General features: G+C 44.1%; 1 protein-coding gene across 1 annotated transcript; it reads right to left on the bottom strand.

The window, feature by feature from the left end:
* Positions 1-214: 214 nt before the first annotated feature.
* LOC138730884 (zonadhesin-like) lies at positions 215-56,807 on the bottom strand. Its single transcript, XM_069876454.1, has 76 exons — positions 56,695-56,807; positions 55,641-55,728; positions 55,044-55,232; positions 54,111-54,219; positions 51,544-51,648; positions 48,571-48,763; positions 48,022-48,158; positions 47,201-47,425; positions 46,040-46,181; positions 45,655-45,778; positions 44,181-44,372; positions 43,644-43,781; positions 42,794-42,976; positions 42,124-42,318; positions 41,551-41,699; positions 40,165-40,333; positions 39,472-39,606; positions 39,234-39,377; positions 38,947-39,148; positions 38,719-38,859; positions 38,185-38,367; positions 37,736-37,807; positions 36,975-37,101; positions 36,604-36,743; positions 35,746-35,817; positions 35,265-35,414; positions 34,715-34,894; positions 34,032-34,148; positions 33,441-33,590; positions 31,430-31,645; positions 30,516-30,620; positions 30,282-30,426; positions 29,609-29,823; positions 29,432-29,531; positions 28,530-28,696; positions 28,144-28,377; positions 27,609-27,706; positions 26,790-26,967; positions 26,076-26,303; positions 25,771-25,866; positions 25,435-25,608; positions 24,473-24,628; positions 23,850-23,970; positions 23,245-23,462; positions 22,212-22,463; positions 21,931-22,122; positions 20,864-21,088; positions 19,956-20,105; positions 19,710-19,813; positions 18,935-19,152; positions 17,040-17,260; positions 15,524-15,670; positions 14,679-14,843; positions 14,124-14,275; positions 13,750-13,918; positions 13,011-13,119; positions 12,258-12,403; positions 11,761-11,886; positions 11,177-11,356; positions 10,777-11,001; positions 10,342-10,468; positions 9,447-9,646; positions 8,491-8,703; positions 7,444-7,589; positions 6,820-6,947; positions 5,678-5,840; positions 5,295-5,427; positions 4,670-4,822; positions 4,141-4,267; positions 3,728-3,939; positions 2,766-2,928; positions 2,315-2,397; positions 1,388-1,548; positions 1,037-1,178; positions 495-682; positions 215-396 (listed from the first exon to the last, which is right to left on the bottom strand). Exons 10-76 carry the CDS (start codon positions 45,763-45,765, stop codon positions 322-324), a joined length of 10,596 nt encoding a protein of 3,531 aa, XP_069732555.1. The 5' UTR covers positions 45,766-45,778; positions 46,040-46,181; positions 47,201-47,425; positions 48,022-48,158; positions 48,571-48,763; positions 51,544-51,648; positions 54,111-54,219; positions 55,044-55,232; positions 55,641-55,728; positions 56,695-56,807; the 3' UTR covers positions 215-321.
* Positions 56,808-121,896: the final 65,089 nt, after the last annotated feature.

The following is a 121,896-nucleotide window of genomic DNA, read 5'->3' as shown; positions in this document are numbered from 1 at the left end:
TTTAATCAGTATAATGACACAAAATACCTTGTGGTCACTTAATGTATCAGTGTAAAGCATCTATAGAGACAAAATTTCCTTGACCTCCCTTACAGAGGTCTTACAGAGGAACAGGGGAGGAAGAACTGACTTTCCTAAATTGCAGAAATGTCAGTTGTCCACCTGAGCACAAAAATTTATGTGAAAGTAAGAAGTAGCATAAAAGGAAAAAGTAATCATACATTTGCAGTGTTAGCAAACATACACACTCTCTCTTAATCTAGAATTCACTGAATTAGTCTTCTACTGTGATCTTTGAGAAGTACCTTTGGAACCCACAATTCACTCACTGCTCTTACCACATTCTTCATGTCCGGGGAAGCTGAAGACCTCATATTGCTGAGGCAGCTCACGATCCTAGGGGATGAAAAGGATCCAAGAGTCAAAGAAATGGGTAAATGGAAAAACTAGCAGAAAAGTGAAAGAGAGCACTGTACCAGACACATGCAACTCACCTGTCCTTCCACTACTTCTGATTTACTTTCACTGTCCAGGCTGTTCATGGAGGGTGCAAATGCCACCACATGCTGTCCTTGGACCTTCTGCTCCATCTCTTGTTTCACAGCTACGTTTTTGTATGGAGTTTTCCCAAGCAGAATTATCAGGGCTTTCATTAACTCCTTTGCCTCTTGCCATGGAGCACCTAACGAACCCAACAAGCAATTTAAATGGACCTCTACAGAACCACATGAAGAACTGTAATTACCTCCAGAGAAAAAAAAAACTAAGAGCAGGAACCTTCCTTTGGAAATTCCCACAAGGTGCCTCGTGTTGTAACAGTTCCAAATAACTCTGTGCTTACCCATTTCTAACCTGACAGACCTGTCTTCTCGTTGAATTCTCATCAAGACAGGCTGCCAGCTCTCACAGAACTACAACACTGGACAACACCACCTTGTGGGATCTCTTCTCATGCGTATGAACCTTCTTTTAACCATTCCACTGATGTTCCCCTTGCATTCCACTTCTCTCTTGCTCCGTGCTCTGCTTCTCTCACCTGTTTGGAAGTTGCTGCTCCTGTGCTCATCGCGTTGCTCACTGCCCGCGGCTGCCCAGCTGCTCTCCGCAGGTTTATCCCCACAAATCCTTTCCCTGGCAAATTTTTTCAGGCCTTTGGTGTGCAGGGCTTGCACCATGTCCTGTATGCAGAAAGCAGCAGTATTATACTCTGCAAACCTCACAAACCACTTATTTTACATTCTGCCTCTCATTAAAACAGGGAATAGAGTAACAATTTTATGCCAGAACAAGGTACCAAAAGGAGTAAAACTTATCCCCCAGTAAACTGCCACTTCAGGGCAGTTTTCTCTTCCAAGACTCACAGTTCCCAGACTCCCTTCTCACTGACCACAAGGCTTTGAATCCGCTGGCTGATTCCATTGTAAAACACCAACACGTCCATCCTGTGCTTTGCCAGCTGAGATGCCAGGTGCAAATTCTGATCTTCCAGCTTGTCGTACAGGGTGCGAACACTGAAATCCTCCAGAACCCTCAGTGCAAAACGCTCTTCTGAAACACAAGGGAAGTCTCACTCTTTACTGGCCACAAGTCTCTAATTCATTTCCCCAAAGTGGCATTGCCTGTCCATAGGGGACAAGAGCATTTTGTGTGCTGTGAAGAAGGAAAATGGGTGAGACAAGAGATGCAAGAGAAAGTCTTGTTCCTCACTGAGGGGAGATGACAGAGTGTCACTATCAATTCCTAACTCGTCCAGTAAACTGTCAGGGTGCTATTTCTCTGTAAGCTGCTCTCAGCATCACTAGATGGTGCCATCTGCTGGGCTCTGAACTTAATGTACCCTGTGAACATGCTGAAATCCCTAAGGTGAGGGCAGCCTCAGAAGACAAGCATGGACCATGAGTCACATGCTTTCAGATCATGCAATGACCAACAGGAGAACCCCAGGAAATATTTTTCAGGATCTTTATTTTTCATTTGAGGTTTTCATTTGAACCTCCTGTTGTTTTAAAAGACTTTTCAGGGCTGTCCATTCACCACCCTAACTCCTGAGAAACCACCAACCCATTCCAATGTCAGGAGGTTACAATCCCCAGTTGAAGATGTCAAATGAACTGAAAATAGAAGTGTGTGTGTAAATATACACAAACCTGTAACTAACAGCAGCCAAAGTGCCTGCATGACCTCATGCACATGTACAAATTTCTGGGTGACTGGGTATCAATCTCATATCAGAGAGTTAACAGAAGACAACAGAATGGGAAGTAAGTGAGAAGAAACCAACAGGAGAACACCTGGTGCTGGCACAGAACTTCACCTGCATTATGTGCAGCTCCTTTCTCTCCAATGACAGCATCTTCTCCAGAACCACGAGGCCCAATTGTCTGATAGAACTGAAGGCTAGAAGGAAAAGACAGAAGAGAGCATCTCATTCTTCTCAGTAAAATCAGATACTGTAGCATCACCAGCCTAGGTCAAGCAGAAGGATAGGTTTCTTGTCTAGATTTTTAAGTCAAAACATGCAAGGGAACCCTAGGCCAGACAATTCAGGAAATACTACTCCTTGCAGAAGACAAGAGAGCTGGAAGTGAGCTGGAATACTCTTGGACAATACCATAAAACTCCATGTGCAGCTAGAAACTCAGCATACTGCAAAGCTGCTGAGAAGTCCAGCACTGAGGCCTGAGAGAGACAGTAACTGCAACAAGACACGTTTTTGTACTATGAAGGTCTGAGCTCCTGATCCCTACCACGCAAAGGCAGTTTACCTGTCTTTAAGGAGGATGTACTCTGCTGGGATGTGTGGCTCGCCCAGGCTTCTCCATCGTGGCTTCCAGCCCTTCAGGGGGCTAATGATGGGAACAGCAGGCTGGAACACTATAGCCAAGGTTGTCAGCACCACAATTAGGAAGCCCAGAACGAAGAGGACGACTGGGGAAGCCAAGAGGGGTAGCAAGGAGTAGGAAACAGAGGAAGCAATGCTTGTCAATAGCACAGTCTCCCTTTTATGCTTTACTAAACACTTTCCATTCCCCCAAACCCCAATATTTAGCAACTTCCATATTCATTAAATGGGCTTCTTCTTCTCCCTTTGCTGATCTGGTGTGTGCAGGCAAGGAGGAAAAGTTGGAATGGTTGGACTCGATGATCCAGTGGGTCTCTTCCAACCTGGTTATTCTCTGATTCTATAAAAGTGTTTTCAGCACTGGTAGCTGAAGGCAAAAGAACAAGGATCACACTTGCGAGCTACACTTCCCTTTCTCTTGTTTTACGGTCCTCTCAGTGATAGACAAGGGACTGGGATGTGCACAACACTCGGAGATAGACCTTAACTGCCCTCATGTTTAGCCTTAAGTGAACTTTTAGATGATGCACTTAATTTTCATTTAGTTTATCACAGAAACACCCTGGCATTTTCATGCCAAGGAAAACAAGGCCCTCAATTCACTTGAATTCTTCCAGCAGGGCATGGGGAGAGACACAACTGCTCCTTCCCACTGTCCCGGCTCCAGCTCCTACACAGGCAGGTTCTCATCTAGAGAGAAGTGAACTTTGGGAAAAGAAGCCACACAGGAGAAAGGGATTAAACTGACAAAGCCAGTGATTTGATGGTGTTTCAAAATTTTTTTTGTTAAAAAAATTGCTTGTTTAATCACACCCAAAGAATTACAGCAAAGGTCAATTCTAAGTATCAAGGTTCAGGGAGGGTACCACAGTTTTCTGGCTGTACCTGTGATAGCAGCCCAGTCAGGAGCTAAATTCAGTCCCTGTTGCTTCAAAACACCATGTCTGGCCAGCTGGAACAGAGAAGAAGGCTGGAAGGACACATCTCTGGGGTCACAGCTCACATTCACTTCTTTCACAGTTACAATCAAGAAGTGTTCCTGAATGGTCCTATCCCTGAAAACATACGTTCCAGACTCCAGGAAAACATGGGCAAACCTGAAAAGGAGAAGTAAGGACAACACTGTTAGATCCAAGCTTCCTTCACCTTCCATCCGTGACGATGGTTAAATACATGGACTTGAACACAAATTGGCATTTTTGCACACCACTCAGTGGCAACGACCTGCTGATTCTGCAAAAGACTCACTCTCAAGTCTTGCCCATAACACATGCATCGTTAATCACACCAGAATTTACCAGGAGATGTTGAGGTGAGTCTCCTGGATGAGGTGCTCTAGCCTTCGGAAGGGTCCAAAATCCCAGCTTGGGTTGCTGTTATACAGATGCTGCTTCTGATAAACGGGGTAATGACTGGATGCTCTATCTGGGGATAGTTTAGCACAGTGTCAGCAACTCTGACCCACTTCAGTGAGGACAGCTGGCACTGGTTTGGCGAAGAACTATGTGACTGCATTTCTTTTAAAGGCCCATGCAGCGTAAACTCATTTAATTGGGGTGTGTGCTACTGCCCTACAAGACTTGCACTCTCTAACAGAGGGAAAAAAAGTACCTCTATTCTACAGAAACCCATTCAAAAAGTAAAAAGGCAGCCGGTAAGTCACAGAGAGAGCCTCCATTAAAGTTCTGGAACCCTGTGAAAGCAAAAAAGACAGGGAGGAGAAGGAACGTGCTCATACATGCAGTACTACCAAACGTGGAGTCATTGCTCTAAATGGGTCTGGACAGATACCACTGCAAAGAGCACACAGACCTAAACAATACTCACTGTGGGAATTGATGCTAAGCTGGAAAAGGATTGTCTCTCCCGCTTCCAAACACACTACTGGGTTAGGAATGACGGGTAAGGCACGGATATCTTTGGAAGAACTCCTCTGGACTCGTAGACCTTTTTGCAGCAATGGATCTGATGAAAAATTTCCTGACACAGGCATCAAAAAAAACCCCAGTGAATTCCACAATATGAAAAGCATGTGAAAACTGCCAAGCTTTGGCAATGAAGAACAATCTTTTCTGTATCTGTGGGCAATTACAGCTCGCAAGGTCAAATTCTGCTTTCAGTCACACTACCATAAATGAGGAGCAACTGCAACCAGGAGCCAGCACATGCTTGCCAACAGATTTGTCTCCCCAAAATGAGTTCCCTTCTAGTTCCTGGGAAGGCCAGAATCATCTTACAATCTGTATTTGGCCAGTTTCCAGGGAGTCTACTTCAGCCAGCACAGATTCTCATTGCCTACTCCTAGAGAGAAGATCTCCCCTATCTTTTAAATAGTTTGGAGCATCCAACAATAAATTCCCTCTGTGCCACTTGCTGTACCAGCTCGAAAGGAAGTGAATGGCTTAGTCTGACTGGATCTTAGGTTCACCTCTCAGGGGCTCTGAAGCCTTACCCATGAGAAATGCATCCAGGACATCTGTGCTGGAGACGATGAACCCTAGCACTCCATAGGGACTAAACAGAACCAAGTGCACCCGCTGGCTTTTCTGCACGTGTTCATCTGGGCCCAGAACATTTGCCACTTCCTATTAAAAGCACAGAGGAACATTGATCACTGACATAATCGAACCTGGATTCAGAGCCTGGTTTGTGATCAACCTTACCTTCAAGCTGTGCAAGACTGCTAGAGAGAGGTCTCTTCCACACTGTTCAGGAACCTTCATTTCTCAGTCACGCATCTCCTACTCTGGGTCATGAGACCTACAGAGTGTCTCCTCTTTTCCTCTGCTCACAGCTTCATACCGTTCTGTAACCTCAGCCCCCAGACTTACATACTGAGAAAACATTCCTCCATTCCATATTTACCCTGACTTCTCCTTCGTTCACCCTCAGAAGAAACTCTCTATTGATGCCAAATCCCAAGGAGATCCTCGGGGCTCTCAGCAAACACAGTTGGTCACAGAGCTCCTCAGCAGAGACGTACTGCTTGCAGTGACATCTGTAAAGTGGATGAAAGGTCTTGATTACTAGCAATCCCTGAGCAAACAGCTACAACGTACTGATGGCCAGGCTAGCCCAGTATCTTACACAGTATGAGGTCCTAATCTATAGATCACAGAATGGTTTGGGTTGGAAGGGACATTAAAGATCACCTATTGCGTTCCATGCCCCCTGCCACGGGCAGGGACACCTCCCACTGGATCAAAGCCTCATCCAGCCTGGCCTCGAACACCTCCAGGGATGAAGCATCCACAACTTCTCCGGACATCCTGCTGAGCAAACTCATGGTCCATCCCATCCAGTACTTTATCTGCTATTCAGTGCATATGAACGGCCAAAATGTGATACCCTACTCTCTAACAGGCCTTGGTATCTAATAGAGATCAACTTCAGTGCTATAACAGAGCATTATGAATCCTCTCCTAGAGTTCTGCTTTAATAAAATGGTTGGAAGCAAGAGTATCATTTTACCACACTAGATTTTTTGCAATCCATGTCAGGATTTTGCAATACAGAAGTTCATTCATAAGGAGAAAAAAGTAGTATTACACGACAAGAACCAGCTTCGATGTTCTAGTGAGTATTAAAGAAGAGGTGGGAATTCTAGACTAAACCCAACAGAGTGATCACTCGTTCTAGGGAGGCTCCACCTGAGGCACATGGAAAAGGTCTACCTCAGAAAACTTGAGCCCTGTCCACCTTCACCTTGTCGCTCAATGTTCATTCTGCTGTCTACACCCAAGCACAAAAAAATAATAATTGTTGAAAGCACAGGCGTACTCTCCAGGGTAGAGGAATGAGGTCAATGAATGAGGTCTGAAGGCCAGTATCTCCACAGAAAAGAACTCCAGCAGTGGAAAGTTTCTCAAAAACACCTCCCACAGCCCTACCCTGAAATGACCTCATAGAATCAGTAACTCAGGCACCCAGAACTAGTTGTGAAGTGCTTCTTAATAAGAGGCTAGGCTGAGACTTACATGCCCAGCTCTGCATTAATCTCTCCACCTGCTGGCCCACAAGAAGGAGAGCAGTCGTATCGCTCAGGAAGGATGCACTGGCGCGTAGATGCTAGACGGACCTCTCCAGGAGCACAGAGTTCATCCACCTGGAAGAACAATACTCAACTACAGAAGCCATAGCACTTCAACTGAGAGGCAGAAGCCCTAGAATTGTCTTCCTCCCCCCACCCACACTGCCAACATTCAGCGTAAAAGTCATTCAAGATGGGTTGTTAAAAGACAACTTAGAAGAAAGATCTCAATTTCACTTCTGTGTAGATTCTTCAAGTAGGTCTAGTGAGGAACTTCATAGTAACAACACAGAGGCTTAAATTCCTGCATTTGTGACCCAAGACACTTAGCTGCTCCCCATTAACCTGCCACAGAAACATGTTTGGCCTCCAGCCTTTATGAATTCAACCTCACAAGAATCTAGAAGCATCAAGAGTCTCAAACAAAAGAGCTAAAGGACTTGTTTGTGTCCGCAGCATCCCAGAGAAGTGAGCCAAGACTGCACAAACCCTGAGACAGTGCCTAAAGCACTGAATTGTTCTCCTTCTCCTGCTTGTCACAAACCAATTTTGTTTTAAAGCCAAATTTCACCTGAGGTCGGCAGTCCAGATCGCTGTTGCTGTCGGGGTCTTTCTTGCCTCTCTCATCATAGTAAACGTAACCTGCCTGGCAGATGCAGGAGGCATCTGACTGCTGGAAAGCCCGGTTGAGCCCATGGCAGGTACAGCTGGTAGCACCTTAGAGAAGAGGTTGGATTCAATCAGGGTAGGGAATACAGTTTATAAGAGCTGTGATCACTGAAAAAGAACAGTTCCTGCATCGAACACTCTTAGATCAAATCAAACTGCTCATTCTAGTGATACTCCTGGATTCTGCTGCCCCACCGGCACAGCAGAGCCAACAGGGAAGCCAGCTGGAGCCAGCCTGCCTTTTGCTCCATCAACACAGTCATTAGATCATTTCCTGAAGTGTCCATGGAGCAAGAGATGCAGAAAGGGCCACCAGGTCATTTGCAGCAGCAGCATTTGACAAACACTCTGCTAATTTGCACATTAAGCCACTGCATGGCATAGGCACCCAGTCAATCAAGGCTACCCAGCCCCTCTTGTGCTTCCATGCTCTCAAATCCACTCTGTTTAGAATGCTGCTACTTTTGGAAGTACTGCTCAGGACACTGAGAAAGTGCTTGGCTGCCTACTCTCCAACTTTCCAGCCTTTTCCCACTTTATCATGGCCCAAACCGGGCATGGTTACAGTGCTCAATTTTGGCTCCAGAGCACACCAACATCCATACAAGTGCCCCAGTTCAGGGAAAAAGTACTCTTGGGGAAAACTCCACTGCTTTCAAAGCAATGGGAGAGCAAGAACTAGCAGGGCTGCTCATCTTTTCCTTGCTTTGAAGGAGATGAGATCTCTCTAACGCAGTACAAGAGAGTGAAAGACACCTCTGAAAAGCAAATCCTCCTTTTGGGTGGGACAGAGGAAGGGCAGTTGGGCATTGGTAGCAAAGACATCATCGTGAGGATCCCAGGGTTTGTGGTCTATTGTGAAACCATGTGAGGGAATCACATTTCCAGGTGATTTCCTTTCGAGTCTATCTCTGAACAGGGGTGAAATTTTCGCTCACAAACAACTCACCAGGCTGAGAGGAAGAAGAGCTGCCGCAGGGGAAGCAGGCAGCCTGACCAGGAAGGTGGTTGAAGGAGCCAGCAGGACACTCCTGGCAATCCTCTATATGCTTTGCGAAGTCGCTGCTCCCTAGAGTCCCCGGGGGACAAGGCAGGGGGGCAGATGCCAGAGGAGGGCAGTAATAGCCCCTGGGGCAAGGCTTCTTGTGGTAACTCTCACTGCCTGGAGAAAGGGGAGGGCTATCTCAGACACAGATGCTGCTTAAGGACATAAGCGAGTCCTAAGAGATATGCAGAGACCACTAATTTATTCCAGTTAGGCATGCACACACCCCTATGGATGTACAAACAAACAAATATATATTAATACCCACATATGCACATATAAAGTTCACCAACGTTCAATGTTTTCCAGTTCAAATATAGATCTTGATTTCTTTTTCCCAGATATTTCACTGGACAACTCCAGTGGCAAGAGCGGGTAGGCACATTCTCCTCCACGCTACAGAACATGAGCTAACACATCAGTGAATTTAACAGAGGATCCCAGCAAACAGAGAACTCCAAATACTTGTAAAGCCATTCCTCATGCACCCTAACCCAGCAGGATCCAAGCAGCACTGGCTGCCACACACCACACTTGGATCTTCTGGGTTCACTTTGCTACTTCTGGTAAGGCATTAGCTCGCAGCCTCTCAGCTAAGCCACAAAAATCAAGGAAAACAGGGTTCACAGGGCCCCAAGAGGCAGGACACCAACATCCAAAGCACTCCTGACCCATTTCTCTGAACTCTTATAACCATAACCACCTCCCACAACAAATGCTCCACAAATTAACACAACAGCCCACACCAGGGATTTATAACTGTAGAGGATGGAGTGTTTTACCACACAGAACTTAAAGCTTTCTGGTAACAACTTCAGCTGCTATTTCTTGCCCTGCTCCTCCACGGCAGCTCCACGTACCTGGAGGGCAGATGAAGCCCGCTGGACAAGGCTGGCAGGGTGCTGTGATGAGGGAGTCACTGCGATAGGTTCCTGCGTTGCAGATCCTGCAGAATCTCTCAAACGAATCCCTTGGGCCAGGCAAGCTGAGGGCCATGTGCCCTCCTTCACAAGGCAGCGGATGGGCACTGCCTGGGGGACAGTAGTAGGGAAACACACACCTGGAAGGCAAAACAAGGCAGGAGGATGGATGAAGAGTCTCTGAAAATGTTTTGATTTCAGATTCAACAACCAGTGCAAGCTCAGGGCAAAATGAAAAATGGTTCTCATCTGATTCCAAGCCTAAGCTAACAAGTAGAAATCATAGATGACCCTCTTCAGTCTTTGCAGTCACCAAATCCAAAACTGCAACTACAAAGATACCTTTGCTTTTGCACAGCACGAAAAGACCACAGTTGAAGAATTAACCCAGTTTTTTGGGGAACTGGGGTTGTTTAGCCTGGAGAAATGGAGGCTGAGACTTTATCACTGCCTACAACTACCTGAAAGGAGGTTGTAGTGAGGTGGGAGTTGGTTTCTTCTCCCAAGTAACAAGAAACGGGATGAGAGGAAATGACCTCAAGTTGCACCAGGGAAGGTTCAGAGTGGATATCAGGAAAAATGTATTTACTGGAAGGGTTCTCAGACACTGGTAGAGGCTGCCCGGGGAGGTGGTTGAGTCCCTGTCCCTGGAGAGGTTTAAAAGACGGGCAGATGAGATGCTGAGGGATGCGATTTAGTAGTGGACAAGTACGGTTGGACTCAATGAACTCAAAGGTCTTTTCCAACCAAATGATTCTATCAGAGGCACATTTCATAACACTCAAGAGTTTTTAGAAACTTAAAGCTGGCTGCACCAAAGACACAAGGTACTCACAGCTGCTCAGGGCTATTATACGTCGATGATCCTTCAGGACAGTAATACCCAGCAGGGCACACAGAAGGCACGGCTGTGTGACCATCACAGTATAAACCAGGCCTGCAAGGCTTTGGATTTACTGAACCTGGTGGAAAAAGAGGGGAACTGGTGATCAATTATGCGAGACTTCCTCAGCAGGAAAGCATGTGCTGGGGAGACAACAAGCAAGGGAACTTTACTAACTGTCACTGTCCACAAACACAGCACTTTGTTGCTCACAAAAGGGGATACGGCTATTGGGAATCAGCTTGGATTAGCAAGGAAAACTAATGCTTGAATGCCTATCCCCAGATAATGAAAGATACCAGCTTATTTCTAGGCCCAGACCATGCTCTTTGGGAACATCAGCTAAAAAAGAGACCAGGAAAGGAAGGCTGAGCATGGTGAGGTCACCTGCTGGGCATTCATAGCCAGGTTTACAGGGTACTCCTTGGGTGTTAGGCAGCCCTGTCTGTGCTGGGTCAGGGCAATAGTATCCAGGTGAGCAGGGATCACACTCTTCCAACGATTTCGCACCAGGCTGTATTCTGGAAGTGCCAGGTGGACAAAGGAAAGCATCCCCTTTACCAGGGCACCAGTATCCAGGGGGACATGGGTAATCCTCAAACCTGATCAGACCTGTTAGGAAGAGAAAGAAATGAAGCATCAGAGTCTGAATAGCCAGGACGGTTTTAGAGAAGGGTTCTTTGCTCACTACATGCATGAATTACATCTCCTTTTTCCTATCTCATTGTAGAGAGTTTTGTAATCAGCTCTAGAGGTGGCAAAGGGCTGACTCTCACCTGGAACTTACCTGATAAAGGGCAGTGATAGCCTGGAGGACATGGCTGGCAATCTGTCAGGCTCTGAGCTCCTGGGTGCTTGCGGTAAGTTTGTGGAGGGCATTTCTGAGGCGCCAGGAAACTGTTGTGGTCACTGCCATTGCCTCCGAAGCAATAGTGTCCTGATGGACATGGATAGGCCTCCGAATCCCCTAAAACAAGCAGAAAGCAGGGCTTTAAGGAGTCATCCTGTCATTGTCATTGGGACATCTTTCTTCTGAGTCTTCACTGGGCCCTTCCTAAATTGCTGCACATAGGGTACAACCCGCCCCCACAACCCAAGCTCCTCTTCTGACAGATAGCACACAGGGATATTTGACACTAGCTGTGATCTCAGACTCTCCTACAATTCCAACACTTGCTGGAACTGGATGTTATACGAGCAGTGTTGAACATCTCCTTTTTCTGCAGACACTAGAAGTCATCACTAGAGACAGCGTGTCCTCCTGCAAGGACTGTTCCCCACTGCAGTGCCTGGCATCCAAGCCAGACTTCACCAGACTGAGGGATACGTACAACTCTCTTGAATTCTCACTGGTCACCCTTGAGTTCCAACCTGCTTTGCACCAGTGGCCTGGTGGACAGGGCAGGCAATCTTCTCTCTTCACGGCCCCTGGAACATCCCTGATTGTATTGGCAGGACATGGTATAGGTACCTCAGATCCCTCCAGGCAGTAAAAACCTACAGAAATAGATGAGAAAGGATGAAAGCAAAACGTGAAAGCCCTCCAATGCCAAAAACTACTCAGCAAGAGCCTCCTGTTGTTGTAGAACGAACATCTACACAGCTTTTAGGATGCTGTGCACATGAAGAGCCCAAACCAACAGCCTTCAAACTTCTCTGGACTAGCAGTTGATAACCATAAATTCAAGGTGGCCTTTTTGATCAGGCACAGCTCTTTGCTCAAAAGTTGTAAAAAGAGGGGAAAACAATGAGAGATGACAATTCTAAGGAAGGGATCACAATACATTATGCAAGATAGCAGATGCTTTCCAGTTCTTCAGCAACAAGTCGGCATTCTACACCTTAAATACTACTGGGATTTCTCTTACCTGCAGGACACAGCCCTGCACACACCTGACCCCAGCGGCACCCAGCAAGGAAGCGCCAGGAGAAGCTCTGGCCCTGTGGAGTAGGATGGGAGCTCCCAGCAAGGCAGAAATATCCAGCAGCACATTTCCCCTCCAGCCGTCCGTGCCTGGAGCAGAGAGGACAGTGAGAATTTATATATGACCTACCGGTAATGGTTTGGGGCAGAAGAAAGGTGAGTGTCGATGCAATGAATTCTGCCAAGTCTGAATAAAGAATACGAACGATATTAAATGAAATCATTACGAACTATATAAAATATGAACAATATGAACTTCTTGCACTGATACGGAAGAGAAAATCAACTCATTTTTTCCACTTACAAAAACATGAAGTCTACTAGAGTGAGTCGGGTACTTATCAGTTCAACTTCCATGAACATGGGCGAATTGCTTTAGATGAAGTTGAGGATGACTTTCCACTGGGCTGGACTTTATGACTCGCTTCCATGTTTTCACAAATGCTAATTACTCTACCTTTTGGATGCTTCTTTGCATCATGGCAACAATTTTGGACTGTTTTGAGGTGTCTCCTGAACTCACAGATCCAACAGCTCTTTACCAAAAAGCTGTATAAGCCTGTATTTCTTTTTGTTGAACGAGAGAGATGTGGTAGAGAAGCTGGAAGGAACTTAGCCTCAACTTATCAGCACAAAACAAGGATGTCAAACTGCTTAAGACAAAATGAAAATATTCCAGATTGAAATCAATCCTAACCTGCAGTAATGACCAGGTAAGCAAGGCAGGCATTCCTTCTCATTCCAGAGGCCAGTCATATTTGGAGGAGTGAAAGTGCCTTCAGGACACGTGAGAGGAGCCCCTGTGCCTGGAAGGGAGACCACAGAGACAGCAAAACCCTTCTGTACACTACTGAAACTTGATGAGGCTATAAAACAATATCAGAGCATAACAAAACCAAGAATCATAGAACAGTTTGGGTTGGAAGGAACCGTAAAGCTCATTCATGGGCAGGGACACCTCCCACTGGATCAGGTTGGTCAAAGCCCCATCCAACCTGGCCTTGAACCCCTCCAGGGATGGGGCAGCCACCACTGCTCTGGGCAACCCAGGCCAGGGCCTCCCCACCCTCACAGCAAAACATTTCTTCCCTAAAATCTCATCTCAATCTCCCCTTTTTTATCTTAAAATCATTCCTCTTCATCCTATCCCTGCACCCCCTGATCAAGAGCCCCTCCTCAGCTTTCCTGGAGCCCCTCTCTCAGTACTGGAAGCTGCTCTAAGGTCTCCTCAGAGCCTTCTCTTTTCCAAGCTGAACAAGCTCAACTCTCTCAGCCAAATGACTCCCAGAAAGCAAGGTGGCAACTATGCCACATTCACTCCTTGCCACCTCCTCACCACCTGGCCTACAGGAAGACACACGGTAGGTTTGTACAGCCTTGGGAAGGCACACAACATTTGAACCCTTGGCACAGCTGGTATGCAGGTTTAAGAGTACCTGTAGGACAGTAAGAATGTGGTGGGCAGCGCCTGGGATCTCCTGTCACCTGCTCCTGGCAGTAGAATCCTCTCTGGCACGGAACGCAGGACGCAGAGCCCCTGGCCGGCTGGTACTCCCCAACAGGGCACGGCATTGGGTGGGCTGCTCCTGATCGGCAGAAGTGACCCTGGCAAGGACAGAGGAGGAAGAGGATTGCACGGAGATAGCAGCAAACTTAAGGTCTGTGTAAAGGGTGAATCCCAGAATTACTGAAGCTTAGGGCAACATTCCATATGGATGTAATCAACATTTCAAACAGGAATGTATGCCCCTTTATGACACTCAGAGCCCAGATGCACCTCTTTCACTGTCCCTCTGTCGCTAAGTGATACCTTAGGGCAGATGAACGCTGTGGGGCTGATGGAGCTGAAGTTTGCTGGGCAGTAAAACCCCTCAGTACAAGGTCCTGTTGGAGAACTCAAACCAGTGCTAGCGCAGAAAGACCCAGGATAACATGGCACACAGCTCTCTGGGGAGGTACCACCTGAGGAGGAAACCAAAATCCAAGGCCAACAAGAGAGGGAGATGCAAGTACACCCAGTACAGCCACAGCATCATCAGTGCTGATTTAAATTGATAACACATAGAATCATAGAATGGTTTGAGTTGGAAGGGACCTTAAAATCATCAAGTTCCAACCCCCTGCCATGGGCAGAGACACCTCCCATTGGATCAGGGGCTCCAAGCCCCATCCAACCTGGCCTTGAACACCTCCAGGGATGGGGCAGCCACCCCTGCTCTGGGCAGCTTGTTCCCACCATCAGGCCTGGTTGAGCGTACCAATACCCTTCAGTGACCAAGGGTCACCCTTTCATCACAGGTGCCAAGAACGGGGTTCCCCATCACTGTAGACCACAGGAGAAAGGTGTAGGTGAAGTCACACTCACCTGTGGCGTTGTTCAGTGTCCCAACTGGGCAGGCAACTGGGAAATGAGTACCCTCCGGACAATAGTGCCCAGGTGGGCAGGGCCCATTGAGCGGGAACGCAGGTGTCCCACGTGGAATGGCATCAGTGGCTCCTCCTTCACAGTAGAACCCAGCTGAACATAGACCTGACAGGGGAGAACAGAGAGGGTGGCAATCGCCAGCCCATGGCATTGTGGTCAGTGAAAAGGCATCTCCTCAAGCCCTCGGCAGCAGGCAAGTAACTCAGAGAAGAGATACTGAAACCCACCCTGTCCTGTTTTATCACTGGGCTGTTAACATTTGGTTTGCCTTTTCTCCTTCTCATCAATCTTTGGCTTCTATAACTAGCTTTCCTTACTTGCACTGAGCTCATCTGGCATTTGCTTACCTTCTCACTTCTGTTACTGCTTCCTCACATCTCATTTTCTGTTGAAGGTGTTCTGCCTATCTTCTTTTCATGTGTCCAACTCTTGTATTTTGACCCACTGACAACTACTTTATCCTCAGACAGGAGGGGAAGGATTTAGGAGTACAGAAAGAGGAGCAATAGAAGGGCTAAAAGAAAAGAGAAAGCATAAAAAAACCTAAGGGAGACATGGAAAATAAGTAATGCAGTAACATAAAAGTAACATTCAAAACAAATGCTCAGTTAAAAGAATGAAACAGAGAAAAGAAATGGCATATTGGCACAGGTAAAGTAGATGGGTACCCTCCAATAGCCTTTACTACTTTTGTTCACTAAGATACGTTTTCTCCTTCCCTGCATCCTTCAGCTCTGCACCTTCAACGCCTCTGCTGTGGGGAGTCTGTTATTAACCCAGCTCACCATCAGGTTCCCAGTTGGCATCTCCTCGGCAGTACCTCCCCACTGGGCACGGCTCGCAGGCAGTGGCGGCCACCGCTCCCTCCAAGGTGTTCAGCGTCCCTGCAGGGCAGGGCAGGGGGACAGCAGTCCGAGGAGGACAATAGTAACCTGTATGTTTAAGGAGGTGAATGAGACACTGCTCAAAGAAGAAAGGAAGAAGGAGAAGGAAGGAGAGGAAAGGAGAAGAAGAAAGGAAGAAGGAGAAAGATAGAAGAAGAAGAAAGGAAGAAGGAGAAAGATAGAAGAAGAAGAAAGGAAGAAGGAGAAAGATAGAAGAAGAAGAAAGGAAGAAGGAGAAAGATAGAAGAAGAAGAAAGGAGGAAGGAGAAAGATAGAAGAAGAAGAAAGGAGGAAGGGGGAGGAAGGGGGAGGAAGGGGGAGGAAGGGGGAGGAAGGGGGAGGAAGGGGGAGGAAGGGGGAGGAAGGGGGAGGAAGGGGGAGGAAGGGGGAGGAAGGGGGAGGAAGGGGGAGGAAGGGGGAGGAAGGGGGAGGAAGGGGGAGGAAGGGGGAGGAAGGGGGAGGAAGGGGGAGGAAGGGGGAGGAAGGGGGAGGAAGGGGGAGGAAGGGGGAGGAAGGGGGAGGAAGGGGGAGGAAGGGGGAGGAAGGGGGAGGAAGGGGGAGGAAGGGGGAGGAAGGGGGAGGAAGGGGGAGGAAGGGGGAGGAAGGGGGAGGAAGGGGGAGGAAGGGGGAGGAAGGGGGAGGAAGGGGGAGGAAGGGGGAGGAAGGGGGAGGAAGGGGGAGGAAGGGGGAGGAAGGGGGAGGAAGGGGGAGGAAGGGGGAGGAAGGGGGAGGAAGGGGGAGGAAGGGGGAGGAAGGGGGAGGAAGGGGGAGGAAGGGGGAGGAAGGGGGAGGAAGAGGGAGGAAGAGGGAGGAAGAGGGAGGAAGAGGGAGGAAGAGGGAGGAAGAGGGAGGAAGAGGGAGGAAGAGGGAGGAAGAGGGAGGAAGAGGGAGGAAGAGGGAGGAAGAGGGAGGAAGAGGGAAGAGGGAAGAAGGAAGAAAGAAGGAAGAAAGAAGGAAGAAAGAAGGAAGAAAGAAAGAAGAAAGAAAGAAGAAAGAAAGAAGAAAGAAAGAAGGAAGAAAGAAGGAAGAAAGAAGGAAGAAAGAAGGAAGAAAGAAGGAAGAAAGAAAGAAGGAAGAAAGAAAGAAGGAAGAAAGAAAGAAGGAAGAAAGAAAGAAGGAAGAAAGAAAGAAGGAAGAAAGAAAGAAGGAAGAAAGAAAGAAGGAAGAAAGAAAGAAGGAAGAAAGAAAGAAGGAAGAAAGAAAGAAGGAAGAAAGAAAGAAGGAAGAAAGAAGGAAGAAGAAGGAAGAAGAAGGAAGGAAGAGGTGGGAACGCCAATCTTGCTCCAGCTGGTGGCAAAGACCCCCATTCTCTGGAGTAAACCATTGCCACGGCTCAGCCAGCAGGGCTTGGGCAGGCGTCCATCACATCTCTTCCCACTTGCGTGTTTGGGGGTTGCTGCACACACACGTCACTCACCTCTAGGGCAGCTCATTGGCTCGGCAGTGCCAGCATCACGACAGGTTGTCCCAGCTGGGCAAGGGAGGCAGACACTTGCCCCAGGGACAGGGCTGAACATACCAGGCTCGCAGGGCAGTTCTAGCCCAGTGCCCGCAGGGCAGTAGAAGCCACTGGGACACCTGTATCCATGAACCCCATCAGAAGGGCTGGGATCTGAGTTTCCTTCCAGGCAAACATACCTGTAGAGAGAGAGTTCAGACCTGAAACAACGAACTCACAACCCTGTCCAGAGGCGATAGATGGAGGAGGCACTAATCAAGGGCCAAAAGTCAGCACATTAACAAACATCCCTTGAAATGCTGTTTACTTCAGTTTTGCTAACAAATTCCCCTCTGCAACTGTAATTTAGCACCCACTTGAAAATCCTAGTAAAAAAGCTTTTTTTTTTTTTTTTTGCACTAAGCTGACTGGAAATCATTCGCATTCAGGAAGGCAAAGCCTTCAAAAACTAATGTGTTTTTTTTTTGCTTCAGTAGAACAGGGCCCAAGCATTCAGTTCCTGCTGTCTTTGCACAGCCTTCTTTTTATCCCCAGTCTCTCTTAGCCCTCTGCTTTAATACCATCTACTTCTACATTGACTCTTCCCTTTATCACTTCTCTCCCATGCCCTTGCAACAACTAAAGATGAGGAAATATTAAAACTATCATGATAAGAGCCAAGCAAGACAGAAATGAGAGCTGTGATCCCGTTGCACACTGTAGAGAAGGATTCAAAGGGTGTAGTTTCTGAAGAAGCAGCGATTCCTAGGCCTTAAAGCAAATGACTGAGTGCAAAAGGAACAGCACTGAACAAAAGAGCAGCAAAGCTGTGTGCCTGGAAGCAAGAGCTCAATAGTCTGCAGAGCAGGCTATCAGAAGTGACGGATGCTACGCGATAGAGATGTTGAAAAGCAGCCTGGGCAAAGCACAAATTGTACCCTGTTGGAAGGCAAGAACTTCACAGATTTTGGAAGTCAAGGGTCATTTATAATCATGTAATAATCATCATCACTCAGCCCAGAAACCAATGAGCCAATGCTCTAGCAGGCAGGCTACAACGTCTGATAGAATCCAAGTAATTTTTGGGAAGGCCTAAAATTCAACTGGGATGTGGCACATCCCTCTTATTCTCAGGGATTCTATTTCTGTGGCTAATTAATTTTTTTATCATTCCAAGTGCAGCCCTTACTTGTACTCTGAGCTCAGCTTTAACTTCTAATCAAACTTCGTTGTGATCTTCTCCACCAGATTCGAGAGCCATTTACTATCAGAAATCTTTCCCCATGAAATCTAATGAGGCTACAGTGAAATCACTTCTAAGACTCTCTTCCACAGATAAAATAAACCAAGCTTCTGTAGCCTGTTGCCATGAGGCTTGCTCACGAGAGGACAAATATTACTGATGGCACTTTCAGCTTGCATTAAGCAGGTTAGAAACCCTAACTTGTGGCTGGCTATTGCACCACCTGGTGGGGGAAGAAATAAAACAGAAGGAAAAAAGGATGCTCAGGTCAGGTTCTCAGCAAGTGTGATTATGAGGCTGAACAAGGGATTTTTAATATGCTAAACCTGTGGTGAAAACAGTGAAAATGCATGTATGAGGATGGGACAGAAAGTCAGGCAAGCATAAAGGGAAAAGGAAGAACTCTGAAATACCTGCTGAGATCACCAAGAAGATGCTTTAGAGCTGACTTGAAGGGCTAAAATCAAAGCTTTTACAGTTTAATTGATCTTGAGTACCAATATTTGCACACAAGCTATTCAATAACAGATATTTAGACCCTGTATCTTTTAGCACGGATGTCCCTCTACTATAACCTACAGCGTTCCTCAGAGCTGTATTTTTCTGCTAACAAGTGACTGTCTCACCGTACCCTGCGTTACACAGCGATGTCTGGGCCAGATCAGATAATCCTGCCCCACTGCAATACCGGCCAGCTGGGCAGGGCTGGCATCGTTCCTCTGCCTCCAAGCCCATGATAGTAGAGAAAGATCCAGGAGGACAAGGCACAGGATACTCTGTACCACTGGGGCAGAAATGTCCTACTGGACAGATGTCGTTACCAGGGAGACCAAGGCTGGAAGAGTCCACCTGCATCAGAAAAATACAGAAAAACAGAGAAAAAAAACATTACTGCGATGTGTCTCCTCTCTGGTGACCAATGACAGGACCTGAGGGAATGGCAGGAGGGTGCACCAGAGGAGGATTAGGTTGGACATTAGGAAAAAGTTCTACCCAAGAGGATGGAGGAGCACTGGAAGAGCTCCCATGGAAGCAGTCACAGTGCCAAGGTGGACAATATTGCAGAAGCATTTGGTGAATGCTCTCAGCCCCATGGTGTGAATTTGAGGTTGTCCTGGGTAGGGACAGGAGCTGGACTCTTTGGTCCTCATGGGTTCCTTCCAATTAGGGTCATTCTATGATGATGTGCTTGGGAGCAGAGTCCTATGACCATATTCCAGGAGATGACAAGAGCATCGTGACGCTACATCTGAGTAGCTGTCAGGGGTAGGGGTAAAAGGCATGAGCAACCCCATACGCAGCAGTAATGCTTGGAAAACATCACACCCGAAGGTACGAGATTGTGACCCCAGTCCTTGTCCCCATGTCACTGAAGTTTACTGTGCTGCTGCCTGGCACACACGTACCCTGTGTTTGAAGGGGGCTGGGCTGATGGCTCCCTTGGCACAATGATAACCTGGATAGCAAAATCCAGAAGGCTGTGACAGACCTGGTGCTGAGCAATACATGCCTAAAATAAACAGAAGAACAATCTCAACGTGAGGGTCTTCAAAGAAGATCAGCAGAGGAGTCAACAACAGAAGGGGAGAAGTTGTATTTTCCTCAACATTCCCCTGTGCAACCCTGAGTTTCTTGTGCCAAGCGCCGCTTACCTGCTGGGCAGGGCTCACAGTCAGACTCGCTAGAGACACCAGTCCGGGGGCCAAAAGTACCTTTTGGACACGGATGCTCCGTACTGAAGTTGGTACCTGGCAGACAGAAGAACCCCGCAGGGCACAGCTCAGGAGTATGTGCTCCAGAACCTATGATACAAAGAATAGCATCTCTCTTAGGAGATATTACAAGAGGTGACAGGCAATGTCACTCTCTATCAACACAGTCAGCCTTCCTCCCTTATTAGTTCTGCCAGACCCAGGACAAGGGATTCATCATGAATATTTCTGATTTAGTTGTTCAGATTCCCACTTCAGTAATTGGAGAGAAGGAGCACTTCCAGAGGAACTGCACTTCAAGTGCAATTCATCTCATCCTAAGGCAGACATCTAAAATGAGAAAGATAAATTGCCCTTCAGAAGTGCCTCTTTCTCTCCGTTGACCACAGAGGGAGTACAGAATATTAGCCCAGATACAGATGCCTACAAAGGAGCTGTCTACAGTTTTATTAGAGTAATCCCATCCAGGGAATTCAATTCCACCTGTGTAACCACATTTCTTGGGGTTTTTTCGTTGCCTGCATGAGTTACCACAGAGAAATACCGTCATTACTTGTATTTTTCTGGGCATCAAGCTCTTTCCCCAGATGGGAGAATGATTTGGCTTTAGCCTACTTGTTCACCTACAAGTCACAATCTTTGAAATTTGGTTTGGCTTCCATTCTTGGCAGAAACTGGTGCACCTGCCCATCCAGTCCAATCCAATTCTGACTTAGTAGAACGTTAACTGAAGAAAAGAAGCTAAAAATCCCTTTTTGTTCCACTAAGTCTACGAGGAAGCCCTCTAAGCCCTTACTGATGTGGAACCCTTTTTTGTCACAATACACAGCTCTCTTCGGACTCCTCACTTTCATTAGGCTGTTCGCAGAAGTATCCTCCTGGGCAGAGGTCACAGGAGTCCTTCCTCTCCCGTGACTGGTACGTTCCATTCTCACAGGGGACAGGAAAAGCAGATCCTGCGGGGCAGTAAAAGCCTCGTGGACAGCGATAGGGAACGTGAGTAACTGAAGCCTGGCCAGGTGGGCAGTAGGAACCTGCAGAACATGGTGCTTCTGAAGTGGTTTTGCCCAGCCCTGCAACAACAAAATCAAAGCCATTGCTTTTCCTTTGGCAGATCAAAGCCAATAGAAACCCTTTTCTCCTGAAAGCATGATCTCCATCATCTACTTGTAACAGGCACCAGAGAGTAGCTGTTCTCTGATGTTCAGCCTCAGACAAAGAGCATCTTATCACAAAGTCAGTTCTGAATTATATGCCTGGAGGAAATACAGGATTCCAATTGAAATGCTCAGCTATGGTAGTGAGGCTCTCAGTACTGGTTCCAGCTCTGTGATAGACTCGTGTTAGGCTCAGTCAAATCACTCCTCCCTGTTGCTTCACTTCCTTATTTAAGAAAGGAAAAACCTCTTTGTGTCTCAGAAGGCGATGGGTGAATCTGTTACTGTCGGTGTGACAGCAAAACTTTCAGTGTTGGGGGAGCAAATAAACATCTTGTGCAGACAGATGGTGAGAGCCTCTGAGGGGGAGCAGCTGCCTCAGAGCAGAGCCCCTGGCTGCTAGCCAGGACCAAGTGCCTGTTTGCCAGGATGTTTTGTTTCCCTGGGAGGCTGAAGATGTATTAGACATCTAGGTAGAGGTGGCTGAGCCAAGGAAGATGAAAGGTGTCATAGCAAGAAGTGTTATGGGTGACCCAAGTCTGCTACTGAGAACCCAACAGGAGTTTCGGAAGACAAATTATTCAGGACGTTTATACTTGGCGCCCATGCACAGAAACCATCACTAACCAAAGATGATGTGCGGTACTTACTGAGTTTGTTCCTCCTATATATGCTCAGGACAAGCTTGTAAGAAATAAATCTGTACTGGGTGCCTATCTAGACTCAGTGTGTAACCCACAAATAGAGCAGAGACTCACCGCTGCAGAAGTAGCCAGCTGGGCAGAGCTGACAGTCTGTTGCCTTCCATTTTCCACTATCAGAGTTGAAGGTTCCAGGACTGCATGGGATTGGGGATTCAGAGCCTTCAGGACAGAAGAAGCCAGGGGGGCATTGTTTATCATCTGGCAGCGTGGATCCAAGATGACAGAAATACCCAGCGTAACATGTTCCTGTTAGAATGAAAAGGTTTGGCATTAAAACTAAGCAACCAGAAAACAGGAAAAAAAAAAAAAAGATGTTGAGTGCATGCAATACGTACCAGAAACAGTGGCCAGGCCTTCTCCTTGGCAGAACTTCCCCCCAGGACAGGGCAGACAGGCGTTATGGTAAATCATCCCAGACTGAGGTAAAAACGTGCCAGCAGGACACGGCTCTGGCTTGCTGCTACCTGGTGGGCAGTAATGGCCCGCTGGGCAAAGGTTGCCTGCCTCATCGTTAGCAGGGTTGGGGACCAGAGCCTTTGAAGTGCAGTAATACCCAGGCAAACAAGGACCGCTTGGGGATGAGAGTCCTAGGGAATAAGAACAGAGTCAAAGAAACCTGTGGCATTACCTAAATTCACAGCTTCTGGACTAAACAAGCCAGACAAGCCTTGTCATCACAACGATTTCAGAGTCTTATGGCCTGTGAGTAGCTCTGTTGCTTAAAAGCTTAATCTGCAGTCTCCATATTTAATTAAGCAACTGAGGAGCTAAAGGCCTGAACAGCTTTCAAGGTCACCTTTACAGAAGGGGCACATCAATACCTCTCTTTCCACTAAGACACAACCAAGAATTAATGAGTCCTAGAACCAAAGAATTTGGTTCCATAACCTTTATTAAAACAAAACCACCTTAATCTACTAGCAAAACGTAGTTTGTAAAAACCTTTAAAATTATCATTAAAAAAACGCTACTCAAGGCTCCCAGAGATCACGGAAAGGGTCATTGGACACTGGCAGAGGCTGCCCAGGGAGGTGGTTGAGTCACCTTCCCTGGAGGGGAATGGTGCTGAGGGGACAACGTGCTGAGGGACATGGTTTAGTGTTTGGTAGGAACGGTTGGACTCGATGATCCGGTGGGTCTCTTCCAACCTGGTTATTCTATTATTTTATGATTCACTAAAAATACTCTTGAAAAGTCATGTGAGCTGCCTACAGAACACTCCACCCTTTGGTGGATGTGGCTTAGCAGGCACGGTGGTGTTAGCCTTGGTGATCTGAGAGGTCTTTTCCAATCTTAATGATTCTGTGAACTTTTTGACTCTCCTAGAGACAAAACAGCCTATGACTGTATTTAATCCCCAATTCCTACCTGCGCTGGCACAAAACATGCCTCCAGGACAAGGCTTGCACTCACTGGGACTGCCCAGTCCAGTCTGGTTACTGTAGGTGCCTTCCAGGCATGGGTATTGATTGGAAGCTCTCGTTCCTGCCGGACAGTAATATCCTGCTGGACATTCCATTGGTTTGAACACACCAGACGAGAAGTTCCCTTGGAGATCACCAGGGTTGTCTTCTGGGGCACAGAACCTGCCAAAAGAGAAGTCCCAAATGTTGCCTCAGTCCGTGCTCTGTTCTGCCAGAGATGAAGAAACTTTGCGTTCACAGCAGTGACAGTCTAAGAGTACGCAACAAAAAGGAAGCAAATTACTTGAAAGAGAACAAATGGAGAGCTGAGACGCAACCTGTCAGAACCATTTTGTCCGCCCCAGCAGACAGATCTACCAAAATGGATTTTCTGCCTTACGTGGGTTGCAGTACAGAAAACGGCATAATAAAGAAGGTGATATAAAAACAAAAACAATAAAATCAGCTTTGTATAGCAATGGAGAGAACACACAGAGCAGCCTAAGGGGGAAAAAACACAGGCTAAAACCCAAGGAAAGCATCAAGAAGGAGTGAATCCATTTCACTTACATTCCTACTGGGCATGTTTCACACTGGCTTTTACCAGCCTGGTCTTGATATTTTCCAGGAGGACACGGTATAGGCTCTGGGCTTCCAGTGGGGCAATAGTGACCCACAGGACACACGTAATCTAGGATTGAAAAAAGAAATCTACTTCTAACATCGCTGCTCTGCTTCTCTCCTGAACAGCAGAGGAAGCATCACCACGAACTGAGAACTGGAGGATTTAAGATAAAGTTTAATGCCTTTAAATTGGACAAGGGAAGATTTAGATTTAACATTAGGAAGAAGTTCTTCATGATACAGGTGGAGAGACCCTGGCCCAGGTTGCCCAGAGCAGTGGTGGCTGCCCCATCCCTGGAGGGGTTCAGGTTGGATGGGGCTTGGAGCCCCTGATCCAGTGGGAGGTGTCCCTGCCCATGGCAGGGGTGGAACTGGATGATTTTAAGGTTCCTTCCAACCCAAACCATTCTATGATTCTACGATAAAAGCTTTATAAAGATCGACATTTTATTAAAAGCATTGCTAGGCACAGATTTGAGTGATGGGGGTCCCTGCATTTCTCTCTGAACGCTAACTTCATTGCAACTCCTGTAGGTAAAGAGTGTCCTGTGACCCCAAAGATTTCCTACCTGAATGCTGGCCTGACACAGAGCCCTCTGGGCAAAACCATCCTTCTTCACAGAAGCCTTCTGGGGAGCTCTGACCATGCTGAGAACAGAACCACCCTGGGAAGCAGGCCTGGCAATCCTGTGCCGACTGCCCGCCGCTATGAGGCAAAAAGGAGCCTGAAAATAAAAAGCCACCAAAACCACATTGTCACATCATCCTAAACCCTGCAAGAAGGGGCTATGGAGAGAAGCACAAGCTGCTCACACAGTCACTTTCTAGCTACTCTATCCCCAGCTCCCGTTTCCAGAAGATGCCAAAAAGATGCTGGCTGGAAGGAATGGTTGGACTTGATGATCCGGTGGGTCTTTTCCAACCTGGTGATTCTATGAATTCAAAGGGAGTACAATCTTAGCACTTTCCTGAGAGAGTAAGTGACAGCCTCCTACAGGAGAGGTCTGTGAGAGATGTTCCTGAGTGCTGGCTGATGTGAATTCCTGTTTATTTAATTCTGAACGGTGCAACCACTTGCTTAATGCAACTATAGATTTAACCGAGGAAAGAGAGAAACATTTCACAGTCTTTTTCATCCAACTTAATCCTTTCTCTCAGTAATGGTGATGTTAAAGGACAGCTCTCGCTGTGCAGAGAGGGCGGCAGAGGATCTACACGTGCTGAGCTGTGTGACCTCTCCTCCAGGAGGGCTCGGCAGAGCTTCCCTCTGCCCAGCAGCATGCAGCCACAGACTGAGGCTCCAGAGGCAGTTTGGTGATTACTGTCTGAATGCACATTTAGGGCTGATGTTTCCAATACAGCAGCACTGGATTAGCGGCTGAGCTCCCGTGCTGACAGCAGCTGTCCCCTGGGGAACATACGCTTCAGCACAAAGTAGCAAGGGGCTGCAGAAGAACGGTACGGACTCAGACAAGCTCAGACTGGGCTCTGGGAACTGATGACAGCACACAGACTCTGCCATCGAACCTACCCGGGGGACACGGAGATGGAGAAGAACTCCCCACAGGACAGACGTGGCCTGGAGGGCAAATGTTCCCCACTGCTCCATCCATGGGGTTTGGGAGCGTGGAGCCCCCAGTGCAGTAGAAGCCAGCGTCGCAGGGACCTGATGGAGCTGCAAGCTCTGCAGTTGCACAGTAGAAACCTAATGCAGGGAGCAAAAGAAAAGCCATCGTTTAAGAGACACCGGCACCAAACAGTCATGGTACAAAACTGGGATTGCCTACTGATCTTGGCAAAGGGGGCAAGAATACAAAGAAACAAACCCAAATCACAAAAGCTTATGCAGGAAGAAAGGCTCTTGTACCTGGAGTGCAGGGAAGAGGAAGAAATGAACCAGGAGGACAGAAGGTTCCTGCTTGGCACAACCCAACAGATCCAGAAGACAGAACTGCCATGCCTGCTAATGGAAAAGACACAGCCCAAGTTGAAACATAACAAGTGCAAGCACTCAATCTTATCCAAAGAGCTCAGGAAGAATAGAAGTAGAGCATTGTATTATAGAAAATAAAACGGGAAGCTATCATGAACCTGGCCAGGTCCTTTAAGTGGCTCTATAATACCACCTCCTCAATAATTACCACCATCACACTTTAGCGTTCCCGTTCGTACCAGAGTAGTTTCCAGGAAACACTGGTTTGCTTGATGTGGATCCAGAAGGACAAAACCATCCAGGCGTACACAGTCCATCTGGTCTTGCTAGGCCTGGCTTGGAACAGACCATTCCAGGAGGACACAGCTGGCATTTGGAAGCATCCCAGATATTTAAAGCTTCACTGTAGGTTCCAGTGGGACAAGGATACTGCGTGGCAAATTTTGTGTTTCTGGGGCAATAATGACCTAGGAAAGACGACAGGTTTCATAAAGGGTAACACATGCTGGTAACAGCCAAGGAAGAATCCTCAACCCACACACAGAGATTTCCCTTCAGGTCTTTCTGAGAAGGACTGATCCCAAGCTACGTTGGCAGGTCCATCACTACTCTACAATAGCTACATCACATTGGCTGCATAAAAGGAAGCTGATCAAGGCTCAGGATTAGCCATAGTTTTAACAGCATGTAGGTTTTTTTTTTTAATGAGAAGGTCTCAAAGTCCATGGTGAAGGTCTACCATCAAAACCCTTTGCTCTACTATTTTCCACATTTAGACAGGAACTGAATCCCAAAGAGCTTAAGCACTTTGACCAAGGTCACAGATCTGTTCAGTGGAAGACATTTGTGCCTCCCACTCCCATGACAAGTCCACTCCAAATAGCTTTAGGAGCATCTGCTAATCCCTTAAACAGAATTTCTCAGAATGAGTGGGTAGGTGTAACCAGATCTACCTGCAGGACAATCCATGTAGTTTGTGGAAGCAGTTATGCAGTAAAAACTCTCTGGGCACTCCAGACACTGTGGCATAGACCAGGATGGGCTGTAACTCCCCGCAGGGCACGGCTGGGCTCTGCTGCTCCCCGTCACGCAGTAATGGCCAGGTGGACATGGTCCTCCACTGACTGTTGTCTTTGAAGAGAAACACCAGTTACAGTGTACAGACTCAAGGGGAGCCTTGCAAAAAGGTCTGTGTCAAACTATTTATAAGAGAATGAGACAGGTAGTATGAAATCTTGTGCTCGTCCTTCACACTTAAGGCTGGAGATACATCCTTATGCAAAATAAGGGATCAGAATTCTGCCCATAACAAATCTCACTAGGCTGGCCATTTGGAAGATGGGACCATTCTTTCTTCATTTATAGTTCACATAGAGCTGTGACCTAAGAACAGCATCTTGATGAGTTATCTTTAGACATACTTATTGGATTTTGCCTAGGAGGAGAGCTGACAGAGGCAGCTTTCTGTTCAAACCCAGGCTCTCTTGTCTTCTGTAAATTTAATCTGATATGGCACTCCACTTGGCTTTGCAGCATCAATATGCAGAGACAGAACTATTTCTGGATAGGTTTTAGATGTAAAGCTGAAAGACCAGGTGTATTTTGCTATTTTTAGCCCCTTTTGCTATCCATAAACCAGAAGGAGCTGACACAGGCGATGATGTAGTAAAGGAGAGTTTAATCTGGGGTCAAAGAGCCAGACTTATGGTCTCCAGTTCCAGAGACATGACCTTTTACATTATTTACATCACATCATGTCACTCATCCCCTACCCTGGGAGGTTTGGGAGAAATGGCTCCACCACTACAGTAGAATCCAGCCTCACATAATCCAGTCGGAGATGTAAGTCCAGTCCCATTGCAGAAATATCCTGAAATTAGGAGGGACCACAAAAGGACCACAATGTTATTGGTCACACAAGACTGAAAGCGGCAAGTACCTAACAAAGAAATAATCACTGAAGCACTTTGTTTGATGTCACCCACATCCATACTCCTGAAGATGTTTTCACTGAGAATAGTTGCAAGTACACAGCTTGCACGCCTGAACGAACAGCATCTCCAAGTACAAAAGCCTCTGGAGAAGAGGTGGAAAGGGAAGATCACAGTGCAGAAGCTTGCACTTCATATGAATCTTGTCTTACATGGAAAAGTGGCAGATTTAGCCTAACTGTGCTCTACCTTAGACATCTCTCCAAGAAAGCAACTGTTTATGATTGACTGCTCTACAACCACAAAGTTTCTCACGAGCCCTAGAAATGCTGATGTCAGGATAGAACCTCATTAAGCCTTTCTTTCAGTGCTGTACCTGCATCACACAGGAGACAGTCCTCAATCCCAGTATTCCCAGCTGAGTCGCTATAATAACCAGGAGGACACGGCTGTGGAAAAGCAGATCCCAGAGGGCAGTAAGCTCCCTTCGGGCATGCGTTCCCCAGAAGACCATCTGTAGGAGTTGGAGTAGAAACACCTCCGCTGCAGTAGAATCCAGCCAAACAAGGTCCCGTAAGACGTGACAGCCCTGCCAGTGCACAGTAGTGCCCTGAGAAAGGAATGCAGTGGCATCAGAAAAAATAAGATACTTCAGAGAACAGGCTATGTACTTGCACAGCTGATCCACTGAACCCCAGGAACGTTCAATATACATTTCCATTTGTTCTCATCATCCTAAAAAAATGCTTATTTGCCATTTACCTGGTTCACAGGGGATGCAGTGAGACATCAGGCTGCTCCCAGTCTGTGGGTTGTAAGTTCCTTTAGGACATGGGAACTGAGTTGCAGAAGCAGTACCAGCAGGGCAGTAGTGACCAGTCGAACATTCATTCTCCAAAAAGGAAGAGGAGTTTTGGGGGCAGAAGAAGCTGATCCAAAGAGAAATTAAAAAGAAGGAGGGGGCAAAAACAAACAAACAAACCAAAGCTAAGTTTTCTAGCAATATTCTATCCACAATACCAAATAATGACTCAGTGGTGGGACTAGGTAGCCAGGTGTGGCTGCTGCTTTGTGCTGTATTAACCACAAGAGATTTACTTATGCACATTACTACATTTCTTAGTTTTCCCTCTATGCCAAATTGATGACATAATTGCAAAAGCCACAGAGACATAATTTTCTTAACTTGAGTCATAACATATCCAGGCTGTGATTCATCAACTTGTAAAAGTTAATCAAGGTCAAATCCAGTCAGTAATTGGAGATGAATCCCCCAAGGAGAAGCCAGACTCAGCATCAGGTGATATACATGATCTTCTCCCCCTTCAACATGCCTCTGCCAGCCTGTTGCCAAGGGAACCATCTACTGCTTCAGAAAGGAAAAAGGTTTATGGGGCCAATGGTTTCCTTGCTCTGAACAGCCTTCTGATCTAAATTCCCTTCTGGTGTAGCTCCATCTAGGTTTAGGACATTGTGCGGTCCCCTAGCCAGCTATACAGTGCTGCTAAACTTAGTTGTTCTGCTTCCTCACAGATACAAGTGCTTTTTGGTGGTGAAATAACTCATTTTGCACCACATACTGCTCCAAGATGACAGGATAAATAATTACTTCTAATAGTCCCTTCCTCATAGCTACAACACTAAGCTCACTGTCTCACTCTTACCCTTGAGGACAGGGGAGGCAGCTGGCTTGTCTTTGTGAAGGGTTATAGGATCCTGCTGGACAAGCAAGTGGAACAGCAGTGCCATTGGGACAGAAATACCCTAGAAAAGGAAGAATAGATAAGAATCAACAGTCTCTGGAAAGTCAAAGACAGATCAGGCATGTGACCTTAACTCACCCTGGGGACACGGCTGTGGGTTCTCACCAGAGACACAGTATTCACCCGCTGGGCAAGTAAGGCACTTGTCTCCATGGGTGTGTGGCATGTGGGAGCCAGGGGGACATGGCACAGGGCTGCTGGATCCCAGAGGACAGAAGTGACTGACTGGACACGGAGCTCCAGAGAGGCCATCGGTGGGTGTTGGTGTCTGGGCCCTGGTGACACAGTAGTACCTGCAGCCAGGGAGATAGGAACACTCTCTATCTCAAAAGGGTGAAGAAGACCCCTTGTAGAACACCTCTTCTTACAACAGAGTACATAAACATAGGGCACAACAACCCTATGCAGTGCTACAGACTAGGAGAAGTCTGGCTGGAAACTGCCTGGAGGAGAAGGACCTGGGGGTGTTGGTTGACAGCGACTGACCATGAGCCAGCAGTGGCCCAGGTGGCCAAGAAGGCCAATGGCATCTTGGCTTGGATCAGAAACGGTGTGGCCAGCAGGGCCAGGGAGGTTCTTCTCCCTCTGGACTCGGCACTGGTGAGACCGCTCCTCGAATCCTGGGGTCAGTTCTGGGCCCCTCACCACAAGAAGGATGTTGAGGCTCTGGAGCGAGTCCAGAGACGAGCATCGAAGCTGGTGAGGGGGCTGGAGAACAGGCCCTATGAAATGTGTTTGCTCTTTCACTTACCCTGGGCTGCAGTGTCCTGAGGGGGCCATCTGCCCAGAGCTTTTGCAATAAAGCCCCCCAGGGCAAGGCTGGCATTCCTGCAAACTCCGAGCGCCTTCACTGCCAGCCCACGTGCCAGGAGGGCACTGTAACGGCATTGGAGCACCTGGAAAATTCAATTACATCACAGTGAGGACATGCTATTTTGTGCTTTCTACCAATTAAGAAAAATTACCCTTTAGCAAAGCACCCTACCTTCAGGACAATAGTGACCTGGAGGACAAGGACGACCTGATTCTCCATCCTGGGGGTTTCTTACTCGGGCCCCACTTTTGCACCAAAATCCTGCAGCACAATCTCCTGGAAAACAGAAGAATGTAAAAAAATGCCCATATATGTTAAAATAAAAGGCACATAAATGCAAATTTCAGAATACAGGCTGAAATAGTCATTTGCTGTTCCACTGTGCAGAGCCACTACCAGTCTACAAACTAGTGATGTGATGGTCATCAGGGAGAAGAATTGCTCGATGGAAGGAGTGCAAAATTGGTACCAGTTGCTAGAGTGACAGTTCCTAGATAAAGAAGCACTTTATTTAGCTCAGATTAAGCACTGCCTCCATATTCGTGCAGGTAGTCAAGCACACATTTCTCTTTAGGCAAACACAAAACACATCCTTAAGCAAAGCCTTAAATATTCAGAATATTGTTAAAGTGTTTTACTCAATTAAGGCCTTCATCTATACAGGACAAAGAGCAATGAAAAATCCATGTGAGAAGGGTATTTGCCCTCTCTTTCTCTGCCAAGCCTAAGCACATGTGCATCAATTACACACAAGGATTAGTTCTTCTGGAACTAGGCTGAAAAAAACAAACTCATGTGAAACAGAAAGCCAGAAAGGTTTGACACTGGAAAACTCCTCAATGGATTTTTTGACAAGGTATCATACACGGAGCTGTAGTTTCTGCAGTCCCTCTCTTGCTTCTTGCTTAGAAAAAAAAAGAATCTTTTTCTTCTCTTTGTCAGAAAGTTCTTGACAAGTAAAATGTGGCAATTCCCCTTAGCTGAGATTAGAACCCAAGAGCCTTAACCCCAGCCCCCAGCACTGGCCACCAGCCATCAACGTGACCCTGCTGGCAGCGGAGATGCTCAGAAGAACAGCTCTGTACCTGTTGGGACAGCAAGGCCAGAGAGTTCGCAGTATTTTCCTGGCGGGCAACTTTGACATTCCTTGATACTTTTCAGTTTTTGCCTTGATCCAAAGGTTCCTGCAGGGCAGCTGTGCTGAGTGCTCCTGTTTGTCCCTGCTGGGCAGTAAAAACCTTGCGGGCACGGGTAAAGGGTAAAATCAATAACTGGCCCTTGCTGGCTGTCACAGTAATAGCCTGTGGTGAAGACAGAAAGAAGAAAGCCAAATTACTCACCGAGAGATACCAGCTATTGAGGTGCTGCTCATTAGGAGAGAAAACTCTTCATGGGTTTCTCCCAGGCATACAAAGCCCCTCACTGGCCACTCAAAAAATAAATCTACTGCTGACCTTGAATTACTATTGATCCAAATCACACTCCTGCTGGGACAAATACATGACCAAGCTTTCCACTTGCTGCACTCTTTAGAAGAAAATTTACCACCCAGTGGTGCCCAGAACACGGGACAAGATTTACAGGTGGCACAGAAAAACATTTAGGGACAGCAGCATTGATCTCTGCTTCCTTCCAGTTATTGAAAGCCTTCCAATAAAGTTTTCCCACTGAATATCAGAGTTTTCCCTTACCAATATTTTAATTGCTCAGAATACATAGAAGTTACTGTTTCTGCTTTCACCATTTCTGCTTTCCCCAGGGCTCAGTGCTGGGTCCAGCCCTGTTCAATGTCTTTATCAATGACCTGGATGAAGGCATCGAGGGCATCCTTAGCAAGTTTGCGGACGACACTAAGCTGGGTGGAAGTGTCGATCTGCTGGAGGGTCAGGAGGCTCTGCCAAGGGATCTGGACAGGCTGGACCGCTGGGCAGAGTCCAATGGCATGAGGTTTAACAAGGCCAAATGCCGGGTCCTGCACTTGGGGCACAACAACCCTGAGCAGCTCCAGACTAGGAGAAGTCTGGCTGGAAACTGCCTGGAGGAGAAGGACCTGGGGGTGCTGGTTGACAGCGACTGACCATGAGCCAGCAGTGGCCCAGGTGGCCAAGAAGGCCAATGGCATCTTGGCTTGGATCAGAAACACCGTGGCCAGCAGGTCCAGGGAGGTTCTTCTCCCTCTGGACTCAGCACTGGTGAGACCACTCCTCGAATCCTGGGGTCAGTTCTGGGCCCCTCACCACAAGAAGGATGTTGAGGCTCTGGAGTGAGTCCAGAGAAGAGCAACGAAGCTGGTGAGGGGGCTGGAGAACAGGCCTTATGAGGAACGGCTGAGAGAGCTGGGGGTGTTTAGCCTGGAGAAGAGGAGGCTGAGGGGAGACCTCATTGCTCTCTACAACTACCTGAAAGGAGGTTGTGGAGAGGAGGGAGTTGGGCTCTTCTCCCAAGGGACAGGGGACAGGACGAGAGGGAATGGCCTCAAGCTCCGCCAGGGGAGGTTCAGGCTGGACATTAGGAAAAAGTTTTTCACAGAAAGGGACATTGGGCACTGGCAGAGGCTGCCCAGGGAGGGGGTTGAGTCACCTTCCCTGGAGGGGTTTAAGGGACAGGTGGATGAGATGCTAAGGGGCATGGTTTAGTGTTTGATAGGAATGGTTGGACTCGATGATCCGGTGGGTCTCTTCCAACCCGGTTATTCTGTGATTCTATGATCTGAATTGCTTTAACCTCTAACGTTTTTTTCACATGGAGCAAGAAATCTTTCTTCTCAGTCAGGAAAAAGAAACCACCAAGGCAGGCAGAGAGGCTCTGAACTTTCATCCATGGTCAATCCCGAGCAGGCATCTCTTGTATGAGGGATGCACTGAATAACATTTGGATATTGAAAGCTGTGACTCCTATTTTCTGGCTGCCTGTACGCTCTACAGCAGCTCTGGCTCCCATCAGACTGCCCAGCAGCAGAATGGCTTTTCCACTCTAAAGCAGTGACCCTCAGAAAGACATCTATTTTCATCTTGTCCTCTACACGCGAACATACGCTCTTTTGAGCATGTCCCCAGGGACTCTGTCAATCTGCAGTGCAGTTTATTCATTATTTACCTTCCCAGCACTCTCCAGTTGGGGCACTGAGGCCAGGAGCCTCACAATAGAAGCCAGAGGGGCATGGTTGGCACTCGGAAAGCATTCTCCTCCCGGGAAGGCTGGAAAAAGTGCCAGCTGGGCAGGGCTTGGGTGCAGCTGATGCTGCAGCTGAAAGAACAGAAGCAAGAAAGAGAGAAATGAACAGTGGAAGAATGAAGAAAATCCCTGTATTCAGAGGCTGGGTGAGCACACAGCAGCATGGAAACCGGTTAAGTGAAATCTTTGTTTTCACTCATAGACCAAGTAGTCCTGCACGGGTGAGGACAGACATTATTAGCTTCATTTTACCAAGGGGGGCAGAGGTGAAGTTAATTTTGAGTTTAGGCATTCAGATGAGTATCTTACTCCCCGCTTTTAAAGAATAGGCCAGTGGAAGATCTAAGGAAAGAATCTGGGACTTCAGGCTCTCTGGTCAGACCCTAGCAAGCTGGCCTCCACGCTCTCAAAATCAACCATCAGTGTTTCAGATGTCATATGACATGACATTTTTGGTATTTGAGTTATTACATGACATGAAATTTTCAGTCCTGATTGATGCTGGTTACTTACTGCAGTAGGTCCCCATGGGGCAGATATTCCCAGTCACACCATCTGTTGGTTTAGGGAGAGCTGCTCCACCCTTACAGTAGAACCCAGCTGTGCACTCCCCACTAGGGACAGACAGACCTGGAAGAGAGAGAGGATAATGGCACTCAATGCACCAAGACAAAGGGAGAAAAGATGGAAAAACAACCACTCAGCCTCCCTCTGGGCAAACACTGCAAGGTTACAGCTGAGCCTGGTTCTCTGCTAGTCCAGGGAGACACCAAAAACATCTTGCAAGCACCAATACAACCCTACAGAAGTGTCAGGATAAAACCAGCTCCAATTTAACACACTGAAAGAACAGAAAGGGAGTAAGAGAAAATGAAGCTGCAGCCAGTATCCCAGTACCTGTAGGCTCTGCAGTTGTAAACAATAGAGGGGGGTCCGACAGAAAACACTGATTATTCATGGCTATGACCATACGACGTGTGTCCTTGTCCTCTGAAGACAGGAACAAGGCCACAGAGGCAAAGGGATTCACTCAAGGTCACACAGAAAATTCTGAGCCAAATCAAGTTTATCATCCAGAAGCAGAACTTGGCTCTAGGGTCCTCTAATGAGATCTTAAATAGGAACTGTTTCCTTGTCCACAAAACTTCCACTCCCCTGGAAACAGGTAATGCCTGTTCTCCAAAGCAGATGCTCACCTGAGGCATTGCAGTAAAACCCTGGAGGGCAGGGAAGAGGCTCTGGACTTCCTCTAGGGCAATAGAAACCAGCTGTGCACTTCCCTCCAGTAGCCGTGGCTGGGCAGAGGCAGTTGGAATTGGTGTAGTTATCCAGATCAAAAGGCTGTGAGGTCCAAGCAGCTGAGATGCAAAACCAGCCTGAAAATAGAAAACAAAACTGAGAAACTCTAGCCTCACAAATTATCTTGAATAAATCAGCTGGGATGGCTTTTCATGCAATGTCTGCACAGCATAAGCACACAGAATATGAGACAGACTAATATCTCCAAAGCTGAACCTGAACCATCACCATGGCATAATTTTCCACGCAGTAGTTGATGCAATGATGCTTCTATATAATACCACATCAGCAAAGATCATAAGAGATGTTATAGCCTTAAGTTCAGTACACTTTTTCTTTTATGGTGATAGTGTTCAATTCAGACTGGAAAGGCTGTGGTAAAGGCTGCAAGATATCAGCCTCCTGAATCTACCGTGCAGTACAACAGCCAAAGAGCTCCAGACTCACCTGCATCACACTTCCCTGAGGCAGCTGTCAGGTTCTCCTTCCCACAGTAGTGCCCAGGTGGACAGGGCAGGCAGCTATCCAAGCTCTGTGTCATGGGATCGGGGTTATAGTAGCCCCGGGGACAGGGAAACTCGGTAGCAAACTTGGTTCCTTTGGAATACAGAAAGCAAGAATGGACTATAAATACTATCTTGGCTATAAATCCCGCTGTATCAATTCGTGTCATCTTTGCCAGCTTGTCTCATTGCTAATCTGTACAATGAACAGCTTGCCCTTCATGGCCAAGATGCTGTTTATCTTGTCTGTGAAGGGATTAAGTGACAGCCATACCCATGGTTTAAAAGATTGGGGCTTTTCTTTTTCCTGTGAAGAACCCTAGTGACACTTAACCATTTTGTTCACAGAGATAATCCCTTGCCTTTAAGAAGAAGGATATTACAGCCTGGGCAATGGATTACCTCGTTCCTCAGGCACATCTCACCTTTGGGGCAGTAAAATCCAGCTGGGCAGGGATTCTGGCTGTAGCTGGTGGTATTTTCTGGGCAGTAGTAGCCTGCAGCACAAGGGAAGCAGGCAGCTTGTCTGGTGAGGTTGTTGTAAGTCCCTGCAGGGCAGGGTAAGGGAAAGCTTGTTCCTTCTGGGCAGAAGTGGCTCGCAGGACAAGGGCCTCCCTTCTCCCACATACCTAGGATACAGAGAATAAGAAACACAGCCAATACAGCTGCTGAGAGAGGGACAATGCCAACACAGGGAGCTGACACCCCATCGGTGAGGATCTTGTCTCCCCTGGGATCCCAGAAGACAGATTAAGAGGATGCACAGCACAATAACTACAATGACCACTGTATCCCAGCTTTGGAACTATTCAAAGCTCTGTCACCATGTTTCTTCCCTCCTTGTTTCACAAGCAGAGCCACAACAAACCATGTTTAATAGATCAGCTTTCCAAACACTCCACATATACCAAGAAATCTAGAGAACAAGGAATTGTCCAATGGGGACTTAGAACTTTTCCCTAGAAATCATTATTTCTGAGACACAATAAAATGACAAGGGGAAAAACAGGCTCTGTCCATTACAGACAGGCACTCATAACTTTCCCAGTGTCCAACACAAGTATCTCATTTGCTAACACAGACTGGTGGACCGACAGCTTGCTCCACCTTTGGCATCATGCATTGGCACAAATACCCCAAACAAAATAAATACAGGGGTCTGGATGACTGAGAGAAGGTGGGGCAGGAACACTGAGTGGAAAAGGTGGCAATTTTAAGGCTACCTGTTGCCCAAACACTTAATTATTGGACGCATACAGATGAAGACACCGAATGCAGCTCACCAGGTGGTGATGGTGAAGAAGCTCCAGACAGGCAGTAGTAGCCAGCCGAGCAGGGTCCCGAGGGTGCTGTGAGGCCAGTCGAGCTGCAGTAGTAGCCAGGTGGACACACTGCGCAGCTGGAGTCCTGCTGGTTGTAGAGCCTGGTGAGGGACACAAGCAGGTTTGTTGCTGGCAAGTGTGCGAGTTCAGCAGGTAGCCCATTGACACCTACCCCTCTGGCTAAGGGAAAACAACCAGGAAACCTGTGTAATCAGTGTAAAGATGTGTCTAATGAGCCTTACTGAGATGCAGTTTGTTGCTTAAAGGACTAAGGGAGAAACTAAAGAGAAAAGGAAAATAAAACTTAGCATTGGGAGAACATAGAAGCTTACCTGTCTGAGTAAGTGCCCCTAGGACATCGATGCGGGATGCTTGTGCCAGCTGGGCAGAAGTGTCCAAGTGGGCATGGGCCACCAATGCTCGTGTTAGTGGCTCCATTAGGGTTTGGGACACTTGCTCCTGCATGGGGATGAGAGACCAAAGGTATCCTGAGCGAGATGGGTTGCTAGTCATAAGCAAGTCTGTCCCCCATGCCTAAAGAATTATTTCCGTAGCATGGGAAAAGAGAACAGCAGATTGTTACTTATGATAATAAAGAAAAAAATTTATAGTGGAATGGAACAATTATCAGCAAGGGGAATAGTACTGTTTGGATGGTTTGCCTTTTTGCTTTATTTCACCATAGATCTACTGCTCTAAAAACTTGGAGAATGGCAGTTTTACCCATAGTTCACAAAATCCTTCTCTGGCCTGTATGATCCTCTCTGATGTAGAGCCAGGAAAACAATACCCAGAAAAGAACAGCTTGTGCGAGTTCTTGCTTCTGCAACCAGGACTAAGAGTTAATGATCAGAACTGACCAACTCTCATGCTAAACCCAGAATCAGCTCCTTGTTGAATGGACCAGTATGTATAGAAACTTTTTTATTTATATGGGAACACTGGGAGCTTCGCTCCTCAGGACTGTCCTGACCTTCTCTGCTATAAAAGCCAGAGAGAAACTGCACAGATAATGTACAAAAAACAATTCTTAAAGGGTCACAGCTTCCTACTTTTTCACTTTTTTTTCCCCTGTGAAAGATAAATGCAATACCTGCTGTGCAGAAGAATCCTGGCCAGCAGGGTCCACTTGGGGAGGATAATCCCCATTCTCCACAAAACATTCCTGGAAGACCACGGAGGGAAAAGAGCATCAGTATATCAGGAGAAAATATAGGAGTGCTGCTGTGCTGCATGCACTGATTGGAAGGCAAAGGGGAAGATTTTGGGGGAGCCAGGCCCTCAGCATCAGCACAACCGGGTTAAAACTGCATTACAATTCAGATCACACTCCTCTGGCAAACCCCAAGTTCTTCTACAAAGCCTCAAAAACCCCTGTGGCTCATTAGGGACAAGGAACCTCCTTTGACCGTGAAATTTTGCACTTGCATTTCCTTCAGGTGAAACATGCATCAGTGGATTAGGGAAAAAAGATATGCAGAGAGATGCCCCTCTAAGACACTGCTATACATGGACACTCAGAGTAATCGGTTGTTTCCTCACCTGCAGGGCACTGCTGGCAACTCTCAGCCTGGCTGAGTCCATAGGAGGGGTTGTAAGTCCCAGGGGGACAAGGATAAAAACTGATTCCAGTTTTCTGAGGGCAATAGAAGCCAGGAGGACAGCGATGGGTTAGCCCTTTCGAACAGTGAAACCCAGCAGGACAAGGAAAGCATTTGTCTTGCCCTGTGAAGGTCAAAGAACCGTGTAATGAAGTGGAAGGAAAATACCAAGTGCACCACTTCCGTCTGCCTGGTTGTGCACTTAAAGAAGCAGAAAATGAAATAAAGTTATTTTATAAGCCCTCTTAAAATAACTGGTCTTCAAACAAGTACCTCCTCCTAGGAGCATTTCATTCAGCAAGGTTCTCAACCCACTTTACCAGCCCCAGAGTGCCATTGCCCTCCACAGCTCATCCCCCAAAATACTCCTACTGGCCAGCAGCTATCAAGACATTCTTGGATACAGATAAAACCCACAATCTGTGTTTTTACCATCCTCTAACTCACACTGAAATTGCAAAGATCCAGTCCTGACCTGTCGCATTACTGTATTCTCCACTGGGGCAGGGAGAAGGTGCTGCTGAGCCTGCAGGGCAGAAATGTCCTTGAGGACAGAGATCTCCAGTGATACCATCCTCTGGCTTTGCAGTCTTTGCTCTTCCTGTGCAGTAATAACCTTAAAAAAGAAAGCAATTAAGTCCCATCTCCCATTTAAAACCAACTGGATTTCTAAGTAGCTAAGGGAGTTCTGGCTTTGTCTCACCTTGTGCACAAAGTCCAGCAGGAGCATCTTGGCCAGACATATTGCAGAAAAACCCAGCGGCACAAGGCAGACACCAAGAGGCATCCTGGGCTCCTCTCTGTCCGTTCCAGGTGCCAGCAGGGCATGGCATCTCTTTGGGGTGCGTTGTGCCAGCAGGGCAATAATGCCCTCGTGGGCAAAGATCTCCAAACGGAAGCCCTACCTGAACCAAAGAAAATAAAATTAAAATCCTTTATGAAAGCTTCTGAGGTGCCAAAAGGTCTGAAGCCACGCAAGATGGTACTCACAGGTGAGGAGCTACTGGAACCTTGAACACAGTAATAGCCTGGCTGGCAATGTCCTTCTGGCTCCATCAGACCAGCCACACTGCAGTACATGCCTGCTGCGCAGGGCTTGCATGAACCTGCCCTGCTTACATCTGTGTAAGTGCCCTGCACAAAGAAAGAGAAGGAGTGAACGTTGCCAAGGGCCTGGAAGCCTGCTGAAAATTGCTACTTGAAGAACAAGTCCATATTTGATTCTTACCACTGGACATGGGAGAGGCAAGGAACTTCCAGGCAAGCAAAAATGCCCTTTGGGACAATCGTGGGGTGCAGCCAGGCCTGTGGCATCGCAGAATGTACCCTCTGGACAGTCCCTGCAGAAAGACTGACCACGGAGCTGAAGAGAGAATGCAGAAATAGCCTCATTGATGTGGGATATTGCTGCTTACCGTGTGAACGGGTAAATTTTGCACATTCTACCAGCTCCCAGAGACTCCCTGCTACAAGAGAAACACTCTGGGGCAAATGAACTGCAGTCCAAATGCAAGATTCATGATAGCTGGATAGCCTTGCATCGCTAAAGCAGTGGTGGGCACAGCCTTGATAGAGCAGTGAGGTACATACACGTGTTCATTCAGCCGCGCTAGGCTAAAGACTCCCCAGCCCACTTCTAAACTTGCACTGTGCAAGAAAACTTCAGAAAAACTGCTAAACGAGCTATAGAAAACACTGTTGATGAACCTGAGGTCCTGACCCAAACCTTCTTAGCTCTGCACAGAAATCTGTTGCAGGGTAAAACCAAAGGAGGTGGCAATTACCCAGCTTAGGAGAAACCCCAAGTACTCCATTTTTTAAGCCAATCACTTACAAATGCCTCATGACTTTCTATTCATACACTTTATAGTTTCTAAGGGCTCTGATGACCCCACAAGTATCTTACACAGCATATACTTACTGGCTGGAAGCTGCCAAGAGGACATGGCTCTGGCTTGAAGGCTCCTGCTAAGGAGTAGTGCCCTTCCATCACCACTTGCTGAAGAGCATTTCTGGCACCTCCTGTACAGAAGTAGCCAGGTTTACACTGTCCTGAGGGAGCTTGACTATTTGTCCCATCACAATACAGGCTATGTGAGGAAAAACAAAACACTCGGTAGCAACAGTTCCTTTTGTCACTGGATAGCACAGTCCCAACACAAAAAAACCCCTGAGATCTACATAGAATATTACAGACCTGGTTCCTGTTTGCTTACAGGCCCTGAAAGTGAGTCTCAGAGGATTTGTGTCACTTCTCACACATGCCTTTTAAAGACCAAAACCCAGATTCAGCAGTTCTACCCTGGGAAGAATTCTACCCTCTGCAATCAAGGAGTGACACCTTGAATACTTATGAATAAAGTATACTTATGAATAAAGATCACACAAAACCCAAATGCTGGTTTTCTTCAAATATCCTCTACAGTTTTGGGCTAAAAATATATTAAAAAGGAACTTTGATGGCATTCCTCTAACTTCTGGACAGGACACACATTTCAGAGCAGTATCTCGCTCTGTTTTCCTGCCTTCCTCTCCTGGGAAAACAGAGAATGAAGAAAAAGGAAAAAATAGAGGGGCGTTTTTTAGAATTTAGGTTGTCTCAGAGCTTTGGATTCCACCTCATGGAGAACTACAACCCCTTCCCAGTTGGCCTCCACCTTCACAGTAACACACACTAAGCCCCGGATGATCATCCATGCAGCATTTGTCACGCCAGCATGAAGTTATGACCACTTGAAAGTCAGACTGTGCCTCACCAGCCTTAAAAAGCTGCACAATCCATACCTTTTCCTTCAGAATTAGACGTGTAATTTTGGTGTCGTTAAAGGGAACGCAAGAGGGACGTGAATTATACTATCTGGTAATAAAAAAAGACTATGCAATTAGTATTAATGAGAATGTTTAAGCAAGAGCTGCTAGGTCAAGCCATCCTGCACTGCAGACATAATGAGTTTCAACAAAAGCCAATGAATGGTAAAAGCTGAGGGACAATTCAGACAATTCAAATTTCTTATTGTAAATCTACTGATCCAGGTATGTAGCCACAAAGAATATCGGGAGTGCATCTGCACTAGAGCTCTGGGAACAGAGGGGACTCCTCCACAAGAGGGCAGAGGGAAAGGATGGGATGCTGTGACAGCAAACTTGAGGGCTGGATGGTCCATTTGAAAGAGGACAGAGTCGATTCATGGAATCATAAATCATAGAACAGTTTGGATTAGAAGGGAGCTTAACTGTCATCTAGTCCCAACCCTCCTGCCCAGAAGTCACGCCCCTCAGAGTCATATTCTCCGAAGATGATGCTCACCCAGGTGGGCATTCCAAGCACTCATGGAGACTTCTCAACCCACTCACGTTGCTGTAAGTTCCTGGAGGACACGGGATAGGTAAGGGAGAGCCAGGTGGGCAGTATGAGCCTGCGGGACACACGTCTCCTGTCACACCATCTGTGGGCAACTGAAATCGGAAAAGGCATCAGTCATAAAAAGGGAGTAAATGGGGTTAAAGTATTTAAGGCATCACCCTGATTTGTGCCCAGAAAAAGAGAGACACATTCTGTTATATAGAGAAGAGACAATACCTACTTAAGGGAAAGCAAACACACAAACAATAAATACGGTTGACCTTTTTATATTAGGAATTCCACTGACCTCTTCACCTGGCTACATTTTTAGTGTTGAGAGGGAAAAACATGATGTGGTTACAACCTCTCTGAGGACAACAGGAGTGGTCCTCATGCCATAAACTTGAATGCAAGTAGTACAAAATCGTACCTCTTGAAGTCACTGGGTTAATAGAAAGCATTGAGGTGGAAAAAAAAACAAACTGTGGCAGTGGAGCACGATTAGACAGGAAGGAAAAAACTTGCCACGTTACTCACCGGACTCAAGGCCCTGCCCTGGCAGTAGAATCCAGCCTCACAGGGACCACTTGGCCCCGTCTGTCCTGGGGCAGAGCAGTAGAAGCCACGGCCACAAAGGCTGCACCCCGAGAGTCCAGACAGCCCCATCTTGTTACTGAATGTACCTTCTGGGCAGGGTTCAGGTTTAGAGCTGCCTTCCACACAGTAAAAGCCCTGCAAAACAAAGCCAGCTTAATACAGCACGTAAGGTTCTTCTGTTAAATAGATCCCCACATACCATTTCCCCAGGAGCTGGGATTGTTTAGCCTGGAGGAGGATGAGGGGAGACCTCATCACTCTCTGCAGCTCCCCGGAAAGAGGTTGGAGCGAGGCAGGTGTTGGTCTTTTCTCCCAGGTAGCAAGCGATAGGACAATAGGAAATGTCCTCAAGTTGTACCAGGGAAGGTTTATATTGGATATTAGGAAAGATTTCTTTACTGAAAGAGTCATGAAGCATTGGAAGATGCTGCCCAGGGCAGTGGTGGAGTCTCCATCCCTGGAGGAGTTCGAAAAGCTTGCAGCTGTGGCAATTCAGGACATGGTTTAGCCAGCTTGGGGAGGTTGGGCTGACAGGTGGACTGGATGATCTTAGAGTTCTTTTCCAACCTTAAAGATTCTATGATTCTATAACCAGGAAACAGCAACTCACTGCTGGGCAAGTTTTGGGCTCTGACATGGCAGGAGAGTCACAGTAGTACCCAGAGGGACAGAGTTTGCAAGTGTCTTCATCCTCCACTGTGGAATTATCCCAGAAGAAGCCTGGCATACAGGGGAAGGAGAAAGGGAATCCAGTCCCTGGAGGGCAGTTATAGCCAGGTGGGCAATCTCCAGTCTGGAAAGAAAAACACAGTCAAGCATGGTTTTGGTGTCTTCTGAGCAGGAATCTATTGAGATTCAACACAAAAATCCAAGCTTCATCTACAATTTGAATAAGATAGATTTTTTTTTTTTTTTTTTTTTTTTTTTACAGCAAGAAAATGGGACAGAAAAGAAGGGAAAGAAGAGAATTCACAGTATGATCAATCAAATCCTGGTCATGTCAGTTATCAGTTTAGGCCAGATTCTTTTAACGTAAAATCTTGTCATTGAGACTGGCCCTACACGTTGCCTGTACAGTTGCAGGAAAGACACTGTTCTTCCACAGCTGGAAAAGAACTGTAACTGGGATAAGATTTATCACCTCACTCTTAAATAGAAGCATGGATTCATCATGTTGAAGTGATTCCAACTGAACTTTTTACTGCTTCTTTTTTTTTTTTTAAATAACTATTAAAATTTGAACAGCACACTCCTTCCAGAGACAAGACAATCATAATGAAATATCCCAAAACTCATTACAACCAGAGAAGCAACCAATTCCTGACCTTTGAAGTCTCTCTCATAGCCTGCATTGACAGGCAGAAGGCAAAGCAAAGATGAAAAACATGCTTTAGGCTTTCTCCATTAACAGTTCCAGACTTGGGAAAGAAAAAAGTTGGGGGATCCTGGACTAGACTCACAGGGTGGGGAATTCCTGGAGGCTCAATCCCATCTCTGTAGCAGTACTTCTGTCCAGGGCATGGTAAGCACTCATCAGCGCTGCTTAGACCCCTCTGCTCACCATAGGTCCCATTGGGGCAAGGTTTACCATGCAAGCCCTTGAAATAAAATAAGAAAATGGGTGTTTAACATGATTGCTGCATCCCACGGGGCAAATATGCAGCAGCTGAAGCTGTGAAAGTCATTCTTCCCAGTAACTGGGAACAAACACTGGAAAGCAACACAAGGAATCTGGTGTGAATACTAACAAGACAGCAGAACAGAATGGGGATCCAGTCCTCTGTATCGTATAAAGCATCGCATAAAATGCTATCCCGTTATTATGAATGGTTTTATGTAGGGTGAACACTGCTAAGATCTAAGAACACCATAAAAGTACAAAGGTCAGTAAAGTGAATTACTAGGAAATGCAAGATTAATCCCAGTGCAATCTGTAACTGCACAGCAGACTTGGTGAGAGACCAGTGAATCCCAAGGACCAAAGCAGATTCACTCACACTGTCTCCCCGGGGACAGTAGTATCCTCTTGGGCAGGCATTTGCTCTAGCATCGGGAACAACTGCCAGTCCTTCTGGGCACAGGAGACCTGCTGGACAGACCATGGCAAGGAGCATCACCTCCTGGCTGGTGTGCTCACTAGCACAGTAATGTCCAACAAGACACGGCAAGCAGGAGACTGAACCTTGGTCCTGCAACACAAAAAGCACATGGTTCCACTTCTAGAGCACTAAAGAATCCCTGTTGTATTCGACAGCTGCGTGGAGGCACAAAACAAAGGAAACGAATGCAAAGAATTGTACAGCAGAACCTACTGGAAAACAGAACAGGCCACAATATGTGGTCATCGATCAAAGATCGCCCTGGGGAACCGATGACAGGACCCTGCTCTTATAAAATGTTCTCTGTTATGCTCAGTTACAGCATCAGAAACACAAAGACATCCCTTTAAAAATTCCACCTCACCTATCCTATGAAAAACAAACAGCGTGCAGCTGAGTGTATTCACCCTGCAGGCAAGAAAGCCCGTGCATCACAAATAAGAAGCAGGTCCCGGCACTGGCTGTGGATTATCCATGTAAAAGGTTCTGATCCTCAGAACAGTCAATCCAACACCCTTTGCCGGAGGAACAAAGAGAAAAACAGATGCATTCCTTCATCTATCTTTGCTGAACTCCAAAGTGCAAACAAGAAATAGTCTAGGTCTATTTGCCACATATAAATCTTTGTTTGACTTCTATCTCCTCTCCGATCTTAAAGGGTTCCAGTGATAACTACCAAGCACACGCAGTGATAGAAAACTGGTGTGGACAGAGATACAGGAGCAACAAGCCCGTATTCCATCAACAGGGAAATGTGGCAATTATCACTGGAATTATTCATTATCATTTTAGGGCTCCTAAATAAGGAACAGGCTGTAGCACCTGCTTATGAGAAGAGTTATTCCATCACTTCTCCCTTCTGTGACTCCATCTTGTTGTTTTACCTTCCAAAGTTAACTGATAGTTTTAACTCCATCACAATCAAATATTTCCCTGTGAGTAGGGATTAAATACAGGTGTCTGCTCTCTGCCAGGGTAAAATATATCAGGGAAATCCAAAGTATCTGCTCAACTACACACTGCCAGACACATGACAGATGTACTGGGATAGTTAACGCAAACCTCTGGAGGGAGAATAGCAGCAACAACAGTATTGTACATGTGACAGAGCCTTCTAGCATCACGTCTGGAGCATCTCCAAACCTGACTGTGCAGGAACATTCCTAGTGCCTCCCCTGGATTAGCGCTTTCACTCCTTATTTCTAGGTTCAACGCAGGTGGCCAATCATTTAAAGACTGTACACAATCACCCCAAATACTCACACTCTGCGTATGAGGAGATGGGCTCATTTTGGTTCCTCCTTTAAGGCACTCAAAGTCTCAAACAGTCCTTACACTAAACAGATGCCAGGATTAAATTATTGCTACTTACTGAGAAGTTGCCAGCACCACATGTTTGAGGAGTAACCGTGCCAAGCTCGGGGCAGTAATACCCTCCGGGACAAGGGATGCAGTCTGCAGCCGCTTCTGCACCACGTTCCATGCAATAGGTCCCACTGCAGGAGAACACACAACAGAAGGGAGAGTCAGTGAAGTGATGAAGAAAAGGACAGGGCACCTCTGGTCTGCATTCTTATTTTTTTCATAGAGGAAATCTACCATTTCTGGAATCAATAGACTGCCCGAGTCAGGAAAAACTTGCCTGGACCAAGGTAAAAGGAACTTGCTAACATTTTAAGAAAGATATTTCACAACACTTCTGATTTTAAGTAATGCCATGTAGAAATATTTCCCTTGGTTCCTGGCATAGTACTCACGCTGGGCAGAGGACTGGCTTGGAGGTCCCACTGGTGCAGAAAGCTCCTGCAGGGCAGGCAGCACAATCTTCCACTCTGCTATTTCCCAGCCGGGTGCTGTACGTCCCTGCAGGACAGGGGTACTGCGTGCCCCTCCACGTGCCTTTCCAAAAAGAAGGAGGAGAGAACCATCCTAACTCTTAGTACAGCCTTTAAGACAGACTCGAAGAATCATAGACTTGTTAAGGTTGGAAAAAGACTCTAAGATAATTAAATGTAATCATCAACACTACGCCACTGTGCCTACTAAACCATGTCCTAAAGTGTCATATACATGTTTTTTGAAGTCTCCAGGGATGGAGACTTCACCACTGACCTAGGCAGCCTCTGCCAGGGCTTCATCACTCTGTCAGTAAAGAAATCTTTCCTAATATCCAATCTAGACCTCCGCTGGTGCAACTTAAGGCCATTACCACTTGTCCTATTATTTTTTATTTGGGAGGAAAGAAGGTGGTAAGGTCCCCTGTTCTTCACTGCCTTTAAGCATTCATATGAGTTATATGTAAGTATGTATTTTTAGATACATATAATTCATAGCTCACAGCTCCAAGAATAAAAGAACAATAACCATTTAGCAAATATTGCAAAACCTTTGCAGGAAGTTTCATATTTAGAATTGTGCTGGTACCACCCAGTTGATTCTACATTTTAATTCTTTACAAATGAAGGGAAAGGAAACAAAGACACCAACATGCTCATTTCAAACAGTACAGATTTGAAGTATTGACTGTACAGAAGGGACAATTTGCTATGGCCTCAAGCTCCACCAGGGGAGGTTCAGGCTGGACATTAGGAAAAAATTCTTCACAGAAAGGGTCATTGGGCACTGGAACAGGCTGCCCAGGGAGGGGGTTGAGTCACCTTCCCTGGAGGGGTTTAAGGGATGGGTGGACGAGGTGCTGAGGGACATGGGTTAGTGTTTGATAGGAATGGTTGGACTCGATGACCCGGTAGGGTCTTTTCCAACCTGGTGATTCTGTGATTCTATCGAGCTCCACACTGAAATAGTTTGGTGCAAAAAAATACGCTGATAAAGTCAGCGCATGACTTCGTCAGAGTTCACAAAACTTCTGAAGACAGTAATAAACTAAACATCCCTCATTTCTACAAAAAGCTGCTTACCTTGAGGGCAGTAGTGCCCCGAGCTGCACAACCCAGTAGGGCTACGGGCTCCTCCTATGCAAAACCAGCCTGCGGGGCATGAGAAGCACTCCTCTCCCGAGGTCAGGCTTGTCCTATTGCTCCAGGTGCCTGGAGGGCACTTGTACTGCAGGGGGTGCTTCGTGCCCGGTGGGCAGTAGTGACCAACTGGACATGGTGTGGGAGGCTTCTGTTTCCCCCCGGTTCCTGTCAACACAAAGACAAATTTAAGAGAAGCAGTGTAGCCTAATGGGTATGAAACGGATCTCGCACAACCCTGTTTTCAGCTCTGCTAGATGACAACTTAAATAACCTTCTCATATTGCACCTTTCCTCTATTTAAAATAGGATAACAATAATTACTTCCTCTGTTAACGAGAGGCTTTGTCACAGAACTGGCTACCAAAGCAATTATTCTTCAAATCAAGTAATCTGCATCATGGCCCTGTCCAAAGCTGGCAGAGATCTTAAAGTGAAGATGTCACCAATAAGCTTAAACCTTCAAAGACTGTAAAAACAAGCTGCTTCTAGTTCACGAAGTCAAAACTCTACTCATGGATGGCATAAAGAGAACATTTCAGAGTAAAATTAAAATCAGCTTGGCTAGTGGCTACAACTTTTTCCCATTTACTAGTTTAGTATTCGATAGGAATGGTTGGACTCGATGATCCAATGGGTCTTTTCCAACCTGATGATTCTATGATTCATTGTGATACCACGCTATCCTGCTCTAGTACTTGCTGGTGGACTCTGTGATACTGGGAACCAAATAACACAGTTCACTTTGTCCCAAAGCTGCTTACCTCTCACACAGGCAAATCCAGCAGGGCATGTTTCACACTGGGACTTGTCAAAGAGGTTGAAGTCATTGCCAACTGTTCCTGGAGGACAGGCGTTGCTGGGAAAATGAGGGCTGGATGACCCCGCAGGGCACACGTACCTACCAAAATACAGCAGGCAAGCTGGGACAAGTGTTTTGGTGTAAGAGGGAAACAAATTCTGTGCCCTACTAGAACATTAGGGTGAATGCTGCAGCTGGGAAAAAGCTGAACTACTCGGTGCTGTGGCTGACAGCAACACAACTGACAACTAATAACACAGAGATACTGAAAATTAAACACTGCGACTGGACTGGTTATGTTGCACATTTTTCTTTAAAAGAGAAGTGGGTTATTCGGCCAGGCCACATTGTTTGTAACCATGGGATGCACGACCCAACTTCATTCTTGCCTTTTTTTACCACCTTGCCCCAGCAGAAGATGCCACCTGCACCTCCACACAAAGCAAAAACAATGGGGGTAAAAATACGTGCAGAGACATAAAACTAAGTCCAGAAAGCAACCAAGACTTACCCTGGTAAGCACTCTGCATCTGGCTGGGCTAAGCCAGCCTGAGTACAAGCTCTACCTGCTGGGCAGGGTCTGCAATCAGCAGCTTCATCCTGTCCTTGGAGTGGATTGTAGGTACCTGGCTGGCATGGGACTGGATAACCTGTTCCAGCAGGACAGAAATACCCAGCAGGGCACTTCAAACACAATCCAAGTCCTAAAGAGAGAGAAAACATGGAAGGTCCCAAAGGGAGCATGACCTGCTGATAAAACAGAGGGTCCTACAAAATATGATTCCTTTGCTTTCAGCTACAGCAAGAAAGTATGGTGGAGGTTCATTCACATCAACAATAAAGTCAGTGCAAAGCCAGAAGGTGGTGGTATTGGATTAGCTGAATGTTGCTGCGGTTGAGTGGCTCATGGAAGTGCTAAAACCATCTGAACTGCGTTCTGAGCTGATAATACAAGAAATTAGATACATTAAAAAATAAACAAAAACATCAGCCTTCAATCACACTTGGATGCAGGTATATTTAATAATCATGATGCTTAAGCATCAGCTGTAAGAGAGCCCAGGGGCTTCCCAAGGAAGCTTTTCCGTGTTTGTGTTCTGAATACAGAGAGAAATTAAGAGGTTTTGCAGACTGGAAATATACTCAGTACAAACACATGGATACCTGCTTGAATGACAGCCAATTTGAGCAATTTGGATCTCTAAAATCCCTTGTGTTAAACAAAAGATGCATTGTAACTTGAAGGAACACTAGTAAGATCAATACATAATAAACCAACCATCTCTTACTGGTGCTACCGTGTTCAGAAACTGCATTTCATTACAGAATGTCCCCAAATGTTTAACTCAGCGAAAAGGAAGAACACATTTAGCTCAGGAGCAGTCGATCTCCTCCTGAGCTGGGCCTTTCAACAGCACAGAACAAACAGAGCAATTCAGAGGGAAGGGAAAACATTGGCTGCTGCTGCTGGCTCCCTGGAGGACTTACAGGTTGAACCGCTGCTGCCTTCCAATGCTTGTCAAGGCAAGGTTCAAGCATACACTAGAGTGTACATGCCTTTCCTGGTGACAATGGAGCCTTAGAGCACTCCCCAAATTATCAGGATTTATTGAAATCTATGTTTCCCCCTCCACAGAACGAAGGTGCAAGGTCAGATTCGGATCGTCAGGGTGCAAAGCAAGTTTAAGGATTATGACTCCCACTGCCTTTCCACACACGTGCTTATTCCCACTCCTCAGAAAAACCTCATTATAGAATCATAGAATAATTATGGTTGGGAAAGACCTCTAAGATCATCCAGTCCAACCATCAACACAACATTACCGTGCCAACAAAATCACATATCAAAGTGCTATGTCTACAAGGTTTTTGAGCCCCTCCAGGGATGGAGACACCACCACTGCCCTGGGCAGCCTCTTCCAGTGCTTCACCACTCTTTCAGAGAAGAAATTTTTCCTGAGATCCAATCTAAACCTCCCCTGGCACAACTTGAGGCCATTTCCTCTCATCCTGTTTGCATTTCTCAAGACTATGGAAGTCCACAGTCTGAGCGCAGCAACTGAATCAACATTCCACACGGGCTGCAACTTCAGGAAGCTGTAGGACCCTTTAAAAATTACCTTAAGCTGAAAAGAGCTTCAGAATGCGGAGCTGCACCCCAGCAAATCTGTTTGGACTGCTGTTTTGTATAAACAGAACCCACACCACTTGGCTGTTGAGACATGAAATTTCCATTTCTTGCCTGACTTTCTGGACATGATCCTTCCCCTTTGGAGCTGAGAACAGCCTTAGTAGCCTGGCTGCCTTGCCACTTAATGTGAGAACAATCAGGGCACAGATTTACAGTGTATTATCTATTCTGCAGGACCAGGCTAGCCCAGGTACTTGCTGTGCAATAAAAGTGATGCAAACAAAAGTGGTTCCACTGACGAGTAAGTATATCACCCTTAGTGTGCTGCAGTGCAGGTGGTGGACACAGGCTAAGAGCCATTATCTACATCATTGTAGCATACCTGAAATATTCTAAGCCTTGTCAGAGTTTATCCATGTGTCCCCTCCCTGCTTGCAGCAGGCGTTGTTCTGCCTCAGCCAAATGTTCTTTCAGAGAGTTGACAACATCATCATATAAAGCAGTACAAGTGCAGCATTAACATTACTAAATCAAAAGACTTTTAAACTCTAATTTACTTTGCAGCTTCTACAATGTTTGTTCAGGTGCCACTGGCCCTGCCTCTTGAATTTTGCTGTCCAGATGAGATGTGAGGTTTGTTCCTTGCTGCATCGTGTAAATTCACTTCTGGTTTTAATTCCAGAAGTGGGCAGAAAGCAGCGATTTCCCAAACTTAGCTGGTGAGCAAAGAAATCATTCAATAGTCAAGACATTTCAGCAGCTGAGTCAGTGCTAGAAAAGAAATCGTCAAATAGAAAAGGAGGTGTTCAAGGCCAGGCTGGATGGGGATTTGAGCAACTTGATCCAGTTGGAGGTGTCCCTGCCCATGGCAGGGGGTTGGAACTGGATGGGCATGTCAATTAAAGCCTTAAGGACAGGCCAGGTGCTGGCTTTAACTTCACAGCTTGCCCAATAGATGACTTCAGCGTGTCATTTCAAATAATTCCTTGAGTTCCTTTCCTTCCACTGAAAGTACAACCATCACCTTTTCTCTCCATTGCGACTCCTTTGAAATCTCTGCACAGGGCAGACCTCTAAATACCAGAGTCTGTATCCATAAAGGTGGTTTCAATGAAATAAATCGACAGTAAACACCTCTGGTTGCAACAGCCTTCTGACTACTGAATACTTCACCATGGATCTAGTGACTCATAGGAGATTCCACGGGTGTTCCTTTCATCCAGCTCTAGCACTGCCCAAGCCAGAGCTTAGTAAATAAGGACTGTAACTGCCAGCTACCTCATAAGAATGTACTTAACGCTGATTTACAGTGGAAATTATCACTCTGAAATGAAGATCTTTCATGGCACAGACCTGGCAAGCGTGAGGAGGTGCTGGTGGGTGTGTGACGTCCCTCTTTAGGCTTGAAACTCCCTGCTGGGCATGAAGGGACTGCGAGGTCATCTGAACAGAAGTGACCTATAGAAAACAAGAAAACAGCAGACGGTTCAGAAGCGACGTTCTGGACAGATGAGACTTGGAGTAGAGAGGTGATGAGACTCTCACACGCTGACACGTGATAGTGGTGGGGGTCCTAAAATAAAATAGGTATTGACACAGTGAGTCAGTGGCCCAGGTTGCTCAGAGAAGTGGTGGCCACCCCATCCCTGGAGGTGATCAAGGACAGAGTGGATGGGGCTTGGAGCTCCTGATCCAGTGAGAGGGCAACCACAGCTTCTCTGGGCAATCACTGCCAGAGCCTCACCACCCTCACAGGAAAATATTTCTTCCTAATATCTAAACAAAACCTCCCATCTCTCAGCTTAAAAACATCACTCTTTCCACGTAAGATTTCGTATAACTTGATAATCAAACGCTTTACTAAGCTCCAGATGGATTTTTTTGGAGTGGGGGAGAAAAAGGATTTAACTGCGGCATGAAAGTGTCGTTGCTATGTTGAAATATACGGCTGTGATTCAGCAGAGCAATGACGCTTCATTCACGCACATGCAATACTAAGTTCACAGTTTATATGTAATTGAAGTCAGCCAAACCGTGAAAATGAATGCTGGGAATCCTCAAGCCTCTCTTGCTTGGGATGGTATTAAAACCCCTCACCATCCAAGGGCTTTGCAATGGGGCTGGATGATTTATCAGTTTTAAGAGGCATTAATTTTAATATTAAAGCACTGAACTTCAGCATTGGATACTCTGCATGTATTCGTTGATCATCACTGAGATTCTCCCTTACTCTCTTCAGGTTTTGTGGGTGATGCGCCGCAGGGCAAACCCAACTGCAGCCTTGGGCTGATCTGGTGCTATAAACAATAATAGCACAGTAGAAAATCTGTTGCTCTAAAATCCATGCACTAACATGACTGTATCTGTTCACTTGTTCAAACATTTGCTAATTGTGAGTGATAAATCCACAGAGGCCAGAGCTCCCTGATTCTTTTTAATGGAGCCACAATTAGTTCCCTAGGCTCTCTAGAGCATTCTGTAAATATTTAGTGTAATATGATCCCCATCCACAAAACCACTTCCCAGGCTGACCTTACAAAAGATGAATTATTTGCTATTCATACCTAACCCCAGGCACTGGAAATAAGAGAAATCCTCCATTCTGTTGTCTCCCCTGTGGATTATAACTGGATCTAAACTACTGAGATCATCCAGCATGATCTCTTTAGCTACTTAGTTACTCCTACTGGACAACGTGTAAGGTACCCAGAGTGCAGGAACTCTTCATTATTTAATAAGAGATTCTAATTATGCCTGTAAGAATCAAGTTACTGAGTTCATTGGCTCTGCAGGAGGCACCTGGAGCTGTTTGCTAAATAGCTCTTCTTCACATGCAGTACAGGGCTTACAGGAGAGAGAAAAGCTTGATAGGACTGCAGATTGCAAACTGCATCCCTGTAGTGACACTACACATCCTTTTACAAAATCCTCTGGGATATAAAAGGGACATGCCAGGATTTTAATGCTGCAGAAAACTCTCTCTCTTTATAAGGAAACTACACCAAACAGCTATTCGGTACTCAAACAGCTTAAGATGCTACCAGCCTGGGCAAATACAAAGCTTTGGGGTTTTGTAATGGGGATTGTTCCCAAACAGCAAACACTCACAGAATGTAACTTAAGGTGACTTCCCAAGTCACTCCGTCATTTCCTTTGATGGATGTTTCTGGCTTATTAATCGTGCGAAATAACATTCTATGCCTGTCATAATTTTAAGAGATAATAATTGCATAATAAAAATGTAGTCCCTCATAGTCTGTTCCCCTGATGCCTAATTCTGCATCAGCATCTCAGTGAGGAATTTCTGATGCCCCCAACGATGACACTCTGTGATTTCCCAGACATGAGCTTGTCTGGGTTTCTCTGAGAGTACAAAGCAGAAAGATAAATCAGGTAAGTGTGTCCTTATTTGATTCCTAACGCCTACAATTGTCACCTGGGAGTACAGCACCCATTATAAAGGGTATTAGTGATGGCCACAGAGTGGAAAAAGCTGTAACTGTGTGTAAATCAGTTTTACTGATGATCAATTAAAATCACAGAGCGAGAGAGCAGCTTTCTGTGCGGGAAGAGAAAGCAAAAGCTCCCTCATTGCTCAGCAACGCGTGCACATTCAGACCCAGCAGTCTATGTGTCAAGGCTGCATCAGCTGGACCTCCCTCGTAGAGCCAGCGTGTGTGGTGACCATCAAAGCCAACTGAGATTTTCTGTGTTCTCTCATTTTCATTCTCTGCTTTTCATGAACTCTCCTGAGCAGACTGGCATCTGCTTTATCTCAGGAATTACTTTTTAACCTCCAGTTTTACTGCGATACAAGGATCCTGTCTCTGTTCCTGCCAGCTAGGTTTCAGCAGAGCGAAGTGCCATTTCAGTCTCCTTACGTCGTGCGGTTTAACGACTGCAGAACGAGCTGTACTGACCTGCCGGGCAAGGCTGGCATAGCAGAGGGTCTTCAGCTGAGAAAGAACCAGGCACGCAGGTTACACAATGAGTGCGGCTTGGGTCTGGCTGCTGACCGGCCAAACAAAGCTGAGGAGAAGAAACACATATTTCACAGAATCACCAGGTTGGAAGAGACCCACCGGATCATCGAGTCCAACCATTCCCATCAATCACTAAACCATGTCCCTCAGCACCTCGTCCACCCGTGCCTTAAACACCTCCAGGGAAGGTGACTCAACCACCTCCCTGGGCAGCCCATTCCAGTGCCCAATGACCCTTTCTGTAAAGAATTTTTTCCTAACGTCCAGCCTAAACCTCCCCTGGTGGAGCTTGAGGCCATTCCCTCTTGTCCTGTCCCCTGTCACTTGGAAGAAGAGGCCAGCACCCTCCTCTCTACAACCTCCTTTCAGGTAGTTGTAGAAACTAAATTTGTACCACCAAAAGATCTAATGGCCCAGAACCGTGTCCCAGGGAGACCCTGGTCAAGAAAAATCCCAGTACAGCATTCTGCCTCGTGCTTCTTGCTTCTCTGCCCTCTCCTCCCTTCCAGGCAATGTTTGAGGTCTATTCCCCAGGGACAATTTCTAAAAGTAAAACCAGTACTTCAAACTCCAAACTTCTTCGGGCCCTCAGCCGAGAATGTTAGCAGTAGAAGATAACCTGAACAGTAACATTCTCAGAATTTAGATGAGAAATATCTATATTTTCTTAGTACAGACTACTTGTGGAAAGTCTTAGATCTACTCTACCGCTGAAGTGCTATGAACACTTTGTTTTTGATGAAGAAAGATTCATAATCTACTACTAAAACAGGCAAGGCTGTGTTCTCTTGACAATACATTTCTATTCAGGCTCTGCCTGTCCAGAGGAACACAAATTTGCTCTTGGAGAATAACATGCTCATTCTGTACCTCTCTGCTACGTCCATCGGGGCAGATGTATCTCTCTGGACATCCCTGACACTCCAACTCTCCCTCTGGTGAATACTGACCAGGACCACAGCTCCTCTGCACACCACTACGTGGATCACACGAGTAGCCATCTGGGCACGCACGGCACCCAGCTCCGTTCTCAAGGCTGAGATAACCATCAGGACAAACCTGCAGCGAGATCACAAGAGCATCAGATCCACAGAAACATCCTCCTTGCATGAATAATGCAAAACAGCCGTTTCAGACATCCTCAGATCAAGTGCCAGAAAGAAAGGATCTTGGATTGCTTTCAAAATCCGGCCTACAGACCCTTGAGAGCTCCCAGCATCTGGTTTTCCTGTTAATGGTGTAAACAATGCATGGAGGGAGCTCTGCTTGCTGTCTACCTGGGGGGACAACCTGCTTTCTCTGAGCCAAATCGGAGCCAAACACAGTACAGGAATTGCCTGATAAAATTGAAAGCAGACTGCAAAAAACTGGGGAGAAGCCTGAAACTGGATGATTCAAAATACGTGGGAGTAGAGGCGAAAGGTCCTACTTCACCTGCTTGCCCTCTTCCTCTGTCTCTAAGCTTACCTGGCACGCCGTGATGTCTGCTTGAGCAGTGAGTTCATTGGCTGTTCCCAGGGGGCATTTCCTTGGAGCTGCTTGACCTCCCGGGCAACTGGATTAAAATTAATAAAGTTATGCAATTAAATTCTTCCAGTTCTCTGGAATTTCATCCCCTACCAGTCAGTATGGGAGCTGTGTAGATATAGGAATATTCCCTCATCAACTGCTCAAATGCCTTTATAGCTGCAGAAGCATGGATTCAAATCAGATCCCTCAAGACCTCAGAGGGTTCTAAGACAGATATAGAAGCTCGGGGTGCATCACTTGGGTTGCACACGCAAGGACAGAATTTGCAGTAGAAGATGTGACAACCTGAACTTAGGGTTCAAGACAGTTTGTACAAAAGCTGCCTTTTGTAATCCAGTTTGAGATTGTGTCTGAGAACTCCACAGTAACAATTTCTACTTTTATTTAAAGTGAGCCACCTGTGGAGGAGAAAGCAGTCTTAATGATGTCCTTCTGAGGATGACAGAGCACGCTAGTGATGATAGGCCAGAGTTTAAGACAGCTTTCCAACCAAAAATGGCTCACAGAGGGCTTGCTTGCAACACAGCTCCAGATCCAGCTGGATTCACCACCTCTGCAAAGCGACTACCAACCCCTGCAATTCAATGTTCTTTGTACCCAGGCTCCTCTGTTCTCTGGTCATTGCTTTGTGCCCAGATTACATCCCATCCTCTGACCAGCACATCAGTAAAGAAAGCAGACAGGACACAGAATGAATTTCCCACGGGAAGATTCCCTGCATCGTGGACCAAAGGTATCTTGCCTTTGAGCTGAAAATTAAGCTTAGATTTTGCAACCGCTACAAATAATAGTCAAAGTCAATGTCGGTGGTTTTCCTGGTTAGCTGATTATTAATCTATAAGGGACAAACGCTAGGCTTGTGCCCCACGTCTGGATCTGCATTACAAGAAAGGTCTCAGAATATTCTCAATGTAAAGATGACGTCCCAAACGTCTAACTTTCTTATTGCAGGAGTGTAAGAGCCAAGTGGGAGGGAAGGAAGGAGACTTACTAGAAACCCGTTGGACATTCCAGGCAGTTGCCATCTGCGTAGTAGTGTCCCTGCCTGCAGTCAATACGACAGCGGGTCTGGCAGTCTATGCTGCAATCTGGCGAGAGACAAGAGGTCCCTAAAAGAAAGCAAAAGAAATATATGTAGGGTACAATGAACAAGCATTCAGGACTCCAAGTTAAACTACCAGTTAATACTGCGCTATAAAATAGTATCCGCACAGTTTTATCACTGTTGTTAACAGCACTAATACTGCTCATAAAATCATTATTACTATTAAGAACAATGATTTGCCCTTATTGAGGACACAGAGACATAGAGAATGGGATGCAGCATCTCACCAGGGTAGTGATTACAAGAGAAATGGGAAATATTCTAAGCCTGCGTTGTTAAGAAGGAAGCTGAAACGAACAACTCGCGTTCCACGGACTTTTTATCATTACTACTGTTAAATCTGCATGAATAAGCTGACTTCTCAGAGCCACACAAAGCTGGAAAGAAACCTAACATCTTGGGTTTGCATCCACCAATGCTATCTCCCCATCTATTATCACATTCACTCTTAAGTTTGGGTGGCTAAAATTAGGAAGACATTTCTCTTTCAGAATTAAAACCTGTTCCCTTAAGCTTTCTAGGTAAATATCCTGAGCACAAAATTCTGGAAGAAAACCCAATAGGCTTTAGATAAGCACCCCAACTTCAAATGCTTTATTAAACTAAACCAACTACCTTCTGTAGGCAGCAGAGCACCTTTCCTGTGTCTTTATCACCTTTTGAAAAGGCCATGTTGTATTTGCCAGGAAGTTGGAACCCTAAATTTCCAAGAGACTACAAGCAACACAGTCTGATGGAAAGAGCCAAGGGATGAAGGAGGCACCGTAGTGCTGTGTGATCACAACCAAGGTACTTCATCTGTAATTCTTGTGGTTACCATAGCGAAGCTCACTTTTCAGACCAAAGGAAATCATTAGGACAGTAGCATTCTAGAATCTAAATCTGATAGGCTTGCAAGATGTAAGTAAGGAACGTAACAAGGGGAATAGTTACTCAATATTTGTTCCATCCTTTAAGTTCAGGTTTCAGGTGTCTTATTCTGTTGAGCGTTTATCACCTTTCTCTCACAGAACACAATGTGAAGAGGTAAGTTTAAAAGTGCCTTTACTGTGTAGGCTGGATAACTGATGTAGAGGAAGATGAAGTTCCTCACCAAGGGCTCCTCAATGTACCTGTACCTGAGCAACTAAACATGAGTGCATAGGGTGAGGAGGAGAGTTCCAGGCGTTTGTTTTCATCTGTTCTATACTCAAACACCATGGTATTATTATCATTATTACCCAAAAACACTAACAAATTCTTTTTTTTCTCCCTTTAGAAAATTAAAACCTTCAAGTGAACACAACCCCCACCTTCTCTACTCATCTTCTCCCCTAAAAAAGATGCTGCTTTTGAGAGAACAGCAGCCGTGCTCATCAGTTTATGACCAGAACGATCTAAACAACTGCCATCTCTAATGCATTACAGCTTTCAGAAAGTAACAATGTCAACATCAATCTAAAAGAACAAACCCAAGAAGTCTGTCTGTATGAGAAAGTGACCCACTCACCTCTCAGGAAGATCCTAAGGCTACAAAACAAAATTATCCAGCTCAAAGCATCAGCCATGGGGCTTAGCGCATATGTTTAAAATGTTCCTCAAGCATCTGGCGCTGCCTTTGTTCAAGCCCAGAGTAACTGAATCCCTTCCAGGGAATCACTTTCCAACACAGCCTGAAGTGAAATGAACACCGAGCTGCAGAAAGAAAAGACAGCCAAAGAGTCAATCCCATGGAAACCTCCCTGCAGTATTACCGATGCCAAAAGGTCAGAAAACTTCATTTAAGCATGAGATAATGTACACTTTCCAAGCATCCACTAAGCAAGGAGTTTGAAAATATGTTTCTTGCCACCTTACAGATCTGTCCCCATAAAAAAGACATTGCAGGTCTGCAAAAATCTTGGTTTTTCCAACACCCAAGTGAATTCTTCCCTGTTTGCCTGTTATTTTTTCTGCAATTTTAGATTCTTCCTGAGATATGAAAAGCCAGATAAACTCCTCCTAAATCAGGACTCTCCCTTGCAATGTCCACCATCTGCTAGCTAATTTCCCTTTTCCTGGATGACTCTTTGATGATGCACAAGGTTTATCTTCATCAAAGACATGTCAGCGCTGGTAAGCAAACAGAAATCATAATTCTACTGCAAAAGTAAATAAGTAGATCATGTTCTGAAGCCATTTCATGAGCATGCAACTTCAGAACAGGCTTCTTTCATTTCAAAAAGTTGTCATACTTACAGAAATGAAAAACACAAGGTTTAGTACCCACTCCAATAAAGACTGCAAAAAGAAGGTCCATTTTTATCTGTAAGCTGTAATATCTTCTCTTTATTCTGCTTTCCCTATGACTTCCTGCAAGCCAGAGACTGATGAGAGCTTTGGAAAAGGGTTGATTAGTAGCATTAGAAGAAAAAATGCTGATCATCTGTCTTCCAGGTTTCGCTCTGACATAATTCCAGTTCAGGAGCCAGTCCAAGGTTGATTGTTGGCTCACATGAAATTATTGAAGAATGCTGCCCTCCAAAACCAATAGATTCTCCTTTTTCCCATACCACTGGAATGTCTATAAAGAAACCTCTACAGCTACTGACAAGTCTCCCACTTTTGAAAGCCTTTCAGAAGACAACTGAGGTCAGTGAAAGCTTCAGTTGGGAGGGGTAATCCTGCCACCACACAAGGTATTTCACTCTAAAGCCACCTAACTTCACTTTCTGAAGAATTATCTTTGCAATTTGGACAAAAGCATGAAATGTACATTATCCTCGAATTATTCAGGTCCCTAAATGGAAGATTATGCCAAAGAATCTCCGACCAGCAGGGAGCAGAAGCTCCAACCATCATGGCTCAACATCTACAAAGAGGCCTCACGCCCGTCTTCTTAACTAGCGAAGCACCATCTGTTGCACTTTATAAAGTCTTTAATTAAACTCCTCCAGTAGAACTCAGATGTGTCTGTTTCTTCCTATTCTACAAACAGTTCCTGGAAATCTCTGCAATTATCTTATATTACAGACAAGAATTGCCAATTAAAACCTAATCAACACAGTGTAAAGTCAGGCACCAGGCCAAGTGCTTCTAATTTTCTTCCCATTTTCGACCTGCCCGTGTCCCTTGTACTTCAGAAAGTTCAGAGAAGATGGAAGATACAATAGAATGCACAAAAGAGAAGAAAAAATGTGATATTAACTTGGTCTTATTTTCAGTTCTCTAATTAACTGTGGGATGATCAGATTCATGCAGAGATAACTCACAGGTCAAATTCACCCCTGTGGCACATGGAGGATGGAGAAGGGTCTGCTACTTAACTAGAGTCTCATTTCAGGGATGAAACACTGACCTTGTGCTCAAAGGTGGTATTTCCTCTGTCAGCTGAACTGGAGCTCTGAGCAGGGTAGTGACTTGCTTTATCTCACGCGCCCCACTAGTGAGCTCCACAGCCTTCAAGGCTTCCCAGTTCTGAACTCGAAACCTCTCCAAACAGGTTCTGACATCCACCAGATCTGCACCAATTTTAAATAAACCCGCTTTCACTCTCTCTACCACATCGACTCCGACATTAACAAAAATAATCTAGCCTGATGTGCTTCTCTACAAGTGCGCTGCTACCGAAATGAACAGCGGAATAACCTGGGACTCACTCCAGAACCTTGCGATTTACTTTCATACAGTAGCAGCATCATTCATCTGGAACATCACAAACCCCTGGACAGTTTACGCTGACAGTAAGCTGCAGCCTTCTATTCCTGGCTATAAAGAAAACAGAGCTTTGCTATTATTTTATCCTCTTCTGTCAAGAAACAAATAGATGCAGATTGAATCTGGGTTGTTGGACTCAACGCACAGAATCGTGAAGATGACTTCAGCAAGGAAAATAAATAGGCACGTCGTTTTTTCGGTTGCACACGTTAAAGCCTACCAAGTATCAGCATATTCATTCCTCCGGGATACAAAATAGCTCAGCTCCCAGAACTGACAAGCTCATCTTCTCCCCACCAATGACTTGACTATCGCTTCAGCAGATCTGACTGTATTTGAAAAGGCTCCTATTTTTCTTTAACTGTTTGGTCAGTCCTAAAGAAACCAGTCAGCCCTGTAATATTAGCAGTCCTTCACAGAACGGGAAGGCACTATTTTTCTTGATTTGAACACCAAAAAATCCATTCTGCTCAGCTCGCTGACAATAGTAACGAACTCCCAGGTACACAAGCAGCAGCACTAGGTTAAGGCAGGAAGATTGCTCTCTGGTGGCAAATGCACCAGAAGGGATGGGAATGACCTCGGACCTTGCGGAAAGCTACAATCAGTCACCTTGAAATTAGTTACCGTTTCCACACAGGCAATTTTCCCCAGCCATCAAACCTGATAAAATGTCCATTTTCTAAATGAAGAATATGCAAATATCAAAAATTGCGCATCTCATTTCACCTACAGCAAAATTTTCAAGGGGAAGGGAGGCATAGAATGCTTGAAACCAGGGGAGAGGCAAGAGTTGGAAACCCCATTGGGAATAGTTTTGTTACTTAATTGTATGGCACAAGTTTTAGAAGTACTAAAAGCTTAAAGAGAATTCTCTTCAATGCAAAATAAAACGATCTATGACTTTGAATCAAAATCCCTCTTTGTTATTGTATAGAAACAGCAAGTACATTCCAACTTTGCTTTGTTAAACAGCAGGAATGACAATGATGGGCAAGCACAAACCCCCTCCCATTCACTTGCCTCCCTCTTTTCATCCTTTTTTTCTGATAGTGCTACTCAGAGCCTATAGATTAATACATTAAAATTCCACTGCTAGACCTACAAAGTCAGGGCTATATCTATCCCTTTTGACCTCTGCTGCCTATCACCCTTGACTCTCAGTCATGCTCCACAGCAATAACTCTGTGTGTTCTCCAGTTCCTGAGCCTGATTAACCCACAGAGATTCATTGTCAGAGAGGACATGTGAAATCCCACCTAATGCTGCCTTCTGAAGGTGTGAGGGAGGTGGCTTACTAAGTGTGTTTTGTGCATTGCTGCAAAGTAAATAAACAGACAGAAATCCAATCACTGATGTTGACTTAGGACTCTGCCTCTTGCTTCAGCAGAGTGAGAAGATTGAAAGCTCTTCAGAAAATGAACTCTGAGAAATGGGGCCAGTGCTTTGCTACCAAACCAAGCTGAAGTTGGCTAAAGGAGGTAGGACAGAAGGTTTGCCAAAGAGAAGGGAAGCATTTTTGAGTAGAGAAAATAATAAACAGGGATGGTTACAGACCTATTGCACACCAGGGCATCCCCAGGCTAGCGTGAGAGCAGCAGCATGGAAAAATATTTTGGAAAAGAAGCACAGGTGTTCTACAGCTTCACTGTGAAGCACCTCAATTACTCCATTGAGACTGTGTGGTCAAGCAGAGTGGGTCCAGTCCTTTGTCATCTCTTTTCCAAGCTGAGGCAGGCAAGCCCAGACATTCCCTGCTAATAAGCACGATAGTGGCATCAGGCACACACTGTTGCCCAGAGGCTGATGAAGGATCAGAGGACTAGAGAACAAAGAACACGCGCAGAGCCGAGGACCATAGTAGAAGCTGGGATGGGATAGGATTAGGAAAGGACTGAACTAACTAAGCAGCATAAGTATCATATGTGGATCCCAGGCACAGGGATTAATTCCAGCTCCACTCTGATCAGGCTGGGGTAATAAAGCACATGATGCTACTGAACTGTTGCCTGCTTGTTTATCCCAAGAGACCTTTCTCATTTTGTGTTTATAAACACTAAAAATGGATCTTCATTTATTGCTGTTGGTAATAAAACAAATGAGAACCCTCAACAGCTGTAGCCTTTCCCAGTTAAAGCTCACTCATTTTAAATAAAGCAACATTTCACAACCCTGTAAAAAACCAAAAGTCCCTTAAAAGTTGTTGCAAAAGCGTAGCATGAAATGGGAGAAAGATTTTAGCTTAGCCCTTCTTTTTTAAAGAATGGTAGCTCCAGAAAACTATTAGGAGTTTATACAGAAAACTGTAGTAGAAGAGTAAGTGAATCAGCCCCAACAACTGTTCTTGGAGAAGTTCTTCAGTCTGTATTACTCACAGCAAAATGAAAAAATTAGACTGATAAATGCCTCCAATTTACTTCAATCACAGGAAATATCAGGTCCAACACAGGAAAACCCTAAGACTAACCCAACAGATTGGGAACAAAGAAGGGAAGTTGAGAGACAAAGAGGTGGTTATAAAACATGCTCTGGTGTGTTGCAGTGAGACAGGGCTTAGCTTGGGTGCTTCATGCCATAGAAGTAGATGAGTGATCCAATACAAACATTCTTTTGCCCTCAGTTAAAAAATGCCAATGTGGACCAGCCCACAACACTTTGTGGAGCAGGTTTTAGCTCATGTCACCCTTCTGTTTGAGCTTCCAGACCCACCCCCTTCTTCCCAAAGATCCAGTCAGTGTTCCAAGGAACCTATTTTTTTTTTTTTGTAAGTAGATGATGCAAACGCAAAAACAATGGAGATCCTCATCAGCCTTTCAGAAAATGATCTGCAGAATTGTTTTGAACATTGGTGGTATCGTGTGGCTTTGACAACTCAAAAAAAAACCTCCGGTGAAGGAGAGTATAGGTGGTTCTTTATTTAACAAATTACAGAAGAGTCACAGGCAGTGATTTTTGTATCAGACCTTGTATTTGCATATTGCAGCCCACATGTGGATTTTACACATGGAAGGGTACAAGGGGCAAAATAAACATGGGTAAAGTAATAACCAGGGTGTACACAAATATCTATTGTATCAAAGTACCTCAGATATCTGTAAATACATAAGCTTCCAGGCACTGGTAAAAGATTATTTCAGTTATTGGGAAGGAACATTACCTCAACACAGATTCTTTTGTAATTGTGTGGCTGCGTTGGTCTGCTGCATTTTAAATGCATCTAGAAACACTGTCCTTTGAAGCAGATATCTATTATGTACGTATATTCCCCTTTTTTATGTAAAAAGGCTACAAACCTCATACAGAACAAAATATATGGAAAATCTGGTCACTTCATATGAATATCCAAGGTATCAGTGTAGGACAGCTAGAATAGAAATGCTATCATCAGCTGAGGATGTCAGCTAAGGGAGTTGTTTCTTCCTCCTCTCTACGTCTGCGGGAGGGGGTTCATAATAGGGTAGCGTGAACGTCTATGAACACTGCCAGGAAAATCTATAGCTTTGCACTGTTAAATCAAAGTAAACTACATAATAACAAAGAATGGGAATCTAGATAACCCAAGTGCTCCAGTTAGGTATGTGGTATGCAGTCCAGAAAGGATCACAACTCCAAAGGCCAGCTGCACCAGAACTTCTTTTGAGAGGCTATCAGCTACTTCATTAGAAAGCAAGATTGCTACAACAGCAGAAAAGCAGCACTAATTGCTGACTTAAATGAGCTTGTAGTTTTATTTGAAAGAAGCCCCCACCATTCCCTTTAAATGTTGTTTTGCCTAGATTCTTAATCAACACAATCATACTTCATCTTGCAGCAGGTACCAAAACAAAGGCAACAGCATAATCATAGACTTAAATATTAATAAGTGTGGCACTTGCTTTTTCAAAGGGACAAGACTCTTCTTCCAGAGGCCAGAGAACTTTACAGCCTAGTATATCAATTGGGATCACTTCTGTCATTGAGGGGAAGCAGAAATAACTCTCTAAGTACTGACAAGGCCTTACAAAGGATCTTAGCTAAGAAAATTGGACCATTTCAGGTGTCTCCAAGGCCAAACTAGAAGCTCAAGTGCTAAAGCCTAGAAAGAAAAAGACCGAAGTGAGTGCCAGCAACAGAAATATTGAGTGACTGAAAAGAAACCTAGATGGGAAAAAAAAACCCCACACTTTTCAAAACATCAGGCTGGTAGTTTATCAAAACCAGCAAGTGTTATATTAAAGGAGCTCACATAACTCATCAGGAGCACTCAATGATTGAGTCTCTTCATCCTGAAGCACTGAAAAATTAGATGCTTCTAATGAAATCCTCAGATTCAGATTAAAGTGATGAATGGCTTTGACAGGACAGGACAGATGAAATGAACACGTCCATCCAGGAGGAAAAGCTCCAGGCCAGTCGTGTCCCATCAAGAATTTAATTGAAACTCAAAAATAATAAATGCGCACAGTGTGTCTGACTGTTTGAGTGCTACAACCCTTCAGGCAGCACGGAATTTGTCAAATATGGTTGTAGCACTCTTAGCATCACTCACCTCCCGGGTACACCCAAGAAGGTTTCCTTACCACACACAAATAGCAATAATTCCAAGTGTGTGTAAATCACATGCTCTTCCACAGAGTCAAGAGCCTTCTAGGACACAGGCAGATTAACAGCATAGGAGACAGGTCCACGTGGAGCTCCATGCAACTCAGTAGCTCATCTGCCTCACAACAAGTTCTTACAGAAGAGCAGTATGGAAACAGCAAGGAAGCAACTGATGCTGCCCCATTAGCTTCTTTCTGCGTTCACATCCTATAGCACAGCTGAGACTGGGACAAAAAGAACTTTATTACACTGAAATCCCTGTCAGGTAACAGCTTCTTGCCTCCTTAAGCTAAGATGCTTCATCACAGGATCACAGCCTTGGAGAGGAGGATGTATGTTCCCCCACTCTGTGGCTTGGATTCATTTTGCAACTCTAGACAAAGATGCTTGATGCATATTCACCCCTGGATGTTTCATACAGCTCACGTAGTACAAGTACAGTTTGAATTAAAGAGGTACCCCTGCACCAGCTAGATTTGTTCTTTAAGAGCAGGAAGCGTGTTAGATACGCACTGATTTATCTTCCACAATAACAAGCCTAAAGTCATTATCACTCATTTCCAGGCTTAAACACCTGGATAGGTACTTCACTTTTCCTTACTGTAAGAGCGTCAGAAAGCTTTAGCAATTATGAAAAAGTACTTGAAGACCTTAACGTTGGCCCAGTTGTGCAGACTCCATTCTTTCAAGCATTTGAATTCAGGCCTCTTTTCCATTGTGATCATTTATTAGCTTTTGCCACTGAGCTTCTGAATCTCAACCCTATTTCCAGGGGAGATACAGCACCATCTCCACAGCTACATCCAGTCTAGTTATAGGGAACTGAAGAGATGAAGCTTCTTCACTTGCCTTAGGGCTGGCTCTAAATTTATTGCTAAAGCAGCCAATTGAACAAAGGCTACACTGCATACAAAAGTGCTTTCTCAGTGCTGTTGAGTCACTGTCATTCAGGAAGCTCCATTAAAAAGTGCAAGTAAGTTTTTCCCAAAAGATCCATTTTGCAGGCTTAAAAAAAGAGTCAGTTTAAACAAGGAACACATCTCTAATTGGTGGCACCTTTAACAGAGAATTTTGCGAAGTGAGACGTGAAAAGTCTCCATTTCTAAATTCTAGAACTTTCCATTGAGCAATTCTTACTTTAACAGAAGCAAAGATCAAGATCATAAGGCACGGAACAGAGTTTCTAGTATATCCTCAGAGCTGTCACATTGGTTTACAAACTTTTTCATGTAACCCCATGTATTCTCCACCTCTTGAGCCAGAGCAGCAACTGTATTTTACACCTGGAATACTTAATATAAACATAAAGGAAAAGGGGTTTTGTGGGTGCTATCATGTATTAACCAAGGCACATGCCTGGAGGATTAGGTACTTATGCTAGTGTAGTTTGACAAGTATTATAAACAGATCTAAAGGATTTGCCTTATAATGCAGACAAAAAAAACTTAGAGTTGAGCAGCTTCTACTCCATTAGATGAGCAACAGCCTTTCAGAAGTGCAATGCTATAGGATGCAACACCAAAATCCTCTACGAGCTTCCTTTTAGTGCCTTGCATATGATTACAAGGAACACACAGCACAGCAGGAACCAAACTCACCTGAGCCCCAGAACTTCCTAACTTCAGGACCTCCTCCTGTTTGACATGAGCAAAACAACTTCTGCAAGTCAGCAGTTCCCTCCATCTATTTCACTATGGCACCCATTTAAATGCATGAGATTTAAACACATTACCCTATTAATCCCTTTAAAAAAGCTATTTCCATCCAGCAAGCATCAGAATACCCCAAAGTGGATACTATCAGCAGACATTTAATCCACTAAAGTGCTGCATTTTAAAGACACTTTCCTCAGAGTGCATATTATAAAGAACAAACATACAGTCACAGGCTAAAACACTCTACACAGCCCTTCAAAGAACAAGTAGGTAAGTTAATGTTGCTTTAAGTGTTTGTGTATGGATTAGGACCTTGCATTACATGATTATCTGCAAGGTACTAATACATCCTCCCATTCACTCCCCCTTGATACCCTTCCATCATCTCTCCTTTCCAACAGAAGCTGTGTACACTCCCAGGAAGCCAGGTACTTAATTTATAATCAGTAGCCAACTGTCCACAGATCTTTACTTAGTTCAGACTGCTCCAACACTACATCTTATTTATAAAGCAGATTTGTAGTAACACTTCCAGATAACTGTCTGCCCTTTATTTCTTTTCTTCCCACCACTTTTCTTTCTAAAACCAAGGCTTAGGTTGTGAACTAGACCATGGATTTTTTTTTTAATCCCTGTTTAGCCTAGCATGAAATTGTTTTTCAGGTAGCGATTAATTCTGCTGCAACTTTGCCTCCTTGTTGGGTAATTCGCTATGTTTGAGAAAGCGATGCTAAACCTCAGCTCCCCTGCTATCAGCAGGGCTGTAACAGCTGTGTCTAACAAACCTTCAGCAGCTCCATTCAGTGTCCCACAAATTCCTGTTTGTGAGGTATTAGGTTAGCTTCTCTGAAGCAAAAGACCTACAGACCAGCATGTAACGAACAGGGATGATTGCCAGTTCACTGCTTGCTAGGAGGAAAGGGTTTCATTGCAAAAGCTTTTTGATTTCATTCTTCATATTTTCATGTTTACTGTAAAATGCAAACTAAGTGCTTGCTTCCCCCTAGTCAGTATTCTTTCCCTTTTGAGCTGTATTTTCCTTAGAAAAGCAAAGCCAAAACACGTTATTTTCAGGACAATTTATCTGGCTTAAGCAGTGAACTGAAGGTGTTGGATTTTCTTAACAGAGCAGAGGAATTTTGTTCAGTGTTGTGACAGCATTTAACCCCCAGGTTAGATTAGCTGCCTTGTAAGTGTAGTTTAACTGAAATTCCCAAGTTTCCCTCGCACATTTTTTTTGTCTTAACTCTGTTGATTTTAATTTAGCCCCTTCCAAGTACAGCCTTGCCATCCTCATTTTGCTGCTTTCCTCATGATGCAGTTCCAGCTGTGACCCATGACCTTCCAGCCACTGTCAGGTTGTTCTCACTTTCTTACTAAACTTGGCACAACCAGGAAAACCCAAGGAGATTTTGGCTGACTCGGGGAGGAGGCTCCCTTACCTGAGCAGAAACTTTACCAGGACAAGTGTGGGTAGTGATAGAACAAGGGGGAACAGCTTGAAATTGGAAGATTTAGATAGGACTTCAGGGAGAAGTTCTTCACAATGAGAGTGGGGAGACAATTCATCCAGGTTACCTAGAAAGACTGACTGATTTCCAAGAATACCACCAATCATGCTAGATTCTCTTACTGGAACTTCAAGTAAGAAGATTTATTCCGTGAAATTTCACTCGGTAAAGTCATTTGGTAGGGAGAAAAAGGAATGAAAACAATGTCCTTGTTTTCTCTAGATATTTACCCATGAAAAATATCAATTCTACTTAAAATTCAAAGCCTTTTGTATTTATTTTTCATGATGTTTTCCTTTAAAAGCCACAAAGTTGTTCACACAGCATTTTCTGTGAAAAGACAGTGTTCATTTTCATTGTTCTCCTGCCCCATCCCCCTTCAGAAGAAAAATCATTTCAAAGCCAGCTCTAAACAGAATTTGTATTCAGAATATTTATTGCTTTAATTATTGTTTGCATATGAAATTTCCAAGAGCATCCCTCTTAGGGGACATCTGCTGCTTGCCAGCTGAGCAGCTGGCTGAGAGATAAGGCTCATGGGTTCATTCCTTGGCGTACTCTATAGGAGTTGCCACCCAATGCTCAGACAAGTGAAACCTGAAATCCAGGTCTGGGACTGATCTTGCCACCTAGGCTAGAGCTGAAAGGGAATATCTGAACTGTCCATATATACTTGTGGTGGAGCATGTTCTGATCTAGCTGAGCTATATCAGATGAGATCTACCTTGTCCAGCAGCTGTTGGAGATCATTCCAATACACCACCCTATATAGTGGCAGCAAAGCCAGTAAAAGCTTTACCACCTCATCTCTCTGCTTTGGTTCCCTTCTCCTTTAACAGCATAAACAAAGCATGCACACAGTACTTCAAGTGATATTGATAACTATGATATCACTATTACTTTCCTAAAGTCTTTCAATTAAGCCTTCACAAATAATTTCACATGGATTTTGCAAAGCTCTGTGAAGCCAGACCACAGCCCAAATGCTTCCTAATGCCACCAACTGCTGTGGCTTTTGTTGTGAAAACCAATTTAGCTTTGAACCTAGTTTCTCCTTTGTGATCCATTCAGATGCACAGCAGACTGCAGCTGGCATCTCACAGCACTATCAAACCTCCAAACTGGCATCACCTTCCAACATTTTCCAAGTCAGGAAAAGCACAGACTCTCTGCCCCTTTTATTCTGAAGTCTCCACACCTGGAAGCACCACACTTGGCCATCTCCACCAGCACCAACATTTGTGACTGAGCAGGAAAAAGGCGATATGCAGGTGTTCTCTATGTCAGGGCTTCACAAGCTCAGGGGAGCAGCACTGAAACATCATCTCCAAAGATGTGTCCATCAGTATGAAAGCAGCAACAGACACCAAAAACTTCACTATCTGCTAGCTCCATGGATGGAGTTAGCTTTTCAGTAAGTGTTCTCCACTGAGTCTCCCACTATGGGTTATCAGTATTTTAATCTGCAAATGGAGCAGAGATGCCACGGGGTGAGAGTGAGTGAAATTTAACGCTCATTACATAGCAAAGTTGAGTACTTGAATCATACGTCGTCCGATAAGTTCAAAGAATTGACAGTGAAAGGCCAGTAAGTTTTCACAAGGAACCTGATCATGCTCTGATTGAAGTCAAAGGCAAAACCCGTCACAAGAAGTGTAAAACCATTCACAATTCAGGCATGCAAACCCCAGACATATCACTCTGCTACCGTATCTTTGTTACCACGTCAAAAAGCACAAAGCAACGCACCCTGCTAATGTTTAGCAAAACTCACCTATACAGGTAAAACACATCTCTGTGCCTGTTAGTGTATAGGGAGAGGGAATTGGCATCCCCCAGCCCCTAACTAATAACCCACAAAGCTGGAAGGATCATTCTAACGAAATAAGTGAAAACAAGGAAAACCAAATAGATGGAAGAGAGTGAATATATTGATTTATGCTGGGAAAAGCAAATACTAAAACTCACTCACCCTAAAAGATGACACAGATGTGAAGTATCTTCTGTTCCTCATGTCAGAGCTATTCAAGTCCAGAGGTAAGCTGTCTGATGGTGTTCCTTGCTTATTCATAGCTATATATATATTGTGTTTGTAGAGGATCTAATAGACAATACAGACAATTACTGCTCTATTGAGCCCAAGAAATCTTAAGCACTTAAACACACTTCCCCATTAGCACACCATGTTCCTTTCCCACCAAATTCAAACAAGCTTTTGAAAACAGTAGTCATGCATAAGAGCCCTCTGCCTTGACACTTCATTTACCAAGCTTCATTCCTCTCCTGTTCCTCTCTGAAGATACACAATACTTCATGCTTTAAATGAAGTGCTACCCCGCACTGTGAACTGGAAGTAGGACAGTAGAGCATTCCTTCGGTGACAGACCAGACCTTTCAAGCACCAGCTATGTAAAGATAATACAACAGAGGTCCTCACAAAAGGATGCACTAGAGTCTTATCAAATAGCTTGAGGCGTTACCGCAGTGCCTGACGGAACTTAAAGGGAAACATAAGTCTTTCTATGAGACATTCAAGTTTAACAGAATACATCCTTGCTGTAGAGATTTCAAGAGCCCATCAAAGCCTATAAAGTACATTTCCATTAAACTCCACAAGGCCTTATTTAAGTGAATGCTTTTTCCAAGAACTTTATTCCATTTAAGAGTGCATCAGACCCCATTTCTTTGAAATTCTGATCCTTTTCCTTTTGGATTCAGCACCACATAGACTTAAGATACATCCACTCAGATGTTGCATCTACAGTATATTCCAGGTCCTCCTGCTTGCTACCCAAGCTTCATGTGTTAGTGTAAAGGCACTTCCCCTGGGCTGCCAGTTGCATCACCTTCCCAGTGGACCCTTTAACTACCAGGTGTTTCAGAGAAGTATCCTCCTTGACCCCTGTCCTCCCACCACTTGTTAGACTAGCTTGATGTTATCACCCTCCCCCTTCATATCTAGTTTAAAACCCTATCTACAAGTCCTGCAAGCTCCTGGGCAAAGATCATCTTCCCCTTCCGATCTTTAAGGTCCTTTCCAACCCAAATCATTCTATGATTCTTTGAAATAAGAGCTACTGTAAGTTTGGCCAGCTACAAGGAATCCCTACTAGACCACACGCTGTTCAATTCTCCTTGAAGGAGCTGTCAGGAACCAATCACAACCATAGCTCCAAATGTGTGTTCAGATAGAAAGAGCCATTTAGCTAAGCCTCCTCCCAGTATCATTTTGCTAACATTATATTATTTTGTCATGTTCTATACATGAAGGGAAACCATGCCCCCTCAACTACACACTTAAAATTCCTTAAAGGACACAGCTATGAAAATCCACAGACTCTCCCCTTCACTGCACCTAACACTGCCCTAGAAGAAAACAAATTCCTCCCAAATTTCCCATTTCTTATTCTTTAGCACAAAGAATTTCTCCTCCCTCACACACTTGACAGTGAAAGTCTATCTTAAAAATTAGTCCCAGATTTTCCGTTACCTTTTCCTTGAGGCTATCCATTTTTGTGTACTAGGACATCCCAAGCAGTGATCCATGCTCATGTTCCCAGCACGTTAACATCTGCACAGGATCACATCCATATCAACTTTGCTCTTTAACCTGCCTGTCTCAAGCATCCCTTTTTTACTCGTCCAGAAATCAGTGTTCAATTCTGTTGACTTAAACAAGGTAGGCATGATCAGAGGAATTAATCAGTTTGATTTTTAACACTTCTGAAAAGCATTCGCTGGAATGGGAATCAGGCTCTTACAGTCTAGCAAAAGTTAGTGCTTTGACCTCTTCATTCTTAGCAAAGTAAAGGTTAACTGGATAGAAACAGAAAACTAAGGGAATATCTACTGACAGAATATGCGTCAGCAGGGAAAATATCTGGACCATATATAGCTGCTTATTTCCAGGAATTCTCATCCTCAGTTTTGGCTCTACACATTCCTTAGAGGAATTTTGTTTGGGGATACGTGATCAAGATGTGCAAGGTACTCATGCTTCCAAGGGTTTGGGTGCTATGAACCTGTATCCAAAACCAGCAGTAAGTCCCACACTGAGATTGAACATCAAGTCTGGCCTCATTTCAAGTAGTTTTTATGAAGTTGGATCCAATCCAGCAGAAGTCCGCTGTGTTTCATAGAACTTCCATAGACCCAAGAGTAGTTTGTTTGTTTTTCTAGAAACTAGCATGTAGGTTTTGGTCTTTTAAAATTTGAATTGATTTATAGCACAACATGAAAGTGAAAACAGTGATTTGGAATGCTATTATTGCAGAATTAGGAAAAAATAAATCAAGTATTACATCTACCAGTCAAGTTTTGAAACACTTTGATCAATAGGCTTTTGCAAACATGTCAAAGTGTCAAATTACTAAAAACTACCCACATTTTCCTTTAAAATAATAATTTTTCTCAGTCTAAGATGATGAACAGGTATTTGCTAATTTTATTCCAGCTGAGCGAACTGCCCAGAAAAAGTGTGATCTCAGATTAATGTACAATAAATCAGCTAGTGACATGGCTCTGAACTCGCTCTGCCACATCTCCCACTAAAGCATGGTTAAATCAGAACAGCAACCAAGAAAATAATGAACATCAAGTCCTCCAGTTCCATGGAGCAAAGTTTTATGCTGTTAGAGTGGCATGTCTGATAAACTAAACTCTCTCCTTAGTGCCTTGCAAACCACGTGCGACCTCAGTATTTTCTTTGTGATGCAATCATGTCTTAAACTTAGTCAGCTTCTACTGTCTAAACCCGTTTTAAACAAATTTAAAGCTAAGTTGTTGCCAAGTCCCAAAAGAACACCCACATTGCCAACCACAGGTGACTTGCATGGCCTTTAGCCATTGCTTTTCTCAGTTCCCAGAGCCATCCTACCACACAGGATCTGCTCTTCAGCTCCAAACATCCTAGTTTATGATTCTGTAGTAACTGAAGAGGACAAAGCTTTGCTTTGCCCATATCTGTGCTTTTCTGCAGCCCAGGCTTCACCAGGCTGAGGTATTTCATTCACAAGCACATGGGGTTATGGAAAAGGGAGGATGGTGCCTGCAAGCAGTAACCACGATGTTTCCACTATTTCAGCTTAATAGATTCCACCAACCCTTAAGTGTCACTTCCTACAAGATGGAGTAAATAACATGCAGCAGGCATCTTTCTTGCTCCACTGTGCTTTCTTTAAATAACAGAAGATTATGAGATTGAGGCAACAGCTTTTATCAAATTACCAAGGTTTTTGATATACCGAGTGTGATACGGCATCTCGGAAAGAATCAGAGCTATCATCTCCCTGACAAGACAATTTCATACACATCAACACATTAAATGTCAACTTGGCAAGCCCGGAACGCCTGTTTTATTCTTTCATTAAACAAATCCATTGGGCTTTACAGTGCCACAACTCATCTCCTGCATCAAGGGAGCACGCCCTGTCTTCATCAAGAGATCTATTTTTCAGAGCATTAAAAGCAGGAAAGCAGAAGAGCACAGCTAAGATCAAGAAATGTGAAATTCCAAGCTGTCCAAAGGACAGAGAACTACACTGAACATGAACAACCTGGATTTCACCCCCTGAAAAGTCAAGGAATCCTAGAGGATGGAACAAGCCTCAACAGGTAAGATGCTTTTAAATGTACACTATCCATACCTGCAGGTAGCATTATTCCTTCCAAATATCAGTTTTTCATTCCTTGCTAATAATATTTCCTATTAACATGAGCTGGTTCAGGACAGGGAAGTACAACAGCAAAAATCACATTTCTATTGGGCGATTCTTAGCAACAGTCCAGGAAGGTTTCCCAGTTAATAATCAAGCAAGCATAGCAAAGATAAGCTTTATGCCTTCAGTCAAATAAAGAGGGCTCACCGACAAATTCAATTACAGCTACACAAGACTTGACAATTGATACCTTTATCAAGTGCCCTGAAAGCCTTAAGAAACTAAACCTCGTTAGAGCCATTCATTCCAAATTGGTCAGGGCACTCATCTGGAAAGAGGGAAACGTCAACGAACAGAAATATCACATATGTACGGCTGGAAATCTCTGTCATCAGGAAACACCAGAAAAGATTAGAAAGCAGCTTAATGGGCTGCATTTAGTCTGCCTGTCCCCCACCTGAATCCAAGAACATCTCTCACTACTGTGCTCAAGTAACCGAACCAATTCTTTCCCTGCTCATAAATTAGTTAATTGTAGAGCCAGCATGATACAGAGGTTTTACAAACCTCATACTTACATCACGCAGCAGAGTATCTCCGATATTTATCTAACCCAGGTTAGGAAGCCACCACCATTCTCTTTTTCCATGTTAAAGATTGATGTAGGATAAAATGGGATTGTCCAAAATCATATAGAATATCCACAATGCATCAAGGAAACTATTTTTGGACTTCCAAGCTTTGGTCACACAAAATCATCCCCTTTCTTTAAGGGCATTACCCTGAGAAAGTTATCAAGCCGTTGGTATTGAGGAAAAACATGCCAAAAGAGGTCAAAGCAGCATAGCAGAAAAATAGGCTGATTTTATGCAGGTATTTGTTATATTTGAGAAAGTTATATTAGCTATGCCATAGAATCCTGTAAAATCTTAAGCAGATATGTTGTAGAACTATTCTTAAGCAAATGAAACGTTTCTTCTAGTGCCAGTTTGCATCAAAGCCTTTATGCTGGCTAGGCTGCCACGGCCAGTCATGTTTTCAATCTCTTGTTTCAATATTCTGACTTCCTTTTGACATTGCAATCATTGGAAGGTCAGGAATTGAGATTCCTCATGAAATTGAGCTACAGCCCAATTGATGGCTTGAAGCCCCAGTGAGACAAAAGCAGAAAAACACAGGTCTGAGTGCTGGGTCCATGAAATCTTAGCAAGGGAAGAACCCTGAGAAAACAAATTGTATTCAAAGACGAGTACAGAGTAATTTTCAAAGCAGGGGGTGTTGTTTTCTTCTTCAATCTCTGCTTCTGAGCACCAAGGTGTGCACCATCAACTCAAAAAGCCATTTCAGAATTAAACCCTGGAAAATTACAGTTCAAACTCCCACCAAAATAGGAATAAGTTCAGAAGGCAGATGCTGTATTTTCTGAATATCATAGCAGATGTGGGAACTTTATAAGACAACAAGAACAAGCCTAAAACATCAAAAGAACACAATAGTTGGGGAAGGAAAAGCAGTAAGATGCCCAAAGGGAGCAAAGATTCTCTCGCTTGCTCTGCATTCTAGTTGGTAAAGTCAAAGCTAACCTTAAAATACATGAGAATCACGTAGCTGTGAAACCAAGGGAAATCCAAACTTTGTATCTCTTCTTTTAGAGGAAAGAATGAGGCTATTAATATTTTGTTGAGCTTCTTGTGTATGAAGGGCACAGTGCAAATAAGATCCTAGCAGATCAGCTTTCAAAAGTGGCACACAGCTAGAGCTGGAGCCCCTGCACAGTTTCATGTAAGTACCACTCTCACACCAAGGATGGAGTCCAGGAGGCTGAGGGAGAAAAACGAGAAGGTCCTTAAAACCATATGTCCTCATACAGATAAAAAGCAGAGAAACTCATCCGGGAGCTCAAACTGTTCTTCGGAATAGGAAAAGGGTAAAACATTGTGGTAGCGTAGTCCAGAAGCATTCTTCTTGCCCAATAGCAAAGGCAAGAATAGAAGCAAAATTCCACTCCCAATCCTTAAGCTTTTCTGTGTTGCAACCAGGTAGCTCAAACCCTCCTAATGCACTTCATGTCTCATCTGCAGAGGTACATCCAAAATGCAGAGTAAATCCTTGCTCAGAATGGGAGTTTAAGCAAGTCTGGACGGTTCTTAAGCAAGACTGGATGGTTCTAGAAGATGCTCCAGACAGCTTGCAGAGGTCAAGGGAAACAATAGTGAAGTACCTGTCCTGGAGGAGGCTTCGTTCTCACCACGGTAGAGTGCATCAGAGCCATTTGCTGAGGAACCTTTGGTTTTGTGTAACAACACAGCAGCTGATAGATGAGAAAATACAGACACCTAGACTAAAATCTAGAGAGAAAAGAACTGCCAAAATCAACTGCAAGTGAGCTGGTAACCAGTGAAGAGAAACTAAAGGAGGCAGAACGCGATTTTATTTCCTTGTTGCAGTCAGATAAGCCCCTGTGTTTGGAGCAGCATTAGCAAATTACCAAGCAGCCCCAAGAACAAAGCATTACAATAATCTATTCCTTCAGTATTAAAGGTCCAAGCAAAGCATTCTGCTTCAGTAACATTTACTCGGTCCATTATTTCAGAGACTGTGTCAGCAAAGAAAAGCAAACCTCGTTTCTGTTATTTATCTGCAATTACCTCCTCCTCCGTGCAGATGCATATTTAAGTTGTGGGCTTTTTTCCAAATAAACACTAGGATAAAGGCAGCCACGGGAAAAAAAGTAATAACAAAAAACCCAACCAATCTCAACAAGCAGTGTATTCCCAGATGATCAAGTTGAAAGGGAAAAAACAAACAGCCTGTTTCCCTCTATTACAACAACTCCTGCCCCTGAGCAAGAGCACTCGCAAATGAAAGTTTCTTGGTGGCTAAGAATTCCTGCTCAATTACCATGAGTTAGAACAGCTTCACACACACTACTGTGTTTGGGTTTGCTTCAAACATTCTCTATAGTTTGTGATAACAGTATATATTATTGTCTCAACTACCTAATCTTCTAAAGCAGTGCAAAGCATTCCAGAAAATTTCACATCTACATGTGAACATGGTACTTCTTAGGGGACTTGTATCCATTTAATACCCATAGAGACATCGTAAGAAACCACACAGATCATGAACCAATATTTAAGCACAATGCCTAGAAAAGCTGGGTTTATTATTAAATGAGCTTTTTGTTTAGCGTAGAATTCAGAGTTCAACCAAACTGAACAACACATCAAGCAAGTTCCCTTCCTCCCTCACTGTCAACCATCCCCTCTGAACTACTAATCCAATCGGATATAATGAACCAAAGTAGCCTGCTATGAAAACCAAGTGGCTTCAAACACATCTTTACTGTACAGCTGCTCAAGGGTAGCAAGACTGGGTACAACCTTGCCAGAAAGCTCCTATGAAGAGGCTGCATTAGGTGAGGTTGAATACAATTAGCTGTTATTCTTGGTTTTGTGGCCATTTGCTCCACATGAATAGAGTGCCAGCTACCCACAGGATCAGTAAGGCAGCAGAAAGACTCAGCCAGGGTGTTCCCATCACCAGGGAGTACTCTGCTGATCCTGGTCTGCCAAGTTGATTTCAACAACAGACAGTATTTTCACTATCATCCTAGCTAAGGTTAGCTGACTAGTTAAACACCCACTTCAGAGTTTCCATGAGGCCTTCAAATACCACCACACTTTTACTTGAAAGCGCATTTTCCACACCCAACTCAAAGCAAACCAAAACTACCTGCAACCAAGCTTGCTTGCTTTTAAGAGGCTATAAATTTGAGTCCAGTTAACGTTAAGCCTTGCAATGAAATGAGAAATCACACCATTTCTGCACAGTTCTACAAGCCATTATCTCCCCATCTTGTCCATTCCTGCTAATGCAAACCCCAAGCGGTGCCGCTGTGCTACAAATGGTCCCTGCTGATGGCTCATCTCTTATTGCAATCTGTAATTCAATAAGCACCAACAAAAAATGTCGGGCTGGTTCAGGAGTAGAGCTTGTTTAATGCTTTAATTGGTACTTATTTTAAACAGTTCATTAGAAAGGCAGCACTGTCTGCCTCATTTTACAGCCTATGTGCCCTGACAAGCAGAAGGCCAGCTACTCAGATCAAGCAAGGACACTAATTAACAAGCCCCAGGTCAGCTCTCTCTTTACAAGCACATTAGGTGCTACAGGAGGGTCACAGGGGAACAGAGGCAGCATACTGAACAGTTAAAAAGCTTTTTGTTTCCTTGTTCCACCTCTAGCAAGACAGCCCACAGATGGATTAGAGGCCAACACCTCCAGCATTTCAGCAAAGGGATTTAGAGAACAACATTGGGAAAGAGGCTCTGAAACAGTCTTGCAGTACAATTAATACAAGGTCACTTCCTTCCCATCAGGGCAGTCCAATAACATCAAGACCACGCTGCATCAGGATGAAAAAATCATGATGGGATTGAGAGCTGTCCTGCAGAGAAGGACTCAGGGGTGCTGGTCGATGAGAAGCTTGACATGAGCCAGCAACATACACTTGCAGCCCAGAAAGCCAACCATGTCCTGGGCTGCAGCAAAAGATGTGTGGCCAGCAAATCAAGGGAGGTGGTTCTGCCCCTCTATTCCTTTCTCATGAGACCTTATCTGGAGTATTGTGTTCAGTTCTGGAATGCTTGACATAAGGAGATGGAGCTGTTGGAACTGGTCTGGAGGAGGGCTATAAGGATGATCAGAATGCTGGAGCACCTCCTATACAAGGACAGGCTGAGAGAGTTGAGCTTGTTCAGCCTGGAGAAGAGAAGGGTCGGAGGAGATCTTCTAGCAACCTTCCAGAACCTGAAGGGGCTACAGGAAAGCTGAGGAGGGACTGTTCACAAAGGCTTGGAGTGATAGGATGAGGGGCAATAGGTATACACTGAAGAGGGGGCAGATTGACTAGACATAGGGAGGAATTTATTCGTTATGAGAGTAGAACAGGTTGCCCAGAGTTGCAGTGGTGGCTGCCCCATCCCTGGAGATGTTCAAGGCCAGGTTGGATTGGGCGTGGAGCAACCTAATCTAGGGGGAGGCGTCCCTGCCCATCACAAGGTGTAGAACTGGATGATCTTTAAGGTTGCTTCCAATCCAAACTATTCTACAATTCTATGAAAAGACTCAAGCATGGTCTCATTATTGCACCTCCCCACTGCAGAGCAAACTGATCTCTGGTATACACAGGCTAAGAGCATTTTATACAAAAATCAGCAAGGTCTACAGCATTTTGCTAGGAAAAGCCTGGGATGAAGCAGTGTCTGGGGTCAAGCACATTATCAATGCTCTGTGTAGTGAATTAGTGCCCACATTTTTGGAAAGAAGTCTTATTCTCTGGTCCAACATTCATTCATTTCAAGGACTCAACACTAAGTCAGACTGAAATCCCTAAACACAGCTGCTGCAACCTTACATCACTGACTGAAAAAGATGCTTGGATGTCCTTATCTTTGTCTCAGTCACATAGCCATCTGACACTACGCACTAACCTGTAAGGACAAAACTTGTATTAAGCAAAGATGATATTTTCTTGGAAAAACCAAAGCAACTTGCAAGACTTGCAGGTGTAAAATTCTAACTACACAGCAGAAAAGTTCAGGTCAACCTTGAAATTCTTAATTACTCAGTTCTCAGAAGTGTATAAAAGCACCATACTCTTGAAAAAAAACCCACTCAGTTTTCCTGCCACTGCTCAAAACTTAGGGCATATGGAAGGAGCACCTGAAGTTCCAAAATTCAGTTCACAAATAACACATTTGCCTCTTACATTTCAACTCCTCCAGAAGTTTGAGCTGCAGCAGTATTTCTTCGTTCCCTCAGGAGACCATGTACCATACAGTTCCAGGTCTGTGGCCTTTAAAAGAAAAATAAGAGGTGTCTTCTCAAAGCTGTCTTGCCAGCACGATCATAGCTCTTCTGCTGCAACACCTCCGCATTATTTTTAATGCCTGGAATTCAGAGAGCAAAATGAATCACTGAAGGTGACAGGCAGTCGTCTTTGCAGGTGGATTTTATAGATCATTCTGAACTTATCAGGTAAAGTTTTTCATTATTTGTCTTGGTCACACAACACCAACCGATGGGTGCTGCTAGTGATGTGCGGTCCCCTGGAGACTGGCATTTATCCAACACTGCCACAAACAACCAGCAGCTTGATATCCTGAGAACTAGATGACTTGGCAGTGCTGTCAGCTGGTTACCAGGAGTCCCCTGGACTCCTTCAGCCCCGTCACATTGACCACTGCCTTCTTCCACTACACCTGGATATGCCCGTCCTCACTTGTGCTGTTTACATTTTACCAAGTGCAACTGGAGCTCTTGCAAACCTCAGTAGAAAAAAAGATAGACACGTGCCATGCCATATGGTGCTGCAGATAAAGGTAAAATAGGGCTGGGTCTAATCATGAGGTTGGTGGGTGAAACCTTAGCGAAAAGGTCAGGTAGCTCTCATAAGTGTAAACATGACTCAAGAAACAGAATTGTAGAATAGCTTGGGTTGGAAGGGACCTTAAAGATCATCCAGTTACCACACCCCTGCCACAGACAGGGACATCCACATCCCACTGGATCAGGCCTCCCAAGTCCCCATCCACCCTGGCCTTGAACATCTCCAGGGATGGGGCAGCTACAGCTTCCCTGGGCAACCTGGGCCAGTGCATCACCACTCTCAACGTGAAGAAATTCCTCCTTACATTTAATCTAAATCTGCCCCTCTCCAGCTTATTCCCATTGCCCCTTGTCTTGTCACCACAAGCCTTTGTGAACAGCCCCTCCCCAGCTTTCCTGGAGCCCCTTCAGGTACCAGAAGGTTGCCAGAAGATCTCCTCAGAGTCTTCTCTTCCCCAGGCTGAAGAACCCCAACTCTTTCAGCCTGTCCTCATATGGGAGGTGCTCCAGCCCTCACAATCTTCGTAGCCTCCTCTGTACCCCTTCCAACATGACTTACCTCTGCTGGTGCTACTGTTCCTATTAGATGTACATACAGCTTTTACAGAAAGAAAAATTCAATTACTACCTGATTCATATGGGAATTTCTCCCTCAAAGGAGATCAACTTTGCCATTGGTAATCCCCAGTAGTCTCAAGAGTGGTCATTATCCAACACGGTGTCCAATTATAAACATTCCCCTGCATAAATAATCATCTTTTTTACCTTTACCTGAATGTTGAATGCCACTGCTTTTAACATGCCACCCCCAAGCTGTTTTCCATGAGCAGAAGCAGCAATAGGCAGGATATCCATTCTAAACTATTAATATCAAGGCAGCAATAAATCCAACAATGTTTTAGTGCACTCAATTTACAAATGCAAAACAAGTGTTGAAACCTAGCCAATAAACTACTGAGTGATTTGCCTTTCTGCTCACTGCAATTGGAGAAAATGAAGGTCTGTGTCAAAGGAAAGCAGCACCAGTTCTATATCACCAAATACAGGTATAAGCAACCAGACAGCACTGGAAGAAAAAAGGGAGAGCAAGTCAAGACTGAACAGTGCTAAAGAGAAGGATTCCTTCTGCATTCTTTCCCATCTCTCTTCCCCACCCTCCCAGAAGCCTGTTCACAAATACCAATGTCACTTTAATATCTTAACACTGGCATATTTCAAGCTCATAATGAAATAAGAGACAGCAGAACTTTAATCTCCTTGCACTTACTATAACATATCCACACATTAATTTCCTGTTTAATCAATTATAATACTTCTTACAAAAGCAAGTTTTCCAGTGAAACATATTAAGCCAAAAAGATTTCCCTAAACAGTTCAGTCAAGCCATATATTTGGCAAGTTTAGTTTTGAGAGACATGCTTGAAGAATGAAAGCGATGCTTCAAACTTAATTGGAAAACACACATACTATGTTGAGATTTAATACCAGTTATGAATGACAACAGCATTCAGGCATTTTCTGCTCTATACTCCCTTAAATAGCTTTTTACTTGCATTGCATTTATTGTGACAATTACAGTCTGAACATCGAGACAAGCTGAGCAACACAACACATTTACATCAAGGAATGGAGATGATGCCATTAATCAAGAAGACCATAACAGTCTCCTGGTCAGCAGCATCTCTAAGATATTCATATGTTACGTGGTTACAGAGAAGGACACTACAAAAAAACCCACAGAACTTCAAATACAACCTTACTTCAAAGTCAGCACAGATTAGTTAGACCCTGCATTCTTTTTATGCAGCCATGGCTTTTGCATGGCAGACAATCATTATTACAAATAGGAAAGCTGAAGGAAGTAAAGGGAAGGAACAAACACGAGGTCACAAAATCAGGCAGGAGCAGATCTAGGAGGTCAGAACCTCTGGTTTGGTCCTGTGCCCTTACTGCTTGATCTATTATTTTTCTCCAAAAAAAAAAGAAACACCATAACAGCTATTGGGTACTTTCATTCTTTTAGATATTAGAAGTTTACCTGAAGGTAGGAACCAATCTTCCCCCACAGCTGATAGTATAGAAGCTAAGATGGTTCAGATGCTTGCAGGATGCATTTTTACAAGCCAGCCAGAACCAAGAGGGCTTAGCATAACACTAACAGCACTCAGGGAAAGTGCTCTCTCCAGGCTTCCCTGGCACTCTGGAGACACTCTTAGCTCAGATGCATGGAAGACCTTGATGCAAATCACTATTTTAGGTGTCCATCTCACAGCCTCCCCTGCACCTTGGGGGAAGACAGACTTTTGGACATGAGAACTACAATCCTCCTACGCAACAGGAGAAGCAATTACATTAACTGGATGCTCCCCTAAGAACAGCCTTTTATCCCCACAACCAAAGATCCTGCCTTATACTTAAAGCATGGGCCAAAGCTCCACTGGAGGCTTCCATGAGAGTTTAAGAGCAAACTGTTACCTACCCTCTGTAAACTCCCCGTATGCTATGCATGAGCCCACTAGTGACAGTCCCCATTTTACAAGGGTCCAGACCCCACGTTCATACGCAGGGCAGATGAGGTTCAAGCTGAAAACAACTGCACATTACAGAAAAAATACAGGGGACTAGGTTCAGCCCTGTTGCACTAATTCTGAAGTGCTCTGTGCACCCCCTCACTCTGATTTTAGCAAGAACAGAGAGCCCTTCTGAACTTGCAGAGGGCCAGGCTAAACCCTCACTTGCCTTCATTGCACAAGAATTAAAGGAGGACCAGTTTCAGACTCTTACTAATGATATCAAGCTGGAAGTAATTCCGAGCACAGTAGTTTTATTATTGGATACCGCAACGTGCATCTAAACACTATTTGCAAGTGATAAATTGGAAGATGCTACCTCATGAATAATGCAAATTTATCACAACAATGATGGGTTGGAAATAAATCCAAGTCCTTCAGTGTTTCAGTAAACACTTTTGCGTCTTAAGAAGAAAGGAGAGAGATATATGGAGAGAAGATGCAGGAACAACTCCTCAGCTAGGCTGACGAACAGAGATCTCAACTTCACCCCAGTAACAACTGACAAAGTAATATTACAACTCATTTACGAGCCATTATTTAAGATTCAGCCAAAGTCTGAATATTTGAGTTACACCAGCTATCAAAAAGCTATGTTCAAGCATTTCCAGGGGACCTAATGACATAATGAAAAATAGCAGTTGCATATAAAGAAATGTTTTGCTGTGAGGGTGGGGAGACCCTGGCTCAGTCAGCCCCAAGCAGTGGTGGCTGCCCCATCCCTGGAGGTGTTCAAGGCCAGGTTGGATGGGGCTTGGAGTAACCTGATCCAGTGGGAGGTGTCCCTGAAGAAACTGGTTCCAGCGTGTACAGGAGCAAGCCAGAGTACGAATGACTTGCTTCTAAGCTAAAATTCCTCAGGACAAACTCTGGGTTGTAGGAGATAAAAGTACAATAACTGTATAATTAGAGGTTTCTAATTACTTACTGCGGTTATTCCAGACTTTGAGTGGTTCTCCTTGTATACACAGTAAACTGTACACATTTAAAACATTGCACACATCACAAGGGAACCATGGAAAGCTGCACTCCAAGAAGGATGCCTGCAATGGCTCCTCCTGCACACTGCACTTTCCTCCCCCACTTAGCACCTTTATTTCAGTTTTGTTATAATTAATATTCATCCCATATGATAATTTCAGAAGCTCGTCTCCAATTAATAACATGCAGATTTATGCAGTTCTGTAGTTTGCATACTTAATTTTCCCCACAGTTTGTCTGCTTTACTATAATTCCTTTGCTGTTTACTTTGTTTTAATATTCTTGCAAAGTTAAAAAGGAACTCTCACTTGAACATTCATTATTAATTTTTCTTAAGTATCTCCAATTAATTCTCTGAATAGATTGGTACTTTATGACATTTGTTATTGATTGTTTGGAAGCAAACTTGCAATTACCGAAGGAGCACAGTTTTCCTAACCTGAGTTTGAATATTCTTCCACTGAGCAGTCTTAAATAGGCAGAATTGAGTTGAGAGAAGAGCTTAGATCCATACACTGCTCTGTAAAAATGCATTATGAAGAAACTGAGCAACGTTTAGGCTTCAAAGGTATTCTGACTAAGAACAGGGGCTCATTAGAAATACCGTTCTAGAAAGTATTCCTCAACCACCACCAGACAATATCATCCCCAAAGGGGACAACAGGTTAGTTCTCACATCAGCCGGATTTCATCCTAAGGCAGATGCTTGTTATCAGCTGTCTGTCCCCCTGAGCAGCCTAATCTCAAGAGGTTTGAGCCTGATAAGGACTTCCTAACTGCCTGAAAGTGTAAAAGAAGGAGTTGAGACCACGAAGGGGTAGGATTCACAATAGAAAGCCTGTGCAGGCGGTTCTTGTAGAATGCAAGACAGTAAAGCCTTCAGAGGCAACACACACACCTCAATCTACCAACAGGTAAATAAATCAGGTTACAAGCAAAGCCAGCTCTTCAGGTCTATTTACTGCAACTTGCACACCCAGTACACAGCTCAGCATCATCTACACACAGCAAAGGCTGTTCCCACCCAGAACTCACCCACAGAGGTGAGTTTCCCTACCTATCATGACATGCAGGGCAACACCAGAGCTGTTTTAACAAGAAGGCTTCTCCTTTTTTATTCTGTTTGCATCTAAGGCAAGAGGAGCTCAGAGACAAAACAGCTTAAGTCCCACAGGAGGCAAGAGAACCGTTCTTCTAGTAATTCCATCTCCCCAAGGCCATGAATGCCTACAGAATAAGGTAGGCACTCCACACCAGAATGCACAATCAGAAGCTCAAATGCAAAAATACCACATGCCATCAGCCCCTCACATGAAGTCTAAGCATCTCTGTTGGCTCAATTTATTCCCATGGACACCTGTGATGTGCAACAAGGATTCAGGGCATGCGAAACCCATTGCGTTAGAGCACCCTAAAGCCTTTTTTTAGAAATACAATTATTTGGGCCCATTCCTAGCTCTCCTGCTTTATCAATACATCCTCACTCATTAGAAAACACAAGAATAAAATGGAATACAGTTGTTTTCATTCAGCTGCCTATGTCAGTCAATAGCTAAAAGCTGTAAGGTTCTCTGCCTTCTGTGGTTTTCTGGCCCTTCTGTTGCAGACCACATCAGGAAACATTTGACTTCTAAAAGCATCCTTTACCTAGGGAGCTGTATGATTGACACTGGCAGAAAGGAAAGAAAATGCAAATGGAAAAGAAGATGCAAGCATAGGAACCTGCTCAATCTAACTGAGAAATAACTCATTTAGCAGAAATCGTTTAGAGAAATAAATGCTGTCAGAGCCAGAAGTCACACAGTAAATAAGCCTTACCCCATTTAAACATGTAGCTGCTTAAAAACATTCTTCACAGTAATGTGCTGTTTAAGCACTCAGGAAATTTGCCAAGAGGTGTCAAAATAGTAAAAAGTAGTCTGAAAATAAAATTGCATGTAAATAAATCCCCCTCAGCTCTGCCAAACATCTCTGGCTCACTAACCACAAAGCTATACCATATTTAAGAGAAAGCAACTTTCCAGCTCTGTGCAACTTAAATTCCCTCCTTTACCATGCTGGAACAAGCCACCAACATAGTCAGGCTGTGCCCTTAGCTCCAAAATTCCATCCTCAGTTTCATGATATTTGGTGTCTCCTGGTAATTTTGCATTCAATTCTTCAAATCCTCAGATAGGAGAACTGATGTGTATAGGGGGGTCTGCATTTTCATTGTTGTTGTTTGCTTACATTTAAGTAACATCCTTAAATATCCCCTTGAATAGTCTCGTTTCTGGTCACTTCGTTGGAAATGTTGAGGCTAAACAAGAAAATCTAAACTCCACTAGGAAAAGAGGAGAGCAATTATTTAACAGGGATCTAACAGACACCTGCCAAAATCACAATTAGTACGTGCAAGGTGAACAGGGAATTTGATTCCACAGTAAGCAAGCTTGGATGTAGCTCATTAAGACATCAAGTAGCTGACTAAAATACAAGGAGAAACAAATGCATTTGATGCCACACAACGGTGCTGTGTATACAATTACTGGTACTTATGACAACTACAACATTCATGAAATAACACTGCAAAAGCCAGACAATAAATGGTTTCAGAAGAGGTTTCAGCAGACTGGTGAATGATAGCAGAATCTAGAAGAGGACAAACCACATTTGAAGCTCAAAAATGCTGCCACTGAAGGCAGCATAGATCATCTCTTCACGAAAAATGAAAATATTTTACATTAAAGCTGATAGTTTTCATATCGTGTTGCTACAGCCAATCAGACAACTGAGGCAGCTCCGTGCCTTATGGTCCATCTCATGCTGTTACATAGACACTGCACCGGGCTCTGTCCTACCGTAAATCTACAGCCACCTCCTAGCAATGAAAGCAAGTCTCACAAATGCTGCTAGACATAACTGTTTTAACAGATTTACCTCACAAATAGAGGAAAACACCGATGACCACCAAGCTTTTGTCAGCATGCAGTGCTCCCACGCACTCCTTACATTACAAAACTCCCCATGGAGCCAGATAATTCTCTGCATTCCAATAAAGATGGCATTATAGCTCTTACAGTCTTTGATACCCACTTTTCTCAAGCACCAAGAAACCCATCGTAGCCAAGAAGAGTAAAATTTAGTTCCCCAATCACAAAAGAACAGATGACTTTGCCCACCTTGCCTGTTTCCCTCGAGGCACAGGTTTCCCTTCTCTAGTGTGAGCAACAACAAGCAGTAATTAGTGTAATACTAACAGACATCTCTTCAAAAATACTCTATTGCAGCTGTACTTTCAAAGCAAGCAATATCAATACTGAATGAAGCTGCCAGCTCCTCATCACGCACTGGGACCGTACGAGACCTCTTAAGCTAGAGAGACTCAAACCAAATCAGTTATTCAGTGAAAGATTTAAAGTGTTCTTACTACAGAAAGTTGTATTGGCAATAGAGTGGACTTATGTCTGTGTTTCAGCAGTGCCTTAGGAAAGGAGAGCACTTGCTGACATTTCAGTCGATCTTTACTGCTTTCTGGTCGTAAGGCTGCCAACTCTACAGAAATGCTTTTTTCCTGCCTAGAACCCAACATTAACATACCAGTGACTTCCACAGCTATCACCACTGCTGGCTACACTAGGTAGAGCTGCACATGTTGTATTTCCTACAAATGTTTGAACACACCTGCTTTGGAGATGTACATTGGACACACAACATCCTTTTTTGCATAGACACAGCATCATTCTCCAGTGCTGGACAGTAACAGTCAAACAACAAGCTAACAAGCATGAAAACACCTTTCCCAGCTCTTCACTCACCTCCCAGCTGCTTACTCACCTTCCATTTTATTTCTGCAATGCCATTTTTCACTACTGAATCATGGAATATTACTCGAGAATCTCACCTGACAAGATGTTAGCTGATGCTTCCAAGTGTCTTCAATATCCCCAGATGAAATGAGAATACTAAACATTACTCATTAAGCATAAACGTGTGCTGCAAGAGAAAATGTGCAAACCAAGCTGTCAGCTAAGTAACTCCTATGGGCTCAACAGCTGTGGTTAGGAGAGATTCCCAAGAGCAAGAGAACAACTGCTTCTTCTATATTCCTCATATGCCCACCCCTCCGCCTCTCTCCTTATCCCACATCGTGCTAATGGTATCCAAAAGCAGCAGGGAAGAGGTATTAAATATTAAATCACTTCCATTTGTTTCAGCCAGAGCTGGGGAATCTGAGCACCTCAAGGGCAAGCTGAGGAAGGATCCTCTGGAGCACGATCCAGCAGAACAGTCACTCCTTGTTGTAATGGGATCTGGGTTTCACTGCTTTGCAACCAGCCCATGAAATACTGAAATACTTTTTTTTTCAGAGGCCGAATTTCAGCATATCAAGATAGAAGTGTTTACGGGACTTATTCCGCAAAGTCAGAAGTTCCCCTCAAGGGACTTAGTCTCTCTTGGCCTCTACAAGAGCATTGTATACCCCATGCACACCCTCCCAAAACTCGTTTTGCACTATGCCTCTATTCCAAGTTATTTTCTATTTCTCATCAATATTCAGCCTATAAACACTGCCAGAGTAAAGCTGCGCATACGGCATAACAAACTCCATACATTGTAAACAAGCTTTACACTCTCAAAACACTGAGCACAAGATATTATGCATTTTATTTCATAAGGAAATCAACCAGAATACGAGCTCTTTATCTCTTGATTGCTGAGAGCTATTCCCACAAAAAGTCTTGAAAAATACTTCAAGCCCTACTTAATAATCAGTCTCCCAGCACCAAAATCTGACTTAAGAGATTAAGGAGGCAAGTTGCATCCCCAAGAGCTGGAATATTCAGTCAAAAAAGAACATATCAGCTCCAACGCAGAGTCCCATCAGTCCTTCATGGTGACAGAGCAGTTTTTGGAGTTACACCTAAGGTCCTTGAGTAACTACACTCAGGCCACAGGCAGGCTGGAGGGGGCTTGTACCCGTGGTTTGTATGTGAAAATTAGGAGTCTAGCCCAACACAAGAAATTAAGTTGAAGACCTACTGCAATGAGAAGAACACATTAGAAGAGCAAAGTGAACTGCAGAGGACTTCAACAGCCCTAACAAAGCTATACACCACCATGGACATATAGTAGTTGAAGAACTAGTTGGGGGCACTAAATTTCCCATTACATCATTTACAACTGAGCCTACCCAAACCTAGCAGCATACATGCACATTGACTTCTCAAAAATCCAATAAACACGTTCCACTGGGAATTATACACATTCTTCATAGCTCTTCCAGCCAGGCTTTAGCTGGTCTGCCAAAGTACTCAGCAACCTAAGGATGAGACAAAAGGACATTAAGACATTAGAACTACACAGTTCAACTTTCACCACTGTTCTCCAGAATCAGCTCCTAGACACCTGTAAGCTCACAGTAAGGAGTGAAATCAAGCTTATCTCCTCAAATAAGTACTTGATCTTTTCACATGACTAATAAAAGCAATATGACTTCTGTTAAATGAAAGTTAAACTTTGAATTATTTTCAAATTACAAAAATACATACTTGTTTTGAGCTAGAGTTCAAACGATACTTCAGAAAAGTGTTTACCGTATTAAAAAATGTGATTAACATATCAGACTACTATATCATGCCAGCCTTTTCAATGGCTGCAAGGATGTGTCTGCAGTAAAATTTACTACATGTAACAAGCTGTTCTGCCAGCCTCCCTTATCCACAAGCACTCACTGTATGGATTCCACAGGTACCTCTCCCTACCAAGAGAGAAGTTATAACTGAAAGTTTCCTGAAGTGCATATGTAGCAGCTTTCACCGAGGAAAAAAAAGGAGAGCTACCCAGTGTCAAATGCAGTCATTTCACTCCTCACAGAATCATTTGCTGACATGTAACAGACATGATCCAAATGACTTCTCCTCACCTCTTCAGATACAATCAGTTATCATTTCTTAAAGTAATAAATCTGCCAGGCTGGAAAATCCCAGAAGAAACCGATAGAATCAACTTCTTGACTTTCAGTTAACCTCCTCTCTTCCTTCAAGAGCTTGAACTTCCACAGTACTCCACAGACACTCTCAAATAAATTCATGCAAATATAAAGATAGACAGTTTTGCCACAGAAGAGCACATCTGCTGGTTAACATCGATGGGTTTGCCCTGTGCAGCTATAAGCCAATGAGTTTACAGCAAGGAGCGCATCACCTCTACACTTACAAAGGATGAACATTGCTGCATCTCAGAGATGCTTCCACCTTCTGTCCTTTGGCATTCATTCCATTCAAAACCACACAAGGTCTGCCAGGGGACTCTCCCATCTCCCAGCCTCACTTTGGAAATTCCCAGCAACACCAATTTATATCCAACCTGTTCCAAATGCACCTTCCAAAAAGGCTTGCCATACAGCAACAGCGGCACAGTTCTCTGAATGGGCGTGCAAGGTTCAAGAGCTAGAGAAACAATTTTTAAGAACAAAAGGGGGGTTTAAAACTCCTTTGCACAGACCAGAGTAGCTACCATAATCAGTTAAGTGAACTGACTAGAAAACCAGGTAGAAGTGCATCACTAGTAATGTTTCCTTTGATACAACCGCTGCTGATTACCAGCATGACTAAAGGGATATAGTTAACTCACTTCAAGTTGGCAAGATTCATCACACTAATCACATGCTTTGAGTGAGCTGAATCCCCACTGGAGATGCTCACACTACAGTGCGGAATGAGAACTTCAGGCAAGCGCTCTCCTGTTGTACAGGCTCTGTTGTCTCACACACTGGCTGCTTCGACTTCTGAAAGGCCTTCCTCCACAGATCACCAGTTCTCACCCTATTTCTAAGGCACACAAAGCACGTTCAGTTGACAGAATCATTATACAAGTCTGCAGACTCATGCATTTGCTGTAGCACACCACAACCAGACCTTCATTGAAACAAAATCCAAATCTTTGTCCCACAAAGTTACCTGCTTGTGGGATATAAACCAAAGAAAGATCTCCATACATCATCACCAAGTCTGAAACACAAGCAGAGCTGTCCTAACCCTGCTCAGGAGGACAAAATCGCATGCTTGCTGTTGTGGAACATTGCAGAAGATCCAGTACGCACACTCACAGGAAGAGCCAGGACATCTACACAAAGTCAATAAAAGCTACAAGCTGTGGTGTCTTATGACCAACTTCACTTCTTCTAGAATAACCCAACAGCTTGTCAGACACATAAGATTAATATCTACAAAGATACAGAGCAATTCCAATGAATCAATAGAAGTTCTGACAGAGACCTACATGCTGAATTAAGCAGAGCTGACAAGCGGGTTGTAAGCACACCATGTTTAACGATCAGATGAGATTTCGCTTCTAATAAGATTACTCCCTTTTTAGCAGGTTTCTACACGCAGCAGAAAGATAATCCTGTACAATCAACTATCACACACATGTAAAGTCAAGAAGCAGCTTCTCATTAATGGAAATTCTATAGACACAGGCAAGCAGCTGAAGCAAATGTGCTTGACTTCAAGTTTAATCAGAGAAGACTTGCTCAAAGCCTTCAAAGCACAGGCTTCCATCACCTGATTAATTACTCCATCGCATTATAAGCCTGTTTTCCATGTAGTTCAGTCACTTAGAGGTGAACACAGCATTTGCTGCGCATCCAAGACACCAGAACTTGGTGTTTATGGTCCTCTACAAAATACAATGGCTTTGGGCATAGGGCACTTGCTCCTGTATAGTCTGTATTTGTTCAAGACCACGTCTGGTTCAAATCCAGCATTTGCCTGAACTGCTGTGCCACATGGACACAAATGACATCTGGCCTGACAGAGGTGTTCCAAACCATGCACAGGAACAACACATCCCTGAAAATGCACCCCAAAAACATCACACATGCTGGCGACAGTCTAAGTGATGTCGTGGAAGATGTCTAAAGAGGAAATTTTGCTTAGATTCTAACACTCTCAAGTGCTCACCGTTTATTTGATATCACAGAGAAAAAAGTTTAGTGGATTGCATCTATTTGTCCAAGAACAGAGCAACTGACTTGCTCTCTAAACTCTATTTAAGTTAAGTTAATGCCCATCTCTGTTCTAGAGTTTTTCATTAACAAGAGCACTCTTCAAAAGCAGTAAAGCTTTTCTATTCAACCAGTAGCCCGGTAAAATAGATTGAAGCAGAATAGAGCTGGCCTGGGAAAAAAACTAAGCAGTAGGACAGTTGGAACATTTTCTCCTATACTTTCTGCTGCTGACTAAACCTTAATTTAGTGTCAGTATTGCTTTCTCACTCATCTTTTCCCTTTTTCTAAGTGTGTTTAATCTGCTGTAAAATTGTTTTCACGGCTGCAGTGAATGTTATTGCAACTGTTTTACAATGTGCATTATCTGCACTGTGTAAAGGCTTTTTGCCTTCTGTATGCAAATCGCTGTCTTGCCTGGTGTCACTCAAGGTGCATGCCCTCACACAGCTACACTGAGCTCCATTTCACATCACCAAAGGACACAAATGCCATTTCCTGCAGAAAAAGCTCATCATTTTTGATGAATACTTACAGAACTGGAGCTTGCTTTCCAAATTCAGCTGGAACTTGGCCAGAACACTGGAATTCGGGTAACTTTGTCCTGATCCGTAACCACTGCATCATAGGAAACAACGGTTTGAACAAAGATGGTCAACCCCTGGTCTGACAAGGCAAACAAAGAACATCACTACAGAACATACGCCCATTCCGTGGAGAGAAAGAAAAGTGTCTTTGCTTAGGACAGTCTGGTTGCACGTTACATCAGGACAATTAGAAAACCCCCACTATTTTTAATGCTTCCTAACTTGCAGGACCCAAAGGAATGGCAGGAAGATGTGCTTCCAGGAGGAGGGTTAGGTTGGACATTAGAAGGTTCTCTCCGCAAGAGAGTGGTGGAGCACTGGAACAGCTCCCAGGGAAGCTGTCACAGCACCAAGCCTGACAATACTCCAGAAGCATTTGGCCAATGCCCTCAGCCCCACAGTGTGAATGTTGGTGTGTCCTGTGCAGGGAGAGGAGCTGGACTCGATGATCCTTGCAGGTCCCTTCCAACTCGGGACATTATACAATTGCAACATTAAAAATCCTCAAGTGATTCAAGGCCAGTCAGTAGTTTCATACCAAGTAAGCAAACCAAGGCAAGATGCTGGAACAATTTTTATCAGGATCCTCAAACAAATCAGTATCAATGAATCAGATGGGCGGCCCCTCCTGAACCTCTCACACCAAGGTCTCACTTCTAAGCTGTATCTACTTGTCTCAAGTTTTACCAAACTGTTTATACATGCAAGTCAGCTTCACAGAAGATGAGTTTACAGACTTTTCGTAGCTCTATGCATATAGCCAGGCTGTCATAACAAGAACTGTAGACTTGCCTTTTAGTCCAATATTTTTCTATTGCTGAGCTGAAGCAGGACTTGAAACTTTAAATACTGGTCACCAGCCAAAGGGCCAAGCAGCCAACTTCTCCAAAAATTAAGTGTGCACACACACTCCTTAGGGAGTCTCCCAGCTGGAGAAACAAGGAGCTCATCCTCCTCAAGATCACTTTTGAGGTGCCAACTGGGCCTCCTGCCACCAGCCGGTTGATTAGGACATTAAATGATAGCAGCTCCCCTGTTGCCCTTGCCTGGCAAGAGTCTCAGCTTCGTAACTCTTCATTTGGTTAGGTCTCCAACTTTGTGGTCAGTAGCGATTGCTTAAGCAGCAGCCGGAGGAGCAAGATACCTGAATTCTTACACTGAAACATATAATAGCATCACTGCACAGAGGTGGCACGACAAGCTTATAGGAAAGCCCGAGATGCTCACTCCCTGCACTGCAACCTGCAAAAGAAGGCTTTTTTTCTGCAGATATTTATGTGCAGCTTCCTCATGCAGTGCAGCAACTCGTTTACCAATGTGTCTTTAGGATCTACTACATTTTCAGCTTGCCAATTTACCACAAGCAAGTAATCACGGCTTCGGAGACGGCCCAGAAAAGCCTATTCCTCAATCTGTCAATGCAAGGTCACATGATTAACCAGGAAAATCTATACAAAAAGGAGGAGAAAAATCCTACATACCCAATCCTCAGTCACTTAATCACAACTGCTCCCGTTATCCGCATCCGAAGCAATATTGCCATGGCAACCACAATACCTTCAGCTCAGCTGACAGGAGGCACAAAAGGAGATGCTTGTCTCCACTCTGTTAGCTGGGTAATTGGTCCTGCTGTGCAGGGTCAGTTTTAAGAAAGATGACAGCAGGTAGAGTCTGTCTGGTTAGATACCAGGGCCACCTTATCCTTGGAATGGATCTCTTGGATTTATTAAACACTTACGAGTTTAGTGAGCTGTGAAAATCTGATTCACCACCGCTGCTGTCTGCTGACTAGAAGCTTCCTCCTGTGCTTCATCAACTTTTCATTATCTTTCTGTGTTCTTTGAGGGAGGGAAGCTTCAGGGATTTAAGATGCTGCAGTTTTCAGACTGTGGGATCCTTCTAGATCAGCCGTCCTGTCTGGCAGCAACCTTTTCAAGAGCATATCGGCTGTGACTGGTTCTTAAACCAAGCTCTTCAGGTAGTGCACAGGACAGACCAAGTCTCACCACCAGTTACGGTACTTACTTGCCCTTTAGTCTGTCTACAAACACCTAAGCCAGCTCTAAAGTGTTGTTTCCAATGCTCCCTTTTTCCACACAAATATTTTCCCATGTTGAGGCAGAGAAAACAAACCCTGACTTCATCCTCAGCCATCGCTCTAGCTGACATACCCAGAGCAGAGCAAGGGAAGTTGCAATAAATCCACGTAACAGGGAAGCACTCCCTGCTTCCCATAGCCCACCCATACTTTCGATCAAAATCCATTTTACTGTTCCCCATTGCATTTCATTTCCCCAGCCTTCCCAAATCCCCCCCAACATACAAAGAGTCCAAGGCAGGGACAGGGAAGCACCTTTTAGCATTTTCTCATACATAATCCCACGAACCCAGGTTAACAGCATGGCTGTTAATCCATCAAGTTAACAAAATAAATGTTACTGTCCAGTAGGTTCTTTATTTTAAGAGAGCTCTGACTTCAATAAAGTACACAGGGCTCTGTGGTAGTGGTTCTGACTGATATCCTTCCTCACAGCAACGTATAAATCTATATCAACAGGGCAATACAAGAAACCATTCAAAACAAAAACAGCTGTAGAAGTTAAGTATGTGTTAACATTTCATATTAATATTTCAATTAATGTCTGGGGATTTCTGGCTTCCATTGTATCTCATGCTTCAGTTGACCTGTAGTGATGACATCACAATAAAGTAACAATTAATATTAGCTGTGCTATAAATAACCACTCATTTCTACTCCAGCACATATATTACGTATAATGACTGTGCCTTTTCCAAACTTTAGAATTCTGTTTTACAGGCCCTCATATCAGCATAATGTCCTCATAAAACACAATAGCAGTGCAGCGTAGAGAAGACTAAATTAAAAATTAATGGGCCCTGCCAATACTAAGCTTTCTCTAAGCCAGCAAAAGCCAGAAGGACAGTCCTCCCCGTGCAAGGGTCCTGCTTCTACAAAACCAACAAACATACCCTTTCCCTGCCCCAGGTTTAACAGCCAACTCCCTGCTGCACCACATCCATATTCATGTCACCCACGCAAAGGGTGAGCACAGTGAAGTCAAGGAATGCAAGGGACAATCCTGGTTGGATTAATACGAGCCTTGTGGAACTCTGCAGGAATGAACCCTGTGATAGCATCTGATTTTTTTCCATTTATCAGCAAGGGTCATCAATAACTGCATCCCAGGGAGAAATGTCTAGTTAGAGACATTTGACGAGAATTTCTTATGAGGGCTTCGAGGCTGGATGTGACAGAAGATTAGGTACCTTGTCTGACCCTGTTGCTAAAATCCTTCAACACAGAATGAGAGCCCTGCCAACATCCCCTAGGGCTCTTAAGCATCAGAAAGCCAGCTACCCTAAAGCCACACTTCCAGAGGTGGCCCATAATGAGGTGTAGAAGAAAGACCAACACCAAACATAGTACACTCAAAAACGTTCCTCAGACTTGCGTCATTTTAGCCATTATTGGTCAAGGGTAGAATTGTACAAGCAGGACATTCAAATAAAGAATCTCATAACCAAGAATGACTATAAAAAAGGTTAGATTTCTTCCCCTTCAGAAGGGCACTCTGGGCAAGAGGCTTCACTAAGATTTGGGAACTTTGTATTCACAACCACAACCCAAATGTTCCTCTGCTGAGCCCTCAGGAGGGGAGAACAGGAGGGAGGTTTCACTGTAGGGAAGAACTTGATGAAGCAATTCCTACAGACTGCAACTATGCATAAGGTACAGAAGCTGCCTCCCAGCTCCCACAGATAATTGATTCTTTCTTCACACAGAGTAGAAAAAAAAAGAAAAAGCTATCTGGCAGCCTCTGAGGTAGCCTCCAAGTTCACAGGAATTACAAACCCATTCTTCAGTCCAATCCACAGCAGCTGTAGAACTATTCCAGCTCTCAGCTGAGAGGTATGAACCCTTATTTCTTAACACTGGTAATACCAAGTGACTCATTCAAGATACATTTATATCTACTAAGGGGCTGGGCCAAATGCTGTTTTCTTCTAGCTGCTGAAAAGCCTGAGCTCCCAGCATGTAAGCACTTGTCCAAAGGCTCTTCAGTGCAATTCCATACAGAAGCTACAAGAAACATTTAATGTCACCATCTCAAGCCTTTAAATAAAGCTCCCTAGAAGAGAAGAGGAATATGGAATTTCAACAAGACTTCATGCTGGATGCTGTAAGGCAGTATCTTTTAATAGAAATTGTGATCCATTTTGAAACTCACCCCCTGAATTCAGGAAACTTGTATTCGATTCTGCAAGTAATTTTCTCCATTTTTAATAGCTGAACTCAGTCTGTTAAAGTACATACAGCTCTGTACATACAGCTTTCCATAAGCACCCTCAATAAAAGCATTTCTAACCCCTTACAAGTCCCACACCAAAGCCCTACCACCTCAGCAGCTTAACTCAAGATCACTTCAAAGCATTTGGTCCAGCTGTTTGATTGTTTTAAAAAGAAAAATTATCATGAGCTGGTACAGCACTTTCCTTGCATGAACAGCTTCCACATTTCATCCTAGCATCAACAGGAAAAGTATTCCAGCATACAGTGTTTATACAGACTACACAGACACTTAGCAGTCATGCAACATATGTTATCACTGTTCCTTGGTTTTGTTGTCAGATTCATCTCACACCAGGCAACTCTGCTCCTGTTTAGCACCAGACCAGCACATGCAGCGTTTGTGTCCTTGCAGACAGAAATGACAGACTGGAATGCTCTGATGCTCTTCAGGGGGAATAAAACATTATCCTGATCAAACTGCCCTCCGGCACTTCAACCAGATAAAAAGACACAAGCTTGCATGAGTTACCATAGACCTCTTGGGGCTGCCTGGACAAATTCCATAGTCTTTCATCAAGTAAGAAGACATGCTGCCTTCATTCTTTCCCAGTGCAGCTTCTGTTCATCATCCTCATACCTCAAAGTGCTCAGTAGCCTCTTCAGGAAGTCACGGAAACTGTCATGTGGGGATATCTACAAACATGACATTCAGCTGGATCTGTAAGAGTCATTGGGAAACATCTAAAGGTAATCTCTGCTTTCCGATTCAGCAGCTGACATGCTTTACACCCTCCCTCCCATCTTCTTTTCCCCAACAGTATCCAAACAATAACACAGCATTGAACAGGGGATGTTCTAGCAAGAGGGTGGGGTCATATTCAAAAGCTTAAAGTCAATATGCACCTGACTACCCATAGCCAGTAAAATGAAGGCATTTATCAGCACAAGACCTTTGAACAATACACTACACGACAGAATCACTTAGGTTGGACAAAACCTTCAAGATCATCAAGTCCAACTGCAAAACTCCTCCTTAAACTGTTGCTGCAGTTAGAAGGAAGACCTATCTTTTTGCTTTCTTCCCCCCCTTAAATTTACAATCACTGCAAGCATCTATTTTTATCCTGCTGGATGCTGCACTTCCACATACCAACCTACCCATAGAGCAAAGATTCTATCAGCCTATGAAACACAAGGAGTCTTACTAGTGATTTTTGGTTGTGTTTAATACAATCTAAAACCACTTCTGGGAGTGCCTTTAGGATCTTGTCCTGCATTTCTGTGCATCCCCAGCAGAAGCAAAAATGCTGTTTGAAAGTAAAAAAAAAAATGGAAGTATTGGTTTGTACTGATGACAGCATCATGCTTTCATTGTGCTCGAGCATTGTTCTCCATCGATCTGCCTGCTCCATGTTCAGGCTCACGTGTGACAAACTGAGCAGTTCCATACAGCAGCCAAACACCACAAAAAGTAATTTTGTGCAGAAAAATCTCTCCAAATATTTCAGAACCAACATCTATATTGCCCCATAAACCCATACGCAGACAACAAAAACAACATCATCAACTCTAGCAGAGGAAAACTAACAGAGTAAAAGCAGTTCAGTGGATCAAAGGGGAAAAGATTTGTTGCACACCAAGGAAGTCTCAGAGATCTATCAACATTTTTGACACACAAGGAGAAAATAAGGCTTGTGGTACTCCGACAAGTATTTAACCCTTTTAACACACAGCAGAGAAACTGTTGGTCACCATACAATTGATTTCCTATGAACTGTCACAATTCTTCAGTTGAAGTAATCCCCTAACTCAAAGCTTGATTCATAAAGAGAACTTTTTCAACACAACAAGCCTCCAAGGCGTTCTGCAGACATTGAAAACTTGCATTAGGAATAAAAGACCCCAGACAGGCACCTGTAGCCCCAAGGTGTCAGCACAGACTCCATCAACAGCAGGAATAAGTGCAGAAAGTACCACTTAGCATCGCCAACATCCCTATTACTGTCCACAGTGGGGAAAACAGAGCCACCTAGGAGGCCATTTCAGAGATCTGCTGGTGTCCAGGGATAAGGTTCAGAAACACACGAACACAGCAATGATTCAGAGGCAACCACAGCTTGCGCCCTTTGGAGAACCTGCTGGAGAGCTGATAGTTTCCATAGAAACATCATGGAAAAAGCTGAGAGTGAGCTTCCTCCCAGCTGTTTCACTTTCAAGTGCAAACAAAAAAGCTCAGCAATAAAATGAGTTGTCTTTTTCATTTGTTAAGTGCAACAGCTGGACAATGAGCAATGAGGCCAGAAGAGTGAAAAACACTTACACATTAGCAGCGGTTCATCTTGAGGGTAAGCAACAGAGTTCCTCTCCTATAGTGACCTATTTTGCTACTATCTTCTTGCTCGTTGACAGCTACTGCCTTTAAAGACATGATTACTTTACCAGCTCAAGAAGAAACAGTCCTAGAGAGCGCTCCAAGTTCTTGCAGCAGCTGTATTGTACAGAATTTTGTACATAAGCCTACATAAACCACTGAATTTGTTAGCCTATCTGGGACACTTGAGACTTGAGTGAATCCTTTTCCACCTAAATACTGCAATTTGAGCTGCTTTCTACTCCAGGAAGGCAACTTAAGGAGAAAGTTTGAGAGCAGAGAAGTTATCATCTCCACAATATAGTTTTAAAGCATAGTGGAATGAGGCTTTAAGCTTTGAGTTATCCCTCAGAAGCGTTACTCTGCACAGAACCTACCAAGCACATATATGTCCATCTCACTTCAAAGATAAGCAGCTTCCAAGTTTCATTTCCTGGCATTTTACACTTCAAATGAGTTTTCCAGCCAGCTTGATGTCAATACAGGGAACTGGTAGTAACCATATGATCAGCCAAGGAAATCCTACATGCAAAGCAGAGGTATCACTTTAGGTCCATCAAACACCACGTACTCAGAAATCTTTTGACCGGCTTTCAAAACAAAATCCAATTGAAAACTCTGCAGTTTCTTTTTAACCCCAAAAGTGCTCTCCCTGGAGATAAAGGGTACTTCTGCTTTTCAGGGATAGAGAAGTAAAGATCATTTCCCCAACTCTCAGGATTCCACAGCTGTTTTGCTTCAGCAACAAAGCCATTTCTTGATCTACTTTCCAATCTTTCCAAAACAGTGGGGAGAAACATGAAGGCAGTGCTAAAAATACTTTCTACTGCCTCATTCCAATCAGATTCTGAGCTTCTTCCCCATACAGGGACTGGGTTCTCAAGCACACATGGGTTTGCAGGCTCCACCACCACAATGACACCATTTCATGTTATCAGCCACATTTGTGACCTGGTAAAACACAGCATGACTGAAAACCCTAACCCTCCATCAAGCACAGCGAGTTCAGCCTCATACAGTTCTTAATTAGAGCAAGCCTTAATCCCACCAAAAAACCCCAACTTATTTATGGCTGTGTGACAGGTAATCATTTGCAAGGAATAACAGATGCACTTGCAGTGAAGACAAATTTAATTTTTTTTTTTTTGCAAAGCACTTTTCTGACTGAATAATGTATTGTAATGATCATTTGGATAGTTCAAAACACAGTTTTAAGAATGGATTATTCTTTTATTTATGCCAGCTTTTAGCCCAGATTTACTCTGGCAATACATACGCAGTGATTAAGGAGAAACATCTTGACCAGAGGGAGGAAAATGTTCTAAGAACAATTATAAAGGGAAAGGTCCTTTCCAGTATGATCTTTGAGCTATTTTTATACACACAGGGTCAATTTTCTACTGTGTTGGAAGTTACCTGATCATTTCCAACAAGATCAAAATGAAAGTTTATGAAACTATTTGACCCTTTATACCAGCAGAAAGATTTTGGCTGCCTCTGCCTTTCCAAGAGATGTTACAAGACATAAAGGCAGTGGAAAAGTAGACCAGCTTAGCTTATTTTGTTGTCTCATGCTAGGACTCATACTTCCCTCATTACAAAGTCTTCCAAAGGAAACAGGATTCCCAAACAGTGGAGCTTTCATCTCTGGCTTATCACAGTTTTGAGGTTGCTGCTTGTAGAATCAACTATTCTGCTGAGCCTTTATGTATCAGTGTTAGACTCTCCTAGAGTTAAGCACATCACCTCCATTTGGCAGCTACAGAGCAGAAACAGACCCTTGCTCTCAGGTAGCAGCTGATCTAAAAAGCTGGTCCACATGGCAACTGACTAGTTCAGGTGATAAACACTTCTTTATATAGTCTAAATAAAAGCTAACCCACTCTGCTGCAGTGACTGCTTTTATCTCAGCCCCCCATTTATTTTAGCTATTCACTGCACACAAATGCATGAACTGGCACATAGACCAGCGTGGGAGGAGATGGGCATCGTTTGAGGAGCAAAAACAAGGGATCTGCCATTTCACCAGACCTGTAGTTCCTAAATAGAGCTTTATAAATGAGCAGACCTCCTGCCAGCCCTCACCTACAAGCTCAATTTTTTTTTTTTTTTTAAGTACTTCAGTGCTTTGAGCAATAGCAGACGCACAGGAAGTACAACGAGACCAGATTATCCTCACATAGCAGGCTGGCCCTTACACTCACTTCAGAATTAGCAATACTAGCAGTCCTCTTCCCCACAGACCTCAGTGTAGTGTCACATCTGGTTTCTCAGCTAGCTATAAATAGACATATTACTAATTCACCTTTGGATAACGTTTTATTACCCTTGGATGAAGAGCACCACATTAAAGTGCTCAGAGTAATTCCTTTTCAGGCTTCTGTACCACTGCCAAAATTTAACAACTCCCACCCAATAGAAAGAGATAAACCTCAGGAACTGCTATGCATGATCTTTAGTCTTTTTTACCCCCACAACAGTGCTTTGCTATTTCTGTTCCTCTGATCTCTAACAGCAGGCCCCTCCACTGCCTCTAAAAATGAAGGTCAGAAGAGAAAATCATTCATTCCTCATGAAAAACACTGATAACTGCTTTGTCCTAGCAAAACCACCCTCCCCGTGCTGTACGCGAGGCAGGGACACCAAGACACCTTCATCCATTTTTCACCATCATCCCAGCGAGTTTTCTTCTCTAAGTTTAAGGTAGATCTTGTTTCTACTCACATCTTGCATCTGACACAGAACAAATCCTTCAAGCTCCAACGAGCCCATCAGCAAGCTCCAGAGAAAAACTGGAAGCATGCTAATGAGGGAGCAGGAGCCTGGGACAGGAGCCCTTGTCCTGTCTATTAATAGAAGGACTTCAACAGACCATAAAGAATGGAGGGCTGGGATGACTCTGCCTTCTTTCTAGGATGCTGCTGTCCTGCTTACTGGACCATTAAATGTTGAGCAGAAGGAAAGACAGGTTTGTGTGAATAATAATGAAGGTGTAGCATCTGCAGTTTTTCATTTACGTCTAGAAACCGCTTGTGACCATTTGACCTAGCTAACAAGGAGACTGGCATTTTTGTTTTCTTGCAGCATTTTAAGAAGACGTATTTCAGGGCATAATAGGCAGTGCTGGTGATTTTCTACAGGACCGCTCCCTATCCCCAGTAGGTGCAGCAATTAATCCTTTCACCTCAAAAAGGAATACATACAAGGCCTAAGAACCTGTGGCTTCAGTCAGGTCTGCTCCAGAACAGCAGAGAATAAACATTTCTTCAAAACCAATAAAACCTCACCTTTTTTTTACTGCCTTTTGATGTCATGACCCTCCATCAGAGGCAATATTAAGGTTACTGTACAAATACAAAGGCCATACACAGTTACAGAAAATTTCTCTCTAGCAACCCATTTAAGAGGGCTTGAACCTTAAAGCATCAATAATCAAAACTGTCTTGAGCGTGCCACAGACTACACAATCCTACAGCAAAGCAAACCGGGCTATGACATCCATAATTTTTGACCAATAAAGACCCAGGGGTATTCCTAGCGCAGAATAAGACTTCAGCCTTGCACAAAGTATGGATTTGGTGCATGAAGACAACAGAGAAGCTAAAACCCCTATCACATGGCTGCAAGTTTCACCTCTATATCATGCAGCATTCATCCTGGCATTGGGCAAAAATAAATTGGGACAATCAGTAGAAGCTGTTCAGATCCTCAATAACTCTTCAATAATATTGTAACAGGTCCACTGTCACACAACAGACAGCATTAACAAACTGCTATGAGAAAAACCCAACCATTTTGCCCAACTCAAACTGTACTTCCATGAACACATCCATCTTTTTTAAGCTGGAAAATCTTGTACACATGGAATTCTGTGCACCCACCCATCTGAGTTGCATACCAGCCACATTCGTTCCCAATTCTGACCCTACTCATACACTACACCTCTACATTCTATACTATTCACAGAGCACAAGGACCCAATTTACTACTATTCACATTCCACTGGTGAACAAGTGCACTCATAACCTTTGTAATCAACACTATTTCATGCAAGAAAAAAAAAAATCAAAAAAAGGACTACAGAACTAGGCAGTAATTACTAACCCCATGTTAAGTGTGCAAAATCATTCTATGATGCTTATATGCAACCACTGTAGGAGGCATTCATACAAAGTTGTCTACCTCAAATATTTTCAGAAAATTTACTCTTGTAGCCTTTACCATGAATTAGTTACAATTAAGAAAAAGCCATGTTAACAGAGTGTTATTTCTACTTTCTTCTCATGCAAATCATTGTAAGAAGCTCTCCATTATGAGATTGGGTCAAAAGAAAGGATCTAAATTATCATGATATGCTACAGTTACACAAAAGATCACAGAAAAAAGGAGCTGAAAGAAAGAACCCAGGTAGGAACGAGTTTACAAATGATGGGATGTTTGCACAATCCAATTAAAGTACAGTAGGAAGGCACTGTTGATGAGACTGCTGTTCACTTGTCAACTAGAAGAGATCTCAGTATAGCCATCCCACCACAAGCACTGAGCCAGGCTGGCACCAGGAGCCTATTCCAAGGATCAGCTCCCACATCAACACCAGGTCTCCTGGCTAGTTTACCAATATACCATAAGCCCTAAGAACAAAGACATAGGAGGCTGGCAGCTCCTACAGGACAGGTGTTACCAAGCAGTAGTTGAGGCAGAAATATTAATGCTAAATGCTTTACGGGCAAGAGACTCATCTTAATATTTGCATCCCAGTTCACAGCAGTGCCCAGCTGATGTGGAAAGAACACTACTGTGACCTACACAGTCCCTCTACGCACACAGCTACCCAATTTAAAACCAAGAGAAGCGATTTCTGTGTAATATTACCTAGGTTGTTTTGTCTCAATTCAGAGCTGTCAGGAGTGCCTTTTGCCTGGCAGACCTTCCCCAATCCCATCTCTTTTTCCCAAGGAGGCTACTACTAACTGCCCTTGCCAGGCAACATTACAGGCATGAGCATGTGTCATAGAACGTACCAGGACCAGTAACACAAGTTGTCTGGCAGGCAGCCACTAATGCTGTTCTTGCAGAGTACAAGCTGCAGTACACTATGCAATCCTGTTAGCTTTTGACCTGTGTTGACTGCAGCACTGTTGACAGCTCTAACTAGGACAACTCCCTTTGTTTTCTAAAGGCAGAAGTACCTAATCCAACCCAGAAACCTTTCTGCTTTGAATGGTACAGTGCTCTTGCTGATACAAAAATAAGATGAAGAGCTCAAGACTCAACTACAGATATTGGGAGTGCCCATCTGATCACGCAAGCTGTCATTGGGGAAGTTCATTCATTTCATGCACGAAATGAAGCACTAAAAAGCTCAACAATATTTTTCTAGCAAGATTTGAAATATCTTACTGATATCTCTCAGTTATTACCTTGCCTCAAAACTTGTCAGCTGAAGTCTCTCTTTCCTAATGGGCTTTTATTTGCAAGATCTTTTAGGTAAAAACTCTTCTTTCCAAAAAATTGCTGCTCTACAATAGCAAATGCAAACTGATAAAAAAATGGGGGTTCTTCCAGGTGAAATATGTTCATCACACAAAGTTTAAAAGCACAAGGACAAGCAGCCCCAATTAAAACATATGGTTTTCTGTCATCATGACACCCACATAAACCTTTGAATCAGCCACTTGCCTGGCCAGATGGCCGTTCCTACCTCTGCCTGGACTCGCACGGATTTACTGGATACCTGCAGCAACCTCCAGGTGCTAGCTAGTGAGACAAGTCATATCTCAATATTACGATGTTGCTGGATCAATATATTTTATAAACAAGGTGTGTTGGTTGTAAAAAATGCAGTCTTTCAAGGATAGGGGAGCCACCAAGTCATTTTATGCTCACAGAGTGCATTCCTCTAGGACACACAGATGTACCAATACCAACTTTATGATGACAGTTACACTTGGCTTTCCAGTAGCATCTTTTACACAGAATCTCAGTGTGCTTTACGAATACAATGGACCAGACACTCAGCTGCTCAGCGCACCTTTGGGAGCATTCAGAGGCCAGCTTCAGCTAAAGCAGCCAATTGATACAAACCCTATAGTAAAAGACTGAAGCAAAGTCAGAATTGTTATAAAATCATTTCCTATAGGAGCTCGTCTCTCCAGCTACACAGGGAGCCTTGGAAAACTGGCATTTGTGAGCCCCCACCCTTGGGCTCACAATTTTAAATGAAGCTTGGGAGTACTTGAAAACACAGCCTTTAGTCTTTCAGGGTTAACCAGCCAAGTTTCACACTTCTTTAGATCAACAAAAGCATTTACAGAGCGATTAGAACCCAAATGCTTCAACTAAGGACACATGGTTCCCTAGAAAGTGGTTCTTTGCATTCCAGCAGGTAACACCTGCATCCCAAGGACTAAGCACCACTAAGAAGGCTCTTCAGATTGAGGACAGTAGTGAGAAAGCTTCAGCATGTATTAAAGCAGAGGAAAGCACAGCAAATGCAAAGTTCTGTAGGATAAGACTGACATCTTACAACTTACAAAGGCAAAAAAAAACCCCAAAACTGAAAAACTAACACAAGAAAATGAACAAAACCCAGCAGACCACAAAACAAAACTAAAACTGAACAGACAAAACGGTCCAGGCAGCACACAACTCACCTACCAGAAGAAGTCTGTGTCTTCAAAAACGAAGCTCTTAAACAGATACACCCATCACTATTGCCCAAAAGCCTCCATTTGGGAGGAGAAAGGAATCACATCTTCACAGTGGTGACAGAATACAATACACTTATTGTAGTATTCTTTAATTACTCCAAAAGGCAACAGTGCCTATCTCTGATTAATCTTTTAGATTTAATATGAACACAGGCTCAGCGCACACACCCCCCCACCCCCAACAGCTGTACTCAGACTACAAAGCAGCACCACTCGTGCAATATACAGTAGCAAACTAGTGCAGAAAGACAAACACCAGGGCATCTCTAAGCACATCTCATTTCTTTCAGCCACTTCAGATGCAGAGTTCTGGTATTTGGTCTACTCCTGTTATCCTTCATTGTTTTCAGAAGAAATCAATGCATGATGTGGATTAGTCTGCTCACTGCTCCATCAGACATGCTGAGCATTTGCTCTTCACTCGCGTTTGACATCTGCACTAACAGATAACTTGGAGTTCCCTGACACTCCACAATAATCTACTCAAACGATAAAACTAAGCAGCGCAAGTTACTTTCTCGGGAAATACCTAGGACACAGAAAAAGATGAATGCATAAATACCAAGAAAATACAAAAGCCTAAATCATACCACACCATCAAGTTAGGAGTTCACAGTCTTTTTATGCTGTTTCATGCCCATGATTGTCTGTGAATCTTACTCCTCCAATCTGCCTTCCTGCCATAATCTGCCTGGCAGCTGCTGAGATGCTTTAGTCAACATCCCACAAAAGTATCAATGAGTCTACAGAGACTGCCAAGTCCTTTATCACCAAGCCTGAACTCGGACGACACAAACTCTTTGAGATTATCAAAGCAGTGCAAAAGAAGTCATACATCCAAGTGGTGAACAAGCAGAGTACAAAATTCTGCACAGACAAGGAAAACTCACTATAAAATTCCTCCTTCCCAGCTGAGCCTCAGAAACAGTCTGCATTCTCCACTGGGGTTACACACCCAGGTTTCCCTTTAGTAAAAATAGACCATCAGGACCTTTGGAAACAGAACAAGCACCCAGTTCTCTTGAGGCTTACAATGACTCTTCCAACTACTTACATAGAAAGGGAACATGGTATTCTGAGTCACACTCAAAGGAGAAATAAAGGCCAGCCCACCTTTCCAACAATGCCTTTTTACACCCTTTTTTCTATAACTTTAGTTCACTCAGGCTTATCCCACCTGAAAACCATTTTGTAATTCACACAATATCAGCATCTTAATTCTTATTCCTGGCAAGACCATTTCCCTCACTATCATGCAAATGAGCCTCCCTGGAGCTCTTAAGCATTATTATACATCATGGTAGTTGTATTACTCTCAGCACTATAAATGCAGTCCAGGACTCAATTACTATTCACAGATGAACAAAGTATACAGAGCATTTACTGAAACTATGGCTGCTTAAGGTGCAAAGCCTCCATGTGCATTTATTTCTGAAGTACCTTGAAGGAGAAAATGTAGGTCTACGCCTATAAAAATGCCCTTCAAAAGCCGATTAAAATTTGTCAATAAATGCCACACTTGTATGCAACATTCATCAAAATGAAGTAGTTTCATTCACAGCTGCTATTCTGCGATATGAACACATTGTTCTTTACTGTTGCTTAAAGGACAATTTGGTCTCTAAAATCACAATTTGGTTTCTAAAAATCAACCATCTAAATTCCCCTTCCTAAGGGACAACTGAAAGGTCAAGAAAAAAAAGAATTAAAAGTCTTTCGTTTGCAGCCTTCTGAAAGTATCCTCTGCTGGTTCCCCTTCCCAGGACCTCCCACAGCTCAACATACAGCAGGCATTAAATGCTTTCAGTGTAACAGATGATTCTGAGGCACCAACTGTACATCCCACCCTTCAGTACCTCCATCGTAGCCTACACCTTAAGGTATTAACATAGCAGCATCCTCAGCCTTCTAAAAATCCTCAACAAACCACTGATTCAAAACAGAAGAAAGGGAGAACAGACAAGCCAAATGTCTGCCAGAGCCCACAATCTGGATGAAAAAATTCATTCGCTTGAACTCTGTGGTCCTTTATTATCCCAGCCAGTACTTCTTATGTTTTACTTGATTCTTACAGCTAGATGAGGCTACACCTATGGGCTGTTGCCTGTGCCATCACAGTAAGAAATTAATCATTAAACCTACCAGCACTGATGAAGAACAATGTCACAGACTACAAAGAGTTCAGCATCCCAAGTGCTTAGGCTGTAAGCCTATCACAGGCTTTCTCAGACTATTTCTTGTCTCTGAAAGCATCAGGAAAGATGAGTATGTATAAAGACAAGGTTTCTACAAAGCCACAACTGCTCTCCAGTGCACACTTCGCCCTGTTAAGGGATCATGCGTGGCAAGATAAGCATCAAGTCACCTGTACGATACCTCACCAATCTCCAGATATTTAGTACTAGAGACACAACACTGCGGTCACCTACCAATCCCACATTATAAATCCTTAAACTAGCAGCAAGTTCTACCATTCAGTCCTTGTTCTACAGCCTGAGGCACAAGTGAGGCACAACAGCTGCTTCCCAGCCATCAACTTAGCAGCCAGATCCACAGATCCAGCAAGCACTTCAGTCACTCACTGGAGGCATAACCCAAATCCCCTCGCTCCAACAAGGCAGTCAAATACAAAGGTAATTCTCTCAGCCTTTTCAGCCTGTTCTTTAAACCTCTAGGGACCTCAATGTATTTGTCACCATTTCAATCATACAGGGAGCAGAACATCACATGCAGCACATCCCTCAGTTCTCTAAAGGGCCAGGGCTTCATTAAAAGCTCTGCAAAACTCAATCTGCATTCAAACTGTGAACTGAAAAGCAAGGGCATAGCTTATCACACCCACAAGAATACACTGTTAAGCCAAGTGTTTGGAAGCATCTCAACTTATAACTTCTAATGACAATGCAGGTAGTCTGGAGAGTTAGAACAAACAGCCTCAGTATTTGACTAGATTTTCATGGGACACTCAGCTCACTACTTACAAGACAGAAGCAGGAATTAAGAGGGAAAAAGCAACTCCACAGAACTCAAGGCTCCTAAATTCAAGAAAAGGAGTTCTGTGGCATTGACAATGCTGGAACCTGTTAAATCCACAGCAAGGCAGAGCCATACAGTCGTGCTTTTAAGCACACACAAAAGGCCAAAGAACCTAACAGGAAACCTGCCTTGTGCAAAGCCTTTCATCTGTGGACTGTCAGAAGTCCTGCTTCATTCTTAGCCACCACTACAACCTAATCCATTTCTGACAGAAAGCGGGTAATTTCATTTTATTTCTGGGGATTAGAACAGTCAGTATATGCGTTTAACCTATTCCCTCCCCATAACCCCCCATCACATCCTTCAGTGACAGCTATCCCAACCGTGATCCTACCTTCATAGAATCACCAGGTTGGAAGAGACCCACCGGATCATCGAGTCCAACCATTCCTATCATTCCTTCTTGACCAAATACACAGTTATAAACTGTGACAGTAACAGAGCCCTTCAACTACCACCTTCCAGGAGACCTAGAACTCTCCCAGGTTTCTCTGTGCAAAAAGTAATTAACTGCTCGGTAATAACTCTGAGCTCCAGTTGCCAGGGCTATTAGGAGTAAACACTATCAGGTGTTGCATTCCATTAGCAACAGGACTTTCCTTTGTGCTTTCTTTATCTCCATCAGCTCTCTACACCTGAGCAATAAGATTAAACCTACCAGGAGGCTGAAAGTTTCCTTATATATATTTACATACATTACAGCATGCCCTTTGCATTCAGCTGGTTAATACAAATTCACTGCTCACCAAAGCAAAACCACCTGCAATGAAGCACCTCATGCCCCATTTCTTACCCATGTAAGCACATTGCCAGCATTTATCGTACCTCATCCAACAGGAACTGTTCTGAAGACAGAAGGAAACTCTTCCACAGCCCCTCCCCTTGCAGCTCTAAAAGCAGCGTCTCGGGACAGATGAAAAGCTGATCCAGAAGCCAGAGGATATAATTTCCGACAAACTGCCAAAGAAACCTCATGCCCTGCAGTGACAGCTGCAAAAAAGAAGGACAAATCAACATAGGACTCATTTATTCAGCAGCAAGTGATCTCGGTTACAAAAGAGCTTTATCTATTCAAGCCTGTTATTTTAGCACACTTTTCAATTGCTTACAGCTAAAAGTGCACCTTGCAATTACAGCAGTTACTGCCTAACAAAAGCAGGCAATATTTTGCAGTTTTATATACATTAGTCTAGTTACACACAATAAGCTGCTCTTCAAGATAAGTACCTTGGGGGGGGGCTACAAGAAAGCTGGGAAGGGACTGCTTGCAAAGGTTTGTAGTGATAGGACAAGGGGCAACAGGTATAAACTGGAGAGGGGCAGGTTTAGACTGGATATAAGGAGGAATTTCTTCACCATGAGAGTGGTGAGGCTCTGGAACATGTTGCCCAGGGAAGTCATGTCCCTGGAGGGGTTCAAGGCCAGGTTGGACGGGCCTTGGGCAACCTGATCCAGTGGAAGATATCCCTGCCCATGGCAGGGGCGTTGGAGCTAGATGATCTTTAAGATCCCTTCCAATCCAAACTATGATTCCATTCTCTGATTTTTCCTTGCTGCCCAGATCTGCATGATGGTCCTATAAGCTGTATTGGTTTTGCAGCTTCATCTATGGCTTGATTGTCCTATGTTAATTAAACACAGAGTTCATTTGTGAGGTGTGAGTTTCCTCCTCTCCAACAGTAACTGTTTACTGCTCTTGGTCTGTACACAGATGAGCTGCTTAGCACAAGTATCCAAGGCTTATCACAGTATTACATTTCTGACAAGTATACATTATTTATTTTAATGCACATTTTGAAATCAGAACAAGAGACACTTTCAACTTTCACCAAGCAAGCCTACATTATGGCCTATAAAGAGAGCAGAGAGTTACTGTCACAGCAAAACCTTTCATCTCAATTCCAGCCTAATTTGTCCAATTATGTCTTAAAAGCACACACAGAAAATCCCCTCCATAAGCTATTTCACAAAGGGACTCCATGACCTTGTAACTTGAAAAGCCAAAATAAACTGAGTCATCTTGCAAATGTTACTGCTCAACCCCTACATAAGTAGGGGGTAAAGCCAGGCTTTAACAGGCACATTAAGTTCACAGAAAAACAAGCATCAAGTTCTGTATAGCCATTGTCTCCATTAATACTTGGAACATACTTTTTTCACCACCCATATCATGACACTTGCCAATTTTAGCATCCTGCCTCCTGTCTCAGATCAAGTTAGTGATACTCCACTTCCCAGTCTTCAACCAGCGTTCTCCTGCCCACGCTGCAAGTGATAATTTTCTGGACAAAACCATCAATCCCTTAAACTTCCTTAGTGAAAAATTTCATCTCACTAAGCTTTCACTTTCTCCAACACTCCTTCCTGGGTTTTGATATTAAACTCCATCTTCAGCAGCTCTAGGAGTAAGAGAAGATGCAATTTATTTTTCTCCTCCAGGGTTACGTGCTCTCTCTCGGTGTTTATATCAAGTAAAGGAAATATTTTTTTCTTCAGTCATATTGAAATGGGTTAAAAATCACCTACGAGAGCAAGGAACACGTGCTAACTTTTACCTGATACAACTAAAACAACAGTAGGTTCCTACTGAACACAAACCATTCCATTATGCTTTTACAGTGACAAAGTAAACCCAGACTGCCAGTTTGGGGCATCCAAGCAGGAGCCCTTTGCTTATCTACCCTGAGCAGCCTTCAGCCAACCAGGACTTTCCTTTTCACAAAGGAAAGGGTAGCTCCTGCCCCAGATCCAAAAGGAAAACACACCAGGCACATTAACCAGACCAAAAACAACAGAAGCACCCATATAATACACAAAACAGCTACCAACTAACACTTACCTCAAAAAAAAAGTCTTCTTACCTCAACAGCCTTACCCTAAATGCTCTCCCTTATCCTGCTTAGCAGGAAAACCAGCCCAGCTGAGTTTAATTTGAGCCCAGCCCATGCTCCCAGCCCAGGTGCTCCTAGTTACCTCGTAACCCCTTATGTTCCCTACCCAAACTCCCTCACCTTAAAGGTAGAACTCTTAAACTTCAAAAATAACACTTAAGAAAAAAACATATGCTAAATCCAATGTCAAAACAGAAAAAGGAGTTTTTCTTATCCGCATCTGCAGATTCTGCTCTTCCCTAAAGTTTAAATCTTTTTCTTTCCATACAAAAGCCAGAATTAATGCAGCATTGCTCCACAACCTGAGGAGCCACAAGCAGCAACGTCCCATCTCATCACATCCCCAGCTCACACCTCCACCTAGAGGAACAGACCTACCTGTGCCCTTTTAAAAGTGCCTTCTAGGACATGTGCAGTAGCTCCAGAGCAGCCACCTTCTACAAGGTTCCAGGGGATCAGAAGTGCTCTCCCCCTCCCCTGCACAACAGGGTTAATAATACCTGGAGTGATGCCACACAAGGTGGTACATGTGGGACCTGAGATTTCCACTGAGGGATGTGTGGTGGTGTGACCTTGACTTTTGGCTCATCAAGACTAGCATCTCTTGCTTGTGGTTGTTCTCAACATCTATAAGCCTTAGTGGCCAGTGTGGAAGGTGTGCTCCCTCAGTAAGGTGGGGATACAAAAAGGTGGTTTGGCAAAAGGTAATGCTGCTCTTGCCATTATTGTGGTCTGAGTCTGTGTTAAGGTGCCAGTAGCGCTTTATTGTTCCTTATCCTTAAGTATTTTTGACATTGTATAAACATTTTTCCCTAGTTGACTTTTCTGGAGCAGTTTTAATTATTTATTGGCTCTGTTTATCCACATCATATACTTGACAGGTCTGGAATGATGTGTCTTGTTGGCGCCCTTAGTTAAATGCAGCATCCTCGTGAAGGAACCTTTTTTTCTTTAACAACTGAATATAAAATAGATGAAATGTGATCTAAGGGATACATCTGTGTGCTATTTAAAGGATAGTTGCAGGTGAGGGATAATTGGATTAAGAGCCAAATGCACATCTGATGCTGTAAATGGTGTCTGTGCATCTCTGGCTGCTTGCGTTGTAAGGCCTGGATATGCCAGTCTTACAGCAACTGTTTTGCAAAGCAGCAAATAAAGCTTTTATGTATTTTATATTTATGAATTTTGTCAGTTAAACAACCCAAAAATACAGGTGAAAGGAATTCCTTCAATAATTTCAGAGACATTTTGGTGCACAGCCTGTACAGCTGCCCCTGTAACCAGCAGCAGGGGCTTCCATCATTCACCCAGAGAAGCACTGGTTGAGCTGCTGCATTATTTCATAGAATCATAGAATCACCAGGTTGGAAGAGACCCACCAGATCATTGAGTCCAACCATTCCTATCAAACACTAAACCATGTCCCTCAGCACCTCGTCCACCCATCCCTTAAACACCTCCAGGGAAGGGGACTCAACCCCCTCCCTGGGCAGCCTCTGCCAGTGCACAATGACCCTTTCTGTGAAAAATTTTTCCTAATGTCCAGCCTAAACCTCCCCTGGCGGAGCTTGAGGCCATTCCCTCTCATCCTGTCCCCCGTCACTTGGGAGAAGAGCCCAGCTCCCTCCTCTCCACAACCTCCTTTCAGGGAGTTGGAGAGAACCATGCTACGTCCCAGCTGGGATGCCCCGTGCTGTGCAGAGGCAGCTGCAAGCCCTGCAGGGACTGACTTTGTCTTTTCACCTGAAGTTGCCATGAACCAAGTCTGGAGTTTAAAAATAAACTAGTAGATGTGATGCTACAGGCTTGAAGGTTGCAGCTAAGTGGAAAAAAAAAGCTCTTTCTCCCAAACAAGGTGAGATTGAAAGGCAAGCTTGACATGTGAGATACAATTCTTGTTTAGTTCAATTTATAAGCTCTGTGACTATATTCTCTCCTTGCTTTCACACAATTCTAGACACACTTACTGACCTAAAAGTCAGAGATTTTCTCTGCTATAGTGATTAGGGCTCTTTTTAATTTTATTTTACCTTTTGAGGTTCTATTCTCTTCTACCAACACTTCTTTCCAAAACTGCTTGACAGTTCTGTCTTTATTTCTTCTAAGGCAGCTTTGATTTGGCTTGCTAGAAAAGCAAAAGGCATGGTCTAGACTCCTTTGTGGCTTGGTTCTTGCAATTACTCTTGTGTTCAATTAATTCGGAGACTTTGTGTTTCTGGGTTCTTCCTCCCTGACCCTCCTACCTGACTGTTTCTGTAGAGGGTCACTGTTAGCCCCAGGAAGTGTCACCAATCCGCTCTCCATTAAAGTTTTAATCTCTTTCTTTTCCGACTCTATTTCAATGATCTGGGTAGTTTCAGATGAGGCGGGCAAAGCCTCAGAAAAATATGAAACTCAATAACTGGAAGTACAAATAGCTGTGCTGCTGTCAGGAGGGCAATCACTGTGCAGGTACCACATCTTTAATGCCTGCTCACTAGCTGTGCCCACCTGTCTTTATACTCCTTCTACCTGAAATATTATCTAGAACAAAGCAAGCTGGCTGTTTCCCTCTTCCCTCAACATCAGGGTTGCACCTCTCCAATCCCTTGACTGCTGGGGGATGTTGCCCTCCTTGTTCTCTCACTAAGTCTTCCTTGGCATCTCTTTTTTGCCCTTCTCACCACAGCCACCTCTGCACAGTCCCTATAACCTTTCTTCAACAAAAATTCTGTGCTGCTTCTTCCACCCCTCTTCCATTTAAAAAAATGCAGCTTAACCGTTGGGTTTGCTTGTTTTTAAAAGCGTGGCTGATGATTTCATTGCACTAAAATAATACTTGACTGGTGCATCGCTGGCCTGGGTTTAGTAAATGGCAAATTTATTCTTGATTTAAACCTGTCCACTTATTTTGTTTACTTCCAGTTTTTTCATTCCGTGAAAGTACAACCCAACCTCAATACCTTTCTTATAATAAATGCACTTTCTACCGATAGCAAACCTGTTGGTATCTCACATGTTTTCACTTGCACTACAGGTCTTTTTTTCTGTGCAGTGAATGAGTGGTGAGAAAAAGACAGAATGAAGATTCTCCATCATTCTACGACAGCCCGGACAAGAACTGCCACTTTCTCAGCCCCCTTCCCTGAAGCCGTCGCTTCCAGGAGTGTTGAATCCAAAGCTGCCTATATGTCATGGCGCATATTTCTTCACCCAGAAGGTGATGGACACTGGAATATCTCCCCAAGGAAGTCACAGTGCAAACCTGACAACATCCTAGAAGCATTTGGCCAACGCCCTCAGCTGTGTCAATGTTGGGGTTGTCCTGTGCAGGGACAGGAGTTGGACTTGATCATCCTTGTTGATCCCTTCTAACTCAGGACATCCTATGATTTTATGATATTCACAGTCCTGTTTAATTGCTTAATACTTCTGTATGCCCCCTTCTGCTCTTCATACTGAGAACCTGTTACTGCCGTGTCCATTTAGTTGTCAGAAGAATAAGAAGATTTAATAATAAGAAGAACTACTATCTCAAGACATGACACAGGGAAAACGTTGCAGTACAAAGTTAGTTCTGGATGTGTATGTATTTAACAATTCCTATTTTTTGTTAATATCTGGGACTCTTCAGTGAGAAATGATTCTCAACGTTAAAATGGTTCAGAGGGATCATAATATTTGTTTTTGTTCTTTCTTTTAAATTCACCAGCATGCTTCAGTTTGCTGCTTTGCTCTATAAAGCTTGCTATAGCCATCAATCATTTATGAATTATTGTGCATTTTGTATAGTAGCTCAATGATAATAAATGTAGTCGGGGAAAAGCAAAATGAAGCAAACAATTGGCAGTTGCAGCTCATGTAATCCTCCATCAGATTAGGGGCTACCTGACAAAAGGTTTATACTGCTGGAAGTGTTATTTGCTCAGATAATGGTAGTATTTGGATGTGCAGTTGTCCTCTGGAGAACTTACTGCAGCTTTTATAAGGCGACAGCTACCCTGATTTTGGTGTAAATTATCTGTATAATCTCTTGTAATTTAGCAAGTTCTGACACTTGGGTAAAAGCAAGAAAGCACTGGTACGCTCTGCCCTGATGTAAATGGGAAAGCCTCAAACTTAATTCCATGGATTCAGGTGATCATGTTACAGTCCTAAACTCAGTTACATGTTAAAATCCAATAGAAGGATGTTGTGGTGTTTATGCTAGATGTGCTGCTGGTATTGGAGCACAGCGCACCTTGATGTTTATCTAAGGGATTTTAGGATTCCTCTTCATTTTTATTGAAACTGGAAGGTGATGGTTCAGCGAAAGACAGTGCCATGCCAGTCATTGAAGGTTAAGGGTCCTCTTTCAACCAGCAAGTGTTCAGTCACAACGTAGCTGGTTTAGGAAGCACACAGAAAAGGCAATGGGCAGCATGGTGCATCATACTGATCAGACACAGGAAAAACCACAGGCTCAATGATTCTTCTGCCTGTGACTGAGCAGCTGTTGAATTTTCACAGTATTCATTCCAAAGCTGAATTCTAACCCTAGCCTAAAGACTTCAAGATGAACTTCACACACTGAGTAGCCATCCCTATTACGTGGGCTGCTTGGAACGTATTAAACACCTTTTTACAGCACCTGGGCTTTCTGCTTAGTTTGCAAGAACTGGTGTATGTATTCTCTGCTGAACATGCAATCTAGATCTTACTTTGAAAGCCACCGTGTTCTTGTACCGAAGAATACAAGAATACAGGAGTTTGAGACACTGAGTTTTCTTTTAGTTTTGACTTTGAAATGCCTAAGCAAGGCAGGAATTGGATCTGGAAACATGGGATGTGTTAGAAATCGTAATCCACACCTCGGTCCTGGTCTTAGCCATGGAGTGCTGAGTCTGACTCCCCAGCCAAGATATGAGTGGCAAGGCAGCAGAAGAGATTCCAGCCTCATCACAAAAAGCAGAGCTTGTATATTGCCTTGTCTTTGAAAGTTATGAAATTGTCTGGGTTTCTTTTAAGTCTGGAATTAAAAAATGCAGCTTTTCACCCCAAAGACCGAAACGGACACAATTTTGGATTCCACATGTCACTGCTTCATCAGCTTTCCACTCCCAGTTTGAGGCCGATCTGTCTTTCTACAAACTACTTAAGCTGCCACCTAATTGATGGAGAAAACTCCTTTCCAGCCCTTCTAGCTGTGCTATTTGTACAAGCGACACTTGACAGCTGCTAAGAGGAGATGAGTCTCAAATTTGGGATGAGGCTATTATCTGAGATAGTACGGTTGCCAATTTCTGACTCTGTGCCCTTTTAACAGCGTGCTACCTTAGAAGCCTCTTTGTCCCAGTGGAAGTACCTCTTAATTAAATTTAGGTCATGGCACAGTGACCACACTGGTAGTGGAGCTGCTTAGTTGTGTCTATATCTATGCAGGCACGGTAACCTCTTCTCAACCCCCAAAGTGCCTTTAGCATGGTTTCAAGCCAACTGAGATTCTACTTCGCTAAAAGCTTGAGTTTTGCCCTTTCAGGAGTGTTAGGGCCAGAGTTCAAACTAGAGTGCTGGTACCCATAAGCACGTAGATGTGATGGAGCTAAAGAGGTTTTGATCAGGTATATCTTTTTTCATCCTGTACGCACATGGAAGTTGGCCTGGGATGCTGAACTGTATAAACAGATTATTTTCTAAATGAATAGCTTGCTGCAATCTCCTGCATGATTACAGAAGCAGTTGTAGTGGGTTGGGAAACCAAGAACAATCTGGAGAGCTATAAGATGAATTTATCCATATGACCATTCATATTCTGTGCAAGAAATCATGAGCTCCATAACACATAGGAGTCTATTTTTAAGCCTGACTTGGTATCATGAGATGCGCTAGTGAATGAGCAAATGCTGATGGATGCCATCAGTGTTGTATAGAAATAAGCATAATTAGGGAGAAACAAATAAATAATAAAAAAGCTCAACTGCATTTAGCAGGTCCTTTACTGTCAGCAGTAGGATGTGCACTCCCCTAATAGATTTGGAAACTGCATTGGTAGATGGTGATTTGTATTGCTGCCAATATAATTCACTTATATGAGGATGATCTTGATAGGTGTTTGCAGTTGTTCTCCAGAGGCAGTTTCTCTAACAATTATAAGACAATCCCCACTGCATTAAATGAGTCAGTTATGTGCAATAGAATTATGAGCATGTTACCAGATCCCAGACATCAGATTTTTATGTTGTCCACTATGCCCCATTGTATTAAATGCTGTTATTTATGTTTTCCCATGGTGTCTTCTATCCCACACACAGCTAGAAGGTAATTGCTTCCCTACCAGATGGAGACCTGCTCTCTGTGGGTTTAGATTTGTGAACAAAAGGCATTTTCTCACAGTGATGCTTTTTACAAGTTTCAGCCTTGGAGAAAGGAGGGGTCCCTGCACTGATAAGTTTTCTTAGAAAATTTTGGGAGTAAAATACGTAGATTTAATCTCCTATAAAACTGCACGCTTGCCAGAGACAGACAGGTGGTATTTCAGTGCTCTATTTCTCTTGCAGTGGGAAACACCAGAGTTTCTGCTTCAGATTGGCCTATTCAGAAGATGCTGCGTGTCAGCAGTCTCTTAGATTTTCTCTGTCTGCTCAATAAACTTCCTGATCTTTGGAAGATAAGAGGAATTTCACAGCAACTGTGTAATCATTTGTGTTTCACTGCAGGCTGGGCTCTTCCCTTAGCAATACGCTGTTCTGTGTGGTGTATACTGTGCTATTTTCGGGGTGATAGCAGGTCTACGTGTCATTGCTCATACATGGCCTTACCAATGTCATTTGCTGGATGATGCCTCCGGTGACTTGAGCTCCCTCCTAGCAAATGTATATTGTAACCAGACTGATTCTGTTCTGTCTGTATTGTTACACGAGTACAGTTCTTCTGGGAAACTGTAAATACTAGAAGTGTCTGTTAAAATCTGAAGATATGACTAAGTTAATAAATACTTTATGCGCAATATTTCCAGACCATCAGTGAACTTCCTTAATGCATCAAGCCCTGTCCTACTGAGATTTGCTTACAGGCACTCAGATATTCGACAGTTTGTGCAGCTTTAATGTAAATGTGGTTCTATAAAGGCCATGGCTGGATCCGGTGTCATGAAAAGAAATGCAAGACGTGAGGAAACCAGAGCCCTGTAGGAGCCCTGGCTCTCTAGTTGGAGTGTTTTCATCCTGTTTCAGTCATCCAATTATAGCGAAGTAATTTTTTTTCTGTGATGCTGTAACTAGACCTATGGAGTCCCGTTGGATAATGGATGGGGGTAAAGATTAGTCTGAAAGCTGAGCTGATGTAGTTCTCTGGCAATTACTGTGGTGTCTTTGCAGTGACTGAACAACAAAGTGTTTGATGGGAATGGTTGGACTCGATGATCCGGTGGGTCTCTTCCAACCTGGTTATTCTATGATTCTATGAAAGTCCTTGATAATAACTGCAATAAGGTGAAGAGAGGTCTTGCTCTCTAATTGAGATTGTCAAACTGACACTTTGACATTCTAACTTGAAAAGGAAGAGATGTTTGCAGCATGGATTCTTCAAAGCTTTTTGAACCATATGCTCTCTCCAGTCTCACTGTTGAAAGCAGTGCTTTTTAAAAAATACCTTCTACGTGAACGTACTATGTTGCTAAATTTTCTCAGAGCTGCTTTATCTATTTGCTAACCCTGTTTATTCTCAGGGATATCAAGTCCATCTGCATCTCAAAATGTGCTGCTAGAGCAACTCTGCTTCCAGGTGACAGTTCAGTTGAGTTCTAGAAGGTTTGCATTTGGCAGAGCAGAGGCAAAGCGCTGTTCAGACAGTTCCCTGTGCCCAGCAGTGGAGCTGTGAGATCATCACCACTAATGTCTGAGCACCGTGGGCCAGCAACACATCTCCTATTGAGTCATCTTCCAGCAGATGACTGGTGGAGTTGTTCTGTTTGATAGGCACAGTGCATATTTCTGTGCCACCTGCTAGCAAAGCAATAAAGAGGAAATGTAATGTCTGGTGAAACGCTGCTATAATTAAACATCCATCAAAATATGTTATCAAAGCAATTTTGATGTGCTGGAGTAGGTGAGTTCTGATACTATTCCTTACTCCACAAAGGGAAAGCCCATGGTTCCATTCAAAATCATTTGCACTATCCAGGCAGGTTTTACTGGTTTTGGCCCAAACAAGTCATACTTAAAGGTCATGTGAAAATTATTGAAAGTAGACTAAGAACTTCCTCACAGGCTGTGAAAAGGGTTGAAACAGCTAGAAGCAGTCAAATCTCAGAGGCAAGTATTTATATCTTTTTGTTTCATAATTACCTCCCGCTGGGAAAGAAAATTTGTGGCTGCCCCATCCCTGGAGGGGTTCAAGGCCAGGTGGGATGGGGCTTGGAGCCCCTGATCCAGTGGGAGGTGTCCCTGCCCATGGCAGGGGATGGAACTGGATGGGTTTTAAGGTCCCTTCCAACCCAAACCATTCTATGATTCTATCATGTCCCTTCCCTATTAATCAAGATTGAGGGTGAATCATAAATAAACCCTCAGCTTTTATGTCTATTATTTTAGCACCTATTTAATTTTAATGGAATGTATCTGTTTAGTGTTAATACATCAACACACTGATTCACTTGCACTAGCAATGTGCTTATTAGCAGCTCTGCTCTGTATCCTGTGCTGACTTTTGTCCCAGACAATCCTTTCTCCTTCAGAAACATCATGTCATGATGAGGAGGCAGGAAAAAAATATGTATGACAGGAGGTGGAAATTCCTCCCACCTAGAAGAAATCTCTGATGGTTTAAGAGTCACAGTCAGACAAACTTTTAAAAGGCCAGAGACTGCCCTGAGAGGCAACAGAGGGGAAGAAAGGGTCAACACAGTACATTTCAGGGCCAGGTTAGGACCACTCTCAAGGTGTTTATGTTCTTCCCTAAGTAAAAGAACTCTGAAAATATATAAAACTACGTGAAGAAGAGTTATATAAAAGCCTCGAGGGTGCCCTCGCCTCACTTAGTATGGACATGTAATTCAGGTAAGGTCTCCAAGGATATGACAAACTCTGAAGACACAGACCTGGCCTTTTTTCTTGGTAGGTAATGGTACAGAGAGCAAAGGAAAAATTCTGTATGGAATGAAAATCCAAACTTTCTGAGCACTAAAGTGAGAAGAAGCCCTCAAACAATTTGTATTTGTCTGCAGTCATGACTAAGGGAATCACACAATGCAGTGATCTACTTAGGAAATGCAAAAATCCAGAAGGAGAACTTCATTTCTCCTTCTTGCATCAGCTGATGGGCCTTGGGTACAACAAGAACTGTCACTGCTCATGGATGTGTACTCACTACTCACAGGTTGGCCCCTCCATGTCATCCACACATCAGCCTGGTACCAACCTGGAGAAGAGGAGGCTTAGGGGAGACCTCATTGCTCTCTCCAACTACCTGAAAGGGGACAGGACAAGAGGGAATGGCCTCAAGCTCCACCAGGGGAGGTTCAGGCTGGACATTAGGAAAAGTTTTCATGGAAAGGGTCATTGGTCCCTGGCAGAGGCTGCCCAGGGAGGGGGTTGAGTCCCCTTCCCTGGAGGGGTTTAAGGGACGGGTGGACGAGATGCTGAGGGACATGGTTTAGCGATTGATGGGAATGGTTGGACTCAGTGATCCAATGGGTCTTTTCCAACCTGGTGATTCTATGATTCTATTATTCAATATTTCAGAGCCTGCTACGATGCGAGTGATGCCACAGCCCTCCGAAAACCAGCTTAGAGGACGTCCAACCCCATTTCCATCATAGTGAAGCCGGCAACACTTTGGAAGTCCCTGTCTCTGCAGATGGCAGATGGAGTCAAGGAAAATCCCAAAGTGCCTGGCACAGCCTTCTCCATGAAAACCACTCTCTGGTCTCTGCCTCTGCCTCCCTTGCTTTACGACAGCGGGCTATTACAGTATATTGCTAGTGATCACTCGTTTGCAATAAACAGAAGCTGCATTTCAGTTTTACTTCACCCTCTGATAAAAAACAGCGTGAAATGGCCAATAAAGCACCTTCAGCAGTAAAATAAAGGATGTAGCCATAACAGCTGCTCCCAGAAGGGAAGGAGAATAGGAGGGAACTAAAGATTTGGGGAATTGATGTTCAAGGAGCTGGGGGAAGCAGATTTGTGTGACCCTCAGGACTATATAA

Source organism: Phaenicophaeus curvirostris, chromosome 25, assembly GCF_032191515.1.
Source record: "Phaenicophaeus curvirostris isolate KB17595 chromosome 25, BPBGC_Pcur_1.0, whole genome shotgun sequence".
Taxonomy (NCBI): domain Eukaryota; kingdom Metazoa; phylum Chordata; class Aves; order Cuculiformes; family Cuculidae; genus Phaenicophaeus; species Phaenicophaeus curvirostris.
Note: the sequence above shows the minus strand (reverse complement) of the source record. Positions and strands in the feature narration are given on the sequence as shown.

Coding starts and splice junctions, on each gene's coding strand:
- LOC138730884 (XM_069876454.1), bottom strand. CDS start 45,765: ATGGAACGTGGTGCAGAAGCGGCTGCAGACTGCATCCCTTGTCCCGGA. Junction 34,149..34,714: donor GTTTTACTGCAATGCCTCAG/GTGAGCATCTGC, acceptor TCTCTCTTCCAG/GTCTGTCTGTCCCTAGTGGG. Junction 3,940..4,140: donor ACTCACCTCAACATCTCCTG/GTAAATTCTGGT, acceptor TCTCCTTTTCAG/GTTTGCCCATGTTTTCCTGG.